This window comes from Cannabis sativa, chromosome 4 (assembly GCF_029168945.1).
Source record: "Cannabis sativa cultivar Pink pepper isolate KNU-18-1 chromosome 4, ASM2916894v1, whole genome shotgun sequence".
Classification (NCBI taxonomy): domain Eukaryota; kingdom Viridiplantae; phylum Streptophyta; class Magnoliopsida; order Rosales; family Cannabaceae; genus Cannabis; species Cannabis sativa.
The window spans coordinates 49,526,847-49,671,025 of NC_083604.1; the positions used below are offsets into that span (position 1 = coordinate 49,526,847).

General features: G+C 32.7%; 5 protein-coding genes across 5 annotated transcripts; 3 read left to right on the forward strand and 2 right to left on the reverse strand.

Annotated features, from left to right (window-relative positions):
* The first annotated feature begins 35,350 nt into the window (after positions 1-35,350).
* Positions 35,351-41,149, forward strand: LOC115714309 (MLO-like protein 8). The gene is made up of 15 exons (XM_030642961.2): positions 35,351-35,843; positions 36,406-36,463; positions 36,556-36,767; positions 37,236-37,352; positions 38,050-38,110; positions 38,232-38,320; positions 38,485-38,559; positions 38,637-38,725; positions 38,840-38,889; positions 38,996-39,036; positions 39,117-39,290; positions 39,903-39,938; positions 40,073-40,140; positions 40,313-40,373; positions 40,629-41,149. The coding sequence occupies exons 1-15, from the start codon at positions 35,652-35,654 to the stop codon at positions 41,016-41,018; spliced, it is 1,713 nt and encodes a 570-aa protein (XP_030498821.1). The 5' UTR covers positions 35,351-35,651; the 3' UTR covers positions 41,019-41,149.
* A 364-nt stretch (positions 41,150-41,513) lies between these two features.
* LOC133036970 (uncharacterized) lies at positions 41,514-42,325 on the forward strand. The gene is made up of 2 exons (XM_061113758.1): positions 41,514-41,769; positions 41,850-42,325. Exons 1-2 carry the CDS (start codon positions 41,514-41,516, stop codon positions 42,323-42,325), a joined length of 732 nt encoding a protein of 243 aa, XP_060969741.1.
* A 51-nt stretch (positions 42,326-42,376) lies between these two features.
* On the forward strand, positions 42,377-43,065 carry LOC133037248 (uncharacterized). Its single transcript, XM_061114161.1, has 2 exons — positions 42,377-42,644; positions 42,830-43,065. The coding sequence occupies exons 1-2, from the start codon at positions 42,377-42,379 to the stop codon at positions 42,868-42,870; spliced, it is 309 nt and encodes a 102-aa protein (XP_060970144.1). The 3' UTR covers positions 42,871-43,065.
* A 4,199-nt stretch (positions 43,066-47,264) lies between these two features.
* Positions 47,265-57,116, reverse strand: LOC115714679 (monosaccharide-sensing protein 2-like). The gene is made up of 6 exons (XM_030643431.2): positions 56,937-57,116; positions 53,380-53,940; positions 52,865-53,270; positions 52,145-52,736; positions 48,088-48,275; positions 47,265-47,938 (listed from the first exon to the last, which is right to left on the reverse strand). Exons 1-6 carry the CDS (start codon positions 57,013-57,015, stop codon positions 47,509-47,511), a joined length of 2,256 nt encoding a protein of 751 aa, XP_030499291.2. The 5' UTR covers positions 57,016-57,116; the 3' UTR covers positions 47,265-47,508.
* Positions 57,117-58,992: 1,876 nt separating this feature from the next.
* LOC115713577 (uncharacterized) lies at positions 58,993-60,884 on the reverse strand. The gene is made up of 5 exons (XM_061113759.1): positions 60,792-60,884; positions 60,503-60,604; positions 59,980-60,188; positions 59,509-59,855; positions 58,993-59,465 (listed from the first exon to the last, which is right to left on the reverse strand). Exons 1-5 carry the CDS (start codon positions 60,882-60,884, stop codon positions 58,993-58,995), a joined length of 1,224 nt encoding a protein of 407 aa, XP_060969742.1.
* Positions 60,885-144,179: the final 83,295 nt, after the last annotated feature.

Here is a 144,179-nt window from a genome sequence, read left to right on the forward strand (position 1 = left end):
TTTTAAAATTTTCGAAAATAAATATTTTATTTATTTAATTAATTATTTCGAAATTATTTATTTATTCAAAATTAAATAAATCCTACATCCAACTATCCAGCTAACCTTGTTGCAGGAGTATATGTTTTAGCTTGTGTCTAAGTTTTCAAAACCTATTATTACTTGATTGCAAATAGTCATGGTTACTTTTTGCCAGATCTAATGATCTGATGGCTCCCTTGGTCAAGTAAATAATTTGTAACAGGTATATTTACAATCTTCTTTCATCTGTGTATGACCTAGCAACATGATAGGACCCATCCAAAGTGTGCCTGTGTGAGCCTATGTGTTTAATTTCATTATAGATGCATATAGATTGTTGTTGCTAAATAAATTATCATAGTTCTTGATAGATTTTATTTAGGCCCATTTAGTTTTTGGGCCTATTCAATTAATAACAGTTGTTCGTTTTAAGGTTAAATTCCTCTCTTTTGGGCCTTGTGTGAGAGTTGGGAGCCATAGTAGTGGGTACGACATACTGAACCCAGTACCCCCTCACATGAACCACCCCAATTGTGAAGGCCGACCACTCTTCTCCTCTTTCTTCTTCATTGAAATTTCGAAATTCTTAGTGTGAGAATAGTGCCCACACACAGCAAGTGATACCTCAATCATAGTGAGGAAGATCGTGAAGAAAGACTTTCATCAAGAAGGAGTTTCAGCATCAAAGATTCAGAGAAAGAGATCCAGGTTCAGATATTGATAATGCTCTGCTACAGAAAGGAATCAAGGGCTAGATATCTGAACGGAAGGAGTCATTATATTTCGCTTCACCCAATGTAAGGTTTCCTAAACTTTATATGTGTTTATTTCATCGTTTTAGAAAGTTCATATTTAGGGTGTTAATCAACATACTTGTGAGTAGATCTAAGATCCTGGTAAAATAATTTCCAACACATAACCCCCCAAACTAGATAACATATTCATAAGTATAACAATATCACAACATCAAATCAATTCATACCATACTTGCATACATATAACAACATGTCATATCACATATTATTCTCACATATAATACAACATCATATCACAGTGTAATATTAATGCATGCTATACTCACACACATAACACATAGTATCTTATCACACATTGTCCTCACATACGATAATCTACTACCACTCATGTTGATCACACATGAAGTGTAACTTACCCTGCTTTGTGCTGTTCTCACACTTGGCATCCACTAGGGCAATCCCTTATCACAAGTTGTACTCACCCATGATAGGATAATCTGCAAGTAAACCCATACAAGCAGCCAAAAATATATCCTGCAGTGCTATGCTCATACCAGTAGTAGAAAACATATCCTATAAGTGCTATTCTCACACAAACAGCCAAAAGCCTTGTCACTATCACACACTAATAGCATTAGCATAAAACAACAATCTACCATAGAACAAAACATGTAAATACAAACCTATAATACAGTTGTATGTTTCAACATACACCCCATGTACAAATGTCCACTCTTCTTACCTCAGTTGTTAAGAACAACTTCTTGCTACTCCAAGCACCTCAATGAATTTTCTTGTTGAGGACAAGATCCTCAAATCCCCCTGCTTAAGACTTGTTATCTCGTCACTACTACCTATAACAACACATGGTTCAAGGCCCTAACATTAAAATTCGTACTCTTACAGTACAGCAGAAAGATCACTATTTTTGACCAACAACTATACTAATTCAGTGAAAGTTGTCTTCATAAAAATTATAGGAAATTTCATTATCTTTCCAATGATCATTAAGAATAGATTAAAACTGAGAGAGTTATGATTGTTTTACTGAAACTATTTCTGAGAAGAAATATGGAGTAACGAATTACACGACTTAGCAAAATACAAACTTTTGACATTGAATGGTTTAGAACTAGAAGATAATATCTTCATCAAAGTTTTAGGAAATTAAATTCCCTTTCCAATGATACCAAAATATTTGAAATTGAAATTATATTCAAAGAGATATTACAATTTTACCAAAACAGTTTTGCAAGAACAAGATTCTAGAAACGAATCACATGATATTGAAAAAACTAACTTTTTGACATAGTATGACTTCGAATTAACAAAATGTTTCTTAATAAAACTTATGGGAAATTGAATAAGCTTTAAAAAAACATATAGATCATTAAAAATAGATGAGAATTGATAGAGTTATTGTATTTTAAGTGAAAATACTTTTTCTGGAAATATAAAGAAAACGAATTACAACAATTAGAGAAAGATGATAATTTTCGACATAGAAGAACACCGAATTTGTTATTAGGTTCTTGATAAAAATTTTAGATCATCGAATATGCTTTCCAACGATACAAAAATCTCTAAAAACAGATCAATATCAAGAGAGATATCATCACTTTACTGAAACTTGTTTTTTCTGAAAAACAAAAAATATAATAGGTCCGAACCTTAGATAACATTTAGCATTACTGAGCAAGAAAATATTTCATACCTCTTCACAACTTTTTATTTGATGTCTCAAGCCCGCAAGCCTTGATTATAAATCCAAAACTTTAAGAATGAAGGTAGAAAAATAAGAAGAAGTGTAGAAGGTTTGAGAGGAGCAACCATGAAGAAGAATGAAGCTTTGACTAAATTGGTTTGGAAAGGAAAACTAAAACTATGATAGTTTAGGGTTTGATAAAAAATATGTACTGAAGATTATGAGATACCGTATTCTAATAGGTTTAGGTTAACTAAAAATAATAATATATAATAAAATGCTAAAATATTATTAAATCAACAAATATCTAATTTTTAAATTTTAAAAATAAGCCCTTTATCTCGTAACTTTAGACTCAGTTTTCACCTAGAAAACTTCCGAATTATGATATAACTATTTCTACAAAATTTATAGATCTTTAAATTATCTTTCCAACGCCACTGGAATCACCTCAATCAGAGCTCTAAAACTCTAGATATGATCATTTTACTAAAACAGTTTTTAATCCTGCGAATTTATCCAAACCTACGAATTTTTTTAACATTAATTCCATTATAATGTTATTTAATGCACTCATACAATAAATTAAACCCACTAAATAATCTATAAAACTCTAATACACTTTCATATTAGGCTTTAATTGAGTAATTATCATAATTCGTAAAAACACCATAATTTTACCTTGAGAGTTACTATAATTTCAACTATGTTTAGAAATCTGTCAATACTATTCTAAGCAATTATCTCTATTCACTATTACTAGAAATAAATAAAATGCTTATTCTCACACAAATTGTATAACAAATAAAATTTAAAATATATGTATATTTTTACCGGGTATTACATGAGTATCAGTATTTCTAAACAATTATTTTAATCTATAAAAACAACGTATAAATAACTTTTCCTGACAACAAACAATAAATGACCTTAAATACACCAGTAGTTGTTCAATTGTAAATTGATTGCATCAATTTCTTCAGATCAACCAATTTACCCTATGAATTATGCTTGATATGATTGACAATAACACTATATAACAACCTAATAATGAAAAAAAAATACTAAAAATATTGGTACCTTGTATTTTTTTTTTCAAATTCTTCTAAATTATTTTTGGGGGTGCTTCGATTCTCCTTTTTTTGTGCTGTTATCAAATTATCTGCACAATATAATTTGAATTATTATTGTTGGGTTGTTTTTATGTATTTTAGAATTAATAGAGGTAGAAATATATATTTTCCTCCTTTTTTTTCTAGTTTACTTTTTTATTTTTAGATTTGTGTGGGTTAATCATTTTGTTGTTGAGATCTACTTTGTGACCTTGTTATTACACAACTATGACATTTTTTTGAAGTTTGAAATTGTGCTTCAGCTGAGAAGAAAAATGGAGAGAATGATATGGTGTGGCTTGGAATGAAGAAGGAAGAAGATGCGGACTGTTCAGTCCGTAGTTTTGAAAAAAAAAAACTTTGAATTTCTTTTTTTGTTTAATTTTCCTTTTCAAGCTAAAAATGTAAAATTTGGGCCTAAAATATCCCTTATACAAAAAAGTCCTTATTTTTATGTAAGTTGTGTCTTATTTTGTACCATGTGTAGTAGTTGTTTATGTGTCCAGTATGCTTGTTTGGTATACTCATTTGTGTAAGCTATGTTTTGGGTTTATTTTAAAAATGACGTGAGGTAGCAGTGATACCATTTGATTTAACGATATTAATGATATTTTTTTTTCTTAAAAATAATTCTTTGGAATATTTTTCAACATTAAAATAAAAATTCTTATTTTAATATAATATTATCATTAAGTAATGTGTTATTTGAATTTTATATATTTATTTCATACGAGTCTTTTAACTTCACTCATTTAGTTATTCGAAGATTTAAAAAATTTTATGAAATAAGTTTTAATTACGATTCGTTTTCTTAAAATTACTTTATGATGTGTGAAATTTTTCATATATTCCTTAAGTTTTGTTATTAATTTAATTTTACTTATATTTTTTTTAGATAATTTTTTTTTTTGGTACGGTTAAACAAACAAGATGAATGTCTTTTCAACTCACTTTAAAGTTTTATTATCTCATTATCTTAGAGCATCTTTGCATGCCTTTATAATGTTATATTATTTGTTATAATGTAATATAGATTAAAATATTTAAATGTGACATATTATATATTAATATGAGATTAATATAAATTATGTGTTGGAGGTTGTATTATATCATATATAGTATAAAAATACACATAAAAATTGTAACATATGAGAAGTTACAAATCTAAAAATATATTGTAACTTAAGGATCACATGTAATTAAGTGAGTTATTACATATGAAAGTTATTGAATCAATGGGATAAGTTTCTAACTGTTAGAAATTGTTTTAATACTCAATTATATCCTTTAAATGAGTATTGAGACGTTGGAGGAAGATTTCACTCTAAGAGGAGTTACAAAAACTCAAATTTGAGTTTTCTGAAAACAATTATTTAATGGTTATTTTTATGGATTTTATGGTTGTTTTACGAACACCTAGAACCAGTTTTTGAAAACGTCCATAAACGTACATGAATTGATTGAGCATGTTTCCAGCTCTCTTGTCCAACGTTTTTATCTCATTAAATAACAATTAATGTGCTGGTAACAACCATGTGGTGAAGAGACTTTGATTTTCATATGTGATCCTCAAAACACTATAAATAGAGGCCTCAGGTTCACTTTGGGAGAGAACTAGTTTCTATCAAGAGAGTACATTGCTAGAAACACTATAGGCTTGACAAATCCAGAAAGCTATTTCCATTCTTTTCTTTTCCCTAAGTGTTTGTGGTAGGGGAAATAAGCTTTTGGACAAAGGTATAAGACCTTGTTCAAGTTTTGTGATTCTCCTATTATACACTTGTGGTGTATGTCGTGTTGAAATTGCTCTCACATCTCTATTATATATATGCTATTTATATGTTGTATTTCATGTGTAGCTTATTGTTGGAATATGTTTTACTAGGATCTAGATTTACTAACAAGTATGTTTCATTAACATCCTAATATGAATTTCTAAAACAATGAAATTAAACACATATAAAGTTTCAGAAAACCTTACATTGGGTGCAGCGGAATAATATGTCTCCTTCCACTCAGATCTCTAACCCTTGTGTCCTGTCAATCGCAGAGTATCACCAAGATCTGAGCCTGAATGTCCTTCTCTTCAGTTTGGATTCTTCACAATCTTCTAGACTATGATTGAGATACCACTTGATGTGTGTGGGCACTCACTCTATCACTCAAGGTTTCGAAAAAATTGAAGAATAAAAGAGGGAGAGAGAGGTTTGGCTATAGAAGGATAGAAGATGGCTCAATTTTTTCTGAAGGCAAAAATTTATCTCTCTTTTAAGTCTAAGCCATCACTATCTATTTATAGGTAACCACTAGGTTTAGGTTAGGAATTACTAGGCATTAAAATAATAAAAATATTAATTAGAAAAAGCCTCATAACTGGCCGACCATAGAGTAATGGCCCCACTTGGTATATATTTTTCTAATTTTGACAATTTTCATTTTTATTTTTTCAAAAACGCCAATTTTCTAATTCTAACCATTTAAATGCCAAAACTAATTATTTAATAACTAAAGTAAATTATTAAATAATATTTCCATTTAATATATTTATTAATTAGACATAATAAAGTCTTCCAATTAATAAATAAAACCTAGAATCTCTTTTCTTCACAATTTAGCCCTTGCTTAGTGAAAATTCATAAACTAGACATAGTCTAATTTTAGAATTATAATTGATTAATTAAAATCAATTATTTGAGTCTTACAAGCAGTATGGTCTCAACTAGAATGGGGACCATAGGCCTATATAACTGATCTTCCAATAAGCTGAACTAGAATTTACCAAGTAAATTCCCTAACTTATTAATTCCTTGTTGCATCCACTCTTAGAACTTAGAATTGCACTCTCAGTCATATAGAACGCTCTATATGTTCCACCATATAGATACACTATCACATTAAACCATCGTTCTAATCTCAATAATCAAAGATCCTCTATAGATGATTTACACCGAGTAGGAATAAATTTACCGTTTCACTCCTCAATGTATTTTATCCATAAAACACTTAACTTCCTGTAAAGGATATTTCAGTGAAATATAATCACTGAAATAAGAGCTCTTCCATTTACATCTATTAAGCCAAGCTTTAAGGAAATCATCATTTCACTTCTAAGTACCTATAGAAGCTATAGATTCCATATCTATGTTTAGCGCTCCCACTCAATCATACTACCAAGTTCCCAAAATGTACGTATCACCCTGACCAGAAAGTAGGTTTAACTAACAAATCAAAGAACATGAATATCACTCCTGAGATTGAACCTAAGCATATCAGGATTAAGATCTTTTGATCTAAGATCAACTAGTGATATTGACTTAGTAAGATACAACTTTAAGATTATAATATCTTTGTTAGGTTATATTTAGCCTATGTTTCGGGTCTGTAAAGTAAGCATTTTCTCGTCTATTGGTGTCTTTTGGAGCGGTTTTACGCTTGATTTTCATTGTTTCAGGTTCCCGGGGTGTCAAAGTTCAAATTCAGTCAAATGGTGAAAAGACGGGACAATCTGGCGAAAAATTGGAAAAATCTGCTCGAGAAGCATCAGTAGTCGCGATCACCAATGAGCCAGGTCGCGACCCTTTTTCATGGTCGCGTCTCTGGTCGCGACTTCGAGATTTTGGCAAGACCGTGGATTTTCGAGGTTTGCCTGTAGTCGCGACCAGCTTGAAGGCTAGTCGCGACTAGGTACGGACGTCGTGGTTTTGACCTAATTTTGATTTTTCTCTCAATTGGAGGCACACCTCTCATCCCTATATAAGGAATACGACTCAGAAGGTCAACCTAAGCAGAAAAAGACCTAAAAAGTGGATGAAGGTGGAGAGGAAGCTATCTTGAAGACCCGGAGCGATATCACCTTCTAGTTTCTTTCTTTTACCCTTATTTCTTTCTTTTATGTTTAGTTTTGTTTCAGATTTAATCATGGATGTTTTTATTGTTTTTATGAGCTAAATTTCCCACTAAGGGAGGATGATGAATGTTGTTTAAGTTTATGCCTAGTTAATAAATAATTGACATTCCTCCATCTTGTTTGTGAATACTATCTATATTTGTGTTTAATTCCATATGCAAGTTTGATCACCTTTTACATGTTTAATGATCTCAATTTGAAATCTGAAAAGTGAGAATTGAGAATGCTAAAATTGGATAGTCTAGGTTTTGATGTAAAACGAAAGTAATTGTTGGGTTTTATGTCCTAAATAAAACTCCATTTCAATGTAATCTATTTTATTCAACATCAATAAAGAAACAGAAGTATTTTTCATTCATTTGTGTATGTTTTGGTTCACTTTATCAATTGCTTGTCTATTTGATTTATAAATTCATCTTAAACCCTTTTCACATACTTGATACTGTTTATTGTGTTGTCATCACATTGGAAAGTAAACATGACTATGTGAATAAAGTTTCCTAGATTTATCAGACACAGGGTTTTACTGATATGATAATCTACAACAAGAGTTTACTTGCATTTGGATAAATGCTATGTTCTTTCCAGAACATTGGTTAAAGTAAAGCTCAGGTTGGATGCATGGAGTATGCATCGGAAGGGACCGATATTGAACTTTGACTTAGATTTAATTAAACTTACCGTAAAATCTATTCAAGTCAATATTGCCAAGTTGATCCTAGATCAAATGTTCTTCATCCTGTTATGATTAGGCTCAATCTTGAAAGGCTATTCGCGTTCTTTGATTTGTTAGTTAAGCCTACTTTTAGGTCAGGGTGATACGTACATTTTGGGAACACGGTAGTGCAATTGAGTGGGAGCGCTAACATAAACATGGAATCTATAGCTTCTATCTGGCGAATAGTAAGCAAAGGATGATGTCCTTCGAGCTTGACCAAACGAACATAAATGGTGGAGTACTCATTTCACATAAGCTGAAATATCATTTATACGGGGTCAAGTGTTTTAAGGATAAAATACATAGTAGGGTGTTACGGTAATCTAATCCCTTTACAGTGTAGATCATTCATATAGAGGATCATTGATCAAATTAGGATTATAACAATGGATAACTAATGATGCGTCTATATGGTGGAACATATAGAGCATTCTATATACTGAGAGTGCAATTCTAAGTTCTATGCGTGGATTCAACGAAGAATTAATAAGTTAGTGAACTTTAGTGCTAAATTCTTGATCTACTTATTGGAAGCTCGGTTATATAGACCCATGGTCCCCGCACTAGTTGAGATAATATTGTTTGTAAGACTCATGTAATTGATTTTGATTAACCAATTATAATTCTCAAATTAGACTATGTCTATTTGCGAAATTTTCACTAAGTAAGGGCGAAATTGTAAAGAAAGAGTTGTTAGGGGCATATTTGTTAATTATGATACTTTGTATGGTTCAATTAATAAATATGATAAATGACAATATTATTTAATAATTATTTATAGTTATTAAATAGTTAGAATTGGCATTTAAATGGTTGAATTAGAAAATTGGCGTTTTTGAGAAAATCAGATAAAAAAGTGTTAAAACTGAAAAATTGCAAAAAGCAAGGCACAAACCCAATAAGCCATGGCCGGCCATTTTTGTAGGCAATTCAAACTGATATTTTCATTATTTTAATGTCAAATAATTCAAACCTAACCCTAGTGGAATGCTATAAATAGGTAGTGAAGGCTTCAGAAAAATTACACTTCTGATTCAGAAAAACCTGAGTCTTCTCTCTCTACCTTGGCCGCCACCCTCTCTCTCTCTTCTTCCTTGATAATTTCGAAACCCCTTAGTCATTAGAGTAGTGCCCACACACAGCAAGCAATACCTCAATCATAGTGAGGAAGATCGTGAAGAAAGTTCATCAGCAAAGGAGTTTCAGCATAAAACATTCAGAGAAAGAGATCCAGGTTCAGATCTTGATAATACTCTGCTACAGAAAGGATACAAGGGTTAGAGATCTGAACGGAAGGAGTCATTTAATTCCGCTGCACCCAATGTAAGGTTTCCTAAACTTTATATGGGTTTATTTCATCGTTTTAGAAAGTTCATATTTAGGGTGTTAATCAACATACTTGTGAGTAGATCTAAGATCCTGGTAAAATAATTTCCAACAACTGGCCTCAGAGCCATGGTAATTGATTTGCTTGCAATTTGGACTTTAAAACGATTGTTTGATGTTTTGGATGGTATCATGTTGTATTGAGTGTTATTTGATGATTGATTGATGTTTGTGAATTTTCGTGAAAAATAATTGAATATCTGTTTCTGGAATTATTTTTATTGGATAGTATGGAAAAAATTAAGCAAGTTACTTTTTTACAGAACTCAATTTTGATTTAATTTGAATTAGTTATGATTTTTTGAAGTTTCGAAAAAATCGGGGTTGAGCTGACACCCACCTCGGCGCGCGGAAATCATGCGTGATACGCATTCCGCCGAGCAAACTCGGCCCAACACCTGTTGCACGCGCGTGGACGGGTATGCACTGCAACCCGTTCGTACAGCTTGCAATTTTTTCGTTTTTCTTCGTTTTTTCATGCTTTTTCATGGAATTAACTTCCGATTTTTTGTGTAGTTCTGTATTTATATACTTACTATTCCTAATTCAACTCTAATTATCATAATAAATTAATTTAATATTTTTTAAATTTAATTCATGATATTAGTGTAATTTGAATTTGAAATAGTCAATATCTATTTTTTTTGCTTAATTATCTATCTTATTTTTAAATTTGATTATATCTTATCTTATTTTTAAATTTAAGGTCAGATTTTAAATTTTTAAATTAATTTTTTTTTTAAAAAATAATTTGACCTTATTTAAATTTAAAATAAGATAACTATAATTATGTAATTTTAAATAGATGTAAGATATTTTGCTAACTTTTAAATTTTGTTATTTTATTTATTTAAATTACATTTAAAATCTGAAAAAGTTATTCATTTATCTTTTTTAATTTTTTATTTAATTTTTATTTATAAAATAACATTTAATTTTTAAAAGTAGTTAGGAAATTTTGAAATGATATTTAGGTTGGTTGAAACCTAATTTTTCAAAATTGTAGGTTTAATTTTAAATTTATTTATTTTTTAATTTTCAAATTTTTTTAAAATTTTCGAAATTTTTTTTTATTTAATTAATTATTTTTTCGAAATTATTTAATTAAAATTAAATAAATCCTACATCCAACTATCCAGCTAACCTTGTTGCAGGAGTATTTGTTTTAGCTTGTGTGTAAGTTTTTTAAAACCTATTATTGCTTGATTGCAAATAGCCATGGTTAACTTGTTGACAGATCTAATGATCTGATTTTAACTTATGGCTCCCTTGGTCAAGTAAATAATTTGTAACATGTATATTTACAATCTTCTTTCATTTGTGTATGACCTAGCAACATGATAGGACCCATCCAAAGTGTGCCTGTGTGAGCCTATGTGTTTAATTTCATTATAGATGCATATAGGTTTCTGTTGCTAAATAAAAGGGAAATTTACATAGTATACTAAGTTTTGCCCTTTTTTTACAAAAATACTGCCAGGCGGTATTTTTTACTTTTTTACTGTGTTTTTTTATAAGTTTCATACTGCAGTATACTGTGTTAAGTTTTCACTGGTGTTCTAATGGTGTTTTACTAGTGTTCTACTGTTGTTTTGAGTTGTTCTGCTTTGTGTTTTACTGGTGTTTTACAAAAACACAGTATTTTTGAAAAAATTTCTGTGTGACAGTATTTTTGTAAAAGTTAACCCAAATTCTAGTATTTTTGTAAGTTTTCCAAATAAAATGTCATAGTTCTTGATAGATTTTATTTAGGCCCATTTAGTTTTTGGGTCTATTCAATTAATAACAGTTGTTCATTTTAAGGTTAAATTCCTCTCTTTTGGGCCTTGTGTGAGAGTTGGGAGCCATAGTAGTGGGTACGACATACTGAACCCAGCACCCCCTCACATGAACCACCCCAATTGTGAAGGCCCATTTGCCTGATTTGAATAACTGTACTAGGTTAATTACACTAGTTTAACCTAATAAAATTGATTAGCAACATAATTAATTTCATTTATTTTGAAATTAATTTAAGAAAACCATAGTTTAAAGAATTTTATATTCTAAGCTAAACTATAAGTATTTTCTTGCATTTAATTAAATATAGAATTATAACCATCTAGATTCTTTCTGAAGCTTAATTTAAATTTTTCATTAAATATTCCTATTTAAGTTGATATTTAGTTATCTACAACTAACCAACTTAAATCTGAATATCTTTTGGATTTAAAATTTCAAAAGTAAGTTGAGAAATTTTAGGCATTGGTTATTAAGATTCTTTAGATATTTTTTTAAGTTAATATCTTTTCGAATATTAACTTAAAATGGAATATTTTCAAATTAAGTGGTTACAACTTAATTTTAATTTAATTAAATCTGATTTGAAAGATATTTAAGTTGACTTTTTAGATTCTTCTAAAACAACTTAAACAAGATATTTTCAAATTTGTTCCATTTTAATTCGAATTTATTTTTTGAATTTAAATAATAATTGAAATTTAATTAAAGTTGATTTTTTATTTAAACCAACTTTGATTTGTAATTTTTCATTATTATAATATGGAACTTGTTCGATATTTATTCGAATTTATTTTTCGAATTAAATAATAATTGAAAATTAATTGAAGTTGATTTTTTATTTAAACCAACTTTAGTTTGTAATTTTTCATTATTATAATATCGAATAAAAATGATTATACAAAATACATATAATATTTTTAAATAATGAGCTTTTAATCAAGAGACATTCGATCTCCATTGTTGGTTTTACATCGCGTTTGTTTTAGTGAGTAATCCTCCCTAATGGAGGAACGTTCATTAGCAATTTCGCACCGTTAATCTCGAAAGATAAGTAGTTTGTAAGTGTTTTGTATGGTATAGATCACCCTAATGGTGGCGACCATACTTGACTTGCAAATTATGAAACAATGGTGGAAGCTCATAAGATAGAATTGCCTTGACTCTCGCCTAAACGGGACAACGCTGAATTCCAATCTTGATCGAATAAAAGGTTGCTAGAATGGTTATCATTTTAGATGAGCTGACAACTCTATTCAATGGATGATGCTTTGACTCTCGCCTAAACGGGACACTGTATCAGTTTGTTGAAAAACCTTGGAAAATAAACTATGTTAGATTTAGTATTTCTATAACATATGTGATTATTTGTTATTTTCTGAACTGTGTATGAATTTATGAACCAAAACCTTACTTCTGTTTTATTGATGTGTTGTAGTGTCATTATGAATAACCCTCACCCCGATCCTCTCCTAGTTAATATCTTAGCAAAAGAACTCTATAATGTGAAAATGCATCCTGGTAGTTGCATAAACTCGCACCTGTTGATGTTGAATCTGAAGTTCCAAAAGGCGAATCTACTAGGAATTGATTTATCAAGAGAACAATGGGTCCAACTCATCCTTAATAGTCTTCCTCCGGAGTATAATGAATTTGTTATCTCTTACATGATCAATAATTCCAACTCCTCCGACATGGACAAGCTCGAAGCAGAATTACGAGCCCATGAACGGAATCTGATTGCAATGGGTCCCCCTGGGTTTGCAATTCATAATCAGAGGAAAAGGACTAGGTATGAAGGATCTAGCAAAGCTGCTTCTTCAAGTACAATTATCAGACATAATCTTCTATGTTTGAATTGTAATGAAAAGGGACATCAAGAAGAACGATGTCACGGGCTTCTAAACAATTCAAACGAAGGTAATGCTTTTGTCTTTGAATCATGTGTTTTAGAGAACGACAAATCCGTCTGGATTGTTGATTTTGGGTTTACTAACCATGTATGTTCTTCATTGCAGTTGCTTGAAACTTGGGAAAATCTGCTTCCAGGAGAGCTAAAGCTTAAAGTTGGCAATGGCGAGTTAGTATCGGTCAAAGCTAGAGGAAAAGCCCACATCAAGTTTCAACAAAGATTTTTAATTTTAGAAAATGATTTATTTATTCCAAACTTTAGTAGAAACTTGATTAGTGTCTCATGTTTGCAAACACAATCTTATATATTGAATTTTTTGAGTACAAATTGTTCAATTTCTCGTAATGGATTTCAAATATGTGTTGCTACCATGGAACAAGGGCTTTATGTTTTGAGACCGAATACACAAATCTCACTTAATAGTGAACTTTTCAATGTAGCTAAACCTAGAAACCTCAAAAGAAAAGAGATTGATAATGATGATCAAACTTATCTATGGCATTTACGTTTAGGTCATATAGGCTTTGATAGACTCAATAGGCTAACCGAAGGTGGTCCATTGAAAAATGTCGTCTTAGGTGAACTGCCAGTATGCGAGTCTTGCCTAGAAGGAAAAATGACTAAACGTTCTTTCTCTGCAAAGGGAGAGCGTGCCAAAATCCCTCTAGGGTTAGTGCATTCCGATGTCTGCGGACCTTTGAATGTCAAAGCCCGAGGTGGTTATGAGTATTTTGTCACTTTCATTGACGATTTCTCTAGATATAGTTTTCTTTACCTAATGCAAAAGAAATCTGAAACGTTTGAAAAGTTTCAGGAGTTTCATGCTTTGGCCCAAAACCAATTAGGTAAATCATTAAAGATCTTGCGAACTGATAGGGGTGGAGAATATATGGATATGCAGTTCAAAGATCATTTAATTGAACTTGGAATTGAATCCCAATACACTGCCCCAAGCACTCCACAACAAAATGGAGTTGCAGAAAGAAGAAATCACACTCTTTTAGAAATGGTTAGGTCTATGCTGAGTTATTCAACCCTGTCTACGTCCTTCTGGGGATATGCTATACAGATGGCAAATGATATTTTAAATGTTATTTCATCTAAAGCAGTCCCTAAGACACCCGTCGAACTTTGGAATGGTCGTACACCTAGTTTACGCCATTACAGAATTTAGGGGTGCCCTGCTCATGTCTTAAGAAAGAAAGAAGGCAAACTTGAATCACGTACCGAAGTATGCATGTTTGTTGGAAATTCTAAAGAGACTAGGGGTGGACTATTTTATAGTCACAAGGATAACAAAGTGTTTGTTTCTACAAATGCTACTTTCCTTGAAGAGAACTATATTAAAGACTACAAACCGAAAAGTAAAGTTGTTCTAGAGGAATTTCTATCAGATATAAGTCCTTCCAATGTTCCGTCCTCTTCCACACGTGAAGAAGACAATCCCACTCCCTCAGTTGAACCAACTGAGAAATCTACTACTAAAGTTTCTGTTCAGAAGATCACCGCACCTCGTCGTAGTGGGAGGGTTTCAACAAAACCAGCTCGTTATGGCTTGGATGGTGAAATCAATATGGTCGTAGGTGACGGTATTGAAGACGATCCATTAACCTATAAACAGGCAATGGCTAGTCCGCAATGGAAACGATGGTCGGCCGGCATGGATTCAGAAATGGATTCCATGAAAAAGAACAAAGTCTGGGAATATGTAGACGCACCAGACGACTATCATCCGATAGGATGCAAGTGAGTTTACAAGAAGAAAAGAGGAGCTGGAGGCGAAGTCGAAACTTTTAAAGCTAGACTTGTAGCCAAGGGTTATACCCAAAGAGAAGGCGTGGACCATGAGGAAACTTTTAGTCCTATTGCCATGCTCAAATCGATCCGAATTCTTCTCTCCATAGGTGCTGCTTTCGATTATGAAATCTGGCAAATGGATGTCAAGACTGCCTTCCTTAATGGGGTACTTAAAGAAACCATCTATATGGAGCAACCAGAAGGTTATGTTCTTCCTGGGCAGGAAAAGAAAGTTTGCAAATTAAATAGGTCTATCTATGGACTTAAGCAAGCTTCTCGCTCATGGAACAAAAGGTTTGATGAAATCATCAAGACCTACGGTTTTCTTCAGAATGAAGATGAACCTTGTGTTTACCAACTCAAGGAAGACCAAATAGTAGTATTCCTGGTCCTTTATGTTGATGACATTTTGATCATTGGAAACAATGTCAAGAAAATGACTCACATCAAGGAATGGCTTAACACTCAATTCGATATGAAAGATTTGGGTGAAGTTTCCTATGTTCTTGGTATTCAGATTATCAGAAACCGAAAGAATAGATCTCTTGCTCTCTCTCAAACAACCTACATAGACAAAGTCTTAGAGAGATTCTCCATGAACAACACCAGTGGGGCAAACATGCCTTCTAGATATGGTATTCGTCTATCTAAGGAACAGTCTCCGACTGACCCTCAAGAGATAGAGGACATGGCGAAAATTCCCTATGCCTCTGCAGTTGGAACTCTAATGTATGCAATGTTATGCACTAGACCTGACATCTGTTATGCAGTTGGAATCGTGAGCAGGTATCAGTCTAATCCAGGACATGAACATTGGAATGCAGTTAAGTATATTCTGAAATACTTGAAGAGTACAAGGAATCTTGAGTTAGTCTACAAGGGTGGTGCTTTAAATCCCATAGGCTACACTGATTCAGATTTCCAGGCAAGTCTTGAAGACAGGAAATCTACATCTGGGATGGTGTTTACTCTTGGGGGTGGAGCAGTGGTTTGGAGAAGTGCAAAACCAACTGCGATATCGGACTCAACTATGGAAGCTGAATACATAGCTGCAGCCGAAGCTGCTAAAGAACTTGTCTGGCTAAGAAAGTTCTTCACCAGTATAGGTGTCGTTCCTGGAATGGAAAAGCCTCTGGTCTTACTTTGTGAAAACAATGGAGCAATAGCAAACAGTAAAGAACCTCGAAGCCACAAGATAAGCAAACACATTGAAAGGAAGTATCACATTATCAGAGAATACGTGGCAAGAGGAAATGTACTAGTTGAGAAAGTTGACACAGAGGACAACCTAGCTGATCCATTTACCAAAGTCTTGGCCGTGACAGCATTTGAAAAGCACCGTCAGAATTTAGGATTAATTGATATGTACTAATTAGTTTTATATTAGTGCAAGTGAGAGTTTGTTGGGTTTTATGCCCTAAATAAAACTCAATTTCAATGTAATCTATTTTATTCAACATCAATAAAGAAACAGAAGTATTTTTCATTCATTTGTGTATGTTTTGGTTCACTTTATCAATTGCTTGTCTATTTGATTTATAAATTCATCTTAAACCCTTTTCACATACTTGATCCTGTTTATTGTGTTGTCATCACATTGGAAAGTAAACATGACTATGTGAATAAAGTTTCCTAGATTTATCAGACACAGGGTTTTACTGATATGATAATCTACAACAAGAGTTTACTTGCATTTGGAGAAATGTTATGTTCTTTCCAGAACATTGGTTAAAGTAAAGCTCAGGTTGGATGCATGGAGTATGCATTGGAAGGGACCGATATTGAACTTTGACTTAGATTTGATTAAACTTACCGTAAAATCTATTCAAGTCAATATCGCCAAGTTGATCCTAGATCAAATGTTCTTAATCCTGTTATGATTAGGCTCAATCTTGAAAGGCTATTCGAGTTCTTTGATTTGTTAGTTAAGCCTACTTTTAGGTCAGGGTGATACGTACATTTTGGGAACACGGTAGTGCAATTGAGTGGGAGCGCTAACATAAACATGGAATCTATAGCTTCTATCTGGCGAATAGTAAGCAAAGGATGATGTCCTTCGAGCTTGACCAAACGAACATAAATGGTGGAGTACTCATTTCACATAAGCTGGAATATCATTTATACAGGGTCAAGTGTTTTAAGGATAAAATACATAGTAGGGTGTTACGGTAATCTAATCCCTTTACAGTGTAGATCATTCATATAGAGGATCATTGATCAAATTAGGATTATAACAATGGATAACTAATGATGTGTCTATATGGTGGAACATATAGAGCATTCTATATACTGAGAGTGCAATTCTAAGTTCTATGCGTGGATTCAACGAAGAATTAATAAGTTAGTGAACTTTAGTGCTAAATTCTTGATCTACTTATTAGAAGCTCGGTTATATAGACCCATGGTCCCCGCACTAGTTGAGATAATATTGTTTGTAAGACTCATGTAATTGGTTTTGATTAACCAATTATAATTCTCAAATTAGACTATGTCTATTTGCGAAATTTTCACTAAGTAAGGGCGAAATTGTAAAGAAAGAGTTGTTAGGGGCATATTTGTTAATTATGATACTTTGTATGGTTCAATTAATAAATATGATAAATGACAATATTATTTAATAATTATTTATAGTTATTAAATAGTTAGAATTGGCATTTAAATGGTTGAATTAGAAAATTTGCGTTTTTGAGAAAATCAGATACAAAAGTTTAAAACTGCAAAATTGCAAAAAGCAAGGCCCAAACCCAATAAGCCATGGCCGGCCACTTTTGTAGGCAATTTAAACTGATATTTTCATTATTTTAATGCCAAATAATTCAAACCTAACCCTAGTGGAATGCTATAAATAGGTAGTGAAGGCTTCAGGAAAATTACACTTCTGATTCAAAAAAACCTGAGCCTTCTCTCTCTACCTTGGCCGCCACCCTCTCTCTCTCTTCTTCCTTGATAATTTCGAAACCCCTTAGTGATTAGAGTAGTGCCCACACACAGCAAGCAATACCTCAATCATAGTGAGGAAGATCGTGAAGAAAGATCATCAGCAAAGGAGTTTCAGCATAAAAGATTCAGAGAAAGAGATCCAGGTTCAGATCTTGATAATACTCTGCTACAGAAAGGATACAAGGGTTAGAGATCTGAACGGAAGGAGTCATTTTATTCTGTTGCACCCAATGTAAGGTTTCCTAAATTTGTGTTTATTTCATCGTTTTAGAAAGTTCATATTTAGGGTGTTAATCAACATACTTGTGAGTAGATCTAAGATCCTGGTAAAATAACTTCCAACAGTATTTACATAGCCTTAGTGACAATTAGATTTTTGCTTAATGCTGATTTTATGTTGATTTAATTAAGAAGTTAATTAGAGAACATGAGATTTAGAACCTACAAGATCTGAAAAGAGTTAGGTTAATTCATAATCTGTCGTTCACATTAAGATAAGGATAGCAATTAGGTATTAACATTGGTAACTTATCAACAGGATTCACCTTCCTAATCTCTCATCTTGATTAATCTTCGTATATTCTTTTTAATTTTCTGAATTATTTTCTTTAAATTGCAAAAAGTATTGTTTTACCAGATAGAATCATAAGTATAGTTTAGTAGTACTTAATCCAATTCCCTGTGGTTCGACCTCACCTGCGTGAGATACTACTTGATTGCGTATACTTGCGTAGTAATCATAAAATTCGTAACAATCTTAACCAAGATCAATATCGGTCCAGTCCAATGTATACTCCATACATTCGAAACTAGTATACTTTGCCAATGTTCTGGAAAGAACATAAGACGTATGCAAAGTGTAAGTACACTTCGTCGCTGATTATCCCATCAGTGTAAATCCAATGCACTGATGAAACAGGGACTTTGTCTTTCGAAGCATATAATCACAATCACATTCCACTGTGTTGACATCACTGTAATTGTAAATGACTATATGTTCTGAACTTAAAAGATTTTGTACACATATTAAACCAGAAACATGAAAACAACATGTAAACATAAATGACTTCTAATCTTTTATTGATAACAAATCAGATTAGATTGTAATGGGTTTTATTTAGGGCATAAAATCCCAACAAACTCCCACTTGCACTAACATAAAACAAGTTGTGCATTTCAATCAATCTATTGTCTTGATCTTTCAGATCAAGTGAAGTATATTTGACTCAACCCAAATTTCTAGAACTATGTTCATAAAACACTATGAAACATCTTTTACTATATGCATTACTCATCAAGGGATACTGAAATCCTCACTACTCATTAAGTTCATCTGAATAAACATAAGACATCTCTCTCATTCTTTTAAAAAATGAAATAGAGATAATACAGTGTAGAATTTTCTTCAGTTGAATAACTTTCTGGTAATATCGAATTTACAAAGTTATATATCTTCACTGATGGAGCTTGAATTATTATAGATGGGTTTTTACACTCTTCTAGAATAATTCCTCCACTCCCAGAGTAACCACCATCTAGGATACTTTATGAGTTGGTGTAGATATTAGGACTTGTAATATATACATCCCTATTATCTAACATATAGGTCACTTTCATAATTCTTTCTTGACTGCCCCTTAATGTTCCTTGTTTGATTACATCTCAGATGGCTCCCACTCAACAATAGGAGTCTCGTTAAATTCATACATAGAAGTACATTTAACCTCTTACTATTGTTTGAGGGATATCTAGTTGTGACATATCGTTTTAGTCTGAAACTGTAAGTTCCTTTTAGACTAAGTCATCAACATAGCAATCTAGTATTAATATTAATGCAAAATACTTGCTTGAGATTAAGTAATCAATAGAGATGAAATAAAAATTTATGAGGATTAGGAATTTTTGCCCAAGTCATTCGAATAGACTATGCAAGAATTCTACTATCTTATTCTCATAATTCTGATAAGTTATTTCTATTAATATGAATGGTTAGCTTTACTTTCTCAGTTGTGTTCTAAAGTTCCTATCACAAGTGTCAACCAAATGAAGATGGGTTAAGAATTTCAAAATTCTCCCACTCAAATAAGGTAGTGTGATACAACGTCAAAGAACTTTACTGGTATCAATTTTTATTACAACAGTAATATATTAAATGGAACATAAATCAAGATCAAGAATATATTTTGATAATTTGCTAATTCATTATATTTCATCCATGTTTAAAATATGTGTCACAAAGAGTACTGTGGTGTATTGAGTATAGTCCAGAGTTCAAAATGAACTACATATTTCAATAGTATAGTCCACCTCTAAATATATAGATTATGATCCACCCCTAAGGAATATAGACATCACGGTCCATCTCTTAGTGTTATAAAGATCATGTGGAGTTATGAATATAATCCAGAGTTCAATAGATATAAAAGATCGTTGAACTGCATATTATTCTTAACTTTTTCCACCCCTATCAGATCAAAAGATCTTTCTATTAAACAAATTCTTAATAATTGTTTTAGAATTAACGATTATTCATAAACATAGAAATGAAATTCTAAGTGTTTATGTAGCATTAACTCTTTGCAGAGTTGAAGATACTATAGAATTTGTATCAATAATAAAAAACACATACACATACAATCATTAAACATATAAATATAATTTGTACTGGCATACATAAGATAAAGTAAATGAAACTCAATTCATAAATGCAATTCGTTTATCAAAATAGAAAACTTTATTATAAAATTCTCCAAAATAAAAGGAATTGTCTGCAACAATATGAAAATGGAAATAAAATCCCAAACTAATAATTGAAATCCAAATTGTTCTTAACTAAAACAATTAATTCAAAAATAAAAGAAGATTTCGAGCTTCATCTTCATCTTAGACTATCTCCACCCATCTGTCCAACCATCCGATTCAACTCGCTAAGATAGCATCCGAGTTCAAGCAGCTGGAGCTGAAATAAGAAGGAAAACAAATAAACATGGTTAGTAGGTCCAGAATTAATAATCCAAGTGGATAATAATTCTCTAAAACTCATCAGTTTATATGAAAAGAAATACCTTGTTTCTTTGCTAGAAATTTAGGACATTGGGGTTTCCAATGGCCCTTTTCATTGCAATAGAAGCATTTTCCTTTCGGTGTATCACCAGGAGTAGTAGCCTTTTTCTTTTTAACTGTTTTCACAGCTTGAACACGCTTCTTGCTATTCTTCCACTTTTTCTTGTTCTTGGGTTTGGAAGTAGAGGCAAAGTTTGCCTCAGCCTTAGCCGCCCCATTAGCATTCCCAGAATTATGGGCTTTAGATCCTTTCTTTTGCGGTCCTCCAATAAAATTTTCAAATGTCTGAAGGTCGTTAACCAACTCATGAAAGTCTTGTTCCTTCTTAGTCATGATATAATTTGAAGTGTAAGGCAGAAAGGCTGGAGTCAGACTATTCAAGATTAGACTCACTTGAGTTGTCTGATCCATAACAGCTCCATGATTCTGAGCTTCTTGGAAATAACTTGCCATTTGGAGAAGGTGATCATGCACGTTCTGATGAGGATTCATCCGTGCATTGATAAAATTCCTCGTCGCTTCAAAGCGAGATTGAATTGATGCCATCTCGAATAGGTCAGTTAACTGGGTCATGATTTGTGCAGTCGTGTCAGTGTTGGCAAACCTTGTTTTCAAGGTGTCAACCATGCTGGAAAACATGAAGTATCGAGCTTTGTTGTTGGCATTCTACCAACCCTCGTACTTCTGTTGGATATATTTTACCAGGATCTAGATTTACTAACAAGTATGTTTCATTAACATCCTAATATGAATTCTAAAACAATGAAATAAACACATATAAAGTTTAGGAAACCTTACATTGGATGCAGCGGAATATAATGACTCCTTCCGTTCAGATATCTAGCCCTTGATTCCTTTCTGTAGCAAAGCATTATCAATATCTGAACCTGGATCTCTTTCTCTCCTTCCTTTGATGCTGATTCTCCTTCTTGTTGGATGGTTTTCCACAGTCTTACACACTATGATTGAGATACCACTTGATGTGTGTGGGCACTCACTCATTCACTCAAGGAATTCAAAATTTAGAGAAGAAAAGAAGAGGGAAGAGGTTCGGCCTATAGAGAAAAGATAGAGGCTCCGTTTTCATCTGACAAAGTTCACAAAGTTAAGTGTGAATGAGAGCCATCACTATCTATTTATAGGTAACCACCTAGGTTTAGGTTAGAATTATTTGGCATTAAAATAATGAAAAAATAAATGATAAAACCCATAAAGTGTGGCCGGCCATGGGCTAGGATAATGGGCCTCACTTATGCAATTTTACTGTTTTATCATTCCTGCATCTGATTTTCTCAAAAACGCCAATTTTCAAATTCAACCTTTTAAATGCCAATTCTAATTATTTAATAACTAAAATTAATTATTAAATAATATTGTCATTTAATATATTTATTAATTAGACATATAAAGTCTCTTAATTAATAAATAAACCTAGAATCTCTTTTCTTTACAATTTCGCCCTTGCTTAGTGAAAATTCATAAACTAGACATAGTCTAACTTTAGAATTATAATTGATTAATCAAAATCAATTAACTGAGTTGTACAAGCAGTATGGTCTCAACTAGTATGGGGACCATGGGTCTATATATCCGAGCTTCCAATAAGTAGATCAAGAATTTATATCTTAAATTCAATGACTTATTAATTCTTCGTTGAATCCACGCATAGAACTTAGAATTGCACTCTCAGTATATAGACCGCTCTATATATTCCACGATATAGATACATCATTAGTTATCCATTGTTATAACCCTAATGTGATCAATGATCCTCTATATAGATTATTTACACTGTAAAGGGATTAAATTACCGTAACACCCTACAATGTATTTTATCCTTAAAACACTTAACCCTGTATAAATGATATTTCAGCTAAGTGAAATGAGATCTCCACCATTTATTTTCGTTTGGTTAAGCTCGAAGGAAATCATCCTTTACTTTCTATTCGCCAGATAAAAGCTATAAATTCCATATTTATGTTAGCGCTCCCACTCAATTGCACTACCGTGTTCCCAAAATGTACGTATCACCCTGACCCAAAAGTAGGCTTAACTAACAAATCAAAGAACACGAATAACACTCTTGAGATTGAACCTAATCATATCAGGATTAGATCATTTGATCTAGGATCAACAGGTGATATTGAATTGAATAGATATTACGGTAAATTCTAATATATCTAATCAAAGTTTAATATCGGTCCCTTTCGATGTATACTCCATACATCCGATGCTGGTAAACTTTGCCAATGTCCTGGAAAGGACATAACACTTATCCAAGGTGTAAAAATACCTATCGCTGATTATACCATGTCAGTCTAAATCCAGTGTTCTGACAAATCAGGGAATAAACTTTCGAACATATAATTAAGATTATATTCCACTGTGTTGACAACACTATAATCATTAACAAATTGATATGTTCTGGACTTAAATAGAATTCATACATTATGTACATATAATCATGAAATAAATCATGTGAACCATGCAACATTAAATGTTATTTCTGATCTATATTAATAAGTAAATCTGATTATATTGAAATGAGTTTTATTTAGGGCATAAAACCCAACAACTTCTCCTTTACAGCTTTGGTTGCATTATCACCCGGCTGCTCAGGAGACGGTTCAGTTAACACAAACATGACATTTTCACCAATGAGAGCAATGTTAATGTTCTCTTTCCATTTGGGAAAGTTAGATCCATTCAGCTTATTATCAGTCAACAGTGACACCATGGGATTGGTTAATGTCATGTTAGATACTACAAATAACAATAAATAGAAATCAAGTAAGGTTCAAACATAAAATCTCATTTAGAAATTATTAGCACATAGCAAGTAGGAATGACAAGCGAAAATACTAAAGCATACAATCCTAAATAATTTCCAAGGTCTTCAACAAACTGATATCAGTGTCCCGTTTAGGCAAGAGTCAAAGTTACCATCCATTGAATAGAGTTGTCAGCTCATCTAAAATGATAAAACATTCTAACAACCTTTTATTCGATCAAGATGAGAATCCAACATTGTCCCGTTTAGGCGAGAGTCAAGGCTATTCTATCTTATGAGCTTCCACCATTATTTCATACTTTTGTAAGCCTTGTTAAAAGTCGTCACCATTAGGGTGATCCAAACTAAAATAAACGCTTACAAATAGTATTTATCTTTCGAGATTCTACGGCGTTAAATTGCTAATGAACGTTCCTCCATTAGGGAGGATTACTCACTAAAACAATAACTATGTAAAACCAACAACGGAGATCGAATATCCTAATAATAATAAAGCTCATTATTTAAAATGTACTTTCACTAATATTTATTTCAATCTATTTATTTTAAATATATATTTATTTAATTAAAATTTCCAATTAAGAATAAAATTCTAAATAAAATTTTAATTTAATATTTATAAAATTATAATTAGATGGATATTAAAATAAAATGAATTATTTCCATCTAAGTAATAATTTTTCAATAAATATTTAGTAAATTATTCAATTTAAGTTGTATTAATTTAAATTAATTTGCAACTCAAATTTAATTTTCTATAAATATATATTGCATTTCGAAAAAATTAAAGTATATAAGAATACAATTTTTGAAAATTCTCTAAAATAAAATAAACATAAATCCTGAAAATTTATTCTAATTTTATGTTGGTCCAAAATTAATTAATAAAAAAATTAATTTTCAACTACAATATAATTTTTCTATTTAATTAAATATAAAAAAAATCCAAATATTTAAGTATCATGATTAAAATCAACTTAAATATTAATTTTCTATTTAATTAAATAATACTAGAAAAATACTCCAAGCAAAACAGATAATATCTATCTAGACTTAATGATAATATATTTTAGTTCATTTATTTTAATTAATCATTAAATGAAAAAAATCATTGATTTAAGTTGGTCCAAAATTAATTAAAATAAATAATTAATTTTCAACTTTAAACTATTTTTCAAAAATTCTTGCATAATATATGCTATTTCGAAAATAATTATTAATAAAATAAAAATAAAATATATTTTGAAAATTATTCAAATTTAAGTTGTTTTAAAAAAATCTCCAACTTAAAATAATTTTCTATTTAATTAAAATTCATGAAAATAATAATATTTAAGTATCATGATAAAATCAACTTAAATATTTAATCTTCAATTAAATTAAATGTATTAAATGCAAGAATTAAATAATTAAGTATAAAAGAAACTTAATTATTAATTCTAATTTAATACTAGAAAATATTTTTAAAATTAAGTTGGTCCAAAATTAATTAAAATAAATAATTAATTTTCAACTTAAAATATTTTCTTAATTAAATATTAGAAAAAATAACTAGTACTAGAAATAACTATCTAGAATATATTTCAATTAACTAAGTATTTTTCTAAAATTAACTTTAAAATATTAAAATGAAAAATAAATTTCATATATTTTAAAAGTTAATTATGTTGCTAATTCAATTTTAATTAGATTATACTAATATAATGAACCTAATACAATTATTTAAATAAGGCAAATGGGCCTTCACAATTGGGGTGGTTCATGTGAGGGAGGGCTGGGTCCAGTATATTGTACCCACTGCTATTGGCCACCTAACTCTCACACAAGGCCCAAATGAGAGGAATTTAACCTTTAAATAAATAATTGTTATTAGTTGAATAAGTCCAATTCTAATTGAGCCTAAATAAAATTACCTAAGTGAAATGTTATTTTAGCAACCTAATCCATTTACTTAGTAAAACTTAAATGGGCTTCCTATATGCATCCTAGCCCAATCCCAAACATATAGGCTCACACAGGTCAAATGATTTGGCTGGGCCCTATCATGTTACTAGGTTTACACAGATGAAAGAAATGCAAACTTTAGCTGTTACAAATTATTTATAAGATCTATTGACAATTGACTATGATTAAAATCAGATCATTGGATCTGTCAACAAGTTAATCATAGCAATTTAGATCAGATAAATAATAAGTTTGTCAAAAAAAAAAATTTGAATACATAATATAATAATCAAACAATATAAACAAACAGGTAATTGATCTGGAATATCTGGAAAGTAAGCTAAAATATCTCAATTTTAAAAATTAAAAAAAAATTAAAATAAACATCTTAACTAGAATTCAAATTTAGGTTGTTAGAGAATATTTAAAAAAAATTCAAAATTCAACAAACTCCTAAATTTCCTAGATTCTAACAAAAAATTAAAAAAAAAATATCTAGCAAATTTTCAAATATCAAGTTTATTCAAAATTTAAATTTATTTAAAATTTCTAATGAGATAATATAATAAAATATCTTAAATTTTAAAATTTAGATATTTCAATATTATATTCTAAGTCTTATAATTTAATAAATTTGAATATGACATAAATAAACTAATTGAAAAAAATAGATATTTTACTATGGTTAGAATATTTTATTAAAAATAGTAAAATAAAACAAGTTTGAAAATTTATGGTTTTGAAACCCTAAAATTTCTATTCAAACCTAAACTAACCAAATTTTCAAATTTCATGCTATTTTTGCCAAAATATAATTTTAATAAAAAATGTCTAATAAGATAAAATGTTAAACCTAACATATTCCTAATCTTATAATTATAATTAAAATATATATTTCAAAAATAACAAATTTGAAAAAAAAAATATGATATGGTTAGCAAACTTTGAAATTTGAATAAGAGTATTTTTAAAAATAGTATTTTAATATCAAAGTAAGATCATTCAAATTTAATAATAAAAAAATGTAATATCTGATCTTATAATTAAAATAAATAAAATAATCTAAAATTTCAAAATTAACCATAAGGCTATTCTTGTGAGAAATCAAATTTTCAAAAATCAAAGCATACTAATAGCTAAAACTAATTTTATTTAATTAAAAAAATAATAAAAATTATTTTTATTCTGACAATTAGATTTTTAATTGAAAATTTAGATTCTACACAAAATTCTACCAAAAACTGGCTTTTGTTTCAATGAAAAACGATTTTTGAATCAAAAGATATGAAGAAAACAAGTTTGAGGCACAGGGGTATGCAATGCATACCACTGCGCGCGCGAAAACAAGGAGGCAGCCGAGAAACGAGGCTGCGTGCAGCCTCAGTGGCCGAGTAACCTCGGCACATGCAGCCTCTTCTGACAGAGGCGTGTCCAAGAAATCTTGGCCATTTCTGTCTGAATGGGCGTGCGTGTCCGAGCGGCTCCAAGGCTCGTGCGCGCGCGTGTGACTCAAATCCTGATATTTTTGTTCAAATTCAAAAAATCATAACTAATTCATAAAAAATACAAATTAGGTTTTGTAAAAGCTTAATTTTACTAAGTTTTCGTCTACTTTCCAGTAAAAATAATTCTAGATCGAAATAAAAAATATTTTAGTAACATACATTGCATTTTCTAAATTATCATCACATAAGCACGTAAACCACATGAAACCATCCAAATCAATGCAAATCATCGTTTTAATTCATATTTCATGAAAGTAAATCATCACCATGGCTCTGAGGCCAGTTGTTGGAATATTTTTTACCAGGATCTAGATTTACTAACAAGTATGTTTCATTAACATCCTAATATGAATTTCTAAAACAATGAAAGTAAACACATATAGAGTTTCAGAAAACCTTACATTGGGTGCAGCGGAATAGTATGTCTCCTTCCACTCAGATCTCTAACCCTTGTATCCTGCCTGTCGCAGAGTATCACCAAGATCTGAGCCTGAATGTCCTTCTCTTCAGTTTGGATTCTTCACAATCTTCCAAACTATGATTGAGATACCACTTGATGTGTGTGGGCACTCACTCTATCACTCAAGGTTTCCAAAAAAATTGAAGAAGAAAAGAGGGAGAGAGAGGTTCGGCTATAGAAGGATAGAAGATGGCTCAATTTTTTCTGAAGGCAAAAATTCATCTCTCTTTTAAGTCTGAGCCATCACTATCTATTTATAGGTAACCACTAGGTTTAGGTTAGGAATTACTAGGCATTAAAATAATAAAAATATTAATTAGAAAAAGCCTCATAAGTGGCTGGCCATAGAGTAATGGGCCTTGCTTGGTATATATTTTTCTAATTTTGACAATTTTCACTTCTATTTTTTCAAAAACGTCAATTTTCCAATTCTAAACATTTAAATGCCAAAACAAATTATTTAATAACTAAAATAAATTATTAAATAATATTGCCATTTAATATATTTATTAATTAGACATAATAAAATCTTCCAATTAATAAATAAAACCTGGAATCTCTTTTCTTCACAATTTAGCCCTTGCTTAGTGAAAATTCATAAACTAGACATAGTCTAATTTTAGAATTATAATTGATTAATTAAAATCAATTATTTGAGTCTTACAAGCAGTATGGTCTCAACTAGAATGGGGACCATGGGCCTATATAACTGAGCTTCCAATAAGCTGAACTAGAATTTACCAAGTAAATTTCTTAACTTATTAATTTCTTGTTACATCCACTCTTAGAACTTGGAATTGCACTCTCAGTCATATAGAACACTCTATATGTTCCACCATATAGATACGCTATCACACTAAACCATCGTTCTAATCTCAATAATTAAAGATCCTCTATAGATGCTTTACACCGAGTAGGAATAAATTTACCGTTTCACTCCTCAATGTATTTTATCCTTAAAACACTTAACTTCCTGTAAATGATATTCCAATGAAATATAATCACTGAAATAAGAGCTCTTCCATTTACATCTATTAAGCCAAGCTTTAAGGAAATCATCGTTTCACTTCTAAGTACCTATAAAAGTTATAGATTCCATATCTATGTTTAGCGCTCCCACTCAATCATACTAACATGTTTCCAAAATATATGTATCACCCTGACCAGAAAGTAGGTTTAACTAGCAAATCAAATAACATGAATATCACTCCTGAGATTGAACCTAAGCATATTAGGATTAAGATCTTTTGATCTAAGATCAACTAGTGATATTGACTTAGAAAGATACAACGATAAGATTATAATATCTTAACCAAGATCAATATCCGTCCAGTCCAATGTATAATCCATACATTCGAAACTAGTATACTTTGCCAATGTTCTGGAAAGAACATAACACTTATGGAAAGTGTAAGTACACTTCATCGCTGATTATCCCATCAGTGTAAATCCAATGCACTGATGAAACATGGACTTTGTCTTTCGAAGCATATAATCACAATCACATTTTACTGTGTTGACATCATTGTAATTGTAAATGACTATATGTTCTGGACTTAACAGATTTTGTACACATATTAAACCACAAACATGTAAACATAAATGACTTCTAATCTTTTATTGATAACAAATCAGATTAGATTGTAATGGGTTTTATTTAGGGCATAAAATCCCAACACTTATTGCATTGAGTTGTAATCCCTCTCTTCATCTCTTCATCTTTATTCTCTATTTTATGTGTATATTTTGTTTAGTGTTGTAACATTATATAATCCGTGATTTTGTCCTTTGTATTGTTTGTCATTGAGTTGTAATCTTGTTGGTTTGATATTTCTATTGGAGCACAATAATTTCCAACAGTCAAAAGTTTATACTTTCCTACCTTGCTTGAATGGAATGTAAGAAATCAACATGTGATAATACAAGAGTAAGAATTGTGATATTTTGTGATTTACTATTTTTTTAGGGTGTGTTTGGAAAGCCACAATGTAATTGAATTTGTGAGTAATTGGAGGTAATTACACAATTTGGCATGTTTGTCTGACCATGTAATTACACTATAACTGTGTAATTGGAAGTAATTGAGGGGTTTCAATTACACTCTCCAATTCTCATGGCCCCCCATGAGAATTAAATGTAATTACACTGTGTAATTACTAAAAACTTTCTATATTAAACATTAGCTATTAAAAATTTTTATTTTCCCATGTAATTACTAACTATTTTGCCAAACAAGATATTAGGAATTCATATGTAATTACCACCTCATATCCAAACACACCTCGCATTTTAAAATATAGTGTAATTACTAAACTGTGTAATTACTACCCTAGTAATTACCCCTACATAGTAATTACACAGTTACTTCCAAACACACCCTTAGTAAAATTTATATTAACATATATTTTTCTATGTTGAGATATGAATTTTTATGTTATTATATATGAGATATATATATAAGTTATATATATATGGATGTATATGTCATATTAATATAGTGATATATAATATGATATTTGAATATGTTGCATGTTAATATGTATATGTGAAATATACATAATATAAATTATGCATATTATATATATGTTAAACATATAATAATATATATTTATGATGAGAATATTTATGTATGTAATACATATATAATATATATTATGTAAAGATAATATATATTATGATGAGTATATGTTATATGAGATGATAATAACATACATAATATATTACTTAGCATAAAATTTGGGACTTATAACTTTATGCATGAGAGTTATATACATTATTAGTATATAATAATATATGAGTAACTAATCATATTTATTGTATATGATAATAATAATAGTGATAATGATGGAAAATATGTATTCATCCTTTTTTGAATGGAGTTTTAGAATTAATTTTCAATTAGTGATTTTATCTCATTTTATGAGATGAGAAAATGAACTATGAGATTTACTCTTTTTTGGATTTATGTTGCGAAAGAGTAAATATATCAAAGTGGATCAAAACTTGTAAAATGAGTTATAATTGGAAAAACAATTTTAGACTCAAATCAAAGTGAATCATTGTGGATTCAAAAAATTGTGAAAAGATAACAAAATTAGATAAGCAATTTGAATCTTAAATAATTAAAGTGGTGAACAAAATTGATGAGAATTTTGTTAACTTTGGTGTAATATTTGGGTTAATTTCAATGAGGAGATAACCTTAAAATTATGGGTAAAAATAATCACATTATTTTTTAAGTGGTGATGTGTAAGTTTGATATTTTAAGTTTTGTTGAGAAAACTAAAAATATCAAATGGTATTTTTCAAAGTGATCTTAAAAGGTCATTTCAAGAGAAAAATACACAAAAATAATATTTTATATACACTTTATAAGTGGAATTGTGGGGGGTGAGCCACAACTTAATCAAAATGTGATGAGACATTGTTGATTAATTATTTAATTTTGAACTCAAATTCTAAATCAATTTTGGTTATGTGCATATGCAGAAATTTTGACATATTTTGGTGTCAAATTTTAGTGAAAATAATTTTAAGAAAAAAATTAAAGAGAAATTATAAAGACAAAATGGTCATCTATATTTTAAAATCAAGATATTATCTTGATAGTGAAATGTGAGAAAGTGTGGGGTTGATATCCAATATTTATCAAGCAATTTGAGAAAAGAAAGGATGATATGTGAAATTTAGGCATGCTTGGTGCCTAAGACTTGAGTATAACTTAGACATGTTTGGTGTCTAAAGTTAGTGTATAAATTTTGATATGCTTGGTATCAAAATGTGCGAGAAATTGAGAAAGTGTGAAAATTTATCTTTCATGATTAAATTTTCAAAGCTTAAGTATACTTTAGGAGAAGTAGGGGTGAAAATCGGCCAGTTATGGTCGGTTTTTACAAATTTATAACCGACCGGTCGATTATGGTTTTTATTTTACGAAAATCATAACCGACCGTTTAGAAATTATAACCGTATAAAACTGACCGTACAATTTTTGGCAGTTTTTAATGGTTTTTCGATTTGGTGGTTTTGGACGGTTTTTGGCGGTTTTGGGCAGTTTTTGGCCGTTTATGGCGATTTTGGTAGTTTTTTTGGTTTAACCATTTTTTTTTATTTTAAAAGCCAAAACCGACCACCATGTCAAAAAAAACCGTAATCGAAACCGACTGCCAAATTCGGTGATGACGTGGAACCAAAAATTCGATTACGGTCTGGTCGGTTTGATGGTCGGTTTTAGTTTTTCGGTTTTTATGAACACTCCTAAGGAGAAGAGTGGTCATGTAATAATGGACGCTAATTTTGGCTAGTAAGATTCGCTTGGAATCGAAAAGTGTGTGGTTATAACAAATCGCTTAATCTCCGTACAAGTTTAAAGCATGAAATTTCAAGGGATGGGACCTAAACTCCCATAGAGTTTTACTCATTGATGGTAACCTATCTTAACACTAGTAAAAATCTAGTTTTAAGTTCAATAGGTAATAATAAGTCAATAGAGTGAAAAAGTAGTACTCAACTTGTCCCATCTATGAAAGAATACTAACGGTAAAATTTGGAGGGTTAAAACCGAAAGATTTTTTAATGGAATGATGTGTCTAAAGAGAAGTTGTGAGACATTAATTTCCACCTATATAGACTAGAGGTGGTGTCGCCTCTTATGAGAATTGGGAGTTATTCTCTAGAGAGTCCATGAAATGGATGTTGCACATGGGCATTAACGGTGCACAAGCGAGATATAATGAGGTCTCAAGTGAACTCTAGCAAATATGTGTGTGTTATTACCGGTTTGTATTAAAGAAATGGTGGTTCAATGCTATGGCAACCAAAATTTCAACAAACTTTGTGGTAACTACACTAAGGTAAAATTCAAGTCGAAAGACATTTTACTTTATGCATCTAAACAAGATCTCTATAAAAGTGTTTGATTTATTCAATCAAAGTAGGGGATATATGTAATATTTGATTGATTAAATAATGTTACAATAGTGTGTCACAAATTTTAATATAGTGGGAGAATGTTATATTATTTGTTATAATATAATATAGATTAAAATATTTAAATGTGACATATTATATATTAATATGAGATTAATATATATTATGTGTTGGAGGTTGTATTATATCATATATAGTATAATCATACAAATAAAAGTTGTAACATATGAAGAGTTACAAATCTAAAAATAAATTGTAACTTAAGGATCAAATGTAATTAAGTGAGTTATTACATATGGAAGTTATGGAATCAATGAGATAAGTTTCTAGCTGTTAGAAACTGTTACAATACTCAATTATATCATTTAAATGAGTATTGGGATGTTGGAGGAAGATTTAACTCGGAGAGAAGTTACAAAAATTCAATTTTGAGTTTTCTGAAAACAGTTGTTTAATGGTTGTCTTTATGTTGTTTTATGGTTGTTTTACGAAAACCTAGAACCAATTTTTGAAAACGTCCATAAACGTACATGAATTGATTGAGCATGTTTATAGCTCTCTTGTTCAACGTTTTTATCCTATTAAATACCAATTAATGTGCTGGTAACATCCATGTGGTGAAGACACTTTGATTTTTATATGTGATCCTCAAAACACTATAAATAGAGATCTTGGGTTCACTTTGGGAGAGAACTAGTTTCTATCAAGAGAGCACATTGCTAGAAACACTATAGGCTTGATAAATCCAAAAAGCTATTTTCATTTTTTTTTTCCCTAAGTGCTTGTGGTAGGGGAAATAAGCTTTTGGACAAAGGTGTAAGACCTTGTTCAAGTTTTGTGATTCTCCTATTATACACTTGTGGTGTATGTGGTGTTGAAATTGCTCTCACATCTCTTTTATATATATGCTATTTATATATTATGTTTCATGTGTAGCTTATTGCTTTGAGCTGTAATCCCTCTCTTCATCTTTATTCTCTATTTTATGTGTATTTTGTTTAGTGTTGTAACATTATTTAATTTCTGATTCAGTCATTTATATTATTTGTCATTGAGTTGTAATCTTATTAGTTTGATATTTTTATTGGAGCACAACATTTTCTAACATATAGACCTTAAAGGAATGTTGCCTTCATTTTTCTATACTCTGGTCTAACTCTACACTTGAGCAGTCATCACAATTTTGTGGTATATTTGGAATGAAAGAAACAGAGAACAGCATGGTAATAAAACCAAGCCTCATGATATGGTCTTATATTTTGCTTTGTCATACTTGGAGGAATTTCAATCTCCCCAGCAGTCGAAGGCTTCAACTAACTCGACTTCTCCTTCACGGTCTACTAATAAATCTGAGCCCCCGTGGCTCAATCCTCCTTCGGGCAAGCTCAAATTAAATACTGATGCGGCAGTAAACAAGACCACGCAAATTACCGGTTGTGGAGCTGTGTTAAGGAACTCTAATGGAGACATTGTTGCTGCTTATTCTAAGTCAATACCGGGTGTTTTTAGGCCAGAAATAATGGAAGCTTTGGCTTTAATGAATGCATTAAAATTGCTGATTGATAATCAGTTGACTGCTCACATCTTAGAGACGGATTCTCTTTTAGTGGTTAATGGATTACACTCATCTATCGCTTCAGTTTCTGATTTCCATTGTCTGTTATCAGAGTCTCCAATTTCCCAGGAGTGCAGATTTCTCATGTGTATAGATTTGCGAATACGGCTGCTCATTTGTTAGTGAAGTATGCTATTTCGGTGGATTCTGTTTGTATTTGGTTGGAGGAAATCCCTCCCCCGTTAAATGCTTATTGTATTATGGATGATTAATTTAATATAATTGGCATTTTCATTTAAAAAAAACTTAAATTTTATTCATTGGAAAAAAAAAATCACATTTTTTTAATAATAATATATTGTTTTTTATTTTGAAAAATATATATATATTTTTTTAAAGGTATTAATGTTAATATTAGTATCTAATAAAATTGCTCAAATATTAATAAATTGATATATTTGATATTTTTATATTTATGGAAGTTTTTACAATATCTTTAGAAAAATTCCGAGATGACAAATTTTTACCGTTTAAGACCTAATTCCGTGTTTTTAGAAAGAAAAGAAAAAAAAAGACCCAATTCCAAGTATTTGATTTGCCACCTTACTTGATCCATTCTTGCTATTTGACGACTTTCAACAATACTTTTTTTGTTTGTTTTTTTGCAGTCTTTTTTTTCTTTCTTAATGATATAATATGTTTTCCCACTTGAAATAAACATGCCAAATATGTAGTTTTTTATTCCAACTATGAATAATAACAATGAGGTCTGAACTTAGCCGAGTGGGTTCTCTCCTATTGGGACCACTGGTTCGCTATGTTTCGGATTGTTAACTCTTTCTTACGTCACACCCCTTGTATTTGACCTTTGACCCCATTCTTACGGTCTCTTACCACGAGGGCCCCAAAAACAAAAATTTGTAAGGAAAAAATTACAGCGATTTATTCCTTAATCAATGGCAACTTGTACGTAATGAAATTCAGCTTTCTAATTTTTAATTTCCTTTTTACTTTTATCGTGTGAAGGATTGACCTTATTATTTATAATATTAAGACATAACAAAATGATTAAAAATGATTTATTAAAAATAAAATCAATTAGTGCAACTTGGCGCTCGCTAATAAAGAAACGTTCTTCACAGTATTCAATATTCTTTCTTCGTTGCAATTGCATTAATTTTTGTAAAAACAACTATTTTTTCTGGCTGCTCTTTCAAAAGTTGTCTGTGGAGTGGATCCCATAACAACGAACCAATCAACCCAATACATGCGCGTGTAGTTATATAGATAAGTACAAAGGCTTCTTAAGGAGGGAGTTCGAACTTTGGTATCGAAGAAAGTAAAGATTTTTCTAAACTAAAAGCCAATAACAATGAACTGGGTATTCTTCTTCTCTGTGAGTGTGAGTCTATGGCTTCTTTTGGTGGATGTAGCTATGGCAGCGACTGCAGATGCTTACGAGAGAACACTTGATCAGACACCCACATGGGCTGTTGCCGGCGTTTGCGCCGTTATCATTATCATATCAATAGGCTTGGAAAAAGTTCTTCATAAGCTTGGAACGGTTTGTACACTTGAATTTTCTCTGTTTCTTTTACTTCTCTTATGTTTTGTAGTTGTAGTTGTAGTTTGTTTATTTATTATGTTACTAGAAAACCCAAGAATTAATTTTGTTTTCTATGTAGAAACCCAGAAAAAGTTGGAGTTTTGTGTAGTGAAGGTGATTTTCCTTGATTATAACATGCGAAGTTGCTCGGGTTTTCATTTGTTTGTGTTAATGTGTCTAGATAGGGTCAACGGATGTCGTTTACTAAATGCTTCTTAGCGTTTAGTTAATAGAACAAAATGTTCAACCTTTGATTACAACGTTTCTCACTGGATAATCTGGAACTGATTTTAGCTGACTTTTTCTTTTCCTCTCGATTTGTTGTTTAAATGAATAATCTTTGCACAAATTCCCCCCTTTATTTATTTATTTTTATTTTTTATGAGTACAAACTTGAAGAGTTGACTTGAGAATTATACCTTAGTTGGTGGTTGGTTAAATGATTTGTTAAGATGAGAATGTCATTCTCTGAAGTTCTTCTGGTTTACTTTGTTCTTAACCATGGTGAATTTCATTGCAGTGGTTTACAGATAGGCACAAAAGAGCACTATTTGAAGCCCTTGAGAAGGTTAAAGCTGGTAATATAATCTGTTATTCAATTTACATTATCATGTGAATTGAATGAAATACTCGTGGATGCTTAATTGACTTCTTGATGAACTTATTGCAGAGTTGATGATTCTGGGTTTCATTTCACTTATCCTGACCTTTTTCCAGAGTTACATTGCCAGAATATGTATCCCCATTAATGTAGCGCAGACCATGTTGCCATGTACTCTTAAGGAAGTAGAAAAAACTGATGAAGAAGAACATCGCCGTAGACTTTTATGGTTTGAGCACAGAGTTTTATCTGCTGTTGACGCTATTCCTAAATGCAAAACTGTAAGCAAATCTATTGCTATGCTTGTACTAACATCTGAATTTTATGTATTTCTTAAACAACACAAATTTGTTCATAGTGTTGATGGAATCCTTTGATTTGATATACCCTTTGTAGATTTGTTTTAGGTTGCAGTGCTGATACTGAAAAAGATTACCACTTCCCTACTTATTTTTGCTATTGGCTGAGCTTTGACCCATGGCACTGTGGTTGAATTTTTTACTTTTGAATGTTTCATTCAGGTTTTTCATGCATATTCTATCTAATGAGCGTTGAGTGTACATTCGTACCTATTTTTCTGCGTATGAAAATATCTGTTATTTCCATGGTTTGATACCCTATTATATATATATTTTAACAAACTTAACTCAAATATCAAAGCTATTGATTTTGGTAAAAATTTGGTTTCTATTGCCATATGATTTAACAGCAATAAACTTTTCTTTTGACTAATCTTATTCTGTTAACAGGGATACGAACCACTTATTTCTGTTGAAGGATTGCATCAGTTGCACATCCTCATATTCTTCTTAGCTTGTTTTCATGTGCTATTCAGTGGTATCACAATGTTGCTTGGGAGGCTAAAGGTATGGGTGTTGTATGGTTCTTATTTTTATTTTCCAATTTAAAATTATATGGCTACCACTAAACATTCAGCACAGTTCAATGATCCTTTTGATGCTTCTTTCCCACACATAAATTTGCATGCCAATTGTTAATTATTATGTTTTCTTTTTTAAATTTTTTTTAATTTTATTTCTAAAGATTAAAGAATAATGGTCATGCCTAATTATGTTTGAACAGTTCCATCGACCAATTTGTATATGGTTTGGATTGACTTTTAAGAAGTGTGTGAAAGAGAGGTTTTGACAATATTGTCACTATAGTTGTACTCATTTCTTTTTATTTTTTTTTGTAAGTGCGGATGAAGTCTTTTGTTTTATTTTTTATTCTTTTTTTCAGTTGCACATCTTTTTCAATCCTTTTCCTATTTTTATTTGTCTTTTCTCTGGAAACACCAAATTTGTCCAAGCTATCAGAATACAACATAATTGACGCCTGATGATTGTTTTGATAAACTAAATGGCTCATTTTCACCAGTAGCTTATGATATATGTATTTTAGCAAACGAACTACAAATAATTCTATATGCTTGTATCAACTCAACTAAATTATTCATAGCCATACACCCTCACAGTAAATTTGAAATCAACTTTTACTGTGATAAATACCATGCTAATTTGTGTCTGCTGAATCAATTTTTTTGTACCTTTATTTTCATAGATTCGTGGTTGGAAGAAATGGGAGCTGGAAACGTTAACCCATGACTACGAATTTTCAACTGGTATGCCATCCTAAAGTTCAAACTTTTAGGCCCGTTCGTTTTAAATCAATATCTTATATCAGTCATGATGACCAGATTTATGTTTATGAGAAACTAAAAATTTTTGTTGTTTGAAATACAGATCCATCAAGATTCAGACTTACTCATGAGACATCATTTGTCCGAGCACATACCAGCTTCTGGACTAGGACCCCAATCTTTTTCTATATCGTAAGAAATTTTGACTTTCACATCCATTTTTCTTTGGTTGTTGTCTCTTATTGTTCAGTAAGGTCAAAACATGAGATTGAATTCTAACTGCTACTTCTAAACTTTGATCATAAATTTTCAATCTACATCTATATAAGTAACATATGTTACTGGCTATTTTTTAGGGATGCTTCTTTCGACAATTTTTTAAGTCTGTTAGTAAGTCGGACTACTTGACATTACGCAACGGATTTATCTCGGTGAGTTTTGGTTGCAAATTTATCTTATTTTTGTTGATTCCTGTATTCTATTAAGTCTAACAAGATTACATCCATAGGTGCATTTGGCTCCTGGAAGTAAATTTGACTTTCAAAAGTATGTCAAGAGATCCTTGGAAGATGACTTTAAGTTAGTTGTTGGAGTAAGGTAATATTCTTCTATTTAGTGTTGTGGCTGTTATGTTCTGACTTCAATGTTTGCTATGATCATTCTGAAATCCATCTGTGTCCTGATTGTTTTGTTCTTCAATATTTTTGGCAGTCCTGTCTTATGGGCGTCATTTGTGATCTTCTTGTTGCTGAACGTTGCAAGTAAGCCACTATTCTCTGGTTATTCATTTGAACTATATGATATTATGCACTTCTGCTTTTAAACTATGAAAAGCTGACTGAAATGCAATAACACTATATTTTTCAGAATGGCAAGCATTATTTTGGGCATCTTTGATCCCTCTTATTGTAAGTAGTGGTTTCTTTTATGTTAAATTTTCAAAGCTTCTTTGGATTGGTAGAATTTTTAAACATTGATATGATCGCAGATAATCTTAGCTGTTGGAATTGAACTTCAATCCATCTTGACAAAGATGGCTGTCGAAATCACTGAGAGGCACGCTGTAGTCCAAGGAATTCCTCTTGTGCAGGGATCAGATAAATACTTTTGGTTTGGTCGGCCCCAATTGGTCCTTCAGCTAATCCATTTTGCTTTGTTTCAGGTATTGAATTCTCTCTACAGCAGATTCTGTTTTGAACTTATCTTGTAATTATGTTGATTTTTTATTTTTTTTTTGGCAAATTGTGGAGTTTGTGGTTATCAAATTTGATCCAGGCACAATTTTACTTTTCATGGTTTTGATGTTGAGGTACAACATATTTTAACTCAAGGAGCACTAGGTTCTTTGAGCTCCGAAATTTTGTATTGCTTGGTTCTGGTTATAGTAGTTGATCGAAAACCAACCTTTGGGATCTCTTTGATATTGTATTATTGTTGGGGTTTCGAATATAATGATTAATTTGATTTCGTTAAAATGAATCTTATTATAGTGTTTTAAGTTGGCAGAATTGATGAAATGTGTGTGATGGTAAACAATGTGTGTGGCTTATTGTACAATTAATATTGCACACCAACAACAAGATCACATTTATCAAGACTTATAAATTTTGGAAAATGTTCATTGTCTTATATTGTCTTTTTAATGGATAATCTTCAATATTCATTGCACCTTATATCAAGAGATCTCATACATTTGAGCAATTTGTGGAGTTTCATGTTTGATTTTCATTTATTTTCAATACTTGGGGACTGATCCATTTTCTGGTTCATGCAGAATGCTTTTCAAATAACATACTTCCTGTGGATATGGGTATGCACGCTTCACCCATACTTCTTCTGCTTATAAAATATTTTATATTCTATATGATTTGTATTTTTATTTGATATCTGTATGGTAACTAATCTACTACCCAACCATGAATGACAAAATTTCTGTTTGTGCAGTATTCATATGGATTAAAATCTTGCTTCCATGCTAATTTCAAGCTTGCCATTATGAAAGTTTCTATGGGGTACAGGCTTTTTTCTCTTCTGTTTCCTTAATGAAATATGCGTGTATGGAATGGATATTTGGATACTCCATTGAAAGCAAGAATAATAAGCTATTATGTTTGAAAGAAGAAACGAATTGGCAAGGCAACGAATCATTAAGACATTAATTTATCTATTTTGTTGGTTTTTCAGGGTTGGTGTCCTATGTTTGTGCAGCTACATTACACTTCCACTCTATGCCCTTGTAGCTCAGGTACCTTTCTAATGTGTTCTTATTAGTGTGATCTAAGTAGTAACAAAGCATACTAACATAATAATGGCAAACTCCAGAAAGTGTCTTAATTTGAAATGCTAATTAAGTGTCATTCATGCTTTCGTTATCTTCAATTACTTAGACCAACATGACATTTTTCATCACCAAAAATGCCTTGTCCCATAATTTGTCTTTTTGTTTACTTTTGTTTTGTTTTTGATTATTGTTGACCAAAATGAATTGTGATTGTTGCAGATGGGTTCAGGAATGAAGAGATCCATCTTTGATGAACAAACATCTAAGGCCCTTAAGCAGTGGCGCATGGCTGTGAAGAAGAAGCATGGAGGAAGATCCCCCAAGTCCCCCAGTGTTACCCTTGGTGCTGGAAGCTCAACTCTATCCAAGGTGCATTCCTCAGGACACACACTGCACCGATTCAAAACCACTGGTCACTCAACTCACTCAATGCCCTATGACGATAATGAGATATCTGATATTGAATCTGATATGATGTCTCCCTCTGCGACAACAAACTTGATTGTAAGAGTCGATCACGAGGACGAAATGGAAATGAATGTACACAGAGAACAGGAAACCAGAAATGAAGATGACTTTTCATTTGTAAAGCCCGCTCCACTGAAGTAATTATAGTGGTAGCTGGCTTGACGTTAACTGCACATAATTTATTGTATTGAATTGTTTTGTGATGCTCATTATATATATGAGCTAAATGCAGTATACTTTGTACATTATCAGTAATAATTCTTTTTCCATAATTGTAATGTCTTCCTAGGCTTTTTTATTTTTTATTTCTTACTTAAAAAGTTCCAGTTGGGTATAATTTATATTCATGTTTAGATATTGCTTGGTTTTGTAGAGTACATGATTTTGAATTCCTTAACTGATTACTTCAAATTCCATGTGTTAACACAGTTAATTAATCCTAGTTAGTTTTCTGTTAGCTTAGGTTAGTTAATGATTGTTATTTGATTCTGTTAAGAGCTTATTGCTATGTCCTTGCTTGTATATATACTTTCATATCAATAGAATCAAGTGAGCTTCTTTTGCTATTTTCTCTGTGTTTATTTTCTTCCTTGCTTTCTTTCTCTACATGGTATTAGAAGTCTTTGACTCAAGACTATGTCTTCGTCTACCTCCGATCCTCAGGCCCCTGCCATGACTCCTGCAACTCAAGCTCCTCAGGCACCTGCCTCACAACCCACTGCTACTGGATCTTGGAATCCATTCTCCAATTCTTTGTCTTCGTCACTTATAATCAAACTCGACCGTGTCAACTTCCTTTCTTGGAAGTGTCAAGTCATTCCCACCGTAATTGGACATGATCTCGATGAGATCTTGTTCACTGGAGTCCCTCCTCCCACCACACTGCTCAATGGTAACTCAAACCCTGAATATCTCCAAAATGAAGATGCAAGGATTAGTTACTTCTATCTTGGTCACGTTCATCTATGTCAGAAACCATTCTTGCATCTATTGCAAACTATGACACATCGTTTTCTGTTTGGTGCGCTTTTGAACAGAAGTTTGCTTCTCAAACTAAAGCTAGACGACTTCAGCTTAAGGGACAATTCTCACACGGGCATAAAGGAAATCTTCCTATTTCTGAATTCATTGACAAAGTTCAATCGATTGCTAATTCTTTGGTGATTGCAGGGTCCCCGATTGATGATCAAGACTTAATTCTTCAAGTTCTAAATGGTCTAGGACCAGAGTTTGATTCAGTGGTTTCAGGAATAATATCAAGAAGTGACACCTTGTCTAATGAAGAAGTTCAGGCTCTTCTTCTGTCTCATGAAAGTAGGATCGAACACCATCTGGCTATGAATGATATCACTGTCAAAATGCAGGCAAACATGGCTCTTGGCCAAGGCAGATCCACAGGTGTTCGATCATTTTCCAACAACAATCATCCAACAGCACCAATAGGCTGAGGTAGAGGTTTCTCTAAATTTCCTCATCAAAAAGTTATTTGTCAAGTCTGCATGAAGATTAGCCACACTGCAGCCGTGTGCCATTATCGCTTTGATAAAAACTGGACAACTCCAAAACCAGGTAACAATCGTGCCTTTCTTACTGAGATTGACTGTGACTGTGATCCTCAAGCCTATACAACCACTATGATTCAAGACTTTGGAGACAACAGCTCCTGGTACTTCGACTCAGGAGCCACTACACATGTCACCTTTGATTCAGGCAATCTTGATGAGTCCAAACCCTTCTCTGGCCCTGAGACACTTGCCATAGGTGATGGTAAGAAATTGTTCATTTCTCACACTGGCTCTGTTTCTATTACTTCTTATCATAAAGCTTGTCCTTTACATATGAAATCTGTCTTAACTATGCATTCGATTACCAAGAATCTTGTTAGTGTTTCTAAGCTAACTCAAGATAATGACATTTTCCTTGAATTTCATAAAAATTGTTGCTTTGTCAAGGACAAGACAATAGGGTCAGTGCTGCTCAAAGGGAAAGCTAGGGATGGCCTCTACCTTCTTGATGATTCTTCAAGTCACACAAGCTATTCACTGCAATGTCATCTTGTTACCTCTGAGTCTTTTTCTACTGATTGTTCATATAATAAAGATTGTAATTGAAATCAACAGTGTGTTAGTACACACCAATCTTGTAACACACATTCAATCAATAAAAATTCTATTTCCTCTCCCTATGAGCAGTCTGTTTTTCATGTATCAACACCCTCAAATATCAATCTCTAGCACTACAAATTGGGACATTCAGCCATGTCCACATTGCAGAAATTACTACCTACCATTCCACACACTGGCACATTAAAACAATTCCAATTCTGCAATGCATGTCAGCAAGGGAAAAATCACAGACTTCCCTTCTCCAATTCTTTAAAAAGAGCCACCCAACCCCTTGCCCTTATTCATACTGATCTCTGGAGTCCTTCTCATGAACCCTCAAAAGATGGATTTCGATACTATATTCATTTCTTGGATGATTTTAGTCGATTTACTTGGATTTACCCATTGAAATTAAAATCCCAGGCCTTTGACATGTTTATTCAATTCAAGAGTATGGTGGAAAAACAGTTTGGTTTGCCAATAAAGAGTGTTCAGGCTGATGGGGGAGGTGAGTATAAACCATTTGCTAGGTTCTTAGCTGATCAAGGTATCTTGTTTTCTCACCCTTGCCCTCACACTCATCAACAAAATGGTCGAGCAGAAAGAAAGCACATGCATATCACTGAAACAGGGCTGACACTTTTGGCATAGGCCAAATTAGATCTAAGTTACTGGTGGCATGCCTTCCAATGTGCCACTTACACTATTAGCAGATTACCAACCCCTATTATTGGCAATATCAGCTCCTATGAATGCTTGTTTCACAGCAAGACTGACTATTCTATATTAAAATCATTTGGATGTGCTTGTTGGCCTCATCTAAGACCATATAACTCTCACAAGTTAGATTTCAGATCTGAACAGTGTTTGTTTTTGGGGTACTCACCTGTCCACAAAGGCTATCTATGTGAAAATAAAAATGGCAGTGTTTATTGCTCGAAATGTCCTTTTCAACGAGACACATTATCCTGGCATGCCTCACAATTTACAGACTGCACAGGTACATACTGCAGCTCCTTATTCTTTTACTCCTATTGCTACATTTTTTACTAATCCTGTTTCATGCACTAATCCTGTTTCTGTTGGTCATATGCCCCATAATACTGAGACAATGGCTCCCCCAATAACACCTGTGCTGAACCAAGCCACTTAAATGACTCATCCCTTACAACCCATACCAGAAAACCACCCTCTGCCTATATTAAACCCTACAACAAACACTGACCCGATTGTACCTGACCCTACTCCTCAAACAGACCCTACCTCTACAACTACACATACTCCATCCAATGTTGAGCCTGTATCTTCACAACCAAATATTCCACCTGAAAAACACACCTGCTCCTCTCTGTCATCTACCCCAAACCATTGTCTTAGTTCACGCAGGTCCCACCATTGTTGAGAGTTCACATCCTATGATCACAAGATCCAAAAATGGCATATCAAGCCGAAAGCTTATCTAGCCACAAAGCATCCTCTACCTGAGTCTTTGCTTTCCTTTGAACCAAAGTCTTTGCAATCGGCTCTCAAAGATCCTCAGTGGTTCAATTCCATGCAAACAGAAGTTCTTGCATTAAAAAGGCTAGCACATGGACATTGGTACCCAAACAACCTGGAATGCACATTATTGACAATAAATGGGTTCATAAGATCAAACTGAATGCTGATGGATCCCTAGACAGGTTCAAATCGAGATTGGTGGCAAGAGGTTATCTACAGACTCCTGAAATTGATTATGAGAAGACCTTTTCTCCTATGGTTAAACCTGTTATAGTGCGTACTGTCTTGTCTTTGGCTGTTAATTCAAATTGGAAAGTAACTCAGCTTGATGTTAGCAATGCTTTTCTCAATGGCTTGCTAACTGAAACTATGTTCATGCATCAGCCACTAGGATTTATAGATCCATCCAAACCTTACCATGTTTGTCTCCTTCACAAGGTTCTTTATGGCCTCAAACAGGCTCCTAGAGCCTGGAATGACAAGCTCAGAACTAGCCTTATTCAATGGGGTTTCACTAGTTCAAAATCTGATACTTCCTTGTTTGTTCATGGTTCGGGTAACAGTCTTATTATACTCCTTGTTTACGTTGATGACATTCTTGTCACAGGTCTAAACCACCACCTCATTACACGATTGATTACTGATCTAAACAATGAATTCTCCCTCAAGGATCTAGGTGATGTACACTACTTTCTTGGAGTCAAAATATTCAGAGATAGCATGGGTATGTTCTTGTCCCAGACTAAATATATTACTAATTTACTAGTTAAGTTACATATGGAGGGTGCCAAAGTGTGTTCAAATCCTATAAGCAACACAAATAAATTGTCATTACATGATGGAGAATTGTTTGAGGATCCCACTCTTTACAAAAGTACCATAGGAGCTTTGCAATATCTCTCTTTGACAAGACCTGATGTGGCCTTTGTGATAAACAAGTTTAGCCAGTTCTTCAAAGCCCCTACTGTGTTACATTAAGAAGCTTGTAAACGATTGCTCAGGTATCTTAAAGGGACAATTTCAGATGGTTTATTACTCACACCAGCCAAGGTCATGACCTTACAAAGCTACTCCGATGCTGACTGGGCTAACTGTATAGATAACAGGAGATCCACAGGTGGTTATGTTATTTTTCTGGGTGAGAATCTAATCTCCTGGTTTGCCAAGAAACAAAATTTTGTGGCACGTTCCAGCACTGAGAGCGAGTTTCGTGCTCTAGCCAACACTGTAGCAAAGTTAAAGTGGATTGTTTCATTACTCACTGAGCTGCAAGTTCATCTGCCCCATTGCCCTGTTATTTGGGTCGATAATCAGAGTGCATCCGCCTTAGCTGCTAACCCAATTTTTCATGCTCGCTCCAAACATATCGAAATAGACTTGCATTTTGTCAAGGATCAGACATTGGCCAAGAGTTTCTCTATTCGATATGTTCCCAGTCATGATCAAGTGGCTGACATGCTCACAAAACCATTAACCAAGGACCGATTCATATATCTCAAATCCAAACTAAAAATGGCTCCTACCCCTTTTCGTTTGAGGGGGGATGTTAACACAGTTAACTAATCCTATAGTTAGTTTTCTGTTAGCTTAGGTTAGTTAATTGTGTTGGTTAATTTATGGTTGTTATTTGATTCTGTTAAGAGCTTATTGCTTTGTCCTTGCTTGTATATATACTTTTATATCAATGGAATCAAGTGAGCTTCTTTTGTTATTTTCTTTGTGTTTCTTTTCTTCCCCTGCTTTCTTTCTCTACACCATGCTCTTTATTTTTGGTAGTTTCTATTGTGCTACGTTAAATATTAGATTGTTGCTCATTGTGATAGTTTGTACTGTAGGAATTTATGCCTAGTCTGTCTAATTCTAGTTGGTCAGGTTTGGGGATAAGTAAACACTTGGTCAACTTCTTGGCCGACCGTTGAAATTAGTTAGGCTAGTTTAAACTTTTTGTAATTGGCTCTATGTTTCTATAAATAGAGATCAATTGTTAGAATCAAATTAGCCTTGTAATTAAAGATTGATAGACTAATAAAAGGAGCATAGACTCTTTCAGATTCAACTCTTATCTAAGTGTTCTTGATTATATCTGTGGTGACTTGTGTACTTGAATCGATCCAACAGCTGTGTCAGAGCTTGGGAGTTTGAAGAATCAAGTGAACAGATTGAGGAGAATCAAGAGTTCGAAGTTTGATCTTGAAAAGTTCACGGGGAGAATAATTTCAGTTTATAAAGAGTGAAGATGAGGGCATTGTTAGTTCAAGAAGGAATACAAGCTGGACTTTTGGGGGAGAAGAAATTGTTAGAGGGATTGATAGAGAAGGAGAAAGGTGAGATAATGAACAAGGCTCATAATGCCATCACTTTGAGCATTGGAGACAAAGTACTTGAGGAAGTCTCAAAGGAGCAATTTGCTGCAAGTTTTTGGCTGAAATTGGAGAGCTTGTACGTGACCAAGTCTTTGGCAAATTGATTATTCTTAAAACAAAAGTTGTACTCTTTCAAGATGTCAATAGGTAAGTATTGAAGATCATTTAGATGATTTCAATAAGAAAATTCTTGATTTTTGACTTAGTATAAAATGATGGGATTAATTGCATCTCTATTTATAGGACTCTATATATGGACTAATTTAGAAACATTATTAAATGAGTAGCTTCTACCTTGTTCTACATAATTCTTTCTACTAATACAAGTGAAAGATAATTTTAGAAAATTCAAGAGTACTCAAACAAATAAAAAACTCTAAACACTTTAGTAAATATAAGAATAGTCTAGAAATTTTAGTAACAACAAGAAAATTAACTATATTAAAAAAAGTTTAATATTTCAACAGTTATCCTATATAATTTCCAATTAAAAAAAAAAGAATAATACAATTTAACAGTACAGCTGAATAAAATTACATGTGTAAGTTGGTGGTACATTGTTACAAGCAGAGAGAAAAACACATAAAATACTAACAATATTGTTGGAAACGAATCGAGAGATAGTCAATTTTGTATGGTAATTGGTTTGTGCAAAAGTGGCGATTAGGCCAATTTGGTGGACCCAAGTGCAAAATACTCAGAAATAACTTCTAATGGCATGCCTTTTGTCTCAGGAACCTTGAGATAAACAAATACCCATGCCAAGATGCAACCAACAGCATAAATGGTAAACACTCCAGCAAGCCCAATCCATTCTAAGAGGATAGGAAAAGAATAAGTGACCAGAATATTTGTACACCAATATGTCGTTGCACATATGGTAATACATAACCCACGCACACGAGTAGGAAAGATCTCTGAGCATAGTGTGTTTGGAATCGATCCAAAAGCCATCACAAACGAGCATAAGTAGATTACAACACTTGGGGTTGAGATTATTGCAGTTACTACAGTCCCTAACTTGAAAAAATTGCTAATTACTAGTAAAATAAGAGACACTATAAGCACAGGTATAGTGTACAACAACAATACCCTACAAAATTAAACATGAATGTATTAGATAATATCTCAACACATTTGAATTATGCCAAATATTAATAAATATATTTATTATATTTTGACCAAATTAATATATGAGAATAGGCTGAAAATAATTAGGGAAGAATTTAATTAGTTGATTACCTTCTACCAGATATGTCCATCAAGCGCATGCACACAACAATGGCAGGAAGCATCAAGAATGTTATTATTGCATTTAAAAGCAAAGACGAAGAAATAAGACTCATCCCCATATTTGTTAGAAGTACTGATATCCCTGCTTTCTCCAAAATTTGGGGAGCGTAGTACAAAACTCCATTTATGCCAGACAACTGAGATGTATACAAATTTGATCAACAACAAAGAATATATATATATATACTATCAATTTTAACTAATCTATTTAAAACTTTTCAAAATATAGTTTTAAAGAACATGATTGTGTACTTTTATTTTGAAAAAAATTGTTTTAACTTTGTAATTGAATAGCAATTTATTTTTATTGCTTTAAACTAAAATATGTGAAACATAATAAAGCATTAGTACTGAGCACCGGTCAAGTACTTTCTATAAGTGTTGCCTATGATTGGTAAGCAATATTCTTTAAAATTATTTTCTTAAGTTTTATGGGACCCGATACTTAATTACACCAATAGCAGTATGACACCGAACAGTACTAGACTAGTACTTTTCAGCCATTCTCGCCATAATAATATGCGTGTGACATAAAATAGTGTTGTGCACTAACTTAGCAATGTATGTATGAGTTAGCAATGTATGTATGAGGGATTATATGGGGGAAATTTGATTTTCTATACTTAGAAAATCAAAATTTTTTTTCCCTAAACCAAAAATTTAAAACCTAAAAAAACTATACCTTTTTTTTTAAAACCCCAAAAATACCCCCCTCACAATATTCTCTCTCTGCATCATCTCTCTCTCTCCCTCTATCTCACCCCAACCGCCCAACCGCCCACCCTCACCCGAACCACCCTCACCCACGTCAACCCCAACCCGAACCACCCTCACCCCCGTCGACCACGAATCCCAGGCCCCCCATCACCGGCGGTCGAAGCCCACGAATCCCAGGCCCCCTCTTACCGCCGGTCATCGAAAGCCAAAAAAAAAAAAAAAAAAAAAAAGGAAAAAAAGCCCCCGAATCAGATGGTCGGACCATGGGGTCCGATGGTCCGACCAATCGGACCCATGGTCCGACCATCGGGCCCCCTCTCTCTAAGTCTCTCTCAAATCGAATGAAGAAAAAAAAAAAAAAAAAAAAAAAAAAAACCGGGTCCGATGGTCGGACCATGGGGTCCGATGGGGTCCGACCAATCGGACCCCATCGGACCCCATGGTCCGACCATCGGACCTGGGGTGTGGGATTCTTGGGACCGGCAGAGATAGAGAGAGAAAGAGAGATGCTGTGAGAGTTTGGGGGTATTTTTGGGGTTTTGAAAAAAAAGGTATAGTTTTTTTAGGGTTTAAATTATTGGTTTAGGAATCAAATTTTTTGATTTTCTAAGTATAGAAAATCAAATTTCCCTTATATGGTGGGTGGCGTGCCTTCTGTGCCTACCGATAGCATCTCGATTTTCTTGTAAAGAATATGATTTTTTTTTTTTTTAAATAGGTTTTTTTGTTACCTAAACGTTGACATGTATTAAATTATATTTTTTAAAATTTTTTAGCAGTTAAAAATTTCATCTGAATTATTCAAAAATTATTAGATTTAAGGATTTTTGTAAAATTACATTCAATTTTACTAATTCTTTTATGTACTAAATCATACTACAAACTTTGATATCTACCAAATCATACCCTTCCAACTTTCACATATATTAAATTATATCTTCTGAACTTTCATCATGTTAGACTTCTTTTACTAAAATTGGACAAAAGTCCTTAAATTCAATAATTTTAATATTTCAAGAAGATTTTTAATGACTTTAAAATTCAAGGATTATAATTTGATATATGTCAATGTTTAGAAGCAAAAACATTTTTCTTCTTTTGTATGACAAAGTATATTCTAATTATTTTGTAACTTCCACTATTTTTAAGAATAACTTAGGGTACCAAAAACAAATTTCAACACAACTTTTTACACACGCCTATAAAAACGTCTTCAAAAACAACCTATTTTGTGTCTTTAGCACCATAATTTATTTAAAATATCTTAAAAATAACTAGATCATAAATAATCATATATATATATATATATATAAAAAATTAAGATTATATATGCCAAAAAATACAAAAATAGTTTTTTTTTTTTTTTTTAAATCCAAAAATAGTTTATTTTGAAGCTTGTTTTTTTTTTTTATACAAAAGCGATAATAGTTGATTTGAAGCGTTACATGACATCTTAAGTTATTTAAAATTTTACAAAAAATTGTAAAAGGCTCTATATAACTAATAGGCAGGGCTGGCCCTGAAACAAAGTGGGACATAGGAAAAATTTTTTTTTTGGCCCTTATGTTAGAAAAAATGTGGTATTTTTTAAAATCGGTAAAAAAAATATATAATTTTAAAAGAGGAAAAAAAAATTTGGGCCCCTGGGCTAGGTGGGCCCTAGGCACAGGCCTAACCCGCCTATGCCCAAGGCCGGGCCTGCTAATATGCTAATTATGATTTTTGTCTTCTGAACTTTGACATATAGCAAATTATGCTTTTTGAACTTTTAAGGTCGTTAAAAATACCCCTGAACTATTAAGATTGTTGGATTTAAGGACTTTTTTCTAATTTTAGTAAAAAAGTCTAACATGAATGAAAGTTCAGGAATCATAATTTAGTATATGTCAAAATTCGAGGGGCATGATTTGGTAGATATCAAAGTCTAGAAAGCATGATTTAGTACATAAACAATCACTAAAATAGTAAAATTAAATGAAATTAGACAAAAGTCCTTAAATCCAACAATTTTAATAGTTCATGGGACATTTTTAACGATCTTAAAAGTTCAGAAAACATAATTTGGTACATATCAAATAAAGTTCAAGGCAAAAATCTTAATTAATTAGCCTAACTAATACTATAATGCACACCTAAAAAAACAATCTGCCCTTGAGAATATGCATGCAACCACAAAAAATAAATAAATAAATAAATAAATAAATAAAATCCTATATATATAACATTAATAATTTTTGTTTTATTTATTAAGAGTATTACTTAGGAATGGCAAATTGGGGTTTTTTCGCGGATCGGATCGGGGCCCCGACCCGATGGGGCAGTCCCGCCCCGGTACAATCGAATCGATATTCGGGTCTTTGCCCCGCCCCGCCCCGCCCCGGTTAGATTTTTTTCGGGTCGGGGATGACCCGATTCGCTAATGCAATAACTTAAAAAAAAATAAAAAAAGATTTTTATAGAAGGACCGGTGATATGATCACCCATAAATTTAGGACATTTATTCACTATATTAATTCATGAGCATATACATGTTAGACTAACAAATAATTGATTAAATTACGAGAACTAGAACAGTAATAATTCATGAGAGCATATCTATTTAAATATAATATATATAATCTCTCTTGTGAATTGTGATGATCATTTCCTATATATACGTCGGTTGTAATTAAACTTTTAGCATTTCAATACTTTGATGTAGCTAATTTCAATACATGTTCAAGTCAAAGAGATAAGAAAGAAAGAAAATACCACTAACATTAATAAATTAATTGCAGTTGCCACTTGGTGCTAGCTCATGAGATTAGGTGTGTAAGAAGGAAATAAAAGGAGTTCAAAATAAGAGAATATATATTTTTATTAAAAAGAAACTCCTAATCTTATATTTGATAAATTTTAAAATAATTATAAAATATAATTAAATACTTTAATTGATTCAATAAAATTTCTTATAAAATTTTAGGAAAATATTTTTCTCTTAACTTATAAAGTCACTTATAAAATAAAATTTGAAGAAGTAAATTTGCAAAAAAAAAAAAAAAAAAAAAAAAAAAAAAAAAAAGAATCGGGTCAAACCCGACCCAGTTGGGTCGGGTCGGGTCAGACCCAATTAATTTTTTAAAGTAATCGGGGCGGGGCGGGGCGGGGCAATAGCTTGTCGGGGCGGGGCGGGTCAGAAGCGGGGCGGGGCAGACCCGCCCCATTTGCCATTCCTAGTATTACTACGGCAAGCAAAGCAAAGAAATACAAGGGAAGTACTACTATAGTCAATATTAATAATTATAATTACCTGCTGAAAAACCTGAAGTCCAACTCCAACGGCCAAAGCTCGCCTAACTCCTGGTTCCATAAGATCACTCCAACTCACCGGTTTAGCAACATCATTCTGTACTGGTTGATCCATATTGATAACCGGTTCTATCCCACCGTCTTCTTGAGTACACATTTTGATTGGTCCCTCGGGACCAAAAGCCGAATGACTAACCAAAGCAGCTACAGGAACCATTAGCACTGCTTCACTACTCTCTTCTGCAATTGCTGCAGCAGCTGGAACTGAGATTATGGATCCGGTTCGGGACGGCGCAGTTATAGCCTCCTGATGAATAAAGATTCTTTGAAGCTCTCCTTCCTTGTTCCCATCTTCGCCTACTCGCTCAATCCACTTCCATGCTATTTGCCACCCTCCTCCTATATTCGCACCCTGGCTCACTACTTCACTTGGACTATTCCCTTCTATACAAAGACTACTGCTCCGTCTCACTGCTTCACCTGCTCGTGGGGTTGATCTACTTAGATCATGGGACAGCAATGGGCTTCTCAAATTCATCAAATGCTCTTCCTCTATTCCTTCTGTGTCTACTTCATAGTCATCACTATCATCTCTGCACAACCAACAAATTGAACAAAACAAAACAGTGCATGTGTGTGAAGTTTATACTATCTTAATTAAATAAAGGAGAGTTTATACATATATAGTGAGTAGTATATAGGGTCATAAACATAAGAATACATGTGTTGATTTTCCTCATCCCAGTGGTGATGATCTTGAGGATGATGATCAATTCCGGAGAAGAAGTTGCTTCCTAGGGTACTCTCGGGGAGTTTCTCATGAACGCTGCCGAATAGAGTGACTAAAGGATCAACCTCAAGAGCCAGGCTGCTTTGACGAGAAGCCAACATCACACTTCGTCCTGTGCCAGCTGGTTTGGCCACCCATGATTGACCACTATCATGCCCGTAGATTCTTATTTGATCATTTATTTCTTCATTATTATTGCTATTATTATTGTTTGGTGTTTCCGGCCGATTATTAGGATTCAATATATCATTAGCTGGGGATATTAAGTATTCCTCCATGGATGATTTTTCTCCAGTTTCAAGACCCTCAATCAGCAAGGCCAGCTCCCCTTTAATCACTATTATATTATAAATTCAATTACTTTAAATTAGAAAGAATGATGTATAATATATAACACGTATTCAAAAGATATAACCAAGGGATGAATTAATGTAAGTACTACTTACCATTATCATCTGTGGTGCCACGAATTGTCTTCAAGACTTGTTTGGCCTCAGCTACTCTACCCTTGCTTCCAAGCCATCTTGGAGATTCAGGCAAGCAAAACAAAATCAAAGAAAAATAGAGAAGAGAAGGAAGACAAAGAATTCCCAACATCAATCTCCAGCTGAAAGTATCGGTCAATGACACCGCAAACACTATGGAAGAAGACACACACATCCCGCTGGACCCCATAAACTGTGGCAACGTATTAAGTGATCCTCTGATATCTGAGGGCGACGTTTCGGAGATGTAAATGGGAACAAGTGTAACGATGAAACCGGTACCAAACCCATTGAGTAGTCTAGCTAAGAGAAGAACATAAACATTTGGAGACCTCATCATTATTAGACCACTCAAAAGGTACAATGCCGACGAAATTAAGAGCATGGGTCGTCGGCCGATTCGGTCAGAGGCACTACCGGAGATGCTTGTGCTTAGAATGCCCCCAATTAGAGCTATGGCTATTACTAGCCCTTCCATGTTAGTCTCTAATTGGAACTCCTTTCGTATGTAGATGATGGTGCCTGTTAATTATAACATATTATATTTTTATAATTTTGTATATATATGTACATATATGTGTGTGTGTGTCTTATTTTATGGTTATGATCGGGAAAGTATATAGGCAAGAAGATTAATTATGACATAAGCTGTGTTGCAGTAGTAAAACCATAGGTAGGCTAGATTTTCATGGAATCACTGTCTGGTGGTTTGTAAATTAAACAGCTATTTACTAAGAGTTTTAACAGAAGAAACTTGTAAAAATAACTATTACAAGCCATTGCGTGATGGTAAACATTTTGTGAAGTTAGGTGAAGTTTGGTTAGGAGGAATAAAAAGATAGAAATGAGAACGAAAATGGGAATAGAAATAAGAATAGAATAGAATAAAATTTAAATGCATAAAAAAAAATTGATAATAAAATTATTAAATTTTTTCTCTTGTTATATTGGAATGGTCTTTTCTTTCTTTTTAAAATGGAATAGTCATTTCACCAAAATAGTGGAAAGAACATTGCATTTAAATGTCATTCCAATACTTTAAAATACAACTAAACAAACCATTTCATTTCATTACCTCAAACTAAACGCCACCTACTTACTTAAGAAATGCACTATTAATATTTATCATGAAATTAGTCCAAAAAAAAAAAAAAACAGACGAAAACTTATATTAATATTGATGCACTATGGTTAGTATTATTAGAAAAATTTAAATTTCTATACTTAATAATTAATAAGAAAAACTCTAATTTGATTGCATATTCATTTGTTTAGAGATAAAAAAAAAAGTTAAATTTGAGTTAATCATGATATAAATAGTTTTTGATATAGTATAAAAACAGAAATTTTTTAGACCATTAAATTAAAGTCTAATGATTTTTTTTTTTAAAATATATTTTTAAAATTAATACTTGTAATTATTTTTGTTTAATAAATATCAAAATAAATTCTTGTATATACAATTGAAATTTAATGAGTCATAAGAAAAAAAAATAGACTCTTATTTAAAAAAAAAATCAAAATTAATAAAAAATAATGTGTATTTTTTTTTAAAAAAATCTATTTTTAATCCTTAAACTAAGTGAGCCCTAAGTATAAGCTTAATCTGTCTGTACTTCAAGCCTGGACTACTCTCATGTAGAACTGTTATTAGTGTATTCTGATAAATGATTAAGAACTAAAAATATAATTAAGACATTGAAAGAAAAAAACAATGAATAATCATAATTTCTTTCTATTGAATGGATGGGAATTTATTATAAATTATCAAAATGGGTGAAAGAATATTAGTTAATCTACACTATATTATTTAAAGAAAAAAAGTTTTTACCATACAAAACAAAAATTATTTTCATAAATCATAACTAAGGAAAAAATAAAACACTCAATTAAAATAGGATGATAGTGTATACAAAGATATCGAAATAATTAAGATACGAAAAGAAAGAAAGAAATAAATAACAATAACTTATTTTTCCTACAATGAGAATTTACTTCAAATTATCAAAATGGGTAAGAGTTATTTTAAAATTTAATATTACATATTCTTTTTTTTTTTTTTACCTCGATCTGCAATGAAAATTGTACTATATAAGACAAGGAATATAAAGAATCATAAGATAATATTCGGGTTTATAGTAGATATAAATGATATTTCCTAAATTTCAATTATGTTAATAATGTTTTTTTTCCAAAATTTAAGACCCTATAACAGTTGGTTTTCCTTTTTTATTTTATATTTTTATGAATAGAACCAGTTTTACTTAGTCACAGCTGCCAATATATATCATTTTGATCATAAGGCTATTTGTAAAAAATTATTTATGAATTGAACCTAAAATATGTCACGTAACAAAAAGTCATCTAAATTTAAATCACAACATAGCATGATATAAAATTTGAATCAAAATAAATATTATGCTTTTATATTTACTATTATATTAATTTTAGTTAACAAGCTACTATTATTATTCTTAAATTTTATATTTATCTTTATAATAGTAAAAATTGATGTAAAAATATTACAAAACTACTTTCTTTGACAAATATAATGGTCCATCCTCTTTATTGACATTAGAGAGACAATTATAATTATTAGTATTTTCAGTGTACGAAAATGAATAGTTTTTGCTAATGTATTCATCGTTTTTATTTTTAATATGAAACTAATGTATTCATAATTGATTTATACGATATTCATGGTTGGTGGATCTTATTTGAAAGAAACTATCATTTCTAAATGCTTTTTTTTTTTTTTTTAAAGAACTATCCTTATAAAATTTTATGCTGGTATTAAAAATGATCTTTGTGCAGAGTTATTTTTTTAATATGTGTTATTATTTTATTTTATTTTATGTTGTAATATTATTTTTAATATATAATTATTTATCAAGAATTTTATCATTCTTCCTCCCACTACTTTTTTTTTCTTTTTCTGTCTCCCAAAATTGTAACCAAAGATTTGATATTTCAGAGGTTAAAATTCGGATGTTCCCTAATAGCAAACTAACAATGCAAAATTTTTTTTTACATCTCTCTTCTTTTGTATATATATATCCACTAATTTTTTTTGATGAATATGATATAGAAAAGAGATTGTGCAAATGTTTTTTTCTGTTGTATTTTTACTTCGCCATTAGAAAATTGTTGAGTTCAAACAAATACTAAAACTCTTAATTTTAGTTACAATTTTACGTAGCAACTTTTAAGAACTTATAAAACAATAACACATATTAAAAATATAACTCCACATTTTAATATATTTATAGAAGCATTATCCTACAATTTTATATTTTCTTATTATTTTATACAATGATTATAATAAGAAAATTATTTCAACGTCTTTATTTGTCGTTTATTATATCAAAAGAGGTTTTCTTTTCCCCTTTCTAGCAGGGCTTACAAACTATATATATATACCTCTATTTTCATGATGATGAGATAGAAAACATTAGTCAGAGAAAAGAAAGACAGAGAAATACTATATATATTAATGAAAAGAGAGAGTAATGACATACCAGCAATGACCGCACTATCCCATCCTTGTATCATATTTCCAAGGGTTGCCACAACTGAGATTGCTACAGCTCCACCCATTATTTCGATGATCTGAATAATTTCCTTCCTTCCTCCCTCCCAGCCTAACTATTCTATTGATTTTGGATTTTAAGATTTAAATAACTTATCAATTGACATGATAAGTTTTTTTCGGATCTAGAATTTAATCCGTTGTTATAGGCTACGACCACTAGTAAATGGTGGAGTTTATTTTTCCTTAAATTGGCAGGAATAACATAATTATATATTTGATGATAATTTAATCAATTTCATAATATTAATCTACTTTTTATTTTTTACAAATTTTCATAATTAACATTTAAGTCTAATAAATATATATATTCTTACCTATTTTGGAATACTGTTAAGATTTGAATTTTCTTTAATGGAAATAGAATTTCATTACTACACTAAAAATCCTAATTGATGACATTTAGAAATGTCACTGTTATATTAATATTTAGTTGTAATAAAGTAAGATATAATATATAATCAGGGCCGTCTCAAGGTATTGAGAGGCCTAATGCGAAATTTAAAATGAGGCCTTTGTTTCATAAAAATTTAAAATAAATATTATTTAAAATTTTGACACAATATTAATTTTAATTTTTTTTTTATCACTATATAACAAAATTTTTCTCACCACGTAAACTAACTCTATAAAGTAATATTTAATTACTAAGAACATGCATATCTATTAAAGTGTTATATAATTTAGCACTCTTGCTAAAAAAAAAATTAATAGTGTATAAAAAATTATGTCTATTTTTTTTTAAATATGTACATAATTGTAAAAATTTAAGAAGATACATAATAATTAATAAATATATTTTAATTTATAATTAACAGTACTATTCTTGACGAAAAAATGGTTAATATTAAACATGCAAAATACACTTTAATATAAATTTTCAACTAATATTTTATTAATTTTTTTTAATCATATATATTTTTTTTTTATTTTAATAATTTGTACCTTGAAATACTATATATATAGCCCACAAAATTAAATAAGTGTATGTACTATTATTGACGAAAAAATAGTTAGTATTAAACATGAAAAATAAACTTTAATATAAATTTTCAATTAATATTTTATTATCATATATAATTTTTTTCATTTTAATAGTTTGTACCTTTGAAATACTATAAGGCCACTAAGAAAATTAAATGTGTAAAACTATTTAAATTGTAAAATAACCACAAATGAAGGATTTTCAAGTAATATTTCACTAATTTTTCACATTAAATATGTGTAAAACCATTTAAATTGTAAAATAACCACAAAATAAGGGAGTGAAGGATAAAACCCACCACTACAACATTGATATTCACAACCGCTTACTATTTGTGCTGTAATACTATTATGCATTTTTTTCAATCAAATATTTGTATATTATATATTTTAATTTATGTATATTAATTTTAACTTTTCGGGGCCTCAAAAATTGTAGGGCCTGGGCCCCGGCTCCCCAGCCTCTGGCCGGCCCTGTATATAATAGATAAGAAGATGAAGAGATAAAGAAAAACTGAATGAAAATTTCTCAATTGTTTATTTTAATAGGATGAATTCTTATTTATACAAAAGTATTGACTAAAAAAATGAGAAACTAAATTATTGTAATAAAGGAAAATACAATCAAGCATTAATAGTGATAATTAATTTGGTAATTTGGACATCCATATATATAATATTTCATAATACTCTCCCTTGGATGTCTATAATAACTGTCTCATTTAAAATTTTACTGAAAAAACTTGGTCAAAAGAAAAAAAAATATAGTATGAATTAACTCCTACTTATTTAGGCATTTGCGGATATCTTCTAATCGACGAATTCTAATCTTGTGAATCATATTCTCAAATATTGATGTTGGCAATGACTTTGTGAATAAGTCTACAAGATTGACTCTTGATTGAATATGTTAGACACCACTATACATTCTATTGAAATGTATAAAGAAAAATTTGGTGAAATGTATTCTTTTTTTTTTTGAAACAAAGATTGCAACTTTTTTAATGCAAATCAGCTACTAAAATAGCTTCCAAACCTGTGGGGACAGACCCCCTACCGGAAAGACGACCGGGACATGAACCAGAAGAACGAGCTAACCAATTAGCCGCTTGGTTCCTAGACCGTTTAACAAACTGAACTGAAATATCAAACATCGAAAGAGATCGTATAAGACTAATACAATCTGAAACAATTAAACCACGAGGAGATAGAATTTGTCTATTATTGTTAATAGCATTCACCAACACTAGACAATCCGTCTCCACACACACCCTAGTAGGGATCCAACCTTCAAACGAACCACCATCACCCCAAGTTTGTTTAAGCCAGCTTAAAGCTTCCTTCACTAACATTGCTTCAGCCACCACAGGGTCGACACCACCAAATCTCTTCTCGGCAGCAGCAGTAAGAAGCACACCAGCCGAATCACGAGCAATCCACCCCAAACCATGACTATTTTCTCTTGAAAAAATAGCTGCATCACAATTTAACCTTCAACTCACCCAAAGATGGTTTACTCCAAAGCTCAGAACCAGCCGAGGCATGGCTAGTAGATGTCGAAACATCTCCATTTTTCAACTGAGCAACTTTCCAAAGTTCAAGGTACGTAACTGCAGCAGATACAACTCTTTCAACAGAAGCAAGCTTTTTGTTCCAAAGCAAGTCATTTCTAGCTCCCCAAACACCCCATAAGATCATAGCCATTTTATCTATACCATCTCCTGGGTGAGCATTACAGAAGCTCTCAAACCAGTAACCAAAATCATCATCTCCACTCAAGAAAGAAAAACCCAATCCTCTCTCCAAACAAGCCATAGTAAAAGGACAAGTAACCATAAGATGAAATGTAGTCTCGACATCTCTACTACAAAGAGGGCAAATACTAGTCACATTCACTCGCTTAGTTCGAAGAGAAACAAGAGTAGGGAAGACAATTAAAGAGGGTCCGCCAAAGAAAATTCTTAACTTTTGGAGGGAGTTTTAAATACCAAAACCTCTTCCAAAAATGAGAGTTGTCTTGAGAACTCCATCTCCCATTAAGCTCTTGCAACGCACGATAGGTACTCCTAACAGAATAGCTTCCATAATCTTCAAATGCCCAATACCATGAGTCCATATTCGGAGCTAAAGGCAGTGGTATGTTGCGAATGAGATCAATATCTCTCAGCTCAAACAAATCTTCCAATATTTCTTCATCCTAACTCATTTTTTCAACTTGTAACAAGTTAAAAACAGAAAAATGACGAAGAGCTTCATGAGAAGAAGTCACATACGGATTGTCTTTTGAAGGAAGCCACGGTTGATTAAGAACTGGAATGGAAGTGCCCGATCCTATCCTCCATCGAGCTCCCATTTTTACAATTTCCTGAGCTTCAAAGACACTTCACGAAGCATAGCTCGAGTTTGAACCCAACTCAGCATCAATAAACGAACCTTGAGGGTAATATCTTGCTTGAAACACTCGAGCGACAAGGGACGATGGATTTGTTAATAATCTCCAACCTTGTTTACCAAGCATAGCCAAGTTGAAATCCCGCAAGTTTCGGAATCCCATGCCACCTTTATGCTTATGAAGACACAACTTATCCCAGCTTTTCCAATGAATTCAACCACCTTGGGAAGATTTAGAATGCCACCAGAATCTACCCATAAGACGATCGATATCCTTACAAATCTCAACCAGGATCAGAAAAACACTCATAGTGTAGGATGGTAGAGATTGAATAACTGACTTTAGAAGCACCTCCTTACCCACTCTCGAAAGTAACTTACTATCCCAACTCTGAATCCGCTATCTAACTTTCTCCTTTAGAAAACCAAAAGCCACATTCTTATTTCTACCAATCACACTTGGCAGACCAAGATAAAAGCTTTTCTCATCAGCAACACGCATGTGAAGAGTGGAAAGAAGTCAAAGACGGATCCCATCACCCGTGTTGGAGCTAAAGAAGACAGAAGACTTGTTTAAATTAATCTTTTTACCAGAAGCCTGTTCAAACTTGTTAAGTAACTCCAGAACACGTTGAGCCTCCTCCAAAGTAGCAGAACAATAGAGAAAACTATCATCTGCAAATAAAGCCCGCCGAGCCACCCGACACCCATGGATCCATTTTCTTTCTTCATAAAGCCGAATAAAAGCCGAAAATCCTTCAGCACAAATGATAAAGAGATAAGGGGAAATTAGATCCCCTTGTCGGATTCCTCTCGTAGGAATAATTGGCCCAAGAACCTCCCCTCCATGAATAATATTGTAAGAAATCGTGCGCAGACATTCCATTATCATCATCACCCAATCAGGAGAAAAACCCATGCGAAGCATAATAGATTGTAGAAAAGGCCATTCCATTCTGTCATATGCCTTACTCATATCCAATTTAAGAGCCATGCAACCATTTCTTCCTTGTTGTTTACGCTTTAGGTAATTTAGAATTTCAAAAGAAACAAGCACATTGTCGGTGATAAGCCTCCCCGGAATGAAAGCACTTTGAAACTCAGAAATAACCTTAGATAATAAACCTTTTAGACGGTTAGCCAGAACTTTTGAAATGACCTTATAAAGTACATTACACAGAGCTATGGGTCTCAAATTGTTGGGTTTTGTGCCCTAAATAAAATCCATTACATTCTGATTAGTTATCAATACAAGAAATTTGAAGTGATTTATGTTTGCATGAATTTTACATGCTTATGGTTTAATATGTTTTAATATATATGCACAAAATCTGTTCAGTCTAGATCATATATTTATTCACAATTACAGTATTGTCAACACAGTGGAATGTGATTGTGATTATATGATTCAAAAGACTAAGTCCCTGTTTCATTAGTGTTCTGGATTTACACTAATGTGATAATCAGCGATGATGTGTACTTACACTTGGAGTAAGTGTTATGTTCTTTCCAGGACATTGGTAAAGTATAATAGTTTCGAATGTATGGAGTATACATTGGACTGGATCGATATTGAACTTAGTTAAGATATTATAAATTTACCATTGTATCTTTCCAAGTCAATATCAGTAGTTGATCTTAAGATTAAAAGAATCTAAATCCTGATATGCTTAGGCTCAACTCAGGAGTACTATTCATGTTCTTTGATTTATTAGTTAAGGCTAATTTTGGGTCAGGGTGATACATATATTTTGGGAACGTGATAGTATGATTGAGTGGGAGTGCTGAACATAAATATGGAATCTATAGCTTCTATTGGTGTATAGAAGTCAAGTGATGATTCCCTTCGAGCTTAGCTAAATAGAAGTAAATGGATGAGCTCTTGTTTAAGTGACTATTTCTTAGATCACTAAAACATCATTTACAGGTAGCTAAGTGTTTTAAGGGGCCAAATACATTGAGGGGTGAAAACGGTAAAATTATCCCATCTCGATGTAAATCATATATATAGAGGATCTTTGATCACAATAAGATTATAACAATGGTTAAATGAGATAGCATATCTATATCGTGAAACATATAATATGCTCTACATAAGTCTGAGACTGCAATTCTAAGTTCTAAGAGTGGATTCAACGAGGAATTAATAAGTAGGGATTTACTTAGTAAATTCGGTTCACTTATTGGAAGCTCAGCATATAGATCCATGGTTCCCATTCTAGTTGAGACTATACTGCTTGTAAGACTCAATAATTGATTTGTAATTAATCAATTATAATTCTAAAGTTAGGCCCAATAACACCTATGGCCGGCCACTTGGTGAGCTTTTTCCGATTAATATTTTCATTATTTTAATGCCAAATAATTACTAACCTAAACCTAGTAGTTGCCTATAAATAGAAAGTGATGGCTCAGTCAAATAATAAGTTTTTCAACTAGTTTTCTTCAGATTGCCTTTTTCAGAAAAAACTGAGCCTTCCACTTCTCTCTCTATAGCCGACCCTATCTCTCTCTCTTTTCCTCTTCACAATTTCGAAACCTTAGTGATAGAGTAGTGTCCACACACAGCAAGTGGTACCTCAATCATAGATTGGAAGACTGTGAAGGATCACACACAAAGAGAAGGACATTCGGGCTCAGATCTTGATAATATTCTACGACAAAAAGGTTACAAGGGTTAGAGATCTGAGTGGAAGGAGACATTATTCCGCTGCAACCAATGTAAGGTTTTCTTAACTTTATATGTGTTTAATTATCGTTTTAAAAAGTTCATATTTAGGGTATTAAACAACATACTTGTGAGTAGATCTAAGATCCTGGTAAAATAAATTCCAACACAAATCCCCCATATCAGAAGGAGACTTCTTTTTCGGAATAAGCACCAGATTAGTAGCATTAAGATCATGTGGCATCACTTTATTCCGAAAAAAACCTTGGACAAGATTAATCACATCCCGACCAACTATATGCCAACACTTCTGAAAAAATACCGGAGTCATACCATCAGGGCTAGGAGGCTTATCTGGATGCATCTGGAAAACAGCCGCTTGAACTTCTTCCTCAACCACTGGCTTAAGTAACCCAACATTGTCCTCATGACAAATAGAAGGCTGAATTTTATCAAGAATATCATCACCATGAGACCCCAAGGAATGGAAAATATTAGTAAAATAATTAACCATTACCTAAGGTAAGCCAGAATCCCAATTGACCCAATCACCCTCCTCATTTTTCAATTGATGAATGTAATTGTTTTTTCGACGAGAACTAGCAGCAACATGAAAATATTTGGTGTTGCGATCGCCTTCTCTTAGCCAAAATTGCTTAGACCGTTGCCTCTAGAAGATTTCTTTTTGGTGATAGATCTCAGCCAGTAATTTCTTTGCTTCATGATATTGGGTCACCGAATTAGCATCAGTGTTACCTTTGAGCATCCTAATACGTCTTTTGCACCTTTGAATTCTCTCCTTGAAATTTCCTGTTAGATCATTTCCCCACACCTGAAGAGGCTCCTGTAAAGCCTTCAATTTTGCAGAAATGTTACTAGACCCGTACCCTTCCCACTGATCTTGGATAATAGAAAAACAAGCCTCTTCACGGAGCCAAGCATTCTCAAAACGAAAAGCTTTAACAGAACCAGGCTGAACCCAAAAACTAGGGTCTAAAAGCAAGGGACAATGGTCAGAAGTGGCAAACAGAAGATTGCTCAACCTGGAATTAGGGAATAAATCCACCCACCCAGAACTAGCAAGAGCCCTATCCAACCTGACTTCAATCAAATTACCAGAAACTCTTCCTTTTTCCCAAGTAAACTGGTGCCCAAAGAGATCCAAATCAACCAAGTCACATTCAGAAACCACCTGTTGAAAGCCTTCTATCAACCAGGAAGGATAAGGATTACCTCCTCTTTTATCAACTTGACTCATAACATTGTTTAAATCTCCAATGATACACCATGGTAGAGGCGATTCTTCCTTCAACACTCTCAAAAGAGCCCAAGTGTTTCTCCGAAGAGCCCGATTTGGCTCACCATACATGCCCGTTAGACGCCACTTTGGTACCTTGGTCTGATGAACCACTAAATCAATGTGATTTTGGGAAAAACCTCTAACTTTTGCATCATTTTTATCCTTCCACAACATAGCTAGACCCCCTCCCCGTCCTTGAGCATCAATAGAAAACATACCTTCGTAACCAAGCTGAGATGATAGAAGCTCCAATCTTGGTTTAGAACACAAAGTTTCACACAAAAAAATAAAAGTGGGTTTCTTTTGACAAACAACATCTTTAAGGAATTGCACCATCCCTGGGTTCCCAAGCCCATGGCAATTCCAACTTAAAGTACTCATAATGATTGGCGAGCCCGATCCTTCGAGCCTGCCATTAAATTGTTTTTTGAGTGAGCACTTGTATCAAACCCCATATCCATAACCAATCCCTCCATAGGCCCACTCGGCCTATTAACCATGCCCAACCCATCTGTAAGCCCAATCGGCCCATTAGTCTCCTCTTTACCCAATCTTTTTCTTTTATTATCTAAAAAAAAGCAATCCATCCTCATCTTCAATTATATTAGCCGCCACCTGTCTATTCCCTATATCACATATATTTATTCCCTCATTACTCCCAGCTATCACACCAACCCGATCCCCCATATTCCTCCCATTAACATCAATTAACCCTTCCTTCACCCCTGTACCCGATAAACCAGGAACGAAATTTCCATGTAATCCTTGATTACTTGGAACAGAATCTCCCCCATAACTCCCTCCTCCCACCACCGGCGCCTGACCTCCCTGAACTCCAGAGCTAGAAGAGCCCAATCTCAACCACTTTGCCCCCATAGCATACTGTGTTCGACGAGGAATTTTAGTTTTATCTCCTTCAATGTACCCTCCTTTTAGTTGAGCGTTCCAAGCAGTATCATCTTCATAGAGTACTGCTTGTGTTTATACTTTTTTATTGAGTGTAATCCGTATGTTTCCCAAACATGTTATGTCAATGATCTCACTCCCACACATATTCTCTACTTGCTTCATAAAGTACAAGTATGTTAACATGATTTAAAGTTGTCTCATTAAAAACCTTGTTAGAAAAATCCAGTGGGACAAAACTTCAGCTAAGGAAAAAAGAGTACAACATGAATGTCTCCCCGTCATACACATATGATCCATAATTATTTTAGTGATAATATATGTTGGAAATTATTTTACCAGGATCTTAGATCTACTCACAAGTATGTTGATTAACACCCTAAATATGAACTTCTAAAACGATTATAAATTAAACACATATAAAGTTTGAGAAACCTTACATTGAGTGCAGCGGAATAAAATGTCTCCTTCCGTTCAGATCTCTAACCCTTGTATCCTTTCTGTCGGAGAGTATTATCAAGATCTGAACCTGGATCTCTTTCTCTCCTTTCTTTAGTGTTGAATCTCCTTCTTGGTGAATGTCTTTCTTCACGATCTTCCTCACTATGATTGAGGTATCACTTGCTGTGTGTGGGTACTACTCTATCACTAAGAGGTTCGAAATTATTCAAGGAAGAAGAAGAGTATGAAGGTGGCGGCTAGGGTTTAGAAAGAGAAGGCTCAGGTTTTTCTCTGAAGGAAACCAGAAGTAAAAAGTGTAAATTTCCTGAAGCCTTCACTATCTATTTATAGCAACATAGGGTTAGGTTTGAATTATTTGGCATTAAAATAATGAAAATATCAGATGATAATGCCTATAAAAGTGGCCGGCCATGGCTATATGGATTTGGGCCTCACTTTTGCAATTTTGCAGTTTTATCATTTCTGCATCTCATTTTCCCAAAAACGCCAATTTTCAAATTCAACCATTTAAATGCCAATTCTAACTATTTAATAATTATAAATAATTATTAAATAATATTGTCATTTATCATATTTATTAATTGAACCATACAAAGTATCATAATTAACAAATATGCCCTAAAAACTCTTTCTTTACAATTTCGCCCTTACTTAGTGAAAAATTCACAAATAGACATAGTCTAATTTGAGAATTATAATTGATTAATCAAAACCAATTAAATGAGTCTTACAAGTAATATTATCTCAACTAGTGGGGGACCATGGGTCTATATAACCGAGCTTCCAATAAGCAGATCAAGAATTTATAACCTAAATTCACTGACTTATTAATTCTTCGTTGAATCCACGCATAGAACTTAGAATTGCACTCTCAGTATATAGAACGCTCTATATGTTCCACCATATAGACACGTCATTAGTTATCCATTGTTATAATCCTAATTTGATCAATGATCCTCTATATGAATGATCTACACTGTAAAGGGATTAGATTACCGTGACACCCTACAATGTATTTTATCCTTAAAATACTTAACCCCGTATAAATGATATTTCAGCTATGTGAAATGAGTACTCCACCATTTATTTTTCGTTTGGTCAAGCTCGAAGGAAATCATCCTTTACTTACTATTCGCCAGATAGAAGCTATAGATTCCATATTTATGTTAGCGCTCCCACTCAATTGCACTACCGTGTTCCCAAAATGTACGTATCACCCTGACCTAAAAGTAGGCTTAACTAACAAATCAAAGAACACGAATAAAACTCTTGAGATTGAGCCTAATCATATCAGGATTTAGATCATTTGATCTAGGATCAACTAGGCGATATTGACTTGAATTGATATTACGGTAAGTTTGATAAATCTATGTCAAAGTTCAATATCGGTCCCTTCCGATGCATACTCCATGCACCCAACCTGAGCTTTACTTTAACCAATACTCTGGAAAGAACATAGCATTATACCAAATGCAAGTAAACTCTGTTGTAGATTATCATATCAGTAAAACCCTGTGTCTGATAAATCTAGGAATCTTTATTCACATAGTCATGTTTACTTTCCAATGTGTTGACAACACAATAAACAGGATCAAGTATGTGAAAAGGACTTCAGATGAATTTATAAATTAAATAGACAAGCAATTGATAAGATGAAACAAAACATACACAAATGAATGAAAAATACTTTTGTTTCTTTATTGATGTTGAATAAAATGGATTACGTTGAATTGGAGTTTTATTTAGGGCATAAAACCCAACAATATATCTCATAAGATTATTGTTATCACTTTTGAAATATTAACGTATTTATCTATAACTCTTCTAGAGTATGTGTGGACTTTTAATTATGGATGAGGGGTTCATGGAACATCATTAATTATCCAACTCATTAAATCATTCATGTGTGTATACAACTTTGTTCATACAAAAGTTCAAAGTTTTAAGTAATACGAACATAACACATTAATGATAATATAATTTTTTATTTGCGAGAATGATGGTACTCCAAGACCATATATTTGTTCCATTTTTGTTGTATGATCTTTATTTCTATATCAATTGATCATTATATCTATAATTCTTAATGCATATGAAGTACTTTAGAACTTCTATACTAATAAACAAACTACATACATTTAATATTTCTCAATATACAAAAAAAAAAGTTTATTCTTCAATCATTTATAATATAATCAAAAACTCTTGAAAAGTCTATCACAACATATAATTTATAAATTTATATTGCATACAAAATCATACGTATTTTAAAACTAATAATTTACTTAGTATTTTATACAATGATCTTTGTCATATAGTGCATGTGACTTTGAATGTAAATCACTTAATACATGTATCAAAATTCTTTTAGAATTTTTAGATAAGACATATTTCAAATTTTTAATATATTATCTAAATAAATAACCTTTTGTTGCAACATTTAGGTGACGCTTATAAATTCTCATAAAATATATTCCAAGCTATAATCAAATCATGATTATATTTTCTCAATAATTAAGCTTATTTCAATCAATCTCATGTATATGCAAACTTTGTACAACAATTCATTTTGTGTAGAAATACATATATGCAAATTTCTCATTAGAAATATTTATTTGCACACCCTACAGGTCTTACTTCACTTTATGCGAGTAAACTTGCCTGGATTGTGTCATAATATTTTGGCCAAAAACAAAATGTATGTCGATAATTCTTGACAAATTTAATACCATGATTCTTGCTATCTCATGTTAGTTTATTGCATATGGAAACATTCAACATCTATTGTCCACAAAAATTTTATTATGTGATAATTTTCTTCCATTTTGACATAACTTATAGAGAACTCTTTAAATTACATATTTTTCAAATATGTATATTATTTATAGGTACCGATATAAAACTACTTCAAGGGTTCAATTATGATTAAATATGTTATGTCTAACTTCTCTAGGTAGTCTCTTCTAAAGTATCGTTTCTGTAAAGAACGTTTAACTTTAATTTAAAAATTAGCAGATAAACATGGTTTAATTATGAAACTTGCATATTAGTTATGAATTATTATTTTACGGAGATTTATTTGAATTCAGAATGCATTATATGTATCATATATGAAATTTTATATTTTTGCATGTTTTGTGCGCGACAATATTGGAACGCGTCGTTTGGCTATTAAAATCACATTTTAGTATTTTTAGTATAGCGGGACAATATAGTTAGACATTGGGAATGTCGGGATAGTCGAGATTTTAGAAATGACCAAATTACCCTTAAGTGGTTTTATGACTTTTTGGCTATGTGAAGAGAAAAATGATCTTTTTGCCCAATTTGAATTTTTGTTTTTAGTGGATTAATTTAAGATAGCAATCTGATTTTTTATGCTGATTATTATTAATGAAACATTTAGTTTTCATTTTAATTTTTACAAAATAAGAAATTAGAAAAAGTGCTCTCTCTCTCTCTTTTGAACCCCATAGAACCCAGCTAGGGTTTGAAGTTTTTGCTGCTTAATTCAAGAAATTCTAGCAAGTTTTTAGTGGTTTTAAGTCAAGGTAAGGTTCTTAGCTTGTTCTTGTTGAGTTTCTCAGAGTTCAAGTATGATATTCATGGTTTTTCTTTGTTTTAGTTGTTGTTCTTGTTGATGGTGTTTGAGTTTGTTTTCTAAAGTTAAATTAAGGTTATTCATGTTGTTTTGAGGTAGATTTAAGGGCTATTGTGATAATTGAGCAAGCTTTGAGTTTAAGAACTCAAGCTTGGCTCTTTAATGGTGAATTTTGATTTTGAGTGTATTAGGTTGTTCTGTTGCTTGGATTATGTTCTATGGGGTATATTAAGCAGGTCTAGAAGGTTCGGTATGATTTGGATTCGAATTGGTTTAGGTTTCGAATTTTTTGGGTTACCTGGTGCAAACCGGTTACCCGGTTTTACAGGTCCTGTAAAACCGGTTCACTGGATCAGCAGCTGGGTTCCCGAATTTTTCGTATTGTCGATTCGTGTTAGTTTCAGAGCTTTGGTTGGTTGATTCCTTGTTTATTTAGGGTATTGCCATGTTAACTTTCAATAGGAAAACTTTTGGCTTAAAACCTAAGTCTCCAGAATGTGATTTAGCGTGTCACTCACCCCTGTTACGAATGATGTGATTTAGGGGCCTGTAATTCGCCGAGCAGTTGTTCCACTCAAGTTGGCCGGCACACCTGAATTCGGAAACGATGTAAGATTAGTATAGTGTTATGCATATGTATTTACATGTTTAACATACATGTTAATTATGCATGTTAGAGTACATTGGCTATACATATCAGTATACGTAGAGTTGTACTGGATACTGATAGATGTATATTTGGCTTAAATACTGATTGATATCACATCAGTATGGCTAGAATATGACTAGCATATTGAGTATAAGCTAATATTATGGTCGATAGTATTGTCGTATGAACGTTCTAGACTCAGCACCGTGTGGGACACGGGATAGGGTTATTGTTGGGTGTATGGGCGCTTGATTATAATCCGGGTTATTGCAATGTTAATATTTATGTTTTTCTTACTGAGTCTGTTGACTCACAGCTGCTATTTCCATGTGTAGGTAAGGGCAAGGCTAAGGCTGAGCAGCCGTGAGAGCAAGCAGATGGAGATTGTACATGTCGGGCGGTTAGGCCTAGAGCGTACATTCTTTGGGACATCAGGACTTATTTTGTATAGTCGCTAGGCGACACACTTTTGTATATGCACAGTGAAAATTTTGTAAATACTTTGTAAAACGGGATCCCGGTTTATTATAAGTATTATATTTTAAAGTTTACAATTAATTAAGAAATTTTTCAATTAATCACGATTTTCAATAAACTCGTTGATTAACAACGAGCTACACAGTCAGTTAAAAATCACATTAATATGCCTAAAGCAGTTAGGGTGTTACAGTTTCCATCATGGTTGTTATCCCAAAATTGGCACTCTGACGTGGCATCACAAGAACGGTGACACGCGACATTAAATTAAAGCACCTGGTCGGATCAACATGCTGAGCAGGATGCCTCGCTGGCATGTCCATGATGGAATACTCAACGAGCCGTGCAGAATGAGCAACACTTAGCAAATTCAACCAAGCACTTCGTGAGTCACCAGCTCAATCCCTACAACTTAGGGATCAACTTGCGTGGATATGGCATACACACGATTCCACTATCGGTGTATACGGCCTCAATCCCACGATCCCAGCATTCAGCAATGATCCCACGATCTTTGTGTTTATGCGCTTTGTAACGAGAGAGGAAACTCTTCCTCCTCAAGTTTCCTACCCTATAAATAGTGAGGAATGTTCACTGGGCAAAGGACGAGACAAGAGAGATTGATCGAAACTGTATAACAGAGATCATACGCCGAAACGCTATAAGCTAAGGCTATCTAAGAATTATATATTAAGAGATATTATTGTAAGAGATATAAGAAAAGGAATCTTCTTCCTTATTCTTAAGTCAATACAACTAACGAGGATTAGACTATTACCGAACTGCTCGGGGCTGAACCTCTATAAAATTTCTGTGTCTTCTTATTATTATTATTTGCTTTATTACGTATTCTTATTACGACATATCGTTTATCGCTTATCAAAAGACTCATTGTGGTTGGCTAAAAGCGAAGTCAACATTTTGGTGCTTTCATTGAGAGAGGAATCACAAATCGCTCTTTCAACACGATGGTGCAAACTTGCAGAGGCCTGTCTGACCTAGCAAACTCACAGACGCTGGATCCGATGTTGCAGGACCCAGGGAGTTCGACGGTTCCACCCGCTGTCAATCCTGGACAGACGGGAAGCGTGGTGAATGATGGAACAACTCCTGTTACTCAAACTGCACCTGGTGTGCAAGAGACCGGAAACAACAGTTCTGCACACAGCCAGGATGTTCATAACATGACTGTTCCACCAGGCATCAACGCCCAGACGACCATCGGAGACGCAACTGAATTGCAAAATCTCCCTACTGCGCTTGGACTCATGCAGGGCCACAACAATACCCTGCATCACGATCAAGAGGAGTTACGTGCCGCAGTAAACCTCGCGTTTGACGAACAGAGGCGTATGTTCGCCGAGTGGAGAGATAAAGAGATGGAGGCATTAAGGGCTCACCATGCAGAAATCGAAGATCGTAGTCGGCAAGCTACTGTGCTGATACGAAGAGCCTATCAGACTGTAGGCTAGCAGGCGCCGAACGTCATTCCCCTTGGAGAAACCAAGGATGACCCAACGGTGAATGCTTCCCAGACAAACAACGGTCAGCCGTCCAATCCCCGGTCACGAGTTCCACTCGTGGGCCAAGAGGTAGGCGGACAAACCTTGTCCAGGAATTCATCAGGAGGAGTGATGTTCGATGGATCCGCGCAAAATAATGGAGCCATTCCACCTACCAACCTAGCGAACCAATCGCTAAGGTAGCCAGGTTCTTCTGTGTTCGAAAGGTTGGGAACACCCCGTGGCCTAAGGGACGACCTAAACAGAAGAAGGGGAGCAGACGAGCAGAATACTACAACTAATGTGCAGTCCGGAGCCCATACTCAAATCCACGCTCAGAAAGATGCTGACGTGGCTCAACCCAACCAGAATGCCAATCAGGTTAGCCCAGCCGTACAGGCCCAGCTTGACGAACTGAAGAATATGTTTCATGGCATGGCCGGGCAGCGTAACAATGATCTTGAGTTAGACCGCGCACACAGAACTCCTTTCTCGCCAGAAATCAACCTCCTGCTGCTACCTCACAAGTTCAAGATGCCAACGTGGAAGATGTACACTGGGAGAGAAGATCCTCTCTCTCATCTCAAGTATTTCGAGATGCAGATGGATTTACAAGGAGTGCGAGGAGACGTATGTTGCAGAATCTTCCCCGCAACTCTGTCGGAGGCTACACAGCAATGGTATCTCAAGTTGGCTTCAGGAAAGTTTAGTTCATGGAAAACTTTCTCTTCAAAATTCCATGCATAATTCTCTTCCTCACGCCAACTCCCATTGCATCTGGGAGATTTGGCCGAAGTAAAACGGCGACCAGGCGAGCCACTCCGGGCATACATCAGCAGATTCATGACGGAAGCGACCAAGGTGTCACGGGTAACCGAGGATGGAAAGTTAGCCGCGATACTGGGGGGCATTGAAGTCCTTGGCGAACTATGGAAGGACATAAGGAAGAACGGACCGATCGACTCAATGAGTGATTTCCTCGACCGGGCCGAAGGTTTCATCAAGCTCGAAGAAGCCATTCAGCGAGCAGAAGGTGAGCAAAAGCCGATCAAAACGAAGGCTCCTTCTACCAGAACGTCCGCCCAACTTCCCCAATATTCTAGCAACTCAAGTGGCAAGCGTTCAGGCAACAACCACAAGCAAGGGAACGAGAAGAAGGGAAAGTTCACCGAAAAACCCGGACAGACTCCCCGTGATCTCGCCAAACACACTGCATTCACTATCCTAACTGAGGATATAGAAAGTGTGTATATAACAACTCAGTCGCTAATTCCGTACAAGAAGCCCGAGCCCATGAAGAAAGATACCAGCAAGAGGGACATGACAAAATTTTGTCGGTTCCATGGAGACTACGGCCATGACACCAACGAATGCTACAACCTGAAGCGGGAGATAGAACTTCTGATCAAGAAGAACAACCCGCACCTACAGAAGTATGTCAAGGCCAACCAAGGTCAGAATAACCAGGATCTGATGCCTCCACCAATAGATGGACACTTGCAAGTCATCATTGGAGGCCCGCACATCGCTGGAGACACGGGCAAAGCTCGGGAACGATATGCCCACACAGCTCAGTACGAGCAAGAAGAAGTCATCCTGGCCGTGGAAGAAAGGAAGCCCAAAGTTCCATGAGCAGGGGAGCCAACCATAACATTCAACGACGAAGATGCTGTCCAATTAAAAGATTTCTGCACAACGACCCGCTGGTCATGGAAGTCCAGATAGAAAATAAAATGGTGTCCAGAACCATGATCGATAATGGGGCTTCTTCAAATATTTTGTTTAAGACTACCTACGAGAAGATGGGGCTCCAGCTCAAGGATTTAACTCCATGCCTTCAGCCCGTCTATGGTTTCTCCGGTCAAGGAGTTGCGCCTCTAGGATAAATCCGCCTACCCCTCACAGTTGGACAAGCTCCAACGAGTATAACTATCATGGCACAATTCCTGATATTGGATGTTCCTTCAGCTTTTAACGTAATACTAGGCCGACCAGCCTTGTACGACTTAAAAGCTGTCACATTAATATTCCACTCGTGCATGAAGTTTCCAACCAAAAACGGGGTAGGGTGTCTTAGAGGGAACCAACAATCTGCTCGGGAATGTTACAACCTTGCAGTGGCCAAGGCTAAGAATGAAATATCCTCCAGCCAGAGCTCGGACAAGGGAATAAATATTCCTAAGTAAGAAATCGCCCAAGGCGAGGATGAAGATGTGGATCCTCGACTTGGGGACCCAAGCAGCAATGTTGGACCTGTGGAAGAATTAGAAGTGATCGAGGTCGATCCAGATATCCCGGCCAGAAAGTTGAAAATCGGAAAGGGTTTGTTGCTCGAAGTAAAATCAGAATTGATAAAATTTCTGAGAGCAAACCTAGACATTTTTGCCTGGTCACATGCAGATATGGTCGGAATTGATCCTTCTATTATTTCGCACGTCCTGAATGTCGATCCTAATATACGGCCAGTTCAGCAAAAACGAAGACTGTTGGATAAAGAACGAGCAGTAGCCTTGAAAGACGAAGTTGAAAAGATGCGCAACAACAATTTCATCATTGAAGCTTTCTATCCAACTTGGGTTGCGAATCCCGTACTCGTGCCTAAGCCGAATAAGAAATGGCGAGTCTGCATTGACTTCACAGACCTCAACAAAGCGTGCCCTAAAGACTGTTTCCCACTTCGAAGAATCGATTAGCTCGGCGATGCAACAGCCGGGCACGAAATATTAAGCTTCATGGATGCTTATTCGGGCTACAATCAAATCAAGATGCATCCGCTAGACCAAGAACATACAAGTTTCCGGACAGATATGGGTCTCTACTGCTACAAAGTCATGCCGTTCGGTCTTAAAAATGTTGGAGCTACATACCAAAGACTGGTCAACAAAGTGTTTAATGATCAGATCGACAGAAATATGGAAGTGTACGTGGATGATATGCTCGTCAAATCCAGAAAGGCTGGGGGGCACATAGCCGACCTGGACGAATGTTTCAAAGTCCTCAGAAAATACAACATGAAACTGAATTCCCTGAAATGCTCCTTCGGAGTCACCTCGGGAAAGTTTCTAGGCTTCATCGTCAATGCTCGAGGAATCGAAGCCAATCCAGAAAAAATCCAAGCCCTCCTGGATATGAGCTCGCCAACAAAAACCAAAGAGGTACAAAGCCTAACTTGTCGAATCGCCCGCACTCAGCAGATTCGTGTCAAAATCAACGGATAAATGTGTCCCATTCTTCAACATCCTATGAGGAAACAAAAAGTTTGAGTGGACAAAAGAATGTGAAAGAGCTTTTCAAGATCTAAAGGCACAGCTCACAAAACCTCCCGTCCTCTCTAAACCTCTGGACGGTGAGGAACTGGGGATATACCTGGCAGTAACGGAGCATGCCATAAGCGCCGTACTAATTAGAGAAGAAGATGGCGTACAACATCCAGTCTATTACATCAGTAAAAGACTCGTCGAGGCCGAAGGCCGATATCCATTGATAGAAAAGCTCGCCTACTGCCTCATCTTATGAACAAGAAAGCTAAGACCTTATTTTCAAACTCATCCTGTTCGAGTGTACACCGACCACCCACTACGGCAAATACTGCAAAAGCCAGATGCCTCTGGGCGATTACTCAAGTGGGCGATGGAATTGGGGCAGTACCAAATCAATTTCCAACCCCGAACAGCTATCAGAGGCCAAGCTTTGGCCGACTTTGTGGTGGAATGCACAGAAAAAACTGAAAGCGTCCCAGAAGGCGATCCTGAGCCAACACCACAACCGACCAGCACTGAAAGCAAGTTGACCTAGAAGCTTCACGTGGATGGATCGGCCACAGATCAGCTATTCGGCCCAGAAATTGCCCTTGTCACACCTGGGGGGCAACACCTGCATGTAGCGGTCAAATTCGGATTCAAAGCCTCCAACAATGAGGCCAAATACGAAGCCCTAATCGCTGGACTCAAACTAGCGAAGGAAATGAAAGCCGAGCACACCGAAATCTGCAGTGAGTCACAGCTAGTGGTCAATCATGACTCTGGCGAATACGAGGCTCGGGGAGAAAAAATGATAGCATATCTGAGCAAAATACATGATCTGCTCGCACAATTCAAAAGCTACAACCTCAAGCAGATTCCAAGAGAGGAAAATACAACTGCAGATGCGCTAGCCCGTTTGGCGAGCAGCAATATAAGTGACAAGGCGAACCTGGTCCCGATCCAGTTTCTTGAAGAGCCTAGCATCACGGGCACGGAAGAAATTGAAAAGATCGACGCATCTCCGAACTGGATGACGCCAATAGCAGCCTATCTCAACTCTGGGGAACTCCTAGATAACCGAAATGAAGCTCAGAAAATGAGAAGAAAGGCAGCACGGTACATCATCGTAGACGAGATCATGTACAGAAGAGGATTCTCAATGCCACTACTCAGGTGCGTCACATCAAATGAAGCTGCACGGCTTCTATACGAAGTTCATGGCAGATTCTACGGAAATCATGCAGCCGGACAGAGCTTATCAAAGAAAATTCTAAGGCAAGGCTACTTCTGGCCAACAATGATTGATGATTCGAAAGCCTACGTAAAGAAGTGCGACGAATGCCAAAGATTTTCAAAGATACCAAGAGCTCCGCCCAACGACGCAGATGCAAAGTCCGTGGCCCTTTGCCATCTGGGGAATTGACCTAATCGGGCAATTACCTAAAGGTAAAGGCGGAGTGCAGTACGCGGTGGTAGCAGTCGAATACTTTACAAAGTGGACTGAAGCCGAACCACTCGCAACTATCACATCAAAGAAGGTTCAAAAATTTATAGTGAAGAACATCATATGCCGGTTCGGACTACCGTAAAAAATAGTCTCGGACAACGGCAAGCAGTTCGAGAGTCAATCTTTCACTGATTTCTACGCGAACCATGGCATCATCAAAAGCTTTTCCGCAGTGGCACATCCACAAGCAAATGGTCAAGTTGAAGTAGTCAACAAGACCCTGAAGGACACACTAAAGAAGAAGCTCAAAGATGCCAAAGGAAATTGGCTGGAAGAACTCCCCGAAGTTCTATGGTCATACCGTACAACGGAAAAAATAGCTTCCGGTCAGACACCATTCTCAATGGCGTACGGTTATGAAGCTATGCTGCCCGTCAAATTTGAACCACCATCCCACAGAAGGCTGACGTACGATCAAGGTACCAATCACATACTCCTTGCAGAATCACTTGATGAAATCGAAGAAAAACGAGCAACTGCAAACTTAAAGTTGGTAGGTCATCAACAAAAAGTAGCTCGGTATTTCAACAAACAAGTGAAAGCTCGGAAATTTTTTGTGGGAGATATGGTCCTAAGAAGGGTATTCTTAAACACAAAAGACAGCACGTTATGCGTACTGGGACCCGACTGGGAAGGACCTTATCAGGTGGTCGAAGTTCTCGACTCCGGAGCACACAAACTTGGTAAGTATGACGAAAAAATGCAACTCATTTTAGTACCACGATACTGGAATGGAGAACATTTAAGGAAATACTACCAATAAGTACTCAGGTCGGGTAGACCACTTCAAAGTACTCAGGTCAAATAGACCATTTCAAAGTACTCAGGTGGGTAGACCACATTAAAGTACTATTGAACATTCGCTATAAGTGAATGGCCTCTTGGGCAGACTCCGCGCAAAGGTTTCAAGAAACAAAAGTACTCAGGTCGGGTAGACAACTTTAAAGTACAGTTTCTTATTTGTTTTATGTCATGTTAAGCTAAAAAGATCCACTGGATCACTAGCTCTAATGTAAGTTACTACGGTAACAAATACATTTTCGATCAATAAAAGAATAAAGATAGTATTTCCAATTCTATTGAGTCGAAAAAATAAGCATGATTATAATCTACCTAAAGTGCGTACAAAAGGTTCAGTGGAACCCAAAACACCGAACAGAAAAGCAATATATTTGCAAAAGACAAGTGACCAAGAGTCATACGTCTACTCGGTCACTTGGGGGGCACCTATACCTATACAAAGCATTTGGTAAACATAAAACAACGTGGTTAGCAAAAACCAACAGTGTGGTTAGCAAAAACCAACACAATTGCATTGTAATTATAAACAGAGAATGAAATTCATTAAGGATAGCAAGAGCATAAAGTATCGGGATTAAAAGCTGTCCGGTCAGCCCATTGTCCGAAAAATGAAAATTAATTCCAAGTTTAAAGACCGCTTGGCCGGTCATGATGTCTTAAAGGCCTTACGGCCATATAATATATATATATTAACAGGAGAGATAAAAAGATCAATGTTCAAACAGCTGGAGTCCCAGGCTCTGGATTTGGTTCTTCTGGGTCGACTGGAGCAGGAGGATCTGTTGTTCGAGCAGGAGAAGCATCAGCAGCCTGGTCAGAAGCTTGGCCAAAAGTTGAAGCAGCCACCTCTTTCCCACCATAGGCAACTTGGGCCGCGCAGTACTCGAGGTACATGTCATTGGCGTCGCTTAAGTAGTCAAAGTTGGCCTAGGGATTAGCCTTCCAAAAATCAAAGAAGAGCTCGAGGCCGACAGTCTCCAAAGCATCGACTTTCTCCTTCAAGCGGTCCGCCTGAGCGTCCTTATCTTCCTTTAGCCGAAGAAGGACCTGCTGCAGAGAAGTCCTCTCATCCTGAAGACGATCAACCTCAGCAGATAAGGTCTCGATGGTTTTCTCAAATTTATCAGCAACCTCGAGGTCCTTAGTCAGCACGGTGATCTTCTTCTCAGCGGCAAATAGCTTCTTGTTGGCCTCACCCAACTCATGGCGAACAGCTGCAGTCTCCGCCCTGGCCTCCTCAGCTTCCTTCTTGGCCAAGTCCGCCTCCGCCCTTAAGGTGTCAGACAGAGCCGTACTCTTAGAAGTAGTAGATTTAGCCCGGGAGTAGGCATAACCCAACTTCAAACCGGCCTGCACGAAGGAAAAAGTCAGCAAAGGGAAGTGTCAAAAAGAAAAGACTAACCCTGGTAAGCTCCTGCAAAACTCCGCCCACCAACACATCCAGAGATGAGTGGTCCGCACCAGCCAGCTGCTCACCAACCTCCGGAACCAGCCGGTTCATGTGATGAGCCATCACCTCCCTGCCCTTCTTGACCTTAGGCAGCACGAGCACGGGTAGAGTTGGGGCCTGCATCCGTTCAGGAATCCTCGTGACCAGTTCGGACCAAGATGTTGGTGGCCCAGACTCCTTAGACTTGGCAGATTGGGGAGTGGAAGGATTTGCAGCAGCCAGCTTCTCAAAAAGGTCAATGACCTCCCCAGAAGGCCTCTTCTCTAAAGACCCCTCTCCGACCTTGGACTTCTTGGCCAGAGGGGAGGCGCTAGAGCTTCCGCTCATCCTCTTCCTTAAGGCGTCCATCATCTGCCGAGACATGTCTGCACAAGAGCAAAAACAGCATGGTTAGCAAAAACCAACAAAAAATATAAAGTATGGAAGCCAAGAAGCTGAAAAAGAAGTAAAGCGCAGAGTGACTGTCCGGCCAGAAAGTCAGAAGTCCATCATCACCTGATATCTCAGCCATAACGACCTTTCCTTTTCCAGCATAAGGATGGGATGGCCGAACAGGTGAAATGGGCTCCCTTATGCGAATGGCATGTTCAATGGGCCTGGGCGTGGTCGGGAGTTTCTTCTTCCTCCTCAAAGGAGTCACCTGCTCAGCCTCAGCCTCAGCTTCATCTTCAGGATTCATAGACTCCTGAGCATACTGCTTTGCCCGAATGAGCTCGTTCAGGCCGAGCAGCAGCAGACTTCCTCTTCTTCCCCGTCACGGACTTAGAAGAAAAGTCCTCAGGGTAGAGCCCGTACTGCACCAGATTTGCATCAGAGGTCAACTGGATAATATCTCTGTCTTCCACCGGCAACTGGGCAAGCTTCTGAGCCCTATCCCTAAGGGTAAGAGTGAGGGGAGGACGGTGATATGTAGGAATCTGGTGAAACTGAGTCCGGGTTCGGATCCTTCACCATGAAGTACTCATCAACAAAACGCCCTATTTTGCTGATGGCCTTGTTGTTCGTCCCACTCAACCACTTGAAGCCTGGCTGAGAGAAGTAAAAATACCCCGACCTGCTTTGCTTGGGGGTAGACTTCAGGTCGAAGAACCAAGCGACCTCGTGGGGAGAAGGAGCGCCCCCTTCATGGCAAGCATAGAGGACGAAGAGGGCGGACAAATACTTAATGCCCTTGGGAGTGATCTGGGCCGGGCAGAGGCCGAAGAAGTCTGCCACATCCCGGAAGTACTTGTGCAAGGGCATCAGCGCCCCTTGCTGGCCGTGAGCCCCCGACCAGGCGCACATCCCCTCGCTAGGGTTTGAGGCACGATTGTCGTGGGCAGGAATGAAGCAGTCCAGCTCGCCCAAGTATCCGTCCTGGTCGAGAGTGCGGAGGCGTGCCTCTGAAATCTTGGACGGATGACTCACCCATATGGCGCCCAAGGCACCCTGCCTCCTATGAGGAACCGCCTCAGCAAGCTCCTCGGTGACGTAGTCGACGCTTGCAAGCAGGACGTCCCCGTCAACATCAACTGGTTGCCCAGCCTCATTGTATTCCCCGTAGTTAGCAGTTTCAATCTCCTCCTCTCCCTCAGCAGCGGGAGGGTTGCCCGGACGTGCCTCTTCCAGCTCCTCAACCTCCTGGACTTCAGCGTCCCCCTCACGGTCCTCCTCCATTGGGACTGCCAAATCCTATTCGGTGTCGGGCAGGGTGGCAAGCCGAGCCACCTGAGGATCAGAAGCGTCAGCCAGACGCATAGTTTTCTTCGTACGAGCCATCATTCTATGGCTGGGTACGGAATTAGAAGGAAGATTAGCACGAAGACGAGGGTGGACTTCGTGCAGAAGTTGTAGCAGTTCCTGGTCGATTTGATGCTCAAGCTCCCAAGACTCACCAGGGTTCATCTACATATAGTTTAGCTTAGAATAAAAAATTCTTTAAACTATGGTTTTCTTAAATTAATTTCAAAATAAATGAAATTGATTATGTTGCTAATCAATTTTATTAGGTTAAACTAATTTAATTAACCTAGTACAATTATTCAAATCAGGCAAATGGGCCTTCACAGTTAGGGTGGTTCATGTGAGGGGGTGCTGGGTTCAGTATGTCTTACCCACTTCTATGGCTCCCAACTCTCACACAAGGCCCAAAAGAGAGGAATTTAACCTTAAAATGAACAACTGTTCTTAATTGAATAGGCCCAAAACTAAATGGGCCTAAATAAAATCTATCAAAAACTATGATATTTTATTTAGCAACAACAACCTATATGCATCTATAATAAAATTAAATACATAGGCTCACACAGACACACAATTTGGATGGATCCTATCATGTTGCTAGGTCATACACAGATGAAAGAAGATTGTAAATATACCTGTTACAAATTATTTACTTGACCAAGGGAGCCATGAGTTAAAATCAGATCATTGGATCTGTCAACAAGTTAACCATGGCTATTTGCAATCAAGCAATAATAGGTTTTAAAAACTTACAAACAAGCTAAAACACATACTCCTGCAACAAGGTTAGCTGGATAGTTGGATGTAGGATTTATTTAATTTTAAATAAATAATTTCGAAAAATTAATTAAATAAAAAAAAAATTTCGAAAATAATAAAATAAAATAAATTTAAAAAATTTCGAAATTAATAAAAAAAATATTTAAAATTAAACCTACAATTTTAAAAAATTAGGTTTCAACCAACCTAAATATCATTTCAAAATTTGCTAACTACTTTTAAAAATTTAATGTTATTTTATAAATAAAAATTAAAAAAAAAAGATAAATAAATATCTTTTTCAGATTTTATGATTTAATTTAAATAAATAAAATAACAAAAATTTAAAAGTTAGCAAAATATCTTACATCTATTTAAAATTACATGATTATAGTTATCTTATTTTAAATTTAAATAAGGTCAAATTATTTAAAAAAAAAAATAATTTAAAAAATTTAACATCTCACCTTAAATTTAAAAATAAGATAAGATGTAATCAAATTTAAAAATAAGATAGATAATTAAGCAAAAAAATAGATATTTACTATTTTTCAAATTCAAATTACACTAATATCATGAATTAAATTTAAAAAATATTAATTAATTTAATTATGATAATTAGAATTGAATTAGGAATAGTAAATGTATAAATACAGAACTACACAAAAAATCGGAAGTTAAATCCATGACAAAGCATGAAAAATCGAAGAAAAACGAAAAAAATGCGAGTTGTACGGACAGTATGCTGTGCATACTGTCCGCGCGCTCTCAAGGGGCTGCATGGGCGAGAAATCACGGCGCAAAGGGAGGCTGCATGATTTCCGCGCGCGCGTGGTGCAACGACACCACCCCAATATTTTCGAAACTTCAAAAAATCATAACTAATTCAAATTAAATCGAAATTGAGTTGTAAAAAAGTAAATTGCTTAATTTTTTCCATACTATCCAATAAAAATAATTCCAAAAATAGAATTTCAATTATTTTTCACAAAAATTCACAAACATCAATCAATCATCATATAAGACTCAATACAACATGATACCATCCAAAACATCAAACAATCGTTTTAAAGTCCAAATTTCTTGCAAGCAAATCAATTACCATGGCTCTGAGGCACGTTGTTGGAAATTATTTTACCAGGATCTTAGATCTACTCACAAGTATGTTGATTAACACCCTAAATATGAACTTTCTAAAACGATGAAATAAACACATATAAAGTTTAGTAAACCTTACATTGGGTGCAGCAGAATAATATGACTCCTTCCGTTCAGATATCTAGCCCTTGATTCCTTTCTGTAGCAGAGCATTATCAATATCTGAACCTGGATCTCTTTCTCTCCTTCTTTAATGTTGAAACTCCTTCTTGCTGAAAGTCTTTCTCCACAATCTTCCTCACTATGATTGAGGTATCACTTGCTGTGTGTGGGCACTACTCTAATCACTAAGAAATTTCGAAATTGAAGAGGGAAGAAAGAGAAGAAGGTGGCGGCTAGGTATAGAGAGAGAAGGCTTAGGTTTTTCTCTGAAGGAAAAGTGTGAAAGTTAAGTCTAAATTTCTTGAAGCCTTCACTATTTATTTATAGCATTCCACTAGGGTTAGGTTTGAATTATTTGGCATTAAAATAATGAAAATATCAGAGGTAAAACCCTACAAAAGTGGCTGGCCCTATACAGTATGAATTTGGGCCTCACTTTTTGCAATTTTGCAGTTTTATCTTTTCTGCATCTGATTTTGTCAAAAACGCCAATTTTCTAATTCAACCATTTAAATGCCAATTCTAACTATTTAATAACTATAAATAATTATTAAATAATATTGTCATTTATCATATTTATTAATTGAATTATACAAAGTATCATAATTAACAAATATGCCCCTAAAACTCTTTCTTTACAATTTTGCCCTTACTTAGTGAAAAATTCACAAATAGACATAGTCTAATTTGAGATTTATAATTGATTAATCAAAATCAATTATATGAGTCTTACAAGTAATATTATCTCAACTAGTGGGGGGGGGGGGGACCATGGGTCTATATAACCGAGCTTCCAATAAGCAGATCAAGAATTTATATCCTAAATTCACTAACTTATTAATTCTTCGTTGAATCCACGCATAGAACTTAGAATTGCACTCTCAGTATATAGAATGCTCTATATGTTCCACCATATAGACACATCATTAGTTATCCATTGTTATAATCCTAATTTGATCAATGATCCTCTATATGAATGATCTACACTGTAAAGGGATTAGATTACCGTTACACCCTATAATGTATTTTATCCTTAAAACACTTAACCCTGTATAAATGATATTTCAGCTTATGTGAAATGAGATCTCCACCATTTATTTTCGTTCGGTCAAGCTCGAAGGAGATCATCCTTTACTTACTATTCGCCAGATAGAAGCTATAGATTCCATGTTTATGTTAGCGCTCCCACTCAATTGCACTACCGTGTTCCCAAAATGTACTTATCACCCTGACCCAAAAGTAGGCTTAACTAACAAATCGAAGAACACGAATAGCCTCTTGAGATTGAGCCTAATCATAACAGGATTAAGATCATTTGATCTAGGATCAACTAGGCGATATTGACTTGAATAGATATTGCGGTAAGTTTAATAAATCTAAGTCAAAGTTCAATATCGGTCCCTTCCGATGCATACTCCATGCATCCAACCTGAGCTTTACTTTAACCAATGCTCTGGAAAGAACATAGCATTTCTCCAAATGCAAGTAAACTCTGTCGTAGATTATCATATCAGTAAAACCCTGTGTCTGATAAATCTAGGAAACTTTATCCACATAGTCATGTTTACTTTCCAATATGTTGACAGCACAATAAACAGGATCAAGTATGTGAAAAGAGTTTTAGATGAATTTATACATTATGTACATATAATCATGAAATAAATCATGTGAACCATGCAACATTAAATGTTATTTCTGATCTATATTAATAAGTAAATCTGATTATATTGAAATGAGCTTTATTTAGGGCATAAAACCCAACAGTATCTTGGGTCAATCAAGCCGAGATAGTACACATATTGGTATGGCCAACTAAAACCCAAGGGATCAAACCAGATTAGGGTACTTGTGAAATCCTAAAATACATGTATAAGACAAAGCAAACTCTATGAATCAAACGAATTCATCAATCAAACTCAGACATTATACAACCTACATTGGTTAAACCCTTTGAATCAGGTCAGGTAAGGCATAACAACATCCTTACCACTTGAGTACATTATCTAGTGTTCAGACAAACAAATACTCTTAATAGTTTCTTATAAATACTTTTATAGGAAATTAGGAGAGTAGTGTTTAGGAGAAAAATCATTGGGTCAATGAAAGGCCCATAGTGCTAAAAACATAGGAAAGGCCCAATAAACGAATACAGATAAAGTCATGAAAGACTAGGAAGATCAAGATCAAGAGCTAAGATGCAAGAATATAACTAACAGGGTAACCCTACTAGACAAGTAAAAGTTATATTTAATTCGGATCGATTTGAGATAATTCCCATCTCAGATTGTGCCAATGAGAATATTGTTGGGTTTTATGCCCTAAATAAAACTCATTTCAATATAATCAGATTTACTTATTAATATAGATCAGAAATAACATTTAATGTTGCATGGTTCACATGATTTATTTCATGATTATATGTACATAATGTATAAATTTATCTGAAACCCTTTTCACATACTTGATCCTGTTTATTGTGCCGTCAACACATTGGAAAGTAAACATGACTATGTGAATAAAGTTTCCTAGATTTATCAGACACAGGGTTTTACTGATATGATAATCTACAACAAGAGTTTACTTGCATTTGGAGAAGTGCTATGTTCTTTCCAGAGCGTTGGTTAAAGTAAAGCTCAGGTTGGATGCATGGAGTATGCATTGGAAGGGACCGATATTGAACTCTGACTTGGATTTATTAAACTTACCGTAATATCTATTCAAGTCAATATCGCCTAGTTGATCCTAGATCAAATGATCTTAATCCTTATATGATTAGGCTCAATCTCGAGAGGCTATTCGTGTTCTTTGATTTGTTAGTTAAGCCTACTTTTAGGTCAGGGTGATACGTACATTTTGGGAACACGGTAGTGCAATTGAGTGGGAGCGCTATCATAAACATGGAATCTATAGCTTCTATCTAGCGAATAGTAAGCAAAGGATGATCTCCTTCGAGCTTGACCAAACGAACATAAATGGTGGAGTACTCATTTCACATAAGTTGAAATATCATTTATACGGGGTCAAGTGTTTTAAGGAATAAATACATTGTAGGGTGTAACGGTAATTTAATCCCTTTACAATGTAGATCATTCATATAGAGGATCATTGATCACATTAGGATTATAACAATGGATAACTAATGATGTGTCTATATGGTGGAACATATAGAGCATTCTATATAACTGAGAGTGCAATTCTAAGTTCTATGCGTGGATTCAACGAAGAATTAATAAGTTAGTAAATTTTAGTGCTAAATTCTTGATCTATTTATTGGAAGCTCGGTTATATAGACCCATGGTCCCCCCACTAGTTGAGATAATATTGCTTGTAAGACTCATGTAATTGGTTTTGATTAATCAATTATAATTCACGAATTAGACTATGTCTATTTGTGAATTTTTCACTAAGTAAGGGCGAAATTGTAAAGAAAGAGTTTATAGGGGCATATTTGTTAATTATGATACTTTGTATGGTTCAATTAATAAATATGATAAATGACAATATTATTTAATAATTATTTATAGTTATTAAATAGTTAGAATTGGCATTTAAATGATTGAATTAGGAAATTGGCATTTTTGAGAAAATCAGATACAAAAGGTGTTAAAATTGCAAAATTGCAAAAAGCAAGGCCCAATCCATTAGTGTATGGCCGGCCACCTTTATAGCTATTTTAAGTTGATTTTTTCATTATTTTAATGCCATATAATTCAAATCTAACCCTAGTGGAATGCTATAAATAGATAGTGAAGGCTTCAGGAAAATTACACTTTTTTTCAGACTATCTGAATCAGAAAAACTGAGCCTTCTCTCTCCCTATCTTTAGCTGACCACTCTCTCTCTTCTTCTTCAATATTTCGAAATCCTTAGTGATTAGAGTAGTGCCCACACACATCAAGTGATACCTCAATCATAGTGAGGACGATCGTGAAGAAAGATCATCAGCAAAGGAGATTCAGCATCAAAGATTCAGAGAAAGAGATCCAGGTTCAGATATTGATAATGCTCTGCTACAGAAAGGAATCAAGGGCTAGATATCTGAACAGAAGGAGTCATTATATTCCGCTGCACCCAATGTAAGGTTTCTTAAACTTTATATGTGTTTAATTTATCGTTTTAGAAAGTTCTTATTTAGGATGTTAATAAACATACTTGTGAGTAGATCTAAGATCCTGGTAAAATAAATTCCAACAACTGGCCTCAGAGCCATGGTAATTGATTTACTTGCAAGAAATTTGGACTTTAAAACGATTGTTTGTATGTTCTTTGGATGGTATCATGTTGTATTGAGTGTTATTTGATGATTGATTGATGTTTGTGAAATTTTCGTAAAAAATAATTGCGATTTTATCTCTGGAATTATTTTTATTGGATAGTATGGAAAAAATTAAGCAAGTTAGCCTTTTACAGAACTTAATTTGGATTTTATTTGAATTAGTTATGATTTTTTGAAGATTTGAAAAAATCGGGGCTGTGCTGATATTTTCCTGTGATCGCAAATCTGTCTGTACAGTTTCGAAATTTTTTGTTTTTCTTCAATTTTTCATGCTTTTTCATGGAATTAACTTCCAATTTTTTGTATAGTTTTGTATTTATACTATTACTATTCCTAATTCAATTCTAATTATCATTTTGAATTAATTTAATATTTTTTAAATTTAATTCAAGATATTAGTGTAATTTGAATTTGAATAGAATTAGTATCTATCTTCTTGCTTAAAAATCTATCTTATTTTTAAATTTGATTATATCTGATTTTTTTTTAAATTTAAGGTCAGATTTTATAAGATATTTATAAAATCTTTTAAGATATTTTTAATTATATCTTATCTTTTAAGATTTTTTTTTAAATTTTTTTAGATATTTTGACCTTATTTAAATTTAAAATAGATATTTATAATCATGTAATTTTAAATAGATGTAAGATATTTTGCTAACTTTTAAATTTTGTTATTTTATTTATTTAAATTAAATTTAAAATCTAAAAAGATATTTCATTTATCTTTTCTAATTTTTATTTTTAAAATAACATTTAATTTTTAAAAGTAGTTAGCAAATTTTTGAAATGATATTTAGGTTGGTTGAAACCTAATTTTTCAAAATTGTAGGTTTAATTTTAAATTTAATTTTTTTTATTTTCGAATTTTTTTTCAAATTCTTTTAAAATTTTCGAATTTTTTTTTTATTTAATTAATTATTTTCGAAATTAAATAATTAATTTAAAATTAAATAAATCCTACATCCAACTATCCCGCTAACCTTGTTGCAGGAGTATGTGTTTTAGCTTATGTGTAAGTTTTCAAAACCTATTATTACTTGATTGCAAATAGCCATGGTTACTTTTTGCCAGATCTAATGATCTGATGGCTCCCTTGGTCAAGATAATAATTTGTAACATGTATATTTACAATCTTCTTTCATCTGTGTATGACCTAGCAACATGATAGGACCCATCCAAAGTGTGCCTGTGTGAGCCTATGTGTTTAATTTTATTATAGATGCATATAGGTTAATGTTGCTAAAATAAATTATCATAGTTATTGATAGAATTTATTTAGGCCCATTTAGTTTTTGGGCCTATTCAATTAATAACAGTTGTTCTTATTAAGGTTAAATTCCTCTCTTTTGGGCCTTGTGTGAGAGTTGGGAGCCATAGAAGTGGGTACAACATACTGAACCCAGCACCCCCTCACACAAACCACCCCAATTGTGAAGGCCCATTTGCCTGATTTGAATGACTGTACTAGGTTAATTACAGTAGTTTAACCTAATTAAAATTGATTAGCAACATAATTAATTTCATTTATTTTGAAATTAATTTAGAAAATCATAGTTTAAAGAATTTTATATTCTAAGCTAAACTATATGTATTTTCTTGTATTTAATTAAATATAGAATTATAACCATCTAGATTCTTTCTGGAACTTAATTTAAATTTTTCATTAAATATTCCTATTTAAGTTGATATTTAGTTATCTTCAACTAACCAACTTAAATCTGAATATCTTTTGAATTCAAAATTTCAAAATTAAGTTGAGGAATTTTAGGCATTGGTTATTAAGATTCTTTAGATATTTTTTAAGTTAATATCTTTTCCAATATTAACTTAAAATAGAATATTTTCAAATTAAGTGGTTACAACTTAATTTTTGATATTTAATTAAATTTAAATTTGAAAAATATTTAAGTTCTAGATTTTTTCTAATACAACTTAAATTAGATATTTTTTCAAATTTTGTGGAAAAGATACTTAGTCAAATAAGATATTTTCTAGATAGTTATTTCTAGACTACTTATTATTTCTAATATTAAATAGGAAAATATTATAAATTGTGAAATTAATTATTTAATTAATTTTGGTACAATTTATTTTAAGTATATTTTTCCTAGTATTAAACTAGAAATTAATAATTAAGCCTTCTCTACACTTAATTATTTATTTCTTGAATTTAATACATTTAATTAATTTGAAAATTAAATATCTAAGTTGATTTTTATCATCGTACTTAAATATTTCTTTTTCATGACATTTAATTAAATAGAAAATTATTTTTAGTTGATTTTTTTTTTCAACTAAATTTAAATAATTTTCAAAATATATTTTTTTTATTATTTTATTAATCAATTTTCGAAATTGCATTTCTTAAATGCTAGAATTTCGAATTTTATCTTGAAAAATAGATTAAGTTGTAAATTAATTATTTATTTTAATTAATTCTTGGATCAACTTAAATAAATGATTTTTTCATTTATTGATTAATTTAAAATAAATTGAATTAAAGTATATTATTAGAAATTGAATTAATTAGTCAAAGGAAAATCTAGATAGATGATATTTTTGCTTGAAGTATTTTTCTAGTGTATTTAATTAAATAGAAAATTAATATTTAAGTTGATTTTCATCATCATACTTAAATATTTGAAATTTTTCTTATATATTTAATTAAATAGGAAAATTATATTTTTTGTTGTAAATTAATTTTATTAATTAATTTTGGGCCAACATTAAATTAGAATAATTTTTCCAGGATTTATTTTTTATTTTAATATGCATTTTTCGAAAATTGTATTCTTATATACTTTAATTTTTCGAAATGCAATATATATTTATAGAAAATTAAATTTGAGTTGTAAATTAATTTAAATTAATTTTGTAACAACTTAAATTGAATATTTTTCTAAATATTTATTGGAAATTATTACTAAGATGGAAATAATTCATGTTATTTTTATATCCATCTAAGTAAAATTTATAAATATTAAATTAAAATATATATTTAGAATTTTTCATTCTAAATTGGAAATTTTAATTAAATAAATATATATTTAAAATAAATAGAATAAATAAAGAGAATCAAAGAAAATACAGCTCACTTTAAATAATGAGCTTGATTATTATTAAGATATTCGATCTCCATTGTGGGTTTTACACCGCGTTTGTTTTAGTGAGTAATCCTCCCTAATGGAGGAACGTTCATTAGCAATTTCGCACCGTTTAACCTCGCATGATAAGTAGTTTGTAAGTGTTTTGTATGGTATGGATCACCCTAATGGTGGCGACCATACTTGACTTGCAAGTTATGAAACAATGGTGGAAGCTCATAAGATAGAATTGCCTTGACTCTCGCCTAAACGGGACAACGCTGAATTCCAATCTTGATCGAATAAAAGGTTGCTAGAATGTTTATCATTTTAGATGAGCTGACAACTCTATTCAATGGATGATGCTTTGACTCTCGCCTAAACGGGACACTGTATCAATTTGTTGAAAAACCTTGGAAATTATTTAGGATTGTATGTTTTAGTATTTTCACTTGTCATTCCTACTTGCTATATATGCTTATAATTTCTGAATTGTGTATGAATTTATATTGAACCATGTTATTTTCTGTTATTAAGTTGTAGTTTAATTTCGAATCTTCATTGTTGGTCTAACATGTTTGTTTTTCTAATGAGATAAATCCCTAGTGGATTTTCACCATTAGACATACATAATAGTGTAAGATCTCGAAAGATAAGTATTGTATATGCGACATCTAACTGTTCATCAATTGATGACACCTTAGACTAGTATTTTTACAATATGAAACAAGAAGATTACATAAATAAGATTACTTTGTCTTTCGCTAATCGAAGCATCGTTGGATTCTTATTTTAAACGAAATTATCCTAATTCCTCTTAGCTTATTCATTTCGAATTAGCTTTATAACATATCATTGGATGAATGGTCTATAAATCATTTCATGTCATTCTATATTTTCTCTTAAGAAATTAAATGACGCATATAATTATAATCCCGAAATTCTATTCCCAATTGATATAAATCCTCAATCTTAGAAATCTCCTACTTGTATGGGCAAATCTGACTTAGAGTTTGTATTAGTAGTGGTGGTCCAAGAAAGAATTACTCATTATATTTGGTTGAATTTAAGTCTTTGACTTTAATTTTAGAATCCAAACAGAAATTTTCTTATATTTCTAATTCCAGATACAATACAGTTACACTTTCTCAAGTGTTTAATGTCCATCTTTTATTAATGGATTCAAACTGTATGGAATATGAGTTAGGTATTCTGTGACCAGGATCCACTTGAAGTATTCTAAGAACTCTTTGATGTAACTATACCTAAGTCATCAAAAGACACTACAACTTTTTTTTAATCTATGGTATTTGTATCTTGTTCATAGTGGATTTGACAAGATCAATCTCTGCAAAGAGTTAATATGCCTATATCCACTGAAAGTAGTTCATCTCATTCGCAGATGGATGTACATTCAGGGGTGGATATGAGTTTTTCGTTGTATTCTTAAAACGATAACTCTAGATTATACCTTTTAGCAAGAAATTTAAAATGTTTGAAAAAATTCATTAATTTCTAGCAATGGTTAAAACCATTAAGGTAAGTGGTTAAAGATCTTGCGAACTGATAGGGGTGGAGAAATAGTTAGTAGATATGCAGTTCAAAGATCATTAAATTGATTTTTGAATTATATCCAAACTTACCTCCCGTAAATTTTGAGTTGCATATTGATGATTAGTTACTAGTCGTTGCCTAAATCCTTCTATGGTAATACAATTTCAGAATGATGTAATGGTTGTATACTTAATGTAAATCATTACTAGATTCATGGATGACCTAATCAAAATCTTAAGAAAAGCTAGAACTGTTAACCATGGTTTGTTAGCTATTCTAAGTGATTAGGGGTGGACCATCCCATTGTCAATAGATAAGAAAGTGTTTGTTTAAACAAATACTACTTTTCTAAGAAAATGACTAAGTCTGAAAAACAAGTAGCAAATAAAGGAGATATTTAATTCTTGATTCCAAAAGTGTTCTATCATCTTATATAACATATGATGATCCCACTGCCTCTGTTGTCTTGTCACAACCAAAGAGGTTAATACCATTTAGTTTTCTTCGACATAATTCACGGTACCTTGTCGTAGTGGGAGAGTTTCTAGGAACTCACCTTCTTATGACTTGGGAGATACTAGTGATTAAAATCCATTGTGAGTTTAAACAAGTAATGGATTGTCAAGATAAGAAACTAAGAAGAAAAGCCAATAGAACTATGGTTTAATCCATTCACATGGAATAACCTAAAGTTTTCTATTACAAGGACATAAAAGGAAATTTTAGTTAATAAGTCTATTCTATGGACTTAACAAACTTCCTGTTCCTAGTATTATAGGTTTGATTTTATCTAAACCTATGGCTTGTGGTATACCTGGTAATTACTTACTCTAATGCAAGCAACTTATTTTAGTAAGATGCTGAAGCATTTTCTTTCTAATGGCAATCTATAGAAGCTTCACAACTTCTTAGACATAGATTTTATTTATCTAAGGAAAAGTCTCAACTATTCCAGAAAAGATAAAGCCATGAAAGAATTTCTTAAATCAACAGTGAGAGGTCTTAGATATGCTTTTGTATGCCTTAGACCAGACACCTGCTGTTGAGTGGGAGTAATGAGTAGGTATCAGATTAATCCAGGAGAAGAACATTGGAAGACAATCAAGTAAATTTTAAGATTAAGAAGAGGAACTATATGTTAGTCTATAAGGGTGTGATTAAAACTCTTAGACTACACCATATCAGATTTCGAAATTTACCTATGTGCTAGTAAATATTTCTGATAAGATGGTGATTACTCTGGGGGTGGAATAGTGATTTTGGAGAAGTGTAAAAACCTATCTGAAGTCTCTAGGTCTACCAGAGAGGGACTGAAGGTTAAAGCTGCAGGAAAGGTACTTATTCAGTCTAAGGAAAGTTCTATACATCTTTGGCACCATTCCAAATTGCCTTAAACTACTAGTGTTAATTTCCTGATTAACCAAAAGTAGTTGCCAAAGGTATAGAATCCAGTATCCCAAGAGAGTAGACATATAGAGAGGAATTTCACATTATCAATGATTTTGTGATTAAGGAAGAGTAATGGTGGAGAAAAGGTTGTGGTTAATTCAACCTTTCAGATCCTATTACGAGGAGTTTACTACTACTACACTTGATTTGTATATCAAGGTGTTGAGATTATTTGAAACGCACTTTTTGTTTTATATTACTGCAAGTGGGAGTTTGTTGGGTTTTATGCCCTAAATAAAACTCATTTCAATATAATCAGATTTACTTATTAATATAGATCAGAAATAACATTTAATGTTGCATGGTTCACATGATTTATTTCATGATTATATGTACATAATGTATAAATTCATACCGAAACCATTTTCACATACTTGATCCTGTTTATTGTGCCGTCAACACATTGGAAAGTAAACATGACTATGTGAATAAAGTTTCCTAGATTTATCAAACACAGGGTTTTACTGATATGATAATCTACAACAAGAGTTTACTTGCATTTGGAGAAGTGCTATGTTCTTTCCAGAGCGTTGGTTAAAGTAAAGCTCAGGTTGGATGCATGGAGTATGCATCGGAAGGGACCGATATTGAACTTTGACTTAGATTTATTAAACTTACCGTAATATCTATTCAAGTCAATATCGCCTAGTTGATCCTAGATCAAATGATCTTAATCCTTATATGATTAGGCTCAATCTCGAGAGGCTATTCGTGTTCTTTGATTTGTTAGTTAAGCCTACTTTTAGGTCAGGGTGATACGTACATTTTGGGAACACGGTAGTGCAATTGAGTGGGAGCGCTATCATAAACATGGAATCTATAGCTTCTATCTGACGAATAGTAAGCAAAGGATGATCTCCTTCGAGCTTGACCAAACGAACATAAATGGTGGAGTACTCATTTCACATAAGATGAAATATCATTTATACGGGGTCAAGTGTTTTAAGGAATAAATACATTGTAGGGTGTAACGGTAATTTAATCCCTTTACAATGTAGATCATTCATATAGAGGATCATTGATCACATTAGGATTATAACAATGGATAACTAATGATGTGTCTATATGGTGGAACATATAGAGCATTCTATATAACTGAGAGTGCAATTCTAAGTTCTATGCGTGGATTCAACGAAGAATTAATAAGTTAGTGAATTTTAGTGCTAAATTTTTGATCTACTTATTGGAAGCTCGGTTATATAGACCCATGGTCCCCCCACTAGTTGAGATAATATTGCTTGTAAGACTCATGTAATTGGTTTTGATTAATCAATTATAATTCACTAATTAGACTATGTCTATTTGTGAATTTTTCACTAAGGGCGAAATTGTAAAGAAAGAGTTTATAGGAGCATATTTGTTAATTATGATACTTTGTATGGTTCAATTAATAAATATGATAAATGACAATATTATTTATAGTTATTAAATAGTTAGAATTGGCATTTAAATGATTAAATTAGGAAATTGGCATTTTTGAGAAAATCAGATACAAAAGGTGTTAAAATTGCAAAATTGCAAAAAGCAAGGCCCAATCCATTAGTGTATGGCCGGCCACCTTTATAGCTATTTTAAGTTGATTTTTTCATTATTTTAATGTCATATAATTCAAATCTAACCCTAGTTGAATGCTATAAATAGATAGTGAAGGCTTCAGGAAAATTACACTTTCTTCAGACTTTCTGAATCAGAAAAACTGAGCCTTCTCTCTCCCTATCTTTAGCTCACCACTCTCTCTCTTCTTCTTCAATATTTCGAAATCCTTAGTGATTAGAGTAGTGCCCACACACATCAAGTGATACCTCAATCATAGTGAGGAAGATCGTGAAGAAAGATCATCAGCAAAGGAGATTCAGCATCAAAGATTCAGAGAAAGAGATCCAGGTTCAGATATTGATAATGCTCTGCTACAGAAAGGAATCAAGGGCTAGATATCTGAACGGAAGGAGTCATTTTATTCCGCTGCACCCAATGTAAGGTTTCTTAAACTTTATATGTGTTTAATTTATCGTTTTAGAAAGTTCTTATTTAGGATGTTAATAAACATACTTGTGAGTAGATCTAAGATCCTGGTAAAATAAATTCCAACAAATATTCTCTCGGCCGAGATGAAATCTGCAAGCCCAATTATTATAAAAAAGCCCAAAAGGCACAAAAGGTCAATTCTAAAAGAAAAACTATACATTCGATAAAGATGAAATAGCTCGAATAAGCATATAAGTGGAAGAGTTACATCCTAGATAGATGACATATCTCGGATGGGATGAGATAGCTCGGAAGGAATGACATATCTCGATGGGATGACATATCTCAAATGGGATAAGATAGCTCAGACGGGATGACTAATCTTGAAAGATATATATCTTGGATGAGATGGTGACATATCTTGAATGGGATGATGTATCTCAGTCGGTCGGTTGGATGACCCGTATCTCGGTCAGTCGGTTAGATGACTCGTGTAACGCCTTAAATAATTAGGCACGCTACCCAAGTTATTTAGGAAACTCTAATCCCCTAAACGAGATTACTAATCAAAATAGCGCAGAATTTAAACTTTTGTAATAAACGGAATGAAAATAAAACTTGTAATAATTAAACTTTACGATCTAAAAGTTATAGAAATTGGAATCCCAAAAACATTTACAAAATATTATTACAAGTCCTTTTTCTTTTAGCCGGCCTATGTGGCAAAACATAGTTTTAAAAACACAACACTGGTAGACCCCAACCCGCTTGGTCTAGTGTGGCCCAAACATATACATTCCTCGTCCAGCTCCTACACTCATGGCTGATCAAACACAGCTTTACCCTTTCTTGCACAGTGGAGCACCCGTGAGCCAAGCCCAGCAAGACAGTATAAAAGATCAATATCATGCTTATCATACTATAAAAACAGTAATGCCATTCATATATACCTGTGTGTTACAGACATGCATGTTGCGCTCACACGCCTATTTATGTCTACGTGGCGTAAACCTACGTGTTGCGCTCACACGTCTATTTATGTCTACGTGGCATAGACCTACGTGTTGCTCTCACACGTCTATTCATAATAAGGCCTTAGAATAGTTTATCTCGGTTCTGGTTACCGAGTTCAACTTGATTATGTCTTGAATGCATAATCCTTAATCTCAATATGTATAACACATAATTAATGTTGCCACTGCACTATTTGTCTATTTGTTACAGACCTGCATGTTACGCTCACATGCTTATTTATGTCTACGTGGCGTAGACCTACGTGTTGCTCTCACACGTTTATATAATACAAGGCTTTAGTAGGTTTTACCTCGGTTCTAGTTACCAAGCCTAACCTGGTTATGCCTTTCTTGCATAACCCTACTCATATATATATACGTAATCCATACATTATGTTCTTTCGGTAGTTTATCCTGGTGATATATACCAGGTCTAACCCAGTTATGTTTTATACACATAATGGTTAACATACCCGCATGTATTCAATATTTATCACATCATATAAAATCTTACGGTAATAACCCTAACTCATATTTTCATTGGATTAATAACATTACCATATATTAACGCTTTCTTACTTTCATAATATTTTAGGGTAATAACCCAAGACCGCATTAAAATTAAACTCAAGGTACTAATTTATCGAGTCTAGCTTAATTATGCCTTGAACGCATAATCCATAATCTTATTATACATAGCATGGCATAGCATTTACACAATACATTTCACTAGGGTAATGACCCTAGGCTATTAACCGCTCATATTAGGGTAATAACCCTAATTCTTGTTACAATTACTCACATATATCATATTCAACATAAGCGCCACCGCGCATACTCTACGTGCAAACTACTGTCTTACCTGTTGTCCCACAATAACAGAGATTCCAAACCCCTGGGTGCTCCTGATCAGGAGCAGGTAATCCTAGTCCCACAATCTGGGATTTCACAAATAGGGTTAATCCCTAATTCCACTTTCACAAAATATAAAGTTGGCATTCAAAATACAGATAATCATAAAGAGCTCAGAACGAGCTTTCCAACGATATAAAGAATGCCCAAAATAGAGTCCCGAGTCAAGAGTTATGGCCAAAACAAAATCGGGAAAAAGATGGCTCTCTGCTAGGTTTTATGGCCGCGAGGACCATAAATCTGGCCGCGGCCACTGGGTTCGAAAAAACCTAGAAAACCAAATTTTAAGGTCTAAAAATGCCCACTTTTCTATATATCCGAACCTTAATCAAACCACACGTAAAATTAACTTCTTACAGATAAAAATCATCACAAGAGAGAGCTAACAACATCAACAACAACTCTAAAAATTCAGATTGCAAATCAACCCAAAACATGCTTAAATTCACATACTTTAAGCTCTCAAACTTGAGCTTCAACTCAACAATTTTCTCCAAGTTATCCAGCAACAAAAACACTATTTAACATGAATTTTCTAACTAGAGAATCCCCAAAAATCTCAGCCACAACACCACAATTAAATCAACAACAAAATTCAAGTTATTTACACCCAAACCACTAAAATCAAACACCAAACTCAACAACATGCATAATCAAGAACACCATACCCTTTTTATGCTTTTCTCACAATTAAATTCAGCCATAAAAAAAGTTTAAACCAAAGAAAATTACCTCAAATCCCAATTCAAAAGCAAGCTCAAGATTCAACAACAACTAAGCTCCAAAGCAAGCCAAGATCAAGCTTTTCTTTCCAAAAATCAAGTTTGAAGATCAAGAGGGTTTGAGTGAGAGAGAGAGGTCGGGTGAGAGAGATTCACAAACCAGAAAATTCCTTTTGATTTCCTCAAAATTCCATTTTGTCAAACATAGTAATTAAAGGTCAAATGACCAAAATGCATTTAGGGCCAAAAATCAACTCACATACACATAAGGGTAAACATATCATTCCATACCCAAATATTTTTCAAATAAAATTCAGATTATCCCATATCAAATAAAATGTCAAATAAACAATCCAATTTGCATTTCGGGCCCGAACCCGGTTCGGCCCGAAATACCCGGTTGTGACTATACCGCGCCAACCTGTCAGAACACACCTGAAAAGACAACACAGGCACACTATATAATAATATAGTTCTATTAAGCACGTAATTAAATTAATTTCATCATTTTACCCTTCTCGAGTCATAATAACTAAAATGCCCCTGGCTCACCAATGGGGTCTTACCATGTTATAAATCATATTAATTCACATATACTGAATTATATAATTATATAATAATATAATTCCTCAATTATTCATAATTATCTAATTAGGATTTTGCTAATCTATTTCTTAATTCTAGGGTATTACAACTCGTATCTCGATCGGTCGGTCACGGTGACTCCTATCTCAATAGGTCGGTTGGGATGACTCGTATCTTGGTCGGTCGGTTGAATGACTTGCATCTTTGTCAGTCTGTCGGTCAGGGTGACTTGTATCTCAATTGTTCAATCGGGATGACTCGTATCTCGGTCGGTCAGTCGGATGACTTGTATCTCGGTTAGTCGGTCAGGGTCACTCTCATATCTCAGTCGGACGATCAGATGACTCGTATCTCAATCGGTCGATTAGGGTGACTCGTATCTCAATGTCGGTCAGGATTAGTCGTATCTTAGTCGGTCGGTCGGTCAGACGACTTGTATCTCGGTTGGTATGTCGGGGTGACTCTCATATCTCAGTCAGTTAGTCGGATGACTCGTATCTCGGTCAATCAGTTGGGGTGACTCGTATCTCGATCGGTCGGGATGACTCGTATCTCGGTTGGACGATCGGATGACTCGTATCTCGGTCAGTTGATCGGATGACTCGTATCTCAGTCAGTCAGTCTGATAACTCATATCTCAGTCAGTCGGTCGGATGACTCGTATCTTGGTCAGTCAATCAGTCAGATGACTCATATCTCAGTCAGTCGGTTGGGGTGACACTCATATTTCAGCCGATCGGTCAAGATGACATACTTTATATAGGATGACATACCTCAGACAAGATTACATAAACATAAACAAAAATGATGACTTACATCCAAGATGGAAGGTATACCCAAAATGAATCACTTACATTCAAGATAGAGAACATATACAAGACTAATGACTTAAATATCCTAGTTAAGAGAATTACACATTATGAATAAGAGAAATATAAAATATAGACACCTATGATAAAATAAAGGACACTTATCAAAATATGTAAAGACACTTTATAGGAAGTAATAGGCATATGTCAAAGTAAAATCTTGTTAAGTTGATACTTAAGGGTAAAAGAATTATATAAATAGAGGTAGTGTACTAGAATGGGGGTCTTTTGGGGCTTAAGAAGGTAAAGAAATGATCAAGAATGAACAAAGGGAAAGGGGTTCTAAAAAAATAAATTCTTTACTGACTTTTTTTATCAATAATAAACATTTTTGGTAAAAAAATTATAGAAGAAACGCATAAGATTCGAGAGACTTTATCATTTCAGTTGGCAGGCTTATCAATTAAAGAAGACATTGTACAACAAGGAATAATTTGTCACTCAATTACAAATGCAGTAAACTTGTAGAACATAAGAAGTTTAATTAATCTATATTTTATTCTAATATATAAATCTATTGGCATGAAATTTTTTTATTTGAAGGAAATAAATGAGTTGTTGAGGTGGAAGTAATTAAATCAGTGGACAAAAAGAAAGTGTTGATCCCATTCAAACGATTGGACCAACCCCTTGAGTTTTGGTGGGCTAAAAAATATAAGCTTGTTGTATATCTTTAGGCTAAATTCTCGTACCATATTTCTCCATCATCTATTTCTATTGGATGCACTATGTGTGTTCAATTATATAATCATTAAGATTCTTATAGTAGTTTTATGAACAATGAATGGACAGTTTTGATCTGCTATTTCTTGCAATTTTCACATTTGACACATAAAAACTCATTAAGTGATCTCACTAGCTCTAGCTGGGTGATATTTGGTAAATAAAACGAGATACCTAATAATTATGCCCGGAAAAGCAAATACTACACAAGTACACCAATCCAATTAAGAAAAACATTAGTATTAATTCCAGATCTACTGATCCAACCAACAATACATAATTAGTACTACCTACAAGACAAGAGAATAATGGATAGATAATAGAGGTTTACAATAACTGGTTACATAATTAGTACAAGATAAAAGAACAAGAACAGCAGAACCCAGATCTATAAGATTAATAAATAATATGGATCAGTTGGAGGGTGGAGTAGTACTAGATTAAGATCTGGATATATATCAACGGAGGTTTAAGATATTACTCAACAAGAGCTTATTCTTGGCGGGACCCCTTGGCTGTGGCAGGGCAGCGAAAGAAGTAGTAGAAGTAGACTTCGCTGGTTTCCCATTTCCCTTTGGTTGGCCTAAAGAAGAAGATGTCATCATCATGTGGCCGCTGCTCTGCCCTTTCTCACTAATCCTCTTTTCCATTTCCCTTTTTTCTTTCTTTCTTTCTTTTTTCTCTTCTTGAATTGAAAGAGGAAAGATGCGAGAGGGAGAGTGAGAGTAAGAGTCGGAAAGGGAAAGAGAGAAATTAATATTATAAAATATTGATTACTAAAAGCATGTTACGGATAAGAACAACGTCATCTTCTGGGACCCATTACTATGTCACGAGTGACGTTAATTTGTAGTGGAATTCGATAAAGTCTCTTAATTTATCACACGTTCTTTTCTATTTGGGTATTTAGATTTAATTTAATTTATTTTTTTTTTTTGACTTAAACTTGAAGCTTCATTGATAGAAAATACAGTACAAAGCAAACAAGTCCTTACAAGAAAGGTAAAGAACTATTCCATAATAATTCCTTGTTTAAACCTAAATCCAACTTAGCTAAACTATGAGCATGAGTATTATCATCTCTTCTAATGAACACAACTTTAGGCCTAGGATTAAAGGACAAAGAGTTGTAAACATCAATTAAAACATCATCACAAACACTATTATTCCAGTTACATTTATTAATCTTATCAACCACAACCTTACAATCCGAGTATAGAACATGAACTGGTAAATTAATCATTTTAGTCCAAGCCACTGCAAGAGAAACAGCTTTAGCTTCAGCTATAACCGGAGCAATTAACCCAGTAACTGGTTTCACCAACCCAGCAATCACTTGATCTGAATCATTCTTCACCACCACACTTAGGCTAAAAACCTGCTTCCCAGTGTCAATAGCTGCATCTGTGAATACCTGATACCTGCCTGGAGGACACCGATCCATAACCGAGGGACTCTGATCACCCTGAGAAGAGGGAATAAATCTTTTCTGTCCCGCATCCAAATACTGCAAAAGAAAACTTTAACACCAAGCAAACATATCCTTTGGATGAAGAGTGAATCGATTAAAGAACACATTATTCCTTTGATTCCAAATGGTCCACATAAAACACATCAATAAATCTGCAGAACCTTTATCTAAACTTGAGAACACATTAGAAAGAAAATGTATAGTATCCAAATGGTTGTTTTGTAAATAAAAAGGAGCAAAATCAGAAGCCTTCCAAGCTTTCCGAGCCCTAGAGCACTCTAGCAAAGCATGGATAACAATTTCTGGGGAATTTTTACACAGAGGACATAAAGGAGAAGATATAATGTGTCGTTGAGAGAGTAAAACAGCAACCAGCACTGAATTAGAAACAATTCTCCACACAAAATGTTTAACTTTAGGAGGAATGTGAGCATGCCAAATTCTAGCCCAGAAAGATTTCATATCAAATAAAGAGGAAGTAGAAGAGATATCTCGAGATTCAAGAGCTAAGTGATAAGCAGATTTAACAGAGAAAAGCCCCGAACTCTCCCTCCCCCAAATTTGCTCATCTTTACCCTCAAGTCCAGAAAAAGGAACATTTAAGATATCATTAATAGTAGGTTCATCAAAGCAAGATCGAAGTCTATCCATATTCCAAGACCCCAAAGGATCAATAAAATAAGATAGTTTCGACTGCTGATGGTCCAGGTCACAAAGGGTCTGCTTATATCTAGATTTAGGGATCCAATGATCTTTTAAAGTATCAATAGTCTCCCCATTACCCACTTTCCATACCAGACCGGAAACCAACAAATCCCTACCCCAAAGGATACTTCTCCAAGAGAAGGAAGGGTTATGACCAACTTTAGCATCAAGAATAGAAGAGTTTGGGAAGTACCTAGCCTTAAGAGTTAAGCTCAATAAAGAATCAGGCTGAGTGAAAATACGCCAGGCCTGCTTAGCAAGCATGGCTTGATTAAAGTGAATAAGAGATCGAAACCCCAAACCCCCACAAACTTAGAACGACAAAGAGATTGTTAATTTTTCCAATGAATTTTCCTAGAATCTCCCGAAGAACCCCACCAAAATCTGGCCATCACACCCTCAATTTCCTTACAGAGTTTAACAGGCAACCTAAAACAAGCCATTGCATAAGCAGGAATAGCTTGAATAACTGCTTTAAGAAGGACCTCCTTCCCAGCCTTAGAAAAACACTTAGAATGCCAGGATTGAAGAACAGAAGAAACTCTGTCTTTGAGAAAAGAAAAAGAGTGATACTTAGATCTATCAAGACATTGAGGTAAACCTAAATACTTACTAATAAAAGGTTTATCTTGCAGATTAAGATTAGTAAGGAAAAGGTTTTTAACCTGAGCAGTAACATTAGGAGAAAACAGAATAGAAGATTTATTAAAATTAATAGCCTGACCAGAAGCTTTAGTATAAATATCAAAAATTCCAGATAAAGCATCACAAGATTCACGAGTAGCAGTGCAAAAAATAAGACTATCATCAGCAAAAAATAAATGAGTCAAAGAAGGAGCCCTACGAGAAATAGAAATACCCTTTAAATGCTCTCTATCCTGATGAAACCTAAGCAGGGATGATAAACCCTCAGCACATAAAATAAACAAGTAAGGAGAGAGAGGATCCCCCTGTCTAAGACCCCGAGTAGGCAGAACACTACCAGTAACACTACCATTAATCAAAAAAGAAATTTGAGTAGTAGAAATACACCTCATAATGAGAGACACAAAATTTTGGGGAAAATTAAAATGAGACATAATACTATGCAAAAAATGTCATTCAACCCTATCAAAAGCCTTAGCCATATCAAGCTTAAATGCAGCCCAACCTAATTTACCCTGTTTCCTAATGTTAATAGCATGCACAACCTCTTGAGCCAGAAGAATACTCTTCCAGAAACAAAAGCACTTTGAGCAGGGGAAACAATCTTACTTAAGATAACTTTTAAACGATTAGCTAAAACCTTAGAAATAATTTTGTAAAAAGTGTTACATAAACTGATAGGCCTAAAATCCTGAATGAAATGAGCATGTTGTTTCTTAGGGATTAAAGTTATCAAAGTCTGATTAATATAGGAAAAATCCCTATCATTATTAAGACAATCCAACACAGCCTTAACAAGATCTTGGCCTAGAGTTGACCAATTTTTTTGATAAAAGAAAGCATTCAGGCCATCTAACCCAGGTGCTTTATCCCCAGAAAGCTGGAAAACAGCTTTCTTCACTTCTTCAGCCCGAAAAGGCTCCCTTAAATAGTAAATCTCAAAATTATTCAAAGGGGGACTTAAAGCAGAAAGAATCTGGTCAACAGAACCAGAATCACAACCTTGAGTTTGAAAAAGGTTGGCAAAGTAAGAAGAAATAATACTACTAATACCCTCCAAACTATTAACAATCTCCCCATCCTCAGACTTAAGAAATCTAATAGTATTAGTTTTTTTCCTTTTAGAAGCAAATCGATGAAAAAACTTAGTATTTTTATCCCCAGCATTAAGCCAATTAACACGAGCACGCTGTCTCCAATACACTTCCTCTTTATACAAGAAAGCATCCAACTGAGATTGTAAAACCTTAATCTCAGCCACATGACTTTCCTCCAAAGGGAGATGATTTTGAAGGTCAGCAATACGCTTATTAAGAGCAACTATTTTATTTTTAAACATACTACTAGTAGAGACATTCCAAGACTTTAAAGAAGAAATGCAAGACTCTTGTTTATCCATGAAACTAGCAAAATTAGAATTATTAGAATGTGAAGGACTCAACCAAGAACGCTGAACTGTTTGAAAAAACTCCTCATTTTCTAACCAGACATTCTCAAATTGAAATCTCTTCCTAGAACGAGCAGGGACAGAAAAAGTATCTAACTTAATATCTACTTTCAAGACTCTATGATCAGAACCAAAAAAGCCTAAATGATGCTGAATAGCACTAGGAAACATATCAACCCAAGAATCAGAACACACTGCCCAATCTAAATGTTCATAAGTGGATCCATGTTTCCAAGTAAACTTATTACCAATAAAATCCATAGGAGAAAGTTTAAATTTGTCCAAAAAAGAGCAAACTCATCCATATCAGTTACATTATGATAATTACTACCAGTTTTATCACTATAAAGCAAATAAGAATTGAAGTCCCCAATAACAAACCAAGGAAGATTAGGAGCATTATAAAACACTTTATGCAAAAGATTCCAAGTAAAAGAACGTTGACTAACAATAGGGGAACCATAAAAGCCAGTAAAGTGAAACATAGTATTATCATTAAAAGATATATGGCAGTCTATATGATTACAAGAGTAAGTTAAAATATTTACATAAATATCAGCCTTCCATAAAAGCAAAAGTCCCCCCCCAAAATATTTCCTAGGGACTTCAAAACCAAAATCAAACCCCAAAGAAAGCTTGACTCTGTCCACAGCTCCAGAAGCAAGCTTGGTTTCCATCAAAAAAAGAATTGAAGGCCTATGCTCCTTCACCAACAGGGAGAGCCTTTGGAACGCACGAGTACTCCCCAACCCTCGTGCATTCCAACTGATAATAGTCATTTTTTTGGGCGGGTGTGCCCAGCAACACCCGCCTGTTCCAAGGATAGGTCAGCAAGAGTGGTTACATCATCATTTTCATTTGCCCTAGCTCTCTTGAGAGTTTCCCTAAGAGAGCCTCCAACCATAAGCTGATGCGGCTGAAAAGAAGCCCTCTTCACTCCAGAAGCAGAAGCAAGGCCTTTCCCTCGCACAGAGGAATCAGGTTCGACAGCAGAAGGATCACCCTGCCTAGCAAGGGCATTAGAATCACTAGAAACAGCCTTGAAGGCTGAAACAGAAGCACTACCCACAGTAGACTGAACAGATTGAACACCCCCAGAAGGCTCACAAGAAGCCCTATCAGCCACAAGTATAGAATCAGTGGAATAAGCCCCATAAGCAGGTGAAGGAGCATGCAGAGTAGGATCCATTGATCCAGTACTCAGAGCCAGATTGTTAGGGTTAACCGGAGTAGGAATCATGACACCATCAGAGGCAGAAGCACTAGCAAATTGAGTGTCAGCAGTTAAATACTGGGGAAATAAAGAAGAGAACTGGATAGTTGGAAAATTAGGAATAGAAGGAAGAGAAAATCCCCCCTGAGGCTACTGAACAACAGAGATAGGTGGAGGGTGTGGATATTGAAAAGGATGGACTTTTTCAGCAGGCTTTTCCTTTCCACGAAGAAGAATCGTGAAAGGACAAGGAGGAAGAGTAGGATTTTCATCACACTTTTGAAGATAAGCATGACAATACTTGCGAGTATGATCAAGCTTACCACAAAAATAGCAGAATTCAGGTAAACGCTCATACTTAAAATCAATCCACTTAATAATCTCCCTTCCCTGTTTAATAAACCTAACATTCAATCCACGCCTAAGAGGAAGATTAACATCAAGTAAAACTCTAATCCTAAGATACGGCCCAGTACCCTCCTTAGCCGTAGATTGATCCACCTCAACCAAATCCCCTATCTCAGAGGCTATGAACTTAGCAAGTTCCAGTGACTTGCACATGAAAGGAATCCCATAAACCTGGACCCAGAAAGGAACGTAATGCAACTGCTCAGGAAGAATAGGGAAGGCACTATCAGGAGCAGCAAAAACCGTGACACTTTGAGCAAAATGCCATGGTTGTCCCTCAAGGATTCTACCCTTGTCTCCCTCACACCCAAAAGTTACAAGGAAAAGACTATTAGCATGTTCAGACACAACCACAGGAAACGACACTGTGATGACCAGATTTCAGACAAGGTTTTCATAAGAGATGGTCGGTTAAAATGACGAATGGTATGAAGACGAAGAAGAAGACTAATGGTGTGCGGAGAATCCACACTACCCACCTCATAAGTGAACACAGTTGACTCATCTGAATTTAGGGCTAAGGAATTAGACACATTAGCAAAAAACTCATCCATTTTGACAAACAAACACCAACCTAGTAAATACAAAGCAACAGTATGGAAAGAAAGAGTGAAGTGGAAAAGACGATACCTTGATCTTCCCTTAAATAGATAAAACCAGAGAGCCCTTTGTGATCGCCTGGAGGATCTAGCCATCTTGTCCCAAATCCTAGACCCAATAGGAAAAATGATGATTTTAAGCTTCAAATCATCATTAAACCCAAGCTCCGCCTCCATTTTCCAAAACCCAAAGTGTTTAATGGCAGTAATGATGAAATTTGGGGGAGAGAAAGATGAAAGAGATAGAGAGAACGAATAAGTAGAAGGTCTGATGAGAAGAAAATGGGAGGGATTTGCACATATAATGCTCTGAAAGAAGATATTAGGATGGGATGGATATTCATTATATCCCTCAGAGCAATAAATGCATGAGTTAATGAGATAAGAGAAAGGAAACAAAGAAGACTTAGGAGAGAAGAGTTGGATTAGAGGAACAAAACCATCACAAAACCATTTTGGATGGACCAAATCCACCATGAACGATGGAGCAACAGAGGGATGCATGCCACTAGAGTTCTCTAGAACCAGGAGAGAGAAAGCCATCATTTGTCGTTTTGTTTTCTTTGTTTTTTAGATTTAATTTAATTTATTTTTCATCTTAGTATAAGTTGTACTATTTAAAATTATTTATAAATTTTTAAAAGATTGTTCAAATAGTTACTTAGTACTATTATTAAAAAAAAAGTTTATTAAACATGTAATAAAATATTTAAATTTTATTTTTAGTATTGTAAATAAAAAAAAAATTAAAAAAATTACATGTAATTCTAAATAATTAGAGCGTATATAATTATAGAAAAAAAACCTAAAAGATAGATAAAAATGTGTACAATTTTTTTTTGGAGGATTAAAATTACTTTTATTGGCTAGTTTAGAACTCATATTAATTATTAAATGTAAATAAAGGGAAATAAAAGTAGAAAAAAAAAGATTTTTCAAGCAAAAAAAGTATCAAAGAAGGTAGAAAAGAAGAATTTGGAGTATCATTGTTGGGCTGCCTCCACCAAGGTGGATGCAAATTTATCTGCATTTCAAAGTACTTAATATGAGACAGAGGATCTTCTTTGCCTATATACATCTTCTATGTGGGCATTTTAAACATGTGCAAGAGTTCAAGGGCGTTGATGTGAGGTGAAAAGGGTGATCCCCTTCTCCAGTCAAGTTCTAGGTCGGTGAGTTTTGGGTTGGTCAGCCTTTGGACTAGGCTCTTAAGTTGATCTATTTGGGCTTGCACCACTAGATCAACTTGACCTACCTGTTGACCAACCTATGTCACATGTGGACCCCTTAGAGCATTACCAGGCATGTAATTGTCTACATTGATTGGTTGGGTGTTAGGAGGGATTGCTTGTCTGTCCCGACTTTCTCTTATGTGATTTAAATCTTCCCTTAGATCATGTACGGATCCCAATCTATTGAAGACTGATTCATTTAGGGGTCTTCTGATATGGGCATTGTGAACAATATACCTGTATAAGGACAGAAGTTATACTAACCATCTTCTTTAAGATTACGGTTAGGCAGAATCTGCTCGTCTACCATGTGGCCCATAGTTGAATTTTGTGGCCTCAGAATGGACAATCTGTTAACTTAGATTTCATGGGAGTAGTTGGTCATGTTAGGTTGTCTGCCCTAAATAAAAATCATTTCAATATAATCAGATTTACTAATTGATAAAAGATCAGATATTATTCTATGTTGCATGGTTCACATGATTTATTTTATGATTATGTTTAATGTATAAATTCTATTAAGTCCAAAACATATATAAATATAAATATTTGTTCATAATTGTAGTTTCGTCAGCACAGTGGAATATAATCATGATTATATGTTCAAAAGTTTAATTCCCATCATTTGTCAGTTCATTAGATTTAGACTGGCATGATAATCGGCGATAAGGTATACTTACACATTGGATAAGTGTTATGTCATTTCTAGGGAATTGACAAAGTATACCAGTATCGGATGTATGGAGTATACATTGGAAGGAACCGATATTGAACTTGGATAAGATATCATAAACTTACTGTTATATCTTTCTAAGTCAATATCAATAGTTGATCTTAGGTCTATGGATCTTAACCCTAATATGGTTAGGTTTAGCTTTGTTGTATTATTTATGCTCTTCAAGTTGTACGTGGAAGCTAACAAATGGATCTAGCGGATATTTACATCTTGGGAACTGTTGGGTTTTATGCCCTAAATAAAACTCATTTCAATATAATCAGATTTACTTATTAATATAGATCAGAAATAACATTTAATGTTGCATGGTTCACATGATTTATTTCATGATTATATGTACATAATGTATAGATTCATCTGAAACCCTTTTCACATACTTGATCCTGTTTATTGTGCCGTCAACACATTGGAAAGTAAACATGACTATGTGAATAAAGTTTCCTAGATTTATCAGACACAGGGTTTTACTGATATGATAATCTACAACAGAGTTTACTTGCATTTGGAGAAATGCTATGTTCTTTCCAGAGCATTGGTTAAAGTAAAGCTCAGGTTGGATGCATGGAGTATGCATCGGAAGGGACCGATATTGAACTTTGACTTAGATTTATTAAACTTACCGTAATATCTATTCAAGTCAATATCGCTAAGTTGATCCTAGATCAAATGTTCTTAATCCTGTTATGATTAGGCTCAATCTTGAAAGGCTATTCGTGTTCTTTGATTTGTTAGTTAAGCCTACTTTTAGGTCAGGGTGATACGTACATTTTGGGAACACGGTAGTGCAATTGAGTGGGAGTGCTATCATAAACATGGAATCTATAGCTTCTATCTGGCGAATAGTAAGCAAAGGATGATCTCCTTCGAGCTTGACCAAACGAACATAAATGGTGGAGTACTCATTTCACATAAGCTGAAATATCATTTATACGGGGTCAAGTGTTTTAAGGAATAAATACATTGTAGGGTGTAACGGTAATTTAATCCCTTTACAGTGTAGATCATTCATATAGAGGATCATTGATCACATTAGGATTATAACAATGGATAACTAATGATGTGTCTATATGGTGGAACATATAGAGCATTCTATATACTGAGAGTGCAATTCTAAGTTCTATGCGTGGATTCAACGAAGAATTAATAAGTTAGTGAATTTTAGTGCTAAATTTTTGATCTACTTATTGGAAGCTCGGTTATATAGACCCATGGTCCCCCCACTAGTTGAGATAATATTGCTTGTAAGACTCATGTAATTGATTTTGATTAATCAATTACAATTCTCAAATTAGACTATGTCTATTTGTGAATTTTTCACTAAGTAAGGGCGAAATTGTAAAGAAAGAGTTTATAGGGGCATATTTGTTAATTATGATACTTTGTATAATAAATATGATAAATGACAATATTATTTAATAATTATTTATAGTTATTAAATAGTTAGAATTGACATTTAAATGTTTGAATTAGGAAATTGGCATTTTTGAGAAAATCAGATACAAAAGGTGTTAAAATTGCAAAATTGCAAAGCCCAAGGCCCAATCCACTAATGCTATGGCCGGCCACCTATGTAGCTATTTTAAGTTGATTTTTTCATTATTTTAATGCCATATAATTCAAACCTAACCCTAGTGGAATGCTATAAATAGATAGTGAAGGCTTCAGAAAAATAAGACTTTTCTTCAGACTTTCTGAATCAGAAAAAAAACTGAGTCTTCTCTCTCCCTATCTTTAGCTGACCACTCTCTCTCTTCTTCCTTAGAATTTCGAAATAATTAGTGATTAGAGTAGTGCCCACACACATCAAGCAATACCTCAATCATAGTGAGGAAGATCGTGAAGAAAGATCATCAGCAAAGGAGTTTCAACATCAAAGATTCAGAGAAAGAGATCCAGGTTCAGATATTGATAATGCTCTGCTACAGAAAGGAATCAAGGGCTAGATATCTGAACGGAAGGAGTCATTATATTCCGCTGCACCCAATGTAAGGTTTCTTTAACTTTATATGTGTTTATTTCATCGTTTTAGAAAGTTCATATTTAGGATGTTAATAAACATACTTGTGAGTAGATCTAAGATCCTGGTAAAATAATTTCCAACAACTGGTATCAGAGCCATGGTAATTGATTTACTTGCAAGAAATTTGGACTTTAAAACGATTGTTTGTATGTTCTTTGGATGGTATCATGTTGTATTGAGTGTTATTTGATGATGGATTGATGTTTGTGAAATTTTCGTGAAAAATAATTGCGATTTTATCTCTGGAATTATTTTTATTGGATAGTATGGAAAAAATTAAGCAAGTTCGCCTTTTACAGAACTTAATTTGGATTTTATTTGAATTAGTTATGATTTTTTGAAGATTTGGAAAAATCGGAAATTTGTGCTTTCATTTTTTCCCCGCGATCGCAAATCTGTCCGTACAGTTTCGAATTTTTTTGTTTTTCTTCGATTTTTCATGCTTTTTCATGGAATTAACTTCCAATTTTTTGTATAGTTTTGTATTTATACTATTACTATTCCTAATTCAATTCTAATTATCATTTTGAATTAATTTAATATTTTTTAAATTTAATTCAAGATATTAGTGTAATTTGAATTTGAATAGAATTAGTATCTATCTTCTTGCTTAAAAATCTATCTTATTTTTAAATTTGATTATATCTTATTTCTTTTAAATTTAAGGTCAGATTTTATAAGATATTTATAAAATCTTTTAGGATATTTTTTTAAAATATCTTATCTTTTAAGATATTTTTAATTATATCTTATCTTTTAAGATTTTTTTTAAAATTTTTTTTAGATATTTTGACCTTATTTAAATTTAAAATAAGATATTTATAATCATGTAATTTTAAATAGATGTAAGATATTTTGCTAACTTTTAAATTTTGTTATTTTATTTATTTAAATTAAATTTAAAATCTGAAAAGATATTTCATTTATCTTTTCTAATTTTTATTTTTAAAATAACATTTAATTTTTAAAAGTAGTTAGCAAATTTTTGAAATGATATTTAGGTTGGTTGAAACCTAATTTTTTAAAATTGTAGGTTTAATTTTAAATTTAATTTTTTTTTAATTTTCGAATTTTTTCAAATTCTTTTAAAATTTTCGAAATTTTTTTTATTTAATTAATTATTTTCGAAATTAAATATTTAATTTAAAATTAAATAAATCCTACATCCAACTATCCAGCTAACCTTCTTGCAGGAGTATGTGTTTTAGCTTATGTGTAAGTTTTCAAAACCTATTATTACTTGATTGCAAATAGCCATGATTACTTTTTGCCAGATCTAATGATCTGATGGCTCCCTTGGTCAAGATAATAATTTGTAACAGGTATATTTACAATCTTCTTTCATCTGTGTATGACCTAGCAACATGATAGGACCCATCCAAAGTGTGCCTGTGTGAGCCTATGTGTTTAATTTGATTATAGATACATATAGGTTGTTGTTGCTAAAATAAATTATCATAGTTCTTGATAGAATTTATTTAGGCCCATTTAGTTTTTGGGCCTATTCAATTAATAACAGTTGTTCTTATTAAGGTTAAATTCCTCTCTTTTGGGCCTTGTGTGAGAGTTGGGAGCCATAGAAGTGGGTACGACATACTGAACCCAGCACCCCCTCACACAAACCACCCCAATTGTGAAGGCCCATTTGCCTGATTTGAATGACTGTATTAGGTTAATTACACTAGTTTAACCTAATTAAAATTGATTAGCAACATAATTAATTTCATTTATTTTGAAATTAATTTAGAAAATCATAGTTTAAAGAATTTTATATTCTAAGCTAAACTATATGTATTTTCTTGTATTTAATTAAATATAGAATTATAACCATCTAGATTCTTTCTGGAACTTAATTTAAATTTTTCATTAAATATTCCTATTTAAGTTGATATTTAGTTATCTTCAACTAACCAACTTAAATCTGAATATCTTTTGAATTCAAAATTTCAAAATTAAGTTGAGGAATTTTAGGCATTGGTTATTAAGATTCTTTAGATATTTTTTAAGTTAATATCTTTTCAAATATTAACTTAAAATGGAATATTTTTGAATTAAGTGGTTACAACTTAATTTTTGATATTTAATTAAATTTAAATTTGAAAAATATTTAAGTTCTAGATTTTTTCTAATACAACTTAAATTAGATATTTTTTCAAATTTTGTGGAAAAGATACTTAGTCAAATAAGATATTTTCTAGATAGTTATTTCTAGACTACTTATTATTTCTAATATTAAAATAGGAAAATATTATAAATTGTGAAATTAATTATTTATATAATTAATTTTGGTACAATTTATTTTAAGTATATTTTTCCTAGTATTAAACTAGAGATTAATAATTAAGCCTTCTCTACACTTAATTATTTATTTCTTGAATTTAATACATTTAATTAATTTGAAAATTAAATATCTAAGTTGATTTTTATCATCATACTTAAATATTTCTTTTTCATGACATTTAATTAATTAGAAAATTATTTTTAGTTGAAATTTATTTTTTCAACTAAATTTAAATAATTTTCAACATATATATTTTTTCTTTATTTTATTAATCAATTTTCGAAATTGCATTTCTTAAATGCTAAAATTTCGAATTTTATCTTGAAAAATAGATTAAGTTGTAAATTAATTATTTTAATTAATTCTTGGATCAACTTAAATCAATGATTTTTTCATTTATTGATTAATTTAAAATAAATTGAATTAAAGTATATTATTAGAAATTGAATTAATTAGTCAAAGGAAAATTTAGATAGATGATATTTTTGCTTGAAGTATTTTTTTAGTGTATTTAATTAAATAGAAAATTAATATTTAAGTTGATTTTCATCATCATACTTAAATATTTGAAATTTTTCTTATATATTTAATTAAATAGGAAAATTATATTTTTTGTTGTAAATTAATTTTATTAATTAATTTTGGGCCAACATTAAATTAGAATAATTTTTCCAGGATTAATTTTTTTTATTTTAGTATGCATTTTTCGAAAATTGTATTCTTATATACTTTAATTTTTTGAAATGCAATATATATTTATAGAAAATTAAATTTGAGTTGTAAATTAATTTAAATTAATTTTGTAACAACTTAAATTGAATATTTTTCTAAATATTTATTGGAAATTATTACTAAGATGGAAATAATTCATGTTATTTTCATATCCATCTAAGTAAAATTTATAAATATTAAATTAAAATTTATATTTGGAATTTTTCATTCTAAATTGGAAATTTTAATTAAATAAATATATATTTAAAATAAATAGAATAAATAAAGAGAATCAAAGAAAATACAACTCACTTTAAATAATGAGCTTGATTATTATTAAGATATTCGATCTCCATTGTTGGTCTTACAAAAGTTAAATATTTTCAATATAACCTCGAGACGCTAGACTTCGTCCCCCTATGGATGGTTATTCGTTGAACGCATTTAACACCGTAAGATTTCATTTGATAAGTGTTTTGTAAGTTTTCGTCTCTATTAGACTCTCCCCTACGGTGACTACTTAGAGATAAACTTATGAAACATGAAACAATGGTGGAAGCTCATAAAATGAGAATAACCTTGACTCTCGCCTACCGGGACAACGTTGGATTCTTATTTTGATCGAATAAAAGGTTGCTAGAATGGTTTCTATTTTAGATGAGCTGACAACTCTATTCAATAAAAGATGCTTTGACTCTCGCCCTCTTAGGGACAACTTGTATCAGTTTGTTGAAAACCTTGGAAATTATTTAGGATTGTATGTTTTAGTATTTTCACTAGTCATTCCTACTTGCTATATGTTTATAATTTCTGAATTGTGTATGAATTTATATTGAACCATGTTACTTTCTGTTATTAAGTTGTAGTTTAATTTCGAATCTTCATTGTTGGTCTAACATGTTTGTTTTTGTAATGAGATAAATCCCTAATGGATTTTCACCATTAGACATACATAATAGTGTAAGATCTCGAAAGATAAGTATTATATATGCGACATCTAACTGTTCATCAATTGATGACACCTTAGACTAGTATTTTTACAATATGAAACAAGAAGATTACATAAATAAGATTACTTTGTCTTTCGCTAATCGAAGCATCATTGGATTCTTATTTTAAACGAAATTATCCTAATTCCTCTTAGCTTATTCATTTCAAATTAGCTTCAAAACATATCATTGGATGAATGGTCTATAAATCATTTCATGTCATTATATTTTCTCTTAAGAAATTAAATGACGCATATGATTATAATCCCGAAATTCTATTCCCAATTGATATAAATCCTCAATCTTAGAAATCTCCTACTTGTATGGGCAAATCTGACTTAGAGTTTGTATTACTAGTGGTGGTCCAAGAAAGAATTACTCATTATATTTGGTTGAATTTAAGTCTTTGACTTTAATTTTAGAATCCAAACAGAAATTTTCTTATATTTCTAATTCCAGATACAATACAGTTGCACTTTCTCAAGTGTTTAATATCCATCTTTTATTAATGGATTCAAACTGTATGGAATATGAGTTAGGTATTCTGTGACCAGGATCCACTTGCACTATTCTAAGAACTCTTTGATGTAACTAAACCTATGTCATCAGAAGACACTACCACATTTTTTTTAATCTATGGCATTTGTATCTTGTTCATAGTGAATTTGACATGATCAATCTCTGCAAAGAGTTAATATGCCTATATCCACTGAAAGTAGTTCATCTCATTCGCAGATGGATGTACATTCAGGGGTGGATATGAGTTTTTCGTTGTATTCTTAAAACGATAACTCTAGATTATACCTTTTAGCAAAGAAATTTGAAATGTTTGAAAAATTTCATTAATTTCTAGCAATGGTTAAAACCATTAAGGTAAGTGGTTAAAGATCTTGCGAACTGATAGGGGTGGAGAAATAGTTAGTAGATATGTAGTTCAAAGATCATTAAATTGATTTTTGAATTATATCCAAACTTACCTCCCCAGAAATTTCGAGTTGCATGTTGATGATTAGTTACTAGTCGTTGCCTAATTCCTTCTATGGTAATACAATTTCAGAATGATGTAATTGTTGTATACTTAATGTAAATCATTACTAGATTCATGGATGACCTAATCAAAATCTTAAGAAAAGCTAGAACCATTAACCATGGTTTGTTAGCTATTCTAAGTGATTAGGGGTGGACCATCCCATTGTCAATAGATAAGAAATTGTTTGTTCAAACAAATACTACTTTTCTAAGATAATGAATAAGTCTGAAAACAAGTAGCAAATAAAGGAGATATTTAATTCTTGATTCTAAAAGTGTTTTATCATCTTATATAACATATGATGATCCCACTGCCTCTGTTGTCTTGTCACAACCGAAGAGATCAATACCATTTAGTTTTCTTAGACATAATTCACGGTGCCTTGTCGTAGTGGGAGAGTTTTTAGGAACTCACCTTCTTATGACTTGGGAGACACTAGTGATTTAAATCCATTGTGAGTTTAAACAAGTAATGGATTGTCAAGATAAGAAACTAAGAAGAAAGCCAATAGAACTATGGTTTAATCCATTCACATGGAGTAACATAAAGTTTTCTATTACAAGGACATAAAAGGAAATTTTAGTTAATAAGTCTATTCTATGGACTTAACAAACTTCCTGTTCCTAGTATTATAGGTTTGAGTTTATCTAAACCTATGGCTTGTGGTATACCTGGTAATTACTTACTCTAATGCAAGCAACTTACTTTAGTAAGATGCTGAAGCATTTTCTTTCTAATGACAATCTATAGAAGCTTCACAACTTCTTAGGTATAGATTTTATTTATCTAAGGAAAAGTCTTAACTATTCCAGAAAAGATAAAGCCATGAAAGAATTTCTTATATCAACAGTGAGAGGTCTTAGATATGCTTTTATATGCCTTAGACCAGACACCTGCTGTTGAGTGGGAGTAAAGAGTAGGTATCAGATTAATCCAGGAGAAGAACATTGGAAGACAATCAAGTAAATCTTAAGATAAAGAAGAGGAACTATATGTTAGTCAATAAGGGTATGTTTAGAACTCTTAGACTACACCACATCAGATTTCGAAATTTGCCTTTGTGCTAGTAAATATTTCTGATAAGATGGTGGTTACTCTGGGGGTGGAATAGTGATTTTGGAGAAGTATAAAAACCTATCTGAAATCTCTAGGTCTACCAGAGAGGGACTGAATGTTAAGGTTGCAGGAGAGATACTTATTCAGTCTAAGGAAAGTTCTATACATCCTTGGCACCATTCCAAATTGCCTTAAACTACTAGTGTTAATTTCCTGATTAACCAAAAGTAGTTGCCAAAGGTATAGAATCCAGTATCCCAAGAGAGTAGACATATAGAGAGGAATTTTACATTATCAATGATTTTGTGATTAAAGGAAGAGTAATGGTCGAGAAAAGGTTGTGGTTAATTCAACCTTTCAGATCCTATTACGAGGAGTTTACTACTACTACACTTGATTTGTATATCAAGGTGTTGAGATTATTTGAAACACACTTTTCGTTTTATATTAGTGCAAGTGGGAGTTTGTTGGGTTTTATGCCCTAAATAAAACTCATTTCAATATAATCAGATTTACTTATTAATATAGATCAGAAATAACATTTAATGTTGCATGGTTCACATAATTTATTTCATGATTATATGTACATAATGTATAGATTCATCTGAAACCCTTTTCACATACTTGATCCTGTTTATTGTGCCGTCAACACATTGGAAAGTAAACATGACTATGTGAATAAAGTTTCCTAGATTTATCAGACACAGGGTTTTACTGATATGATAATCTACAACAGAGTTTACTTGCATTTGGAGAAGTGCTATGTTCTTTCCAGAGCATTGGTTAAAGTAAAGCTCAGGTTGGATGCATGGAGTATGCATCGGAAGGGACCGATATTGAACTTTGACTTAGATTTATTAAACTTACCGTAATATCTATTCAAGTCAATATCGCCAAGTTGATCCTAGATCAAATGTTCTTAATCCTGTTATGATTAGGCTCAATCTTGAAAGGCTATTCGTGTTCTTTGATTTGTTAGTTAAGCCTACTTTTAGGTCAGGGTGATACGTACATTTTGGGAACACGGTAGTGGAATTGAGTGGGAGTGCTATCATAAACATGGAATCTATAGCTTCTATCTGGCGAATAGTAAGCAAAGGATGATCTCCTTCGAGCTTGACCAAACGAACATAAATGGTGGAGTACTCATTTCACATAAGCTGAAGTATCATTTATACGGGGTCAAGTGTTTTAAGGAATAAATACATTGTAGGGTGTAACGGTAATTTAATCCCTTTACAGTGTAGATCATTCATATAGAGGATCATTGATCACATTAGGATTATAACAATGGATAACTAATGATGTGTCTATATGGTGGAACATATAGAGCATTCTATATACTGAGAGTGCAATTCTAAGTTCTATGCGTGGATTCAACGAAGAATTAATAAGTTAGTGAATTTTAGTGCTAAATTCTTGATCTACTTATTGGAAGCTCGGTTATATAGACCCATGGTCCCCCCACTAGTTGAGATAATATTGCTTGTAAGACTCATGTAATTGATTTTGATTAATCAATTACAATTCTCAAATTAGACTATGTCTATTTGTGAATTTTTCACTAAGTAAGGGCGAAATTGTAAAGAAAGAGTTTATAGGGGCATATTTGTTAATTATGATACTTTGTATAATAAATATGATAAATGACAATATTATTTAATAATTATTTATAGTTATTAAATAGTTAGAATTGACATTTAAATGTTTGAATTAGGAAATTGGCATTTTTGAGAAAATCAGATACAAAAGGTGTTAAAATTGCAAAATTACAAAGCCCAAGGCCCAATCCACTAATGCTATGGCCGGCCACCTATGTAGCTATTTTAAGTTGATTTTTTCATTATTTTAATGCCATATAATTCAAACCTAACCCTAGTGGAATGCTATAAATAGATAGTGAAGGCTTCAGAAAAATAAGACTTTTCTTCAGACTTTCTGAATCAGAAAAAAAAAAAACTGAGCCTTCTCTCTCCCTATCTTTAGCTGACCACTCTCTCTCTTCTTCCTTAGAATTTCGAAATCCTTAGTGATTAGAGTAGTGCCCACACACATCAAGCAATACCTCAGTCATAGTGAGGAAGATCGTGAAGAAAGATTATTAGCAAAGGAGTTTCAGCATCAAAGATTCAGAGAAAGAGATCCAGGTTCAGATATTGATAATGCTCTGCTACAGAAAGGAATCAAGGGCTAGATATCTGAACGGAAGGAGTCATTATATTCCGCTGCACCCAATGTAAGGTTTCTTTAACTTTATATGTGTTTATTTCATCGTTTTAGAAAGTTCATATTTAGGATGTTAATAAACATACTTGTGAGTAGATCTAAGATCCTGGTAAAATAATTTCCAACAGGAACATGGTAGTTCAATTGAGTGGGAGCGCTAATAATAAATATGAAATCTATAGCTTCTATAAGTATTTAGAAGTGAAACAATAATTTTCTTCGAGCTTGGCTGAATAGAGATAAATGATTAAGATCTCATTTCAGTAATTATATTAGTTTATAGAAATATCATTTATAGGTAGCTAAGTGTTTTAAGGATAAAATACATTGAAGGGTAGAACAGTAAATTTATCCTTATTCAGTGTAGAACATCTATAGAGGATCTTTGACTATTAGGATGGTAACAATAGATAATCATAACATATCTATATCTTGTTACATATAGAGCGTTCTATATAATTAGGAGTGCTATTCAATTCCAAATCTATAGTGGCGCAAGACTGAATTAATAAGTTAGAGAATTTACTTGGTAAATTCTAGATCTACTTATTGGAAGCTCGGTTATATAGGCCCATGGTCCCCTCACTTGTTGAGTAAATACTACTTGCAGACTCATTTAATTGGTTTTAATTAATCAATTATAATTCTAAATTTAAACTATGTCTTATTTATGAATTTTCACTAAGCAAGGGCTTAATTGTAAAGAAAATATGTTTTGGGGTTAATTTATTAATTAAGAGGCTTCATGGTCTAATTAAAAAAATAATATAAATGAAAATTTTATTTGATAATTAATTATAATTATTAAATAAATAGGTATTATTGAAAGAAGAATAAGTGGTTGAAATAAAGTGGCAAGATTGTAACTAGCAACTGGTCCTTTAAGTGGCCGGCTACTATGTGTCATTTTCGCCCAATATTTTATTCTATTTTAATCTATATAATTCAACCCTAAGCCCTAGTTGAAACACTATAAAAGGAACATGATGCTCTCATCTCATCCACTTGAACACATGACTTTTCAACCTTCCAAATCTAGTTTTCATTCTCTGACAACTAGTAGATGAGAGACACCTTCTATAGTAATTTTCAAGCCTCCTTCATTGTTCTTCATACTCGAGCCTATAGTGATAGAGTGTCATGCCCACACATAGGAAATCAAGTACTCAATCATAGTGAGTAAGACGGTGGTAACCAAACCCGAAGGAGAGAAAGAGATCCAGGCTAAGATCTTGATAATACTCTATGACAGAAAAGAACAAGGGTTAGAGATCTGAGCAGAAGGAGTCATTATATTCCGATGCAACCAATGTAAGGTTTTCTAAACTCTTATATGTTTAATTTCAATGTTTTAGAGATATTCATATTTAGGATGTTAATCAACATACTTGTTAGTAAATCTAGATCCTAGTAAAATATTCCCATCAACTGGCCTCAGAGCCATGGTAACGATTTACTTTCATGTAATATGGATTTAAAATGATGAATATTATTTATTGTGTTGATTTAGATGTGTGCATGTTGGTTTATGTGTTATTCGATGAATGTATGTGAATTACAAAACTTTTCATGAAAATAAATTTATTTTCATTCTTAAAATAATTTATTTAGATTCCTTGTGAAAAATGAAACAACTTTTATTTTTACGGAACTCAATCTCGATGAAAAACGAAGAAGTTATGGTGTTTTGAAGTTTCGGGTGCATATGGTGTCGAGATGGCACCATGCACACGTAGGAATTTGGACAAGGTGCCTGTCCGTGCGTGTCTGAAGACTCGCGTGTTGTCTGAAGCGCTGCCCATGCACCTTGCTGTACGCACACGAGGGCTGCAATGCAACCTCCTGCACCCGCAGACGAGGCTGCATGCAGCCTCCTCGTGGGCAGCAACACCAAAACTTGATTTTTTTTGGGGGGACTTTTCCACAATTTTTTATTTTTTCCAATTTCAAACCCTAAAATTCAAAATTTTATTTTATCATTTAAACTTAAATGTCAATTTTAAATTAATTATATTTAATTTATTTAATAGATTATTATTAATTTTTGATATTTTGAGGTTTATATTTAAAAATTGATTATTTTATTTTTTAAATTATGGCCAAATTTTAAAATTTTGTTAATTTCTTTAATATTTATATATTATTTAATTATAAGGTTATATATTTTAATATTGAGTATATTTTAAATTAAAGATAGCATTATCTTTTTAATTTGAAATATTATATTAAAATTACCTTATAAGATGAATTAAATAATTAATAAATTGGAAATTAACCTAGATATTTTTTTATTCTAACCATAATATTTTGAAATTCATAAATTGGTTATTTTATTAAATATTTTATTATTTATAAATTATAAGTTAGAAATTTATGGCTATAGTATATCATTTACTTATCATAAATTTATAAATGGTATTTTAAATATTTAAATAACTTAGATATTTTTGTAGAAATTTGAAAAAGACTTAATTTGAGATATTTTAACATATAATTTGGATAATTATTATTTGTTTATTATTTTATTCTTAAAATAATAATTGCCTAACCATATTTATTTTAAAATTGGTTTATTTTGCTGTTTTAATTTGATTAAATTAAAAGATTAGAAAATGATATTAAAAATATCTATTTAATTATTTTCAAATCACTTATATTATTAGATATTTAATATAATTTGATAAAAATAATTCAAATAAACTTAGATATTTTAAATTAGTTTTAATTTTGAAATTTTGAAAAGATATTTTAGGTTGTTTTAACAACCCTAAATTTTCAAAATTTTGTTGGTTAGTTAAATAATAATTTAATTATATATTTAATAAATATCTTATTTCATATATTGTTACATGGTATTGTTTGTTTGTTTAATTGTTTATTCAAAAACTTTTTTTAAACAAACCTATTATTTATTTGATCTAAATTGGTATGATTAATTTGTTGACAGATCCAATGATCTAATTTTTATCATAGTCCAATTGTCAATAGATCTTATAAATAATTTGTATCAGGTAAATTTTGTATTTCTTTCATCTGTGTAAACCTAGAAACATGATAGGGCCCATCCAAATCAATTTGACCTGTGCGAGCCTATATGTTTGCTTCTACGCTTAGATGCATATAGGAAGCCCATTTATTTTTAAATATTTAAATGGACTAGGTTGCTAAAATGAAATATCACCATTGATAGTTTTATTTAGGCCCAATTAGTATTGGGTTTATTCAATGAATAACAATTATTTAATGAAAGATTAAATTCCTCTCTTTTGGGCCTTGTGTGAGAGTTATGGGACCATTAGTAGTGGGTAAGACATACTGAACACAATCCTTCCTCACATGAACAACCCCAATTGTGAAGGCTCATTTGCCTTAATTAAATAATTGTATTATGCTAATTATACTAGTTTAACCTAATTAAAATTGAATTAGCAACATAATTAATTTTGAAATAAATAGAATTAATTATTCATTGGATTATTTTAAATTTAATTTAGAAAAACACACTTAGTTTAAAGAAAAGATTCTAGATAGTGAATTCTAGTAACTAATATATATTTTCTAAAATATTAAATTAGAATTAATAATTAATTTTATTTTTATTCAAGATAATTAATTATTTGTTTCTATTTTAATAAATTTAATTAAACAGAAAATTATATTTAAGTCAGGAATTTTTGTTAATTTCACATCAACTTAAATTAGAATAATTTTTCAGAATATATTTTTATTTATTTCCCACATAGATTTCGAAATGCATTCTTTTTAAATGTAGATATTTCAAAAATTTTCAATTTTGAAAATTAAATTAAAGTTGAAAATATAATTTATTAATTAATTTTAAATCAACTTAAATCAAGTAATTTTCATTAATGATTAATTTAAATGAATAGACTAAAATATATTATGTTATAATTAGAAAATTAATAATTAGTTTATGAATTATCTAGATAGATATATGCTAGGTAGACTTTTTAGTATTTTTCTAGATATATTTAATTAAATAGAAAATTAATATTTAAGTTGATTTGTTCTAGACATTTAAATATTTGATATTTTTCTTAAGATATTTAAGTAAATAAGAAAATTATATTTATGTTAAAAATTTATTTATTTCATTTTAGACCAGCATAAATTAGAATAATTTTTCTAATTTTATTTTATTTTATTTTAGAGTGAATTTCAAAAATGTATTGCTTGTAAATACATTAGATTTCAAATTCAGTGATATATATTTGTAGAAAATTAAATTTGAGTTGAAAATTAATTATTTAATTAATTTTGGACCAACTTAAATTAAGTAATTTTCATAATATTTATTGGAAAATTTATACTAAGGATGAAAAATAATTTTTTATTTTTTAGATCTTCCTAGGGTATAATTTTACAAATATTATATTTAGAGTTGATAATTTTAATTAAATTAATGTATGTATTAAAATAAATAGATTAAAATATATATCAAATAAAAAAAATACACTATTTAAAATAATGAGCTTTAGTTATAAGGACATTCAATCTCCATTGTTAGTACTACATAGTTCTTGTTTTAGTGAGAGATATCCCTAATGGATGTTCGTTCATTAGCAATTTAACGCCATAGATCTCGACAGATAAGTATTATTGTAAGTATTTTATTCTTACTAACGTCCACCCTAAAGTGGCTGCTAAGAGTAAGACTTTTAAAGTATGAAACAATGGTAGAAGCTCATAAGATAGAATGGCCTTGACTCTCGCCTAAATGGGACAACGCCGTATTGTAGTCTTGATTGAATAAAAGGTTGCTAGAATGGTATGCATTTTAGATGAGTTGAGGACTCTATTCAATGAATGATATCTTTGACTCTCGCCTAAACAGGACACTGTAACAGTTTGTTGAAAACCTTGGAAATCATTTAAGATGTGTTTGTTTTATATTTTCATATGTCTTTCTTACTTGCTAAATGTATGATAATTTTAGAATGTGTATGAATTTATATTGAACCTATGTTGTTTTCTGTTATTAATGTTGTAGTATTAATTTCAAATCTTCATTGTTGGTGTAACTTAGCTTGTTGTTTTTAATGGAACAAATCCCAAAGGATTGTCATCCGCTAGACAAACATAATAGTGTTAGATTTCGAAAGATAAGTATTTGTAAATGCAACATCTAGTTGTACATCCAAAGATGACAGCTTAGACTAGTATTTACAATATGAAACAATGAAGAGATTTATAAAATAAGAATAACTTTGACTCTCGCCTAAACGGGACATTGTTCGATTCTTATTTTAATCAAAATTATCCTTTATTAGTTCCTCTTAGCTTTTTCACTTAGAATTTTCTTAGATAGTATATCATTGGATAGATAGTTTATAAATCATATGCTTATGATGTCATTCTATTTTCTCTTATGAAATTGAATGGTGCATATGAATATATTCTCGACATTCTATCCCGAAATGATATAAATCCTCAATCTTAAAATCTCCTACTTGTATATGCTTACTTAAGACAACTTAGACTTAGAGTTATATTAGTAGTGGTTGTCCAAGCTGGAATAATTACTCGTGTATATTTGGTATAAATTTAAGTCTTTGACTTAAAATTTTAGATTCTAAATAGAAATTTTAAATTTCAGTTTCTTAGAATACATTCGACAATACAGTATGACTTTCACAAGTTATTAATATCCATTAACTATCAATGGATCCAAATTGTATGTTAATGTATGGATAATGAGTTTTGTATTCTGTGACCAGAATCCACTTGGACTATTTTAAGAACTCTTTATGGTAACTAGACCTAAGTCATTGAAAGACCACAACCACATTATTTATCTATGTTATTTGCATCTTAATCTTAGTAGTTTTGACAAGATCATTCTCTGCAGAGAGAAAATATGTATATTTTTACTTGAAAGTAGGATCATCTATATTTAAAGCATATGGATGTAGATTCAAGGGTGGATATGAGTTATCGTAAAATTCTTAAGACGATTACTCTAGATTTTACCTTATGCAAAGAAATTTGAAATGTTTGAGAAATTTCATGAATTTCTAAGCAATGTTGAAAAACATTAAGGTGAGTGGTTAAAGATCTTGCGAACTAATAGGGGTAGAGAAATATTTGGTGGATATGCAGTTCAAAGATTATTAAGTTGAACTTCTAATTGTATCCAAACTTACCTCCCTAGAAATTCAGATTGTATATTGATGAAAGTATAAGGTCTATGATTGGTTACTAGCAGTTGCCAAAGTCCTTCTAGGGATATAGCCTAGTAATAGGAAAATTTTAGAATGATGGAATGTTTGTGTACATAGTGTAAACGATTACTGGATTCATGGATGACCTGATCATGATCTTAAGAAAAGCTAGAACTGTTAACTACGATTTGCAAGTTTGATAGCTATTCTAAGGTGATTAGGGGTGGACTATCCTTTGGTCATTAAGATAAGAAAGTGTTTGTTTCAACAAATACTACTTTTCTAAGAATATGACTAAGTCTAAAAACAAAGTAGCAAAGTAGAGAAGATATTTTTTTCTTGATTCCAAAGTATTCTATCATCTTGACACAATCGATGAGGTCAATACCACTTAGTGTTCTTAGACAGAAAGTCACAGTACCTTGTCGTAAGGAACTCACCATGTTATGACTTGGAAGACACTTGTGATTAAAAATCCATTGTTAATTTAAACAAATGGATACTCAGAATAAGGAACTAAGAAGCAAAGCCAAGAGAAATGTGGTTAAAACCATTCATATGGAGTAACCAAAAGTTTTTTTATTACAAGGACAAGAAAGAAAATTTTGAAAAATAAGTCTATTCAATGGACTTAACAAAACTTCCTGTTCCTAGTATTATAGGTTTAAAATTATCTAAACCTTTGGCTTGTGGTATACCCGGTAGTTTAGTTACTCTAGTGCAAGCAACTTACTTTAGTAAGATGCTAGAGCATTTTTTTTTTCTAATGGCTAGCTCTATAAGAAGTCTTTGACTCCTAGACATAGATTTATTTTATTTATCTAAGGAAAAGTTTTAACTATTCCAGAAAAGAGAAAGGCCAAGCAAAGAATTCCTTAGGATCAACAGTGAGAGGTCTCATATATGCTTTAGTAATCATTAGACCAATCATCTATTATTGAGTGGGAGTAATGAGTAGGTATCAGATTAATCCAGGAAAAGAACATTGGAAGAAAATCAAATAAATCTGAAGATCAAGAAGAGGAACTATATGTTAGTCAATAAGGGTGGTATTTGAATACTCTTAGACTAAACCAAATCAGGTTTCTAGACTTGCCTTGATGCTAAAAAGTCTACTGATGAGATTGTGATTACTCTGGGGGTGGAGCAGTGATTTTGGAGAACTGTAAAAACCAATCTGGAGTCTCTAACTCTACCAGTGAGACTGAATGTCAAAGTTGCAGGAAAGATACTAATTCAGTCCATGGAAAGTTGTATACAGTTTTTGTTGGGTTTTATGCCCTAAATAAAACTCATTTCAATATAATCAAATTTACCTATTAATATAGATCAGAAATAACATTTAATGTTGCATGGTTCACATGATTTATTTCATGATTATATGTACATAATGTATAAATTCATCTGAAACCCTTTTCACATACTTGATCCTGTTTATTGTGCCATCAACACATTGGAAAGTAAACATGACTATGTGAATAAAGTTTCCTAGATTTATCAGACACAGGGTTTTACTGATATGATAATCTACAACAGAGTTTACTTGCATTTGGAGAAGTGCTATGTTCTTTCCAGAACATTGGTTAAAGTAAAGCTCAGGTTGGATGCATGGAGTATGCATCGGAAGGGACCGATATTGAACTTTGACTTAGATTTAATTAAACTTACCGTAAAATCTATTCAAGTCAATATCGCCTAGTTGATCCTAGATCAAATGATCTTAATCCTGTTATGATTAGGCTCAATCTTGAAAGGCCATTCGTGTTCCTTGAATTGTTAGTTAAGCCTACTTTTAGGTCAGGGTGATACGTACTTTTTGGGAACACGGTAGTGCAATTGAGTGGGAGCGCTAGCATAAACATGGAATCTATAGCTTCTATCTGGCGAATAGAATGCAAAGGATGATCACCTTCGAGCTTGACCAAACGAAAATAAATGGTGGAGATCTCATTTCACATAAGCTGAAATATCATTTATACGGGGTCAAGTGTTTTAAGGATAAAATACATAGTAGGGTGTTACGGTAATTTAATCCCTTTACTGTGTAGATCATTCATATAGAGGATAATTGATCACATTAGGATTATAACAATGGATAACTAATGATGTGTCTATATGGTGGAACATATAGAGCATTCTATATACTGAGAGTGCAATTCTAAGTTCTATGCGTGGATTCTACGAAGAATTAATAAGTTAGTGAATTTTAGTGCTAAATTCTTGATCTACTTATTGGAAGCTCGGTTATATAGACCCATGGTTCCCCCACTAGTTGAGATAATATTGCTTGTAAGACTCATGTAATTGGTTTTGATTAATCAATTATAATTCTCAAATTAGACTATGTCTATTTGTGAAATTTTCACTAAGTAAGGGCGAAATTGTAAAGAAAGAGTTTATAGGGGCATATTTGTTAATTATGATACTTTGTATGGTTCAATTAATAAATATGATAAATGACAATATTATTTAATAATTATTTATAGTTATTAAATAGTTAGAATTGGCATTTAAATGGTTGAATTAGGAAATTGGCATTTTTGAGAAAATCAGATACAAAAGGTGTTAAAATTGCAAAATTGCAAAAAGCAAGGCCCAATCCATTAAGTATATGACCGGCCACCTTTGAGTGTATTTTAAGTTGATTTTTTCATTATTTTAATGCCATATAATTCAAATCTAACCCTAGTGGAATGCTATAAATAGATAGTGAAGGCTTCAGGAAAATTACACTTTTCTTCTAACACTTCTGATTCAGAAAACCTGAGCCTTCTCTCTCCCTATCTTTGGCTGACCCTTCTCTTTCTACTTCCCTCTTCAATTTCGAAAATCTTAGTGTATGAGTAGTGCCCACACACATCAAGTGATACCTCAATCATAGTGAGGAAGATCGTGAAGAAAGATCATCAGCAAAGGAGTTTCAGCATCAAAGATTTAGAGAAAGAGATCCAGGTTCAGATATTGATAATGCTCTGCTACATAAAGGAATCAAGGGCTAGATATTTGAACGGAAGGAGTCATATTATTCCGCTGCACCCAATGTAAGGTTTCTTAAACTTTATATGTGTTTAATTTATCGTTTTAGAAAGTTCATATTTAGGATGTTAATAAACATACTTGTGAGTAGATCTAAGATCCTGGTAAAATAATTTCCAACAACTAGCCTCAGAGCCATGGTAATTGATTTACTTGCAAGAAATTTGGACTTTAAAACGATTGTTTGTATGTTCTTTGGATGGTATCATGTTGTATTGAGTGTTATTTGATGATTGATTGATGTTTGTAAATTTTCGTGAAAAATAATTGCGATTTTGTCTCTGGAATTATTTTTATTGGATAGTATGGGAAAAATTAAGCAAGTTAGCCTTTTACAGAAATCAATTTCGATTTTATTTGAATTAGTTATGAATTTTTGAAGATTTGAAAAAATCGGGGCTGTGCTGAAATTTTCATGCGATTGCGAAACTGTCCGTACAGTTCACAATTTTTTTGTTTTTCTTCGATTTTTCATGCTTTTTCAGGAATTAACTTCCGATTTTTGGTATAGTTTTGTATTTATACTATTACTATTCCTAATTCAATTCTAATTATCTTTTTGAATTAATTTAATATTTTTTAAATTTAATTCAAGATATTAGTGTAATTTGAATTTGAATAGAATTAGTATCTATCTTCTTGCTTAAAAAATCTATCTTATTTTAAAATTTGATTATATCTTATCTTATTTTAAATTTAAAAATAAGATATTTATAATCATGTAATTTTTAAATGATATAAGATATTTTGCTAATTTTTTAAATTTTGTTATTTTATTTATTTAAATTACATTTAAAATTTGAAAAAGATATTTATTTATCTTTTCTAATTTTTTATTTAATTTTTATTTATAAAATAACATTTAAAATTTAAAAGTAGTTAGCAAATTTTTGAAATGATATTTAGGTTGGTTGAAACATAATTTTTCAAAAATTGTAGGTTTAATTTTAAATTTAAATTTTTTAAAAATTTTGAATTTTTCAAATTTTTTTTAAAATTTTTCATTTTTTTTATTATTTAATTAATTATTTTCGAAATTAAATATTTAATTTAAAATTAAATAAATCCTACATCCAACTATCCAGCTAACCTTGTTGCATGAGTATGTGTTTTAGCTTGTTTGTAAGTTTTCAAAACCTATTATTACTTGATTGCAAATAGCCATGGTTACTTTTTGCCAGATCTAATGATTTGATGGCTCCCTTGGTCAAGATAATAATTTGTAACAGGTATATTTACAATCTTCTTTCATCTGTGTATGACCTAGCAACATGATAGGACCCATCCAAAGTGTGCCTGTGTGAGCCTATGTGTTTAATTTGATTATAGATACATATAGGTTGTTGTTGCTAAAATAAATTATCATAGTTCTTGATAGAATTTATTTAGGCCCATTTAGTTACTGGGCTTATTCAATTAATAACAGTTGTTCTTATTAAGGTTAAATTCCTCTCTTTTGGGCCTTGTGTGAGAGTTGGGAGCCATAGAAGTGGGTACGACATACTGAACCCAGCACCCCCTCACATGAACCACCCCAATTGTGAAGGCCCATTTGCCTGATTTGAATGACTGTACTAGGTTAATTAAACTAGTTTAACCTAATAAAATTGATTAGCAACATAATTAATTTCATTTATTTTGAAATTAATTTAAGAAAATTATAGTTTAAAGAATTTTTTATTCTAAGCTAAACTATATGTATTTTCTTGTATTTAATTAAATATAGAATTATAACCATCTAGATTCTTTCTGAAACTTAATTTAAATTTTTCATTAAATATTCTTATTTAAGTTGATATTTAGTTATCTACAACTAACCAACTTAAATCTGAATATCTTTTGAATTTCAAATTTCAAAATTAAGTTGAGGAATTTTAGGCATTGGTTATTAAGATTCTTTAGATATTTTTTAAGTTAATATCTTTTCGAATATTAACTTAAAATGGAATATTTTCAAATTAAGTGGTTACAACTTAATTTTTGATATTTAATTAAATTTAAATTTGAAAAATATTTAAGTTCTAGATTTTTTCTAATACAACTTAAATTTGATATTTTTTCAAATTTTGTGGAAAAGATACTTAGTTAAATAAGATATTTTCTAGATAGTTATTTCTAGACTACTTATTATTTCTAATATTAAATAGGAAAATATTATAAATTGTGAAATTAATTATTTAAATAATTAATTTTGGTACAATTTATTTTAAGTATATTTTTTCCTAGTATTAAACTAGAGATTAATAATTAAGCCTTCTCTACACTTAATTATTTATTTCTTGAATTTAATACATTTAATTAATTTGAAAATTGAATATCTAAGTTAATTTTTATCATCATACTTAAATATTTCTTTTTCATGACATTTAATTAAATAGAAAATTATTTTTAGTTGAAATTTATTTTTTCAACTAAATTTAAATAATTTTCTAAATATATTTTTTCTTTATTTTATTAATCAATTTTCGAAATTGCATTTCTTAAATGCTAGAATTTCGAATTTTATCTTGAAAAATAGATTAAGTTGTAAATTAATTATTTATTTTAATTAATTCTTGGATCAACTTAAATTAATGATTTTTTCATTTATTGATTAATTTAAAATAAATTAAATTAAAGTATATTATTAGAAATTGAATTAATTAGTCAAAGGAAAATCTAGATAGATGATATTTTTGCTTGAAGTATTTTTCTAGTGTATTTAATTAAATAGAAAATTAACATTTAAGTTGATTTTCATCATCATACTTAAATATTTGAAATTTTTCTTATATATTTAATTAAATAGGAAAATTATATTTTTTGTTGTAAATTAATTTTATTAATTAATTTTGGGCCAACATTAAATTAGAATAATTTTTCCAGGATTTATTTTTTATTTTAATATGCATTTTTCGAAAATTGTATTCTTATATACTTTAATTTTTCGAAATGCAATATATATTTATAGAAAATTAAATTTGAGTTGTAAATTAATTTAAATTAATTTTGTAACAACTTAAATTGAATATTTTTCTAAATATTTATTGGAAATTATTCCTAAAATAATTCATGTTATTTTCATATCCATCTAAGTAAAATTTATAAATATTAAATTAAAATTTATATTTAGAATTTTTCATTCTAAATTGGAAATTTTAAATAAATATATATATTTAAAATAAATAAATTAAATAAAGAGAATCAAAGAAAATACAACTCACTTTAAATAATGAGCTTGATTATTATTAAGATATTCGATCTCCATTGTAGGTTTTACACCGCGTTTGTTTAAGTGAGTAATCCTCCCTAATGGAGGAACGTTCATTAGAAATTTCGCACCGTTTAACCTCGCATGATAAGTAGTTTGTAAGTATTTTGTATGGTATGGATCACCCTAATGGTGGCGACCATACTTGACTTGCAAATTATGAAACAATGGTGGAAGCTCATAAGATAGAATTGCCTTGACTCTCGCCTAAACGGGACAACGCTGAATTCAAATCTTGATCGAATAAAAGGTTGCTAGAATGGTTATCATTTTAGATGAGCTGACAACTCTATTCAATGGATGATGCTTTGACTCTCGCCTAAACGGGACACTGTATCAGTTTGTTGAAAAACCTTGGAAATTATTTAGGATTGTATGTTTTAGTATTTTCACTTGTCATTCCTACTTGCTATATGCTTATAATTTCTGAATTGTGTATGAATTTATATTGAACCATGTTATTTTCTGTTATTAAGTTGTAGTTTAATTTCGAATCTTCATTGTTTGTCTAACATGTTTGTTTTTCTAATGAGATAAATCCCTAATGGATTTTCACCATTAGACATACATAATAGTGTAAGATCTCGAAAGATAAATATTGTATATGCAACATCTAGCTGTTCATCAATTGATGACACCTTAGACTAGTATTTTTACAATATGAAACAAGAAGATTACATAAATAAGATTACTTTGTCTTTCGCTAATCGAAGCATCGTTGGATTCTTATTTATAAACGAAATTATCCTAATTCCTCTTAGCTTATTCATTTCAAATTAGCTTTAAAAACATATCATTGGATGAATGGTCTATAAATCATTTCATGTCATTTTATATGACGCATATGATTATAATCCCGAAATTCTATTCCCAATTGATATAAATCCTCAATCTTAGAAATCTCCTACTTGTATGGGCAAATCTGACTTAGAGTTTAAATAGTAGTGGTGGTCCAAGAAAGAATTACTCATTATATTTGGTTGAATTTAAGTCTTTGACTTTAATTTTAGAATCCAAACAGAAATTTTCTTATATTTCTAATTCCAGATACAATACAGTTGCACTTTCTCAAGTGTTTAATATCCATCTTTTATTAATGGATTCAAACTGTATGGAATATGAGTTAGGTATTCTGTGACCAGGATCCACTTGCACTATTCTAAGAATTCTTTTATAAACCTAAGTCATCAAAAGACACTACCACATTTTTTTTATCTATGACATTTGTATCTTGTTCATAGTGGATTTGACAAGATCAATCTCTGCAAAGAGTTAATATGCCTATATCCACTGAAAGTAGTTCATCTCATTCGCAGATGGATGTACATTCATGGGTGGATATGAGTTTTTCGTTGTATTCTTAAAACGATTACTCTAGATTATACCTTTTAGCAAAGAAATTTGAAATGTTTGAAAAATTTCATTAATTTCTAGCAATGGTTAAAACCATTAAGGTAAGTGGTTAAAGATCTTGCGAACTGATAGGGGTGGAGAAATAGTTAGTAGATATGCAGTTCAAAGATCATTAAATTGATTTTTGAATTATATCCAAACTTACCTCCCCAGAAATTTCGAGTTGCATATTGATGATTAGTTACTAGTCGTTGCCTAAATCCTTCTATGGTAATACAATTTGAGAATGATGTAATGGTTGGGTACTTAATGTAAATCATTACTAGATTCATGGATGACCTAATCAAAATCTTAAGAAAAGCTAGAACTATTAACCATGGTTTGTTAGCTATTCTAAGTGATTAGGGGTGGACCATCCCATTGTCAATAGATAAGAAAGTGTTTGTTCAAACAAATACTACTTTTCTAGGATAATGACTAAGTCTGAAAACAAGTAGCAAATAAAGGAGATATTTAATTCTTGATTCCAAAAGTGTTCTATCATCTTATATAACATATGATGATCCCACTGCCTCTGTTGTCTTGTCACAACCGAAGAGATCAATACCATTTATTTTTCTTAGACATAATTCACGGTGCCTTGTCGTAAAGGGAGAGTTTCTAGGAACTCACCTTCTTATGACTTGGGAGACACTAGTGATTAAAATCCATTGTGAGTTTAAACAAGTAATGGATTGTCAAGATAAGAAACTAAGAAGAAAGCCAATAGAACTATGGTTTAATCCATTCACATGGAATAACCTAAAGTTTTCTATTACAAGGACATAAAAGGAAATTTTAGTTAATAAGTCTATTCTATGGACTTAACAAACTTCCTGTTCCTAGTATTATAGGTTTGAGTTTATCTAAACCTATGGCTTGTGGTATACCTGGTAATTACTTACTCTAATGCAAGCAACTTATTTTAGTAAGATGCTGAAGCATTTTCTTTCTAATGGCAATCTATAGAAGCTTCACAACTTCTTAGGTATAATTTTATTTATCTAAGGAAAAGTCTTAACTATTCCAGAAAAGATAAAGCCATGAAAGAATTTCTTATATCAACAGTGAGAGGTCTTAGATATGCTTTTGTATGCCTTAGACCAGACACCTGCTGTTGAGTGGGAGTAATGAGTAGGTATCAGATTAATCCAGGAGAAGAACATTGGAAGACAATCAAGTAAATCTTAAGATAAAGAAGAGGAACTATATGTTAGTCTATAAGAGTGTGTTTAAAACTCTTAGACTACACCACATCAGATTTCAAAATTTGCCTATGTGCTAGTAAATATTTCTGATAAGATGGTGGTTACTCTGGGGGTGGAATAGTGATTTTGGAGAAGTATAAAAACCTATCTGAAGTCTCTAGGTCTACCAGAGAGGGACTGGATGTTAAAGTTGCAGGAAAGGTACTTATTCAGTCTAAGGAAAGTTCTATACATCTTTGGCACCATTCCAAATTGCCTTAAACTACTAGTGTTAATTTCCTGATTAACCAAAAGTAGTTGCCGAAGAGATAGAATCCAGTATCCCAAGAGAGTAGACATATAGAGAGGAATTTCACATTATCAATGATTTTGTGATTAAAGGAAGAGTAATAGTGGAGAAAAGGTTGTGGTTAATTCAACCTTTCAGATCCTATTACGAGGAGTTTACTACTGCTACACTTGATTTGTATATCAAGGTGTTGAGATTATTTGAAACGCACTTTTTGTTTTATATTAGTGCAAGTGGGAGTTTGTTGGGTTTTATGCCCTAAATAAAACTCATTTAAATATAATCAGATTTACCTATTAATATAGATCAGAAATAACATTTAATGTTGCATGGTTCACATGATTTATTTCATGATTATATGTACATAATGTATAAATTCATCTGAAACCCTTTTCACATACTTGATCTTGTTTATTGTGCCGTCAACACATTGGAAAGTAAACATGACTATGTGAATAAAGTTTCCTAGATTTATCAGACACAGGGTTTTACTGATATGATAATCTACAACAGAGTTTACTTGCATTTGGAGAAGTGCTATGTTCTTTCCAGAACATTGGTTAAAGTAAAGCTCAGGTTGGATGTATGGAGTATGCATCGGAAGGGACCGATATTGAACTTTGACTTAGATTTAATTAAACTTACCGAAAAATCTATTCAAGTCAATATCGCCTAGTTGATCCTAGATCAAATGATCTTAATCCTGTTATGATTAGGCTCAATCTTGAAAGGCTATTCGTGTTCCTTGAATTGTTAGTTAAGCCTACTTTTAGGTCAGGGTGATACGTACTTTTTGGGAACACGGTAGTGCAATTGAGTGGGAGCGCTAGCATAAACATGGAATCTATAGCTCCTATCTGGCGAATAGTAAGCAAAGGATGATCACCTTCGAGCTTGACCAAACAAAAATAAATGGTGGAGATCTCATTTCACATAAGCTGAAATATCATTTATACGGGGTCAAGTGTTTTAAGGATAAAATACATAGTAGGGTGTTACGGTAATTTAATCCCTTTACTGTGTAGATCATTCATATAGAGGATAATTGATCACATTAGGATTATAACAATGGATAACTAATGATGTGTCTATATGGTGGAACATATAGAGCATTCTATATACTGAGAGTGCAATTCTAAGTTCTATGCGTGGATTCAACGAAGAATTAATAAGTTAGTGAATTTTAGTGCTAAATTTTTGATCTACTTATTGGAAGCTCGGTTATATAGACCCATGGTCCCCCCACTAGTTGAGATAATATTGCTTGTAAGACTCATGTAATTGATTTTGATTAATCAATTACAATTCTCAAATTAGACTATGTCTATTTGTGAATTTTTCACTAAGTAAGGGCGAAATTGTAAAGAAAGAGTTTATAGGGGCATATTTGTTAATTATGATACTTTGTATGGTTCAATTAATAAATATGATGAATGACAATATTATTTAATAATTATTTATAGTTATTAAATAGTTAGAATTGGCATTTAAATGGTTGAATTAGGAAATTGACATTTTTGAGAAAATCAGACACAAAAGGTGTTAAAATTGCAAAATTGCAAAAAGCAAGGCCCAATCCATTAAGTATATGGCCGTTCACCTTTGGGTGTATTTTAAGTTGATTTTTTCATTATTTTAATCCCATATAATTCAAATCTAACCCTAGTGGAATGCTATAAATAGATAGTGAAGGCTTCAGGAAAATTACACTTTTCTTCTGACACTTCTGATTCAGAAAACCTTAGCCTTCTCTCTCCCTCTCTTTGGCTGACCCTTCTCTTTCTACTTCCCTCTTCAATTTTGAAAATCTTAGTGTATGAGTAATGCCCACACACATCAAGTGATACCTCAATCATAGTGAGGAAGATCGTGAAGAAAGATCATCAGCAAAGGAGTTTCAGCATCAAAGATTCAGAGAAAGAGATCCAGGTTCAGATATTGATAATGCTCTGCTACAGAAAGGAATCAAGGGCTAGATATTTGAACGGAAGGAGTCATATTATTCCGCTGCACCCAATGTAAGGTTTCTTAAACTTTATATGTGTTTAATTTATCGTTTTAGAAAGTTCATATTTAGGATGTTAATAAATATACTTGTGAGTAGATCTAAGATCCTGGTAAAATAATTTCCAACAGTTTTTGGCATTGTACCAATAAATTATTAACTACTAGTGTTACTTCATGACTAACACAGAAGTAGTTGCCAAAAAGTAAAGAATCCAGTATCCCTAGAGGAGTAAACATATAGAGAGAAATTTCACAATATGAATGATTTTGTGATTAAGGAAATATAATGGTAGAGAAAAGTTTGTATTAATACAACCTGTCAGATCCTATTACAGAGAGTATACTACATACTACACTTGATGTAGATATCAAGGTGTTGAGATTAATTGAAATGCACTTTTTGTTTTATATTAGTACAAGTGGGAGTTTGTTCGGTTGTCTGCCCTAAATAAAACTCAGTTTAATATAATCAGATTTACTAATTAATAAAAGATTAGAAATCATTCTATGTTGCATGGTTTACATGATTTATTTCATTATAATGTTTAATGTATAAATTCTATTAAGTCTAGAACATATAAAAATATATATATATATATTTATTCATGATTATAGTATCGTCAGCACAGTAGTATATAATCATGATTATATGTTCAAAAGTTTAATTCTCATGATTTGTCAGTTCACTGGATTTAGACTGGCATGATAATCGGTGATAAGATATACTTACACCTTGGATAAGTGTTATATCCTTTCCTAGGCATTGGCAAAGTATACCAATATCGGATGTATGGAGTATACATTAGAAGGGACTGGTATTGAACTTGGATAAGATATCATAAACTTACCGTTATATCTTTCTAAGTCAATATCAATGGTTGATCTTAGGTCTATCTTAGTCCTGATATAGTTAGGTTCAGCTTAGTTCTATTATTTATGTTCTTCAAGTTGTTCGTGGAAGCTAACAAATGGTTCTAGCGGATATTTACATCTTGGGAACATGGTAGTTCAATTGACTGGGAGCGCTAATCATAGATATGGAATCTATAGCTTCTATAAGTATTTTGGAAGTGAAACGATGATTTCCTTCGAGTTTGGTTGAATAGAGATAAATGATTGAGATCTCATTTTAGTAATTATATTAGTTTACTAAAATATCATTTATAGGTAGCTAAGTGTTTTAAGGATAAAATACATTGAAGGGTATAACGGTAAATTTATCCCTATTCAGTGTAGATCATCCATAGAGGATCTTTGACTATTAGGATTGTAACAATGAATAATCATAACGTATCTATATCTTGGTACATATAGAGCCTTCTATATAATTAAGAGTGCTATTCAATTCTAAATCTATAGAGGCGCAGTGCTGAATTAATAAGTTAGGGAATTTACTTAGTAAATTCTAAATCTACTTATTAGAAGCTCCGTTATTTAGGCCCATAGTCCCTTCACTAGTTGAGATAATACTGCTTGCAGACTCAGTTAATTAGTCTTACTTATAAATTATAATTCTAAATTTAGGCTACGTCTTATTTATGAATTTTCACTAAGCAAGGGCTTAATTGTGAAAAAAAGAAGTTTTGAGGTTAATTTTTTATTTAAGAGACTTTGCATGGTCTAATTAATATATAATATAAATGACAATTTTATTTGATAATTAATTATAATAATTAAATAAATAGTTTTGGCAGTTATAGGATTGAATTGGAAAATATGGTATTATTAAAAGAAGAATAAGTAGTTGAAATAAAGTTGCAAGATTGTAACTAGAAACTGGTCCTTTAAGTGGCCAGCCACTATGTCTCATTTTTGCCCAATATTTTATTCTTTTTTAATCCATATAATTCAACCCTAAACACTAGTTGAAACACTATAAAAGGAACTTGATGCTCTCATCTCATCCACTTGAACACTTTACTTTTCAACCTACCAAATCTAGTTTTCATTCTCTGACAACTAGTAGATGAGAGACACCTTCTATATTGATTTTCAAGCCTCTTTCATTGTTCTTCATACTCGAGCCTATAGTGATAGAGTGCCATGCCCACACATAGCAAGTCATGTACTCAATCATAGTGAGTAAGATGGGGGTAACCAAACCCGAAGGAGAGAAAGAGATCCATGCTCAGATCTTGATAATACTCTGCGATAGAAAGGAACAAGGGTTAGAGATCTGAGCGAATGAGTCATTATATTTCGCTGAAACCATTGTAAGGTTTTCTGAACTTTTATGTGTTTAATGTCATTATTTTACAGATAATCATATTTAGGATTTTAATCAACATACTTGTTAGTAAATCTAGATTCTAATAAAATATTCCCAACAGGTCAGACGTTCCTTTGGCTCATATTGCGATCTGCTTGGGTTATATGGATCTTTCCCCCTTTTTGGATCCCGTATGAGTGGGGTGTCATCAACTGGTTACCGCCCAGTTAGCCAATATGCTTGAGTTATCAATTCGGTTGCCTATCTGAAATGGTTGTCAATTGGCACTTTTGCTACTCAAGTGTCAGATTCACAACTGCTTGGGTGTCCTCTTAGTCATGGTGAAGGGTGTTGGTATGATGTTGCACCCAACCCAGGGCCTCTTGCAAATTTTATAATTAATTATCATCACCAATGTCTTCCTAAGACCCTCACGTTGGTGGACCTCCAACACGTGTCACTTGGAAACCTGGACGGGTGGCACCATCCTTGGTATGTCATCCAACCTGTTGAGTAGGGACCCCATGGAGGCTGAGGAATGGTTGGATTAGGATCCATCCTCACTGGATCTCTTCGATTCTCTGGAGTCTACGAAATAGGATCTGTAGCCATGGGATTAGTTATTTTAGTGGAATTTCCCCTCCTTGTAGTCACAACCATCTTTGTGTGTTTTGAAGAGGATCAAAACAACAATTGGTTTCTTTTGCTTTCAATGAAAGCACTAAAATATTGACCTCGCTTTTAGCCAACGACGCTGAGTCAATTGTAGCGATTAGAACAAATGATAATCGTTATATAAAATTAAGGAACAAGAACACAAATATTTATAAAAGTTTGGCCCGTGATTCTTGTAATAGCCTACTCCCCTTTTGTTGTATTACTTATGAAAAAAAAAAGTAAGAAGCTCTTGATCTCTCTCAGAAACTTATAATTTTTAAAACATAAGAGCTCTCTTCAACAGTTGATTTCAAATCCCTGGATAGAGAAATAACTCCACTATTTATAGGGAAGAATTAGCTTAATTAGGTTTCCCAAACAAATGTAAAATAATAAAGCTAACTAGGAATGTTTCCCATTTTACAACAACATGTGTGGAAATTCCATTCAAATAGGAAGTAAATTAATAAAATAAATAAGGAAAGTATCACTGAAAACATTCCAACTGCATTTACCCTGGCCAGCATATATGGACTGTTGGGTTTTATGCCCTAAATAAAACTCATTTCAATATAATCAGATTTACTTATTAATATAGATCAGAAATAACATTTAATGTTGCATGGTTCACATGATTTATTTCATGATTATATGTACATAATGTATAAATTCATCTGAAACCCTTTTCACATACTTGATCCTGTTTATTGTGCCGTCAACACATTGGAAAGTAAACATGACTATGTGAATAAAGTTTCCTAGATTTATAAGACATAGGGTTTTACTGATATGATAATCTACAATAGAGTTTACTTGCATTTGGAGAAGTGCTATGTTCTTTCCAGAGCATTGGTTAAAGTAAAGCTCAGGTTGGATGCATGGAGTATGCATCGGAAGGGACCGATATTGAACTTTGACTTAGATTTATTAAACTTACCGTAAAATCTATTCAAGTCAATATCGCCTAGTTGATCCTAGATCAAATGATCTTAATCCTGATATGATTAGGCTCAATCTTGAAAGGCTATTCGTGTTCTTTGATTTGTTAGTTAAGTCTACTTTTAGGTCAGGGTGATACGTACATTTTGGGAACACGGTAGTGCAATTGAGTGGGAGCGCTATCATAAACATGGAATCTATAGCTTCTATCTGGCGAATAGTAAGCAAAGGATGATCTCCTTCGAGCTTGACCAAACGAACATAAATGGTGGAGTACTCATTTCACATAAGCTGAAATATCATTTATACGGGGTCAAGTGTTTTAAGGAATAAATACATCGTAGGGTGTAACGGTAATCTAATCCGTTTACAGTGTAGATCATTCATATAGAGGATCATTGATCAAATTAGGATTATAACAATGGATAACTAATGATGTGTCTATATGGTGGAACATATAGAGTATTCTATATACTGAGAGTGCAATTCTAAGTTCTATGCGTGGATTCAACGAAGAATTAATAAGTTAGTGAATTTTAGTGCTAAATTCTTGATCTACTTATTGGAAGCTCGGTTATATAGACCCATGGTCCCCGCACTAGTTGAGATAATATTGCTTGTAAGACTCATGTAATTGGTTTTGATTAATCAATTATAATTCTCAAATTAGACTATGTCTATTTGTGAATTTTTCACTAAGTAAGGGCGAAATTGTAAAGAAAGAGTTTATAGGGGCATATTTGTTAATTATGATACTTTGTATGGTTCAATTAATAAATATGATGAATGACAATATTATTTAATAATAATTATAGTTATTAAATAGTTAGAATTGGCATTTAAATGGTTGAATTAGAAAATTGGCGTTTTTGAGAAAATCAGATGCAGAAAAGATAAAACTGCAAAATTGCAAAAAGTGAGGCCCAAATCCACTAGTATAGGGCCGGCCACTTTTATAGGAATTTACCTCTGATATTTTCATTATTTTAATGCCAAATAATTCAAACCTATCCCTAGTGGAATGCTATAAATAGATAGTGAAGGCTTCAGGAAAATGACACACTTTTTCTGACACTTTCTGAATCAGAAAAACATGAGCCTTCTCTCTCCCTATCTTTGGCCGAACCCACTCTCTCTTTCTTCCCTCTCAAATTTCGAAATCCTTAGTGTATGAGTAGTGCCCACACACAGCAAGTGATACCTCAACCATAGTGAGGAAGATCGTGAAGAAAGACTTTCAGCAAGAAGGAGTTTCAGCATCAAAGATTCAGAGAAAGAGATCCAGGTTCAGATATTGATAATGCTCTGCTACAGAAAGGAATCAAGGGCTAGATATCTGAATGGAAGGAGTCATATTATTCCGCTGCACCCAATGTAAGGTTTACTAAACTTTATATGTGTTTATTTCATCGTTTTAGAAAGTTCATATTTAGGGTGTTAATAAACATACTTGTGAGTAGATCTAAGATCCTGGTAAAATAATTTCCATCATGGACTAGTTGTGAGATCGACGCTGGTCGGACGATACCATTTATCTTGTCCTAATGCTCTAGCTTAATCTACAAATAAACTATTTCCAAGGGATAACTCACTCTAGACGACATATCGAGGATGGTACCACCCGTCTAGGTTTTAAAATATTCACGTGTCACTCAGATGGATGCCATGTCACCATGTGCAGAATTTGGGATATCAGATTCCAAGATAGAAATGTTCACCACTAGTACTCTTCTTATCATCTGCATTACCTGCCTAATCAGCATCACTAAAACAAACCAGATTAGAATTAATGTCTTTTGAAAACCAAATCTCAAAATCAATAGTGCTATTTACATAACGTATGATTCTTTTCAAAGTAGAAACATGTGATTCTAGGGGATTTCCTTGATAATGAGCACAAACACCAACACTGTAACAAATATTAGGATGACTAGCAGTAAGATACAGTAAACTGCCAATCATACTTCGGTATAAATTAGGATCTACCTATACTCCTTGTTCATGTTTGGATAATTTCAAGGTTTTGCTCATAGGAGTCTTAGAATGTTTAGCATTTTCAAGTCTAAACTTTTTCCCCAAGTTTTTTGCTTACTTACTTTGAGAGACAAAAGTGCCTTGGAGACCCAAAAATATGTGAGTTCACCTACAATGCTTATTTCAAACTCTTGTTACATTTAAATTACAAAAACTTGCACTTTACAGTTAGAAGTAAATCTAAACACAATGTCATTAACATATATTTAAGTAACAATAACTTCAGCATTAATATTTTTGATAAAAAGTATTTTATCAATATTTCCTCTTCTGTAATCATGAGAAAGCAAAAACTCTGTTAGACGCTCATACCAAGCATGAGGTACTTGTTTCAAACCATACAAAGCCTTGTCTAACCTATAAACATGATCAGGAAAGTGGGGATCCTCAACCACTCCATTTTGTTGAGAAATTTTAGGAGCAAAAGATTCATGAGAAATAACACTAGATTTATGAAATTCATCATACGCAGTATTTTTAAATTCTTTTATATGATTACTCCTAATGCGAACTATTTTACTAATATTACAATCTTTTTTAACTTTTAATTTCAAGCAGAATGACTTAAAAGCATCAAAAGTATCAGATTTTTTTCTCAAAAAATCTATCCATGAAAACTGAGAGAAATCATCTATACACACAAAAATATATATCTTACTATTCAAACTTTCAACCTGAATTAGACCCATCAGATCAATGAGGAGTAGTTCAAGAACTCTGGAAGTGTTTATATCCAGAACACTTTTGTGTGAAATTTTTATTTGCTTACCAAGCTGACATGGTCCGCACTTTCCCATAGATTCTTTATCCAATTTGGGTAACTCTCGAACAATTCTTGCATTTGATAATTTTCTCAGATTTTTGTGATGAATGTTTCAGATTTTTATGCCATAGAGGTGTTATTAATAGTAGAGTGACAAGTAGCATAGGTAGTGATTGTGTAACAATTATCATTATATCTAAACCCTTGCAAAATAATTTCATTATGGTTATTGAGAACATAACAATGACTACTATCAAAATTAACAGCGTAACCCTCACCAAAAATTTGATTAATGTTAAGGAGATTAGCTCTTAGTCATTTAACCAACATAATGCTCTTAAGCCTCAGTAGACCTTCAAAATTAAGGTGGCATTTGGTTGAAGGTAATGTAATGGAATAGAATGGAAATGAAATAATTTTCATTTTCTTCCTTTATTCGGTCATATTTTAAAGTATTAGAATATCATTCCAATGGAATGGCCTTTCCATCATTTTGGTGGAATGATTATTCCATTTTAAAATGAAAGGAAAGACCATTCTAATGTAACATGAGAAAAAATTTAATGATTTGTTTATCAATTTTCTGATGCATTTTAAATTTTATTCCATTATTATTCCTATTCCCATTCCCATTCAAATTCCTATATTTTTATTCCTCCTAACCAAACGCCACCTAAGAGTTCTCATCTCTGTGACTTTTTCAGCTAGACCATTACCAAAAGTAACTTCACCACATTAAATTGGTCTAATATTGTTAAGATAATATTTTTCACCTGTCATATCTCTGGAACAACTATTGTCAAAATAACATATTTAAGAAGCAATATATTTAAAACAAGAAGGACTAACCAACATTTATTTTTGACAACTCATTTTTGTTTTTGAGAAACATATTTATTTCTACAATATTTAGAATTAAACATGTTTTGTATGGTAATACATCTAGATCTAATGTGACCTTTTATTCCACAAAAATGGCATATAGGAATGAACTGTTGGGTTTTATGCCCTAAATAAAACTCATTTCAATATAATCAGATTTACTTATTAATATAGATCAGAAATAACATTTAATGTTGCATGGTTCACATGATTTATTTCATGATTATATGTACATAATGTATAAATTCATCTGAAACCCTTTTCACATACTTGATCCTGTTTATTGTGCCGTCAACACATTGGAAAGTAAACATGACTATGTGAATAAAGTTTCCTAGATTTATCAGACATAGGGTTTTACTGATATGATAATCTACAATAGAGTTTACTTGCATTTGGAGAAGTGCTATGTTCTTTCCAGAGCATTGGTTAAAGTAAAGCTCAGGTTGGATGCATGGAGTATGCATCGGAAGGGACCGATATTGAACTTTGACTTAGATTTATTAAACTTACCATAATATCTATTCAAGTCAATATCGCCTAGTTGATCCTAGATCTAATGATCTTAATCCTGATATGATTAGGCTCAATCTCGAGAGGCTATTCGTGTTCTTTGATTTGTTAGTTAAGCCTACTTTTAGGTCAGGGTGATACGTACATTTTGGGAACACGGTAGTGCAATTGAGTGGGAGCGCTAACATAAACATGGAATCTATAGCT

Bases quoted from the DNA above. Each gene is read 5' to 3' on its own strand.
- LOC115714679 (XM_030643431.2), bottom strand. From the start codon at position 57,015: ATGGGTGGAGCTGTAGCAATCTCAGTTGTGGCAACCCTTGGAAATATG. The intron at 53,271-53,379 runs GTAAGTAGTACT...ATAATATAATAG, and splicing joins TGGCACCACAGATGATAATG to TGATTAAAGGGGAGCTGGCC. The intron at 48,276-52,144 runs GTAATTATAATT...TATACATCTCAG, and splicing joins GACTTCAGGTTTTTCAGCAG to TTGTCTGGCATAAATGGAGT.
- LOC133037248 (XM_061114161.1), top strand. From the start codon at position 42,377: ATGAAGATTAGCCACACTGCAGCCGTGTGCCATTATCGCTTTGATAAA. The intron at 42,645-42,829 runs GTAAGAAATTGT...TGCTTTGTCAAG, and splicing joins GACACTTGCCATAGGTGATG to GACAAGACAATAGGGTCAGT.
- LOC115714309 (XM_030642961.2), top strand. From the start codon at position 35,652: ATGAACTGGGTATTCTTCTTCTCTGTGAGTGTGAGTCTATGGCTTCTT. The intron at 40,141-40,312 runs GTACAGGCTTTT...TTGGTTTTTCAG, and splicing joins ATTATGAAAGTTTCTATGGG to GGTTGGTGTCCTATGTTTGT. The intron at 40,374-40,628 runs GTACCTTTCTAA...TGATTGTTGCAG, and splicing joins TCTATGCCCTTGTAGCTCAG to ATGGGTTCAGGAATGAAGAG.
- LOC133036970 (XM_061113758.1), top strand. From the start codon at position 41,514: ATGTCTTCGTCTACCTCCGATCCTCAGGCCCCTGCCATGACTCCTGCA. The intron at 41,770-41,849 runs GTAACTCAAACC...CATCTATGTCAG, and splicing joins TCCCACCACACTGCTCAATG to AAACCATTCTTGCATCTATT.
- LOC115713577 (XM_061113759.1), bottom strand. From the start codon at position 60,884: ATGCGTGTTGCTGATGAGAAAAGCTTTTATCTTGGTCTGCCAAGTGTG. The intron at 60,605-60,791 runs GTTAGATAGCGG...AATCTTCCCAAG, and splicing joins TTGGTTTTCTAAAGGAGAAA to GTGGTTGAATTCATTGGAAA. The intron at 59,466-59,508 runs GTAAACCATCTT...ATTGTGATGCAG, and splicing joins GGCTGGTTCTGAGCTTTGGA to CTATTTTTTCAAGAGAAAAT.